Source organism: Gadus macrocephalus, chromosome 17, assembly GCF_031168955.1.
Source record: "Gadus macrocephalus chromosome 17, ASM3116895v1".
Lineage (NCBI taxonomy): Eukaryota > Metazoa > Chordata > Actinopteri > Gadiformes > Gadidae > Gadus > Gadus macrocephalus.
The window spans coordinates 15,886,788-16,030,966 of NC_082398.1; the positions used below are offsets into that span (position 1 = coordinate 15,886,788).

The 144,179-nt window shown below is 44.8% G+C and overlaps 5 protein-coding genes and 2 non-coding genes across 9 annotated transcripts; 4 read left to right on the top strand and 3 right to left on the bottom strand.

Annotated features, from left to right (window-relative positions):
* Positions 1-40,109: 40,109 nt before the first annotated feature.
* On the bottom strand, positions 40,110-54,058 carry LOC132475506 (actin-related protein 3). Its single transcript, XM_060076666.1, has 12 exons — positions 53,880-54,058; positions 51,460-51,515; positions 50,958-51,082; positions 50,314-50,424; positions 49,805-49,900; positions 49,345-49,452; positions 46,704-46,847; positions 45,775-45,948; positions 45,361-45,453; positions 43,054-43,179; positions 42,339-42,422; positions 40,110-40,501 (listed from the first exon to the last, which is right to left on the bottom strand). Exons 1-12 carry the CDS (start codon positions 53,921-53,923, stop codon positions 40,406-40,408), a joined length of 1,257 nt encoding a protein of 418 aa, XP_059932649.1. The 5' UTR covers positions 53,924-54,058; the 3' UTR covers positions 40,110-40,405.
* A 3,130-nt stretch (positions 54,059-57,188) lies between these two features.
* Positions 57,189-69,811, top strand: LOC132475502 (uncharacterized). 2 transcript variants are annotated; one of them, XM_060076662.1, is made up of 4 exons: positions 57,189-57,366; positions 57,481-57,717; positions 68,952-69,314; positions 69,434-69,811. In XM_060076662.1, the coding sequence occupies exons 2-4, from the start codon at positions 57,484-57,486 to the stop codon at positions 69,698-69,700; spliced, it is 864 nt and encodes a 287-aa protein (XP_059932645.1). In that variant the 5' UTR covers positions 57,189-57,366; positions 57,481-57,483; the 3' UTR covers positions 69,701-69,811. The 2 variants fall into 2 exon arrangements, with proteins under 2 accessions (XP_059932645.1, XP_059932644.1); XM_060076661.1 differs by having other exon boundaries at positions 57,199-57,366; positions 69,416-69,811.
* Positions 69,812-71,006: 1,195 nt separating this feature from the next.
* ddx18 (DEAD (Asp-Glu-Ala-Asp) box polypeptide 18) lies at positions 71,007-84,245 on the top strand. The gene is made up of 14 exons (XM_060076657.1): positions 71,007-71,473; positions 71,863-72,045; positions 72,149-72,361; positions 72,856-72,991; positions 73,215-73,315; positions 73,556-73,755; positions 74,483-74,597; positions 74,829-74,968; positions 80,495-80,656; positions 80,996-81,148; positions 82,418-82,531; positions 83,067-83,123; positions 83,254-83,431; positions 83,699-84,245. The coding sequence occupies exons 1-14, from the start codon at positions 71,368-71,370 to the stop codon at positions 83,839-83,841; spliced, it is 2,001 nt and encodes a 666-aa protein (XP_059932640.1). The 5' UTR covers positions 71,007-71,367; the 3' UTR covers positions 83,842-84,245.
* LOC132445846 (small nucleolar RNA SNORA13) lies at positions 74,208-74,350 on the top strand. The gene has a single exon (XR_009522732.1). It is a non-coding gene; the product is annotated as a small nucleolar RNA SNORA13 (small nucleolar RNA).
* On the top strand, positions 75,231-75,364 carry LOC132445845 (small nucleolar RNA SNORA13). Its single transcript, XR_009522731.1, has one exon. It is a non-coding gene; the product is annotated as a small nucleolar RNA SNORA13 (small nucleolar RNA).
* A 5-nt stretch (positions 84,246-84,250) lies between the features above and the next one.
* On the bottom strand, positions 84,251-100,839 carry LOC132475499 (glycerol kinase-like). The gene is given in 21 exon segments (XM_060076658.1): positions 84,251-85,413; positions 85,894-85,946; positions 86,133-86,219; positions 86,543-86,686; positions 87,127-87,247; positions 87,479-87,563; positions 88,026-88,122; positions 88,527-88,605; positions 88,801-88,881; positions 89,233-89,275; positions 89,961-89,973; positions 89,976-90,027; positions 90,345-90,380; positions 93,282-93,348; positions 93,699-93,808; positions 94,221-94,358; positions 94,615-94,694; positions 95,801-95,878; positions 96,084-96,190; positions 97,359-97,432; positions 100,586-100,839. Coding segments are annotated over 21 exon segments (1,635 nt in total). The 5' UTR covers positions 100,658-100,839; the 3' UTR covers positions 84,251-85,395.
* Positions 100,840-101,574: 735 nt separating this feature from the next.
* Positions 101,575-115,101, bottom strand: si:dkey-219c10.4 (high affinity cGMP-specific 3',5'-cyclic phosphodiesterase 9A). 2 transcript variants are annotated; one of them, XM_060076660.1, is made up of 15 exons: positions 114,664-115,101; positions 113,230-113,434; positions 112,239-112,400; positions 112,034-112,085; positions 110,810-110,932; positions 110,268-110,384; positions 109,989-110,048; positions 107,130-107,307; positions 106,479-106,601; positions 106,033-106,125; positions 105,786-105,853; positions 105,582-105,684; positions 105,386-105,490; positions 105,045-105,191; positions 101,575-104,136 (listed from the first exon to the last, which is right to left on the bottom strand). In XM_060076660.1, exons 2-15 carry the CDS (start codon positions 113,315-113,317, stop codon positions 103,945-103,947), a joined length of 1,611 nt encoding a protein of 536 aa, XP_059932643.1. In that variant the 5' UTR covers positions 113,318-113,434; positions 114,664-115,101; the 3' UTR covers positions 101,575-103,944. The 2 variants fall into 2 exon arrangements, with proteins under 2 accessions (XP_059932643.1, XP_059932642.1); XM_060076659.1 differs by having other exon boundaries at positions 105,573-105,684.
* Between the last annotated feature and the right edge of the window lie 29,078 nt (positions 115,102-144,179).

A 144,179-nucleotide genomic window follows, 5' to 3' on the forward strand; every position in this document is an offset into this window, starting at 1 on the left:
TCGATGGCGTCAGCCAGTTCCACCGCAGGGGAAAAGAAGAGATGCCTGGAGAGGATCCACTCTTCAGGCAGCTCCCGGCAGGCGACACAGGAGACGGGGGCCGCCATAGCAGCCGGTCGGCGCCGAGGCACCGAAAGCACGCCAAATGCCCGTCACCCGGTGCCAGGGAGGCGGGACAGGAGGCCTGAGAAGGACCTAGCTCCAGGAGCGCTCTCAGGTGGCCCTGAAAAGGGCCGTTTGTCCGCGGCCTCGCCCGAGCCGCTGCCACCGGCTTGGGAGATCCGTGTTGATGTTCTCATCTTCTTAATAGTAGTTCTCAATTTCTCGCTGATAAGCACAAGTGCTGAAAGAAAAGGGAGGATGAGCGACGGTATGCACCGTGCTATATACACGATACCGTGGGAAATGTGGGCGGTGCCCACGCTGATAGGTGCATAGTTTGAATTTCACGGGATAAGCCCATAAGGCGAAGCCTAGACGGCGTAGCCTACATGAAATAGAACCCAAACATCTAATACAGAACATGTAACATATCTTTTTTTTTTTTTTTTCACACAGTCCACACAGCCAGAACAGGCTGGGGGTCAAATGTCAGTGTGCCAGCACATCACAGAGCTGGGCCCCGTTTCCCGATATCGATGGATCTTCGCTCGTAAGATCATTCTCCCGATGGATCTTGTGATCCATCGATAATTTCTTTGTCGCGTTTCCCGAAACTCCTCTTAACGTGAACGCGCATTCGCTGCACTCACGACGTCGTAGGATTGTAACTGTCTACTGACACGGTGCTGAAATGGGCTCCGTAGGAGGGGGAGACGCAGGAATGTCGCAGGAAAATTGTGTTAAAAAGGGTTAAAATATATCCCCATCAACGACAACAGCAAGTAGCTACGAAAAAAATAGACTGCAATTATATGAATGCTAAAGACATTAAAACACAATTGATTAGGCTTAAACCGACATATATCAGTCCTAATCCTGAGCACACGATCGGGAGGTGGAAGTTGCGCTTTAGATGCCTTCACAAGTCCAGCGGAGGGCTCCAGTTTTCGCCGGCCAAGTCATGCGCCGTGATATGTGTGACGGCTATGTTGCACAACATTGCAGCTAAGGCTGGGGTGGCTTTGCTTGAACCGGAGGACGTTGAGGACGATGACGACGAGGAAGATCGGTGTGAGGACGGCCTCCCTCATAACTACGCGGCTGGTTTTCATGCGCGTCGAAGAGTGATTGAGACTTTTTTTTAACCCCCTCCACCCTCCCACATGTCACTAAACATTCCCGTCAACGTGACCAATCCCCACCATATCCCAGCCTTTTGCCTGCTCCTTTGCTTGTTTTTTATAAAAAAAAATATTTCTTTATTTTATTTATTTTTTTAATTTAATTTATTTTTTACATTATTTTATGCTACGTTTTATGAGTAGCCTATGTCAGTCTGCACAAATCCCCACACTTTCTCTCACACATTTTGAGTGCCCTGCCTGCGCAAACATTTTCTGGACTGTCCCGTTTTATTTTGGCCATTTTAACATCTTTATTAATAAATTAATTAATAATCTTTATTAATTACCAAACTAAGAACATAAAGGCGCAATGCGTTTTAATAAAACGCATCCAATAGACGGAATGTCCGATGGTGACGCCACTGAGGCTATAGCTGACGATGCTCTTTGCGTCCTACGAGTACCTACGAGCACCCCTGGAGTACTCGTTAGCTACGAGCGTTTACAAGACGTTCGTTCCCAACGATGCTTTCGGGAAACGCGGTGAAAACTGTACGATGCCCTTTCGACGCACTTCACGATCCACTTAGGCTAACGACACTTTCGGGAAACGGGGCCCTGGTCTGTGACAAAGTCCTCGTAGAGAGAGCTGGGTCTCGACGCTCTCCCTGAGCGAGTAAAAATCACAGGCCGCTGTCCCTGTGACAATTCCGGTCCCACACTGTCCTGTTGTGGGCTTCGTGGATGTGCGATTACAGCAACAGCAGGTGGGTCCCCTGCCGTGGAGTCAGGAACATAGGTCTCAGGTGTCTGGAGTAGGTGGCGTCTGTTCCTGACATATGTTGCATCTCCAGCCTGGACCTGGTAACTATTTGGTTGTGGTGCTGTTCCTAGCACTGTTGCCAGTCTGTCGTGTCCTCTCTTTGTCTGCATTCTCACTGTCTGCCCAGCTCGCAGTGGAGCCAGTGGCCTAGCTGACTTGTCGTAGTAGGCCTATCCACTCTGTCTCACCTGTGTTAGAGCCATCTGGACCCGTGTCTCCACTTCGGGTGAGTACATGGCTTTGGTCATGGGAATGAAAGCCCTGCTGCGCCGAGAGAGCAGGCATTGAGCTGGCGACGGCAACCCGTCCCTGGGCATGTTGCGAAGGCTGAGGAGAGCGGCGTCTATGTCCGTTCTATCGCGTGCACATTTCTCCAGCAGGTGCTTTGCCGAGCGCACAGCCCTCTCAGCAAGCCCATTGGACTGAGGGTACAGTGGACTGCTGGTGACATGACAGAAGTCCCACTTGCGAGCAAATTCCCGGAACTCCCTGCTTGTGAAGTAAGCAGCATTGTCTGTCATGAGTTGCTGTGGTACCCCGTGAGTAGCAAAGTGTCGTTTAAACTTGGCCACCAATGTGGCGCTTGTTGTGCCCGAGAGCCGGTCTATCTCGAACCAGCCAGAGTAGGAGTCCACAAGCACAAGATGCTCCTTCCCCTCCCACTCAAAAACATCTGCTGCGGTGAGGGACCAGGGTAGGTCAGGGATGTCATGCAGTTGAAGGGGCTCCTTAGGCTGGTGTGGCTTGAGAGCATTGCAGGGGGCACACCTGGAAACCTCCCTTTCAATGTCAGTGTAGATGGTCGGCCAGAACATTGTCTCCCTGGCCCTGCGCTTCGTGGCCTCGAGACCAGGGTGGCCCTGGTGCAGCTGTTGCATGTAGTAATGCTGGAGGGAGTGTGGAATGATGAACCGCCGTCCACGGAGGAGCAAACCACTGTCACTCGTGAGTTCCTCTCTCATGGCGTAGAACGGTCGCAGGTCACGTGGCACCTCCCTAAATGCATCGGGCCAGCCTGCAGAAACGACCTCAGCGAGACGCCGGCAGAGAGGATCAGCCAACGTCTCACGCTTCAGTTCCTCAACCCTGTGTGAGGAGAGGACGTCCACCACCATAACCTCGTACTCCTCCATTTCCTCAGCTTGGTCAGTGGAGGGCAGATGTGCACGGGAGAGAGCATCAGCGACGTAGAGCTCCCTGCCCCTCTTGTAGATGACGTCGAGGTTGTAACGCTGCAGGCGGAGCATCATCCTTTGTAGGCGCGCAGAGGCTGTGTGAAGTGGCTTTTTCAGTATGGTAATGAGCGGCTGATGGTCAGTCTCAACAGTCACAGCCCGTCCATATATGTAGTGATGGAATTTTGTGCAAGCATAGACAAGGGCCAGGAGCTCTTTCTCAATCTGAGCATAGCGTGACTCAGTCTCCGTGAGGGCCCTGGAAGCGAAAGCCACCGGTCTGCCGTTTTGGAGGCAGACAGCACCTAGTCCGTGCTGTGAGGCGTCAGCTGACAGCACAACAGGTTGGTGCACATCAAAGTACCGCAGAACTGGGGGACCTGCGATAAGTTCCTTGAGCTTTGTGAACGCCGCTGTGTGGTGCTCCAGCCAGCACCATTCTACATCCTGGCGCAACAGCTCGCGCAGGGGCGCCGTGGCCTCGCTGTAGTCTGGTACAAATTTGGCCAAGTAGTTGGTCATGCCTAGGAACCTTAGGAGACCGTTCTTGTCCTCAGGCGGGGGAATCAGGCGGACGGCAGCAGTCTTGGCAGGGTCGGGTTTCACACCCTGGTCGGTGAGCAGGTGACCGACATAAGCAACCTCAGTGACCCTGAAACGGCACTTCTCAGGGTTCAGTCTGAGATTGACAGCCCGTATCCTGTCCATGACTTGGCGGAGACGGAGATCATGCTCCTCTCTCGAACGGCCCCACACTAAAATGTCATCTATCACAATTGCACACGGCAGTCCTTCGAAAAGCTGCTCCATGCACCGCTGGAAAACTTCACTCCCCGTGGTGATGCCATAGGGCATCCGCAGGAAGGCATAACGGCCCACAGGAGTCATGAAGGTGGTGAGTTTCGAGGATTCTTTGCTGAGCGGCACCTGCCAGAAACCACACTTGGAAACAGCTTGGCATCAGGCATGTCAGCGATCACCTCTTCCACAGTTTTCAGCGGGTGGTGGGGTCTGAGGAGGGCTTTGTTGAGGTTGACGGGGTCGATGCACAGTCTAATGCTCCCATCTCGTTTGCTCGCAGCCACCATGGCTGAAACCCATTCAGTGGGCTCCTGTACCGGTGTGATGACTCCGAGTCGGGTCATTCTATGCAGTTCCGCCACAATCTTGTCCTTCATGGCCAGTGGCACCCGTCTTGGAGCGCATACAGTGGGGTGCACGGTGTTATCCAGGCGCATGTGATACACCACCGGCAACTTGCCAATGGCGCTGGTGTCGAACAGGTCCTTGTACTCCGTCAGCCCTGGCGCCTCCTGCTGGACGACAGCATGCACCTCTGGTCCAAAAATCACATAGCCGAGCCTGACACTGTCTCTGAGACCCAGCAGTGGTTTGACGTTTCTGTCCACAACTTGGAAACATAGCAAACCACAACTAAAAACCATGTCTGCCGCACCAAGAGTCTGGATTATATGACCTCCGTACGCTACAAGATTTGCTCTTTTGTTGAGATTGACGTGAGCAGTAGGATCAATGTACTGTAGAAGAGCCCTGGATATGACGTTGCATTTGGCCCCAGTGTCAATTTTCACAGTCAGTTGTCTGCCAGTGTTGCATGCAGACAGCTCAGCAAACCTTTCATCTTGTCCACGCACATCCTCTGGCTTGTCTATGCTCTCACAGTAAAACATTTCCACAGTCTCAGAGTGAAACACATCAGTTGGCCCTTGCAGTGGCTGCGTGTCAAGTTCACTCACGTGTGTGTATCTGCCTCTGCGTGCAGCGGGGGGCGGAGCCTGCCCTGGCCTGTTGGGGGCAAACGGTTTGCCTGATCTGCAGCATCTAGAAAAATGGTTCATTCTTCCACACGTGTTGCAGCGCTTGTTGAGCGCTGGACATTTGTTCCGGTCTGGTGCGTGTTGGCCACCTCAGTTTGTGCATGGACACATAAAACAGTCAGACACCATTACAACCTTCAAGTCACAACTCAAAACTCACCTGTTCAAACTCGCACACAACGTCTAACTGATCACTGTTTTGATTGTTTGTTTTGTTTTGTCTTGTTTTTGTTTATTTATTTATTTATTATTATTTATTTATTTTTTCCACCATGTTGTTTTTTTAAACGATTTATGATGACTATATGCTCTGTAAGGTGACCTTGGGTGTCTTGAAAGGCGCCTCTAAATTAAATGTATTATTATTATTTATTATTATGGGTCGAATTGCACTGTGCACACCTCTGCTTCCTTTTTTAGTTCTCTGTTGCCCTTCTCAGATCGTCCGTGTAGCATGCAGATCTCAACGGCCGAATTAAGCGTCAGTTTCTTCTCCTTTAAAAGCTGTGCACGGACAGAGTCATTGTGAATACCACAGACCAAACGATCTCTAATCAGTTCATCATGCAGTGTCCCAAAGTCACATTTCTTGGCCATGACCTTCAACGCGGAAACATATGACTGGATTGACTCATACTGTTTCTGGTCAGTTGTGTTGAATGCATGTCTGTCCACAATCACGTTCTTTACCGGCAGGCATAATTCCTCAAATTTCTTTACCAGCACGGCAGGGTCCTCGCGATCCTCGTCGGCCGCAAAATCAAATGTGTTGAGTTTATCCAATGCCTCTGGACCGGCGAGGTTGAGAAATGTGTAGGCTTGCACTTTCGTACTAGCCGTCGCCAGCCCGGCGTTGCTATAGACATGCCATTCCCGCTTGAACTTCTCCCAGTTGTGATCGATATCCTCATTAAAGACGAGCGGGTCGATCCGGCGGAGTCCTTGTGCCATCTTAAATTAGATTCGGCTCCAGTTCCAACCACCAACAACGACCAACGCACCCCAGCATGCTGTGCGTCCCCGTGACGTCAGCACGCAGCAGCAGTAAACATAGAGACCGTCAACACCATAGACATCTTATAGATAGACGGAGCATCGAATGCTACCGCCTACTGGCGCTGACGAGACGCGGGGCCGCCATCTTGGAGTGGTCATCCGCTCCACTCAGTGTAATCCGTTTGGCTGGAGCAATGAACTGTCAGCGCATTTAATTAATCATACATCACTGAATACCACTGATTTTCATGCGGTTTTTTGTCATACGTGTAGCTATGATAAAGGCCACATGGTTTGGCGTGTTTTATTATTCAATACTAATTATACCAATAGTACGGTAATGTTACATCTTGTGCGTGTTAAGTAATCCCCCGATTCCTATTATGGATTGTCCGCCGATTTGAGCAGGAATACGCTGAACAACAGCCCGGCATCCTGTTTCTGCTGCTGTTGCTGCTCCCGGTTGACCACTCCAAGATGGCGGCCGTATTTCTCGCGTCCCAGCAGCCAATGCTCCGTCTATCTATAAGATGTCTATGGTCAACACAGTCTACACGACTGTCCGTGAATGCAGGCAAAAATCTTCCGTCACTTAGAAAAAACGCTGTAAAGTACGTGCTTCTTTCCTAGAACCTGTGCTTTATTTAGAGGACTTTTGCAATAAATTCATACATATTCAATACCAAACAAGAACCAATTCAAAACAATCCCATGTTACTTTAACAAACACATGTTGTTGTTTTTTAAACCAAAAGAATATTAATATAGGCTTTACAAATTAACCAGTGCGATTTCGTTGTGGAGCTCTGTTTCCCTTCTTGCTCATTGAGTTGAAATCCACTCGGGTGTCTCCGAACGTCTTCAACAAGACTGTTGCATGCAAGTGGCCCGCCGTACTTTGGTGTCTCAATGCCGACTTTGTAAGACAACTCAGGTTGGAAAACCCACCGTGGCCCCAAACAACACATCGATCCGTTGCAAATAGCAAGCATTTCCAGCAATACAGATTACAATGACCACTAGACGCTGTCAGCCAACTATACCTCTCGTAGTTGCTGGATTGAAAGTGCCGCACAAATCCTTTGCCCGGCTGGGTCAGAGCAGCTAGCTGCGGTGTTGGTCGTCCCTGTTTCACAATTTCTAGCTTTTCTGAGAAAATCCTTTTCGAAAAAGACTTTTTAACAAGTCGGCCGCAATATCCAGTCCTTCTTCTCTGTCATCCATTGTAATTAAAGTGAATTTAATCTAAAAAAATCGAACCTAATTATCTATATAATTTCGCTGCTAGCTAGTTGTAATTCCTTTTGTTTTCCTCCTGATGGCGCCAAATAACAAGGCCAGGTAGAAGGCCTAGACGTGTAAAAGGCATGGACATAATAAAGGATGGACCACGGACTGAAAAATGGCCGCCCATTCATTCCTATGCAAACTGCTCAGTGGCGCATGGTAACCATGGGGTAAAAGGATACACCCAACTCGGCATACTCGAAATCTGATTGGTTGAAGAAAATTTCAATCAACAACATAGTCCCCATTAGCGTCAAATGCGAGGGGATTCTCAGGATTCTGAAGGCCTCGGCTAGATAATTTTTTACCCGGAGACAGCGCAGGGAAATAATCTGATTGGATAAGGGCTCTAATATATATATTATCGCACTGGAGGCAACGCAACTGAAGGAAAAACAAGTAAATACGTATTTAGACTTATGTGAACAAACTTATTAAAATAGATAAAATGAATGAAAAAATATATATTAAAAGGTATAAATTATATATTTTATAAAAATAAAAAGAATGTATTGTTCTGAAAGTGTCTAGGCCAGCAGAGAAGGCTTTGCTGGCCCTGACGGCCCGCCACTGGTTTTCATGCACCACTTAATCCGATTAAGGCCATAGTTCGACTATGCTCATCAATCAAACATGGCGGTGAGAAAATCGATTCATTGGCCGAAGCATTTCTTACCCCGGTAAGATAGTCGGCGCTGTGCCGATTTCAACTAGTGGTAATAGTCACCGGTTTACCTCTTCACGTCATTAGCAACAACAAACTCAGGCGGCCGCAGCAGCATTCGAGAAAGATATTTTCAGTAGACGGCTCTCAGTTCACTTCGGGTCCATGTCATTTCTCCGACGCTCCATTGTTCCGTATGCAGACTCCTCCGGCGGCGGAGGAGTCAGGTACATTAACATCTTATTAATGTGATGGGGTTAAATTATCATTTCGAATAAACATGTTATTTACCACAGCTGTAGCCTGCACAGGAAAGTGTGTGTGTGTGTGTGTGTGTGTGTGTGTGTGTGTGTGTGTGTGTGTGTGTGTGTGTGTGTCTGTGTCTGTGTCTGTGTCTGTGTCTGTGTGTGTGTGTGTGTGTGTGTGTGTGTGTGTGTGTGTGTGTCAGGATTAATGTCCCCTTGTTTCTGATCATCTTGTGTTTATTAAAGTCTAAATTTTGGAATTATAACAATCATTGCCTTTTTGTCCTGTACATTGGAGGTGTTGGACACGTCTGCAAGAAGAAAATAAAAGAACCGAAGACCTAACTTGCGCAAGAGGAGCAAATGAACTGGCTGTGCAAAGTATGTGACTTCACCACATCAAGACGATTGGATCTATTGAAGCACTATAGATTGCAACATGGGCATTTTGGGCGAAACCAGTCCATAAAGTGTCTTCATCATGATTGCCCTTGCACCTTTAGGACATGGGGTGCTTTACGGACACATTTGTCCAGATATCACCCACAGGCAACCAAACCAGGCCAGCTCCTTTCCTTCACGTGCCTGGTATGCAATTCATGCTTTTTCGACACCGAAAGACTTTATTTTGAGCACCTGGGTTGCCATCTTAAAAAGTTTGAAACTGTGACTTGTGTTTTCAAAGGTTGTGAGTACAAGACAAATATATACTCAACATTCCACAGTCATAAGAGCAGGAAACATAATTCACATTCAGTGCAAGATTTTAAAACTTCTGTTTTTCATGAAAGCCAAAGTCCAACAGACGAAGAAGGCGACCTTAATGAAAGCGAAACCTATTGTGACTCTGTCCTTGAAGAGGATTTGGACTTGAACAAAACTCTTATCAAGAGACTGGGTTTACTCCTCCTTAAATTGCAATGCATTTTCAATGTGTCCAATACATGCATAGATGAACTAGTAGAAGAACCTAATTTCCTTTCATCATCTGCATCTGATTTGTTTATATTGTTCAGTAGTAGGCCTATATGCCTAAATGAGGCTGTAGCACAGTTAACGGACGAGCAGAGGTGGTGACGTCATCGAGTCCGCTGCTGTTCCAATTGCAGGTACGTACTCGCGTGCTCGCAAGTCTGTGCTTGAAGTACGGACTTGCCAAGCACGTACTTGCAAGTCATCGTCGCGTAAAACGCTTGCTTGGGCGAACAAGGAGGTGGAGACGTTCGTCTGCATTCTTGGGGAGGAAGACGTTGTTTACGATGTTTACGTAGCTGCCGCGGCGATCGACATCCGGCCTACCACAAAGGGTACTGTCGGCAGTGGAAACGCGACCTCGAAACTGAGCTGGGCTATACCGTATGGCGGGGGTCGGCAATAGGCGGACCGCGGTCCGGGTCCGGACCCAACTGACGTCCTCTCCGGACCGAGACACAATTGCAACAATAATATTAATAATGCGATTTTTTTTTATATACCGTATTGGTCCGAATATAAGACGGCCTTTTTTCCAATCGAAATAGGTCCGAAAAAGTCGGGTCGTCTTATATTCGGGGTCTAGTATTCAGAGCGCAGTTTCTCTTCTTCGCCTCTCCCTTTAAATGTCAATACACATTCGCGGCCGCAGGTTGCGCCAGAAATTGGTTCCGGGAAGAAGTAGTCCAGCGTCCTTAACAACCAGACCGTTACCGGTGTTTAAAGACAGGCTGACCATTAGAGACAAGTGGCTCAAAAGTGGGTCAGGTCAATCAACAACAGCGGAGGAGCTATGATGCCAATTTTAAAATAATGGTCGTCAATAAGGCAGAGTCAAGTAACAACTGCCAAGCGGCCAAGATGTTTGGGGTCACGGAGTGTAACGTAAGAAGATGGCGAGCACCAAAATAACGTCTCAAAGACGTCAACAGTCAGCGCAAATCCTACCGTGGTCCTCAAAGTGGCCGTTTCAGTGAGGTTGACCGGAGAGTTTTTGAAAACGTCAGAGAAAACGCGCTTTGGGCGGAGCCGGTGGAAGCGGAGCAGCTGGGGAGCGATGACAGCGAGAGCAAACACAGCGGGGCAGAGGACGTGTGTGAGCGATTAGACAGAGATCGGAGGAGAAGTTTTGGCTTAATTTTGGTTAAGTTTAGTTAAATATGTGGCCTGTATTTTTCTATGTTATTTAAAAATGTTCCCAATGTTGCTTGATATTAATTTTGAATCATACTGTACATATTTTGCCTTGAAAGTGCCGTGGCCTTTACTGGCATTATTATTATTGTCATTGATATAACAAGTGTTTAATTCACTGTTCTTTGTTCTGCAAATCTGGTCTGCAAATCTGTTGGTGTTGAAAAACGGGGGGTCGTCTAATCAGGGTCGTCTTATATTCGGACCAATACGGGTATATATAATTTTGACCAAGAGATTTTAACAACTAATGTTTGGGTGACTTTTATAAACCCGTTAAATACATTAAATTAACTATAACTTTATGGTAGGCTATGTTTTTGCTTAAACCTTATAATGCCAGTAGCCAATCAGATGATAGCCTGCCCTACGAGCTGTGCGACTGGTGCACGCAAGCGCGGCAAAATTGACAGAAGAAAAGAGTGCCTTCAGTTGAGAGAGAAAGCTTCATTGCAGTTGAAGAGAAAGGTAGATTGTGAGAACAGAGCTTTTAAAGAGGAGTGTTCATTCTGCCTGCATGCAGCTCTAAGCATGTGTGCCTGATCTTCTCCGAGACGGTGGCGGATAGTCAGTTGTTGACCAAACAGACACTGATACTACTAGCGCCTTAAGTACTTATATTGGCTAAATATGCCTCTGAATCATAATGCACACCTTGACTGTTGGTACATAAAACACATGCAGTCCTATATCAGTGAAAACAACGGTCATAAAAAATGTGTGATAGACCCCCGGACCCAAGCTTGAGGATTTTTTTTGAAACTGGACCCATTAGGATTTTAATTGCCTACCCCTGCCGTATGGCAAGCCATCCCCGCCAGAAAACGGCATCATTTAGACGCGTATCACCTTCATTACGCCGTAAAAAACGCCGTAAAATCTAGAAAAACGTTTTGAACATCAAACCGTTTTGAACATCAAACCGCGCGTAAAATACGGCGCTTTTGTGCACATCACAACGCCGTAAAATACGGCGTTTCTCTAGTATGCTAATAATCTCCGCCCTTCTTTTCTCTCAGCCAAGGCATTTGAAGTGTTTGCGCCCAATCGCTGAACAAGACAAGCAGACCAAATCAGTTCAACACAGATCTCCTCTCATTTGGCGTTAGTTGTAGCGTCATATTCATATAGATAGGCTATATATATTAGTAAATGCAGTTTCAACGTTGTGATAACCGTGGTCCAATCGATAGAGACGCTTGCTATGTAGGGAAGAGGTTGTCGGATCGAATCTATATATTGTCAGATTTGTGCTTTTGTCAGATGGTCACGCTTTTATGATCGCAATGCTTTTTAGTCCGCAAGCCAGACCTCCTGTGTTATAAGTTCCAAATTCAGTGCCTTTTTAGTCAGCCAGCCAGATCATCTAGGTGTCTTGTTACACGCTTTATAAGTTAATTATATTTAAATTATTACAGCCATGGAGCCTTTATTTTCGCGGAGTTATCGTAACATCCTCTCTTGTTCAATCGATATAAATACAGAGTGGAAAGGAGTGAGAGGGAGCCATAGAGAGAGACACTGATGAACTGGGGAGCCATGCTCTAACAACGTTCAGAGGCTTGTAACAGTCTACTGAGTCTGACACGGTGCTTAAATGGGCTCTGGAGACGCAGGAATGTTGTTGGATTCAACTATTTGTGCATGGAAGCAAAAAAAATATCTCCCCATCAAGGCCAACAGCAGAGTAGCCGAAAAGAATTAACTGATATGAATGCTTCAAATATTAAAACCCGATTGATTAGGCCTATGCCGACATAATATCAGTCCTAATCCTGAACGCACCGTGCGTACATTTTTCACGGCATTTTCCCCCAGACAGACAGACAGACAGACAGACAGACAGACAGACAGACAGACAGACAGACAGACAGACAGTCACTTTATTTACCCCAAACTAACTTTCATAATCCAGCAGGTTACACAATACAAATAACTCTTACACAAATACAGACAGCCTATACAGTAGGCTAATACAGCGCCCACCTCAGCAAAAGGTAAAATGTAAAAAGAAGATATAAGCTACATTTAAAATACAGATGCTGTAGCCTACATAAAAATACAGATGCCACATGAAATATGAAAATAGGATGCACTGTATAAATATGTAAAACTAGGATATAACTAGGCTATAATGAGAATACTTGGTTAACTTACAATGACTAACTTACAATGACTATCCTCCTAAATTAAATTAGTTAGATGGAAAGATTTTTGTCTATGGAATGATCCTGTCACTTTACTGCCACACATTGTGTGTGTCAGTAAAGTGATGAGGTAGGAGAATCCGTGTATGGTTCGTTCTTTGAATATTCCGATTTATAACAAAATCAGAAAAAACTAATAACAGGATTGTTTTTTGGTTTTTCAGATTTGGTTTTGAAACTGAAAAAGGGCAAAAGGAATAAACAAATAAACGGCATTTGATTTTGTGTGTTGGTTTTTAAAACCCGAAACAGAAAAACAAATAGGGCCTACAAAAATAGATACATTTATATAGGCTACACCAGAAGGCAGAACGCAGCGAAGAAAAAAGAGCCAACCACCTAAACCAGCAATAGACTGTCTAATTATATTTAGCCTTAGTTATGGCCGCACTTGAACCTTATGGTGATTTTATTCCTGAACTATTTGACACTGGAAAGACACGATGCGATCAGTACCGCTCTAAAGCATTCTGGTGCCCCGAAGTACTCCGTTATGATGGTGAGGAGGTTCTGTGTGGAGCACAACCTTCGAAGAAGAAATCTAGTTTCGCCGGCTCCCATGGGAAACAATAAAGCTGCCCATTGTAGAATGCGAGAGACTCGATGGAACGTTTGAAACGTCTTTATATGTATTATTATTATTTATTTTTTAACAACCTCTTGCCTACAGAGCAAGCGTCTCTATCGATTGGGCCACGGCCACGGTGACCACACTGTAGGAACTGGATTTACCGATATGACGCTACAACTAACAACAAATGAGAGGAGAACTCCTCAAAGCAGATCTGTGCTAAACTGATTTGGTCTGCTTGTCTTGTTCAGCGATTGGGCGCAAACACTTCAAATGCATTGGCTGAGAGAAAAGAAGGGCGTAGGTTATTAGCATACTATAGAAACGCCGTATTTTACGGCGTTGTGATGTGCACAAAAGCGCCGTATTTTACGCGCGTTTTGATGTTCAAAACGGCGCTTTTTACGCGCGCTCTTGAAAGGCTCATTTGCGGGCGTAAAAAGCGGCGCTTTTTTGCGCATGACGGCGTAAAATACGCTGTTTTTCTGCATTTTACGGCGTATTTTACGGCGTAATGAAGGTGATACGCGTCTAAATGATGCCGCTTTCTGGCGGGGATGGCTTGCCATAATACCGGCCCCTCCCTACCGCGCCTTTGCGATCCGATCCGTTCCGCACCCTGCAGTGGAAATGCGGCATAAGGGATTGTTACATTCATCATAGATCAGCCGATTAAGAAGAGACAGAGAAACCCAATGTCGGAGGAACAGAAGAAGAGAAAAGGGAGACTGACCGACAGAGAGGCCAGACACGAGTAAACGTTGGGCAAGCTTTTCAGGAATAGCGTGAACTGAAAGAAAAAGACTGCAAATCAGAAGCAGACTTGGCCGTGTTGCTTTTGAAATTGAAAGTACCCTTGGGTGAACTTTGTCTTCGTGGTATTCTTGATGTTGATAGTCTCTGTACAAATGGGTTTGCTCAACCATTTTGAGCAAGGTACGTTTTATTACTCTGGGAATAATTGACGTAAGCAGAAACCAGAAACCAGCCGTTTTTTCGTTTTTAAAAAAAAAACGAAAATCAAAGTTTCTGTTCGTTTATTCGTTTTTTGGTTTGAACACTATTATTGTTATTTGAAGCCGTGTCAGTCTTGACTGTGGGTGGTGTGGTCCTCTGTGTCTGCTAGTGTCTATAATAAAGTAATATTTTTGTCGACATTATCAAACGGAAGAACTTTTATTATGAAGAGCACAGGTCAATGAAGCACGCTAGCCAATGAGAGGACCCGCCCACCGGCGGAAACCAGATATTGAGTGGTAAATTCGTTTCGCTCAGTAAGAACCAAAAAACGAATAAACGAACTGAAATATTGATTTTCGTTTTTTTGACAAAACGTAGAAACGAATAAACGAAATGAAATCTTGATTTTCGTTTTCTTGTCAAAACGAAAAAACGAAAAAACGGCTTGTTTTCTGGTTTCTGCTTGCGTCAATTATTCCCAGAAAACAGAGTAATAAAACGTACCTTGCTCCATTTTGTTGTGAGCCCTGTAAAAATCGTTTTCTCGACCGTTTTGTTGTGAGCCCTGTACGTTTCTAGCTTGCTTGGTTGCAACCTTATAAAAACCTTTGTTTCCATGGGTGTTTTGCTGTTTGTCTGTCTCGTCCCCCAGATACAGACTGAATCCCCGAATCCAGGTTCTTGTTTATTGAGATTATTATGTTGGCCAACACTCTTACACTGATTGTTCTGTTCAACCTAAAATAAAACCATTATAATCTAGGATATAAATTCTCCCTGTCAACTATAAAAAAGGATGGATTTATGTTTATTGCAATACAAATACACCATTTTAAAAATGTATAACCTTGCCTACACTTTATGAACATCTACTTCGGACATGGCTCCAAGCATTTGCCGGCTTCTTTGAAAACAAATGCACATGGCTCCATAGGCGTCGATTACGGGGGGGACATGTCCCCCCCACTATTTGAAATACGAATTTTGTCCCCACCAGTTTTAAAAATGTGCAAACCAATTGCGACTGAAAAAATCCCCACATACTCAACCGAAATCGTCGAGTCTAAAATCATGCGATAGGCGCGCACGAAGACATAATTTATTAGATAGGCCTACCTAATAAACCGTTGGAACACACAAGACCGGAACCCATAGCAACGCCGGTAAACAAACCCCGACTCCCGAGAAGCCCAATCCCTATGAGCTCCCCGCGCTACGGCCATCCGGAGGCACACAGAGCTTTTGGCCGTGATATTATATATACAATTATATTATATTATATACTATTATATATAGAGCTCCGAGAGTCGCAAACGGCAACAATCACTTTCTCCTCCATGCTGCAGTACACCCCGGACTGCACTGCGCTGAGTTTGACGGTTGAACGCTGATTGGCTGTTACGTTGCACATGTCACTCAGTGGCCACGCTGTTGAACGCTGATTGGCTGTCAGCACGTGAAATTCGTGTCAAAGTTGAAATTTGTCGCGCCACAAATCCTCGTGAACGCGCTCGCCTGTGCACGGCGAAAGTGTGGCGCGACTAATCAAAAAGACAAAACAAAAATTCGCCCGATAGCCTACGCGTCTATACGTTCACTTTGTATGGGATCTTGTCGTCCCGTTGCGTGTGAACGCACTGGAGAAGTTTCAAGACAGACAGCCAAAATTGACATTTTTATTCAGAAAATAGCTGGTCCTTTTGCTTCCTATAAAAAGCATGTTTGTGACACTGGATATCGATATGGATACGTTATCTAGCCTGCATGTGGAGGGCCACATAAGGTAAGAAATTGGTTTAGTAAACTTTACTGCTGGTTCTGTTTGCTCGTGAATCGTGATGACCTGGCCAAAGGTTTCCCACAGTCCCAAGCGATTGTGATCTGATTCTGGTTGGTTCTCCAGTTAGTATGCATTGTATATATAGATTGCAGCTAGCAGCTACACACGGTGCGATTGCTATGCCAATGTGGTTATAGTTGGTTTTGTCTGATTGAGATATGTGACGACTTGGAGCCTGGTAGGCCTATCCTGACATAAATATGTTCTCGCATAACCTGTGTGATTATCCTAAACTGAAGGGGATTTTATTTGCGGACAATTTTCTTATGTTGTAACGAGTGAAGTCTACATTGGTCCTTCGCAAGTGTTTACTGGTGGTCAGGATTTGGCAGATGCAATTCTCCTCTGGGTGCTTGTATTTTTCTTCTTTTTTTAATGCAGCATAACATGCTACCAGCAGCCCTTGCTCGTCTTCAAAAGGCTGATGCTCAGTACCTCGTTTCATTTCGTACCCCCTTTACAGTCTGGCATTGTTTGTCTGGTAAACTTTGTTGATGTCAAGATAAGTGTTAAATTGCCAACACTGTTCTTTGTCCTGTGTGCACTAGTATTAGGCCTACATATCCCGAGCCAATACCCTGGTGTTTCCAACGCCGTTTTGCAAAACAAGCCAAAACACAAACTGTGGTTTTCAACTTTTATTGTTCGAATAGGATCTTCATAGGGCTGGCCCGAATGCCATTTTTCAGGCTTCGAATACTTCGGTTTTTCGGAGCGAATATTCGAATACTCGTTCCAGAAAAAAACACCATCAAAAACAACATTAATAATCCTTATATACTCCCTCGAACCGATTTTGACAGTATCTGCATATTTTGTTGACGATTTAATAGCTTTTGACCGTTAATTAGTAGGCCTAAGTAGGTTGAAGTTCCTTCGTTTTTCCCCGTGAAAGCGAACAGCTGTTGCTCCGTTCCAAATCAGCTGTTCTCTGCCATGATCTCAGCCCTTACGGGAGCTTTTCAATTAATCCTGGAACGTGCATCTTTTCAGGGAATTTGTACAATAAATCCATAACAAATACCGAATATTGATTGTCTTATGTGTCCATATTATATCCATTATATTGACCGGGTATTCCCAAGACGCTCACGCTCTGCAGCAAGCCAGTCACAGTTGATTGGCGCGGCGCTGTACAGCGAACGTAAACAACTAAGCTAAGGTTTTAAGTATTACTTTTCCTCCAGAGATCCCGCTAATGTTGTGTTATAAAGTAAAGGGAAACAAGATATATATTCTTCCTCCACCTCTCTCGCTTCTCTGCTTGGTGTCGCTGACGCTTATAGTTTGCCTCCCTCGCTCTGGTAAAGTCACGTACGTGGGAAAATAAATAAATAACGAAGCTCCGAAATACTGATTTAAGCTTCAAATACTAATTTTCCGAACCGGTATTCGAATATTCGAATAATTTCAACACCTGACAATACACTGTAGAGCATATTGTAATGCAGCGTTGACTGGATGAATAGCTTACATAAGGGTACCCAGCACTTTTCAGACCACACTCAAGCTTATGGTTATTGTCCCCACCACTTCTAAAAACAAACTGACGCCCTTGCATGGCTCGCGTAGAAGTGCATGGGGAAGGGTCGTCAACGAGTTGCTACGACAATATTGTAAAATATCTACTACGAAGCTGTAGGGTGCGCTGTGTAGAGAAATGTGTGTGCCAAACCAAGAAAACAGCGAAGAAATGCCCGATCTTGCATAGTGGACCTTTAAGCTTTGTATCGTTAGAAACCCACTCATATTTTTGAATGGTCGAGCATCATTCTCTTATTTTCTGGAGAGACTGGAGAGATCCGTATCAATCTCCAACACTTCCTGTTTACAATGACGCAATATGACGATTTTTGCGTACAAGAAAATAGGAAGTGTAAGAGGGGATGATTCTCGTAAGACTACAACCACTAGTCCTACCCCCCTCTAGGGAGTGGGACCCACTGACGCTACAGACCTATTAGAGCAGTGCCAGTGGGTGGGACTTCACCAGCAGAAACTAACATCCACAGCGTCTGAAGCTAAGCTAACAGAGGCTGTTGATAAAACTGAAGTACAATGGCGGAGGGTACTGGACCTGACATAGAAGATGGCACCATGCAAAAGTTCACCATTTCGAAAGAAATACAAATGAGGACTACCGTATTTTCCGCACTATAAGGCGCACCGGATTATAAGGCGCACCTTCAATGAATGGCCTATTTTAGAACTGTTTTCATATATAGGGCGCACCGGATTATAAGGCGCACCTTCAATGAATGGCCTATTTTAGAACTGTTTTCATATGTAGGGCGCACCGGATTATAAGGCGCATAGAATAGAAGATACTGCAGTCAAACGTTTGACTGGGGTTGCGTTATGCATCGACTAGATGGAGCTGTGCTAAAGGGAATGTCAACAAAACAGTCAGATAAAGTCAAACTTTATTAAGCATTCTGACAACTCCGTTCACTCCCATGGTAACGATGTTCAAACGTTAATGTGCATATTAACAATATCTCCCAGCCTTGTTCAGTTGTAAACATGTAAAAGAAACACAGTCTGATACCGCTAATTCAAACGTTAGTGCATAACTCAACATTGTTCAGTTACGTATAACACGTAAAGCTCACTTTTTCAGTTCATTCCCCATCCACGAATCCCTCGAATTCTTCTTCTTCAGTGTCCGAATTGAACAGTTGGGCGAGTACGGCCTCCAACATGCCCGGCTCCCTCTCGTCATTATCCGAGTCAGCGTCGCTGCTGTTGCCTGGCAGTTCAGTGATTATTCCTGCCTTTGTGAAAGCTTGGACCACAGTTGAGACTGTTATATCAGCCCAGGCATCCAGGATCCATTGACAGATAGTGGCGTAAGTCGCCCGGCGCTGTCTCCCCGTCTTGGTGAACGTGTGTTCGCCTTCTAAGGCCCCGTCCACACGAAGCAGATTTTTTGGTGAAACCGCATAAATCTTGTCCGTTCGGCCGACTGTCCAGACGGAGCCGGCGAATCCGGTGCCCGAAACCGCACATTTCTGAAACCACCCTCGGAGATGGTTTCAAATCTATCCGGACCTATGCGGTTTCGTGTTAGGATTCGTGTGGACGTCTGAAACGCTTGATGGCAGTGGCTTCCCACCAGCTGGGGGACGTCAGAGTTGCGTAGAATTTGTTATTATTTTATTTGTATTCTTTTTGTAGCTTTAAATAAAGCCCCTTGATAAATGTAATTACTAACTGTACATTAAAAAGTATTTCTGCTCAATTTAAAAGGTTGAATCTCCTCGTGACTGAATGTTTGTATACAGCGCGCAGGCTTGATGTGCTCCACTTTTTTCTGTGGAGAACCAGCGGCTTGAATATTTACTAGTGTTTCTACAGCTCAATGCGGTTTCGAAATGACTCCGTCTTTACGGAGTGCGCCTTATAGTCTTTACGAAGTGCGCCTTATAGTGCGGAAAAACGAATACCCCTCACTAGAAATGTTGTGTGAAATGATTTTCAAGCAGTCTTGCGGCATCAGCTTGGTAGATGGAACAGCGAGGTGTCCGATAGGCGGAGATCTAGATCAGCGGGAGTGGCCAGCGAAGCTGTGCATCGTGGTGCATGGTGGCAGGGGCGCTGCCTGGCGGGGAAAAGTGGTACTGATTCTAAGGGCCCAGCCCAACGCAGCACGGCCCACAGCCCGCGGATGGCAATTAATAATATAATATTAATATTCTTGCCTTTTTTTTTTTTTTTTTTTAATGTCTCATTACAAAGAAATGGTAATTGGAAATAAACTTATTAAACTCACAACTGTCAATTTCCATAACGTTTTCGTTAGTTATTTAACATATTGTCATTTGCCCTTCCCCCTGAGCTCTTGCGAAATGGTTCGGCCGCAACGCGCGATGCGTTGAATCGAACAGCATCCGAAATGTGAGATGCTGGCACTGGCAGCAGGTGTACAGAGCGGCTGGGCTGGCTGAGGTCAGGTCTTAACCACATGATGGTGAGCTGGTGGTGACAGCTACAGAAATGAAGTCAGGTTGGCAAAAACTGAAGGAAAGACGGGATAAAGAGGAGAGGGCCAAAAGAGGCAGGCAACTGGTCACTCAATTTTTCGCCAAGAAAGAAGGTATGCTCACTCAATGACCTTGCGTTTTCAAACTCTATCAAATGGTAGGCTAACAAGCAGAATTCTTGGATTAGCCTCCAAGAGAGCATGCTAGTTAGCATGGTTTCCTATTTAAAAACTCCACCTTTATTGTCACAGCGAACAAACGGCAAATGTGGACGAACGACCGTGATAAACTAGTCTTTTAATACAAAATATTTTTTTAAAAAGTGGTGGTGGTGGATTTTTTTGCAGTGCATCATGTCTTCTGAAAAGACTATTGCAGTTATACAAGGTATGAAATTGTGAGTACTCTTATGGTTTCTTGGGGCTCTGGCTGTGAAGCATACACAGGCTTATGCTGCCATGTACTGGTTTAACATTGTAATGTACTCTCAATTACAAAGCAAGGTCACTAACTACATGAATGGGCAACCAATAATCAAACTGACAATTGTAGTACAGTTTCAAGCTGCTTACAGACAATTTTAGCATAACAATCAAATTTCTGTCTTTGTGAATCTGTACACACAGCTTTCTTTTCAACACAAAATTCCATTGGATTTCCATAGGTATTTGTGTTGTGTGGAAAACAGTGTGTTTGGATTTGCTGAAAAGTTGATGTGTTGAAACTAAACTGGGTCAAGTCCAATTTTAGCATGAGAGAAGGACATTGTTGTAAAATTGTGTTTAAGCAGCTATTGGACAATATGTATAAGACTGCTGCCTAAAAGACAGTAGGCTATAAATACTTAGTTTATTACTTGAATTACATGATGTCACTAACTGAATGAAATACGTTTAATAAGTAAGTTCATACCCTTATTTAAAGTCACACAAACCCATACTCCATGAAGGGGCAACGAAAAGTCTAACTGAAGTGCTATTGTGATGCTGGGCCATGTTTACCAAAACAGTCGATAGATGTTGGGGGGGGGGGGCCCAAAATTAGAATCTTTCATAGGGCCCAAAATTCCTGGCAGCGCCCTGGTGGGAGTTGTTGTCTTCAATCCACAAGCGCCAAAAAGTCACTTTCTGCCTTTTCTCGGTCAAGACGGCACCAAATTAGAATTTTATTTTATTATTCGACTACATATAGGACACAATTTCAATACATATTCATGCCTCCACCGGTGAAATGCTCCTTTAAGTGTGCATGCATTTTGCATGATTATTATTTTTTTTTTCTAGTCATGTCATAGCCTCGTTAACCTACGGCCCGGTTAGGAATGTCCCGCGGCCTGGTACCGGTCCGCGGCCCGGTGGTTGGGGACCGCTGCTCTAAATCATTCAAGAGTTTGGGATTGCACCATATGAAGGTACAGCCGATTGTCCTGCAGATGCTCTATGAATCAAGAGGTCCTTCTGAAAGACGCACACGTAGATTTAGGCCTTGATTCCACCGGAGGCGTACGCGCCGCGGGACGGCTGCGCCGCGGTCACCGCTGCTGATTGCTTCCACTCTAATCAATGAGACCATTTCCACCGGGCGCGCCGCGGAACGTTTCAGCAGCGTCCCAGGAGCGGCGTGCTGCGCCGCGGCGCTATCTTTCCGTCCAATTCTATTTTTGCCGCGAGCCGCTGCTAAACCGCGTCAATTTCGACAGAGCAGGTCGAGCCGGGCAGGAAGTGAAAAGTAAAAGCCATAGAGCATCCGGTCAATTTTCAAAATAAAACACAATACTCAGCTCATGTAACTTCACATCAACATTATTACGTCATGACCGGTGGCACCAGGTCAGCAGTCAATCAATCAAAGGGTCTCAGAGGGTCGGCAACATGGACGACGAGAGACTCATTGTCGAAGTTCAGCAACATGAAGTCATTTATGTACCAAATCATCCTTTTTATAAGGAAAATGTCAGAAAGGACAAAGCGTGGCATTTAATTGCAATAGTTTTGGGAGTGGAAGGTGAGTACATTAGGTTTAGGATTATCGCGTAACGCTGCCGTTACGCGCCCGGTAGGAATGGACGCAGGGCAGAGGACGCAGCCGTTCCGCGGCGCAGCCGTTCCGCGGCGCGTACGCGTCCGGTGGAATCCCGGTGTTACTGTATGCAAGAGGAGGCTAGTTGTAGGGATGTCCCGATCCCGATCCCCGGATCGGATTGGGCCCGATACTGGGTTTTTAAGATAAATCGGAATCGGCCGATCTCATTCAATTTCATGGCCGATACATATTTATCTATCCATATTTTTCTATATAGATATATGTGGAAGTTGCGTTGAATGAGAGATACAATTTCGCACGTTGAGCACACAGTTGTGTGACTCGTTTATTGAGTTAGAGAAACCAGGAAATCAAAACGTGCTGCAAGTAAACGAATCCCGCATCGGGCTCTGACGTCATGAGACGCTCGTAATCCTTAAAGGGACAGCGATCCCTGAACCACCAAGACAGTAAACGACATGCCTAACACAGTGGAAAGAACATCACAAAACAAAATACTGTATGTAAATTATGTTACACTCACTATATATATATATATTTATTTATTAGTGGTGGGCCGTTATCGGCGTTGACGCGAAACTATTTTCAAACACTTCCTTGTTCGGACCCATCACGTGACTGAACTAACCAATCAGAAGCTAGAATTAAGACTGAGGTAAACGTTAGGGAATCAGAGAGGCAGATTCAACAGAATATCCTGACTGTGTTAAATATGTAAACATGTAAATATGTAAGTAATAATTGTGTGACATAAATATGTAAATGATTAACTGACAAATGCAAAATTGACAAAAGAGAAAAATTAACTCCAATATAAATGATATTAATTTATTCTACAACTTTCAAATATTTAACTTCTAAACCTTTCATTATTATGGATTATTCCACGGCTCTTCTCAATGCTGGCTGAACAAACCATCCCAAGGTAAGAGAATCCTCTACACTACTGGCGGGCACATGTTACACAGCGACCAGCACTGGCTGATACAGCCACAAAGTTTCTTGGTGCACCTTGTATATCGGTGGACAGTGAGAGACTGTTTAGTGCAGTGCGAATGTCCTTGATGAGAAAAGGAACCTGTTGTCAGCCGAGATGGTGCAGATGTTGGTTTTCATTAAACAAAACCTGCATTGAACTGAAGAAGTCAGTGCAGTAGATTAAGATGGAGGAAATAAGAAGCTCTATTACACTATTATTACCCACCCACATTGTAAAAAATAATAAGTTTACTGGAAAAAAGGGTGGAAACTTGTTGCCTCAAATAAGTTAAAGGACAATTCCGGTATTTTGAACATTGAGCCCCCTTTTCTTTTTTTTTTTAACTTCTTTTTATTTCCTCTTATCAGTTGCAGTCATACAGTACATCACATCAGTACATGAATTTAAGTGCTACGGGTACAAATCTTAAGCTGGTGGGGTTAACAGTCCATGGATGTCTTGGGCCCAAACCATCCGGATCCATGCATATCAGAATTGAGTTACTCATTAACATTGTCCACAAACACCACTCATCACACATGACATTACACAAAGAAAGCATTCTGAAATAGAAAGGCCTGCAAAGGTCCATTGCTTAAAACATAAATAACCAAAGAAACATATCTCCATACATGTAGCCTACACATCCACATGCACATATGTATCTAAATGTAACATTGTCCACAAACACAAAACATCCCATATGATATTACTTTAAGAAAGTATTCTGTGAAGAAAAAGGCCTGCAGACGACCATTGCTTTAAAAGAAAAAACTAAGAAAAACAAAAATAAATATAAATCTCTAAATGTATATATCTATATGCATATCCACTTGTATACACACACACACACATCCATGCGTACCTTCATACCAAATGGAAGTGTGTAGCAATGACAGACCAGTTGTTTATGAATGCCTCTGTTTTAAGTTGTAGTAGTGCAGTCAAGTGTTCCATCCTGTACATATCTTGAATTCTATCCCTCCATTGGGTTATTGTGGGGGGCTGTGGCTTCAGCCAGGAGGCTGTCATTGCTTTATTTGCTATTAGAAGAAGGGCTCTCAAAATTTTAGTTTGGTTATTTTCTTCAAGGTTATCAGGCAATATCCCTAAAATGAAGTGTGATGGTTCTAATGGTAAGTCAATAAATAAACATATTTTTATTTCCTTTTGTATTTTTTTCCAGTATTCTGATAACTTTGGACAGTCCCAAAATATATGTGTGTGGTCTCCCACCTTGCCACAACCCCTCCAACATAGTGCTGAGGTATTGCTCCATTTAGATGTTATAAATAGAGTTCTGAAGTATCTCATTTTAATCTTCCATCCAAATTCCCTCCAGTTAGGACTACTTGTTACTCTGTGTCCCTGCTCACATGAGTTTTCCCATTGTTCATCAGAAATTATTGTGTTCATCTCTAGTTCCCATTTTTCTTTAATATCCAAATTATTCTCCTTTAGTTCTTCTTGCAATATCCTGTATAAATGTGATATGAACCTTGCTTTGACCGTTCCTTCAATTGTCGATATGAAAAAGTGTTCTATTTTGGATGGTGGTGAGCAGAGCTTTTCCCAATCCCGGTGTGTATGTAAATAGTGTCTTAATTGTAAATATCTGTAAAAGTCTCGGGTTGATAACTCATATTTCTCTTTAAGCTGTTCAAATGACTTCAAAACACTTCCTTCAAACATATAGTCCAAGACTACTATGCCCCTCTCCCTCCATCTTTCAAAACACCTGTCCAATCTAGCAGGAAGAAATTCTGAATTGCTTGCAATTCTTATAGCTCTGGATATATTCATGGGAAGTTTTAATTTCTTCCTCACAACTGACCATATTTTTAAAGTATTTTTAACCCATATGTTGGAAATCTTATTCTTCCCACAGGCCAAATTCAGGAATGGGAATGAGTCCAGTGGTGTGTCCGGGCATTCACTTTGCTCCATTCCCACCCATATAGTGTCTGTTTCTTGAGATACCCAAGCAACCATTGCTCGTAATTGGGCTGCCCAGTAATATTTTTTCAGGTCAGGCAAGTTCAGGCCTCCGTTGTCTTTTGGGCACAGTAGTCTTCCAAGTTTAAGTCTGGGAGGTTTGCTCTGCCATATAAATTTGGATAACCATTTGTTCAGTGTAGTAAAAGTGGCCACAGGGACATATATAGGTAGTGATTGAAAGAGAAAAAGCAATCTTGGTAGGACATTCATTCTTATCGTTTCTATTCTCCCTATCAAAGAGAGTGGCAGGATTTCCCATCTTGTTAGGTCTGCTTTTATGTGGCCCAACAATTTTCCATAGTTGACCTTGAACAGTTTTGATAAATCATTTGTAATAATGATTCCCAGGTATCTAAATCCCTGTGACCAATGAGCATTAAGCCTTCCTGTTAGTTGTATAGGCCATTGTCCAATTATCATCATTGCCTCTGATTTTGATTGGTTGATCTGATAGCCAGAGAGTTCTCCATATTCTTTTAAAGTGTCCATCAATGCAGGAACAGATATGACAGGATCACTTATGTAAGTCAGGATATCATCTGCATAGAGAGATATCTTGTGTTCTCTATTTCCCATGTCCTTTATACCTTTTATTACTTTATTCTGTCTTATAGCTGCTGCTAAGGGTTCAATATTCATAGCAAAGAGTAAGGGACTGAGGCAGTCCCCCTGTCTCACCCCCCTCTGCAATTCAAAGAACTCAGAACAGCATCCATTAACTCTGACACGTGACTTTGGGTTTTTGTATATGACTCTGACCCAATTTATGAACTCCGAGTGAAACCCCATTGCCGATAGTGTTCTGTACAAGAAGTCCCAGTTCACCGTATCAAATGCTTTCTGTGCGTCAAAACTTATGAGCATTGATGTCTGCTTATTTTTCTTAGCACAGGTAATAACATTTAGGGTTCTTCTTATATTATTAGCACCCTGTCTGCTGGGAATGAATCCTGTTTGATTCGGGTTAATCAGTGTGGTAATATGTTGTTGGACTCTTCTTGCTAAAATACTTGTCAATAATTTCTGGTCATTACATATCAGGCTAATAGGTCTATATCCTTCGCAGAGTGTTGGGTTTTTACCTTCTTTATGAATCACAGATATAATGGCCCGTGACCATGTCTCAGGGGGGTCATTCTTGGAGAGAGCATATCTAAACACCCTGGTTAAGATCGGCACCAAATCATTTATAAAGCATTTATAGAATTCTCCACTAAATCCGTCCACCCCTGGGGAAGAATTATTTTTCAATCTTTTTATTGCATCTCTTATTTCCATTTCCGAAATTGGTGTAACCATGCTTAGTGATACTTCTTCTGACAGTTCAGGGAGGTTTAAATTAGCTAGGAAGGTATTAGTATTGTCTGTTGTAGTTTGTGATTTGGGTTCTTTGTACAGATTTTGGTAAAATGATGCAAATGCATCTGCCACCTCTTTGGGATGAGATACTGTTCTTGCCACTGTTGGATGAACAACCTTAGATACAGTTTGGTTGGCCTGAGCCTTGCGAAGTTGGAAAGCAAGGAGGCGGCTGGCTCTGTTGCCCATCTCATAGTATCTCTGTCTCGAGAATCTTAGAGCTCCCTCTGCTTTATATGATAAAAGCTTATCCAAGGATTTTCTTGCCTCCTTAAGTTCTGTGGCAGTATTAGTTGCTCTATTATTTTTGTGTTGTGTTTCTAGGAGCTTTATCTTGTTTTCTAGGCTCAACTGTTCCGCAAGTCGCTTTCTCTTCTGTTGTGATGATATCTGTATTATTTTCCCTCTTATAACTGCTTTTGCTCCCTCCCATAAAATTGAAGGGTTAACTTCTCCATTATCATTTGTCTCAAAGTATTCTTTTGATTGTTGTCTCAAATCCTCTACTGTTTCTGCGTTGTTCAGTAGAGATACATTCAACCTCCAATATCTGAAAAAAGAGTGCATGCCCAGGTCTATCTTCAGTATGATTGGGGCATGGTCACTCAGAGTTATAGGTTCAATGTGACAATCAATTACTTTGTACATGTATTGTTGAGGAAGACAGAAGAAATCAATCCTTGAATAACTGTTTTCTAATGTTGAATAACATTAGAAAAAAAGGTGAAATCTTTCCCTGTAGGATTTTTAGTTCTCCATGGGTCTACTAGTCCCAGTTCAGAAATGAAATTATTCAGTGTATGTGTTTTTGGACTTTGAGGTCCTTTTTCTGTTGGGTTCCTGTCTTTTTTCCCATCTTGCACTGCATTGAAGTCCCCTCCAGTTATTAGCATACCTTTTGAATTTTCTGCAATGATGTTCGCAATTTCTTTGAAAAAACCTGGATCATATTCGTTTGGAGCATATACATTCAAAATGGAAATCTCATTTCCTCCAACACTTCCAACCACCATGACATATCTTCCTGATTTATCCTGCACCACCTTCTCTGCACTAAAGGCCAGAGTTTTACTAATTAAAATCGCCACCCCTCTTTTTTTCCCATTTGAGGCACTATACACTAAATTTACCCATTCCCTCTTTAATTTTATATGTTCATTCTCGGATAAGTGGGTTTCTTGTAGCAATGCAATTGAACACTGCAGTTGCTTTAACTGATAGAATATCTTTTTCCTTTTTATAGGATGGTTTAGCCCATGGACATTATAACTCACTATGTTTAGTTTATCCATAAGGATAACAGTACCCCTTCCTTCTGTCTTTAAAAGTTAACATATATTTTCCAGAGATATACCCGTACTCAAAAAACATCATATGTGACTGCATAGTTATAGAATACACATGTAATATCCACCGTTGTGGAAAACAAGAACATACAATCAAAACAAAGAGTGAGCCCCCTTTCTGGTTTGTTTAGGATGAAATAGAGTGGGTGACACCGAAATTTGAACTATTAGTCCTTTCTCGGGTATTTGGCTCATTTTGAATCGCTCCTGCCTGCTTCACAATGGTTGTCTGTGTGCATACACAAACCTGTCAACCCAGCAACCCTAAACGTTCGTTTTCAAAAATGTGCAAGTAACCGAGTGGTTAGTGGCATTCGTGAAGTTTAAAAAAAATGTGTTTTCCATCCGTGTTAGTTGCTAAATTCAACTATTTTTTCAGATACCTCACAACCGCATATAAACTTCCGCACAAGGTCCCACTCCGTGCAGCACCTACTTTCGACTTCCGTCGGCATCTGCCTGCACTTCCCACAGGCACACCACCCGCCCGTGATCCTGGGGGGACCGCTTCAGCCGGAGCTTCAGGCGCCTCCGTAGCCCTAGCCTCCATCTCACGTAGCTCCTCTTGGGTGAATTCTGGTTCAAAACGATATCCTCTGCCGTCAAAATCGAGTGCGTCCTCCAGAAGCCACCTTTCATAATCCATTTTCAGTGATTTTCTATGTGATTTTCCCTAATCCGAAGTGCTCACGGTACAAGACTTCAAACCAACGTAAACAGCCCACCTTTCCAGTTCGGCGGAGTAATATCATCGTGCAGTAATGAGTCTTCCAACTGAAATCAACTGGCGATAAATGTGCAATAAAACACGACAGAAACCATATATTGCGCCGATATTTTTTTTTTAAACTTCACGAATGTCACTAACCACTCGGTTACTTGCACATTTTTGAAAACGAACGTTTAGGGTTGCTGGGTTGACAGGTTTGTGTATGCACACAGACAACCATTGTGAAGCAGGCAGGAGTGATTCAAAATGAGCCAAATACCCGAGAAAGGACTAATAGTTCAAATTTCGGTGTCACCCACTCTATTTCATCCTAAACAAACCAGAAAGGGGGCTCAATGTTCAAAATACCGGAATTGTCCTTTAAGTAACCAAAACTTTACTTTATGTTATGTTTACAAGTAATGCTTATTTTATGTTATGTTAACGTGAGAGAATAAAAGCTGTTGAGCGCAGCTTGGATGCCTGTCTATTTCTTAATGTACAGGAAATTAAATGTTGTTTGTCAACACAAAAAGTGATATCGGAAATCAGTTTCGAAAATCCAGTATCGGGAGCAACATGAAAATATCGGAATCGGATCGGGAGCTAAAAAATGAGATCGGGACATCTCTAGCTAGTGGTCAGAGCAACAGGATGTCAGGCTGGGTCACTGCAGATAGGGATGGTGCAGCAGGCTCCCCAGGGCCAGTTGGCCCAGAGCTCGCTTTGTAAGACTTAGAAAGTCCTTGCAGTCTGGAGAGGAGACAACCCGGGTAAGAATATGAACACCTGGCTGTGTGATAGGATGCATGGCTTCATGGTGTTCATGTATGCGTGTGTTTTGTTAGGATGCTTGCTCCAATGCGAAATCATGATCATGTATTTACGTGTATTTTTGTGTGTGTGCGTTGTGGCATCCCGCCCCTGAAACCTCGGCCCGGGTGGGTCCGAGGAACAGTGGTGAATGGGGTATACCGCCGCCACCCACCAGCCGGCGACAGGGAGCACCCTGTCTTTCCCCCCAATCAGCAAGATGGGGGACACCTGGCGGCTGGGAGGAGGAAGACCCGGAACCGGCTTAAAAGGGACCAGGGAGCGGGAGCAGGGATACGTCGGGATTACGCAACCCACCCGAGGACTAGAGGCTCACGGAGACCCTAGAGCGAGAACGCATTCTGTGACTTGAGTTAAATAAATGCCAAGTTCGGCTTAACCCATCGCTGTCGTGTAGGGATGGGCGTGAGGAATCGATTACTCGAGTACTACTCGTTACAAATGAACTCGGTTGGTGGACAGGCAAACTCGAGTTTGCATATACACACACAAACAAAGTTTTCTGAAGCAAATGTATACATTTTCTGTCGGCGCCACTAACGCATGACGTGGGCACAAAGAAAATTAAATGCATCCATTTCCATGGCGCGTTCCGTGGCGTGTGCAGGCACGCCAGAATTCAAAAAGTTAAGAGATGGCGGTTAAAGCAAACCGCAGCGAAGAATTGAAATACTTTAAAGAAATAGGAGATCATAAGGTGAAATGTAAAATATGCCAAGCGAAATCGAGCTACCAGAAAGTACTATGCGGCAACATATGCTCCTGAAACACAACAGTGAGTTCGGGAAAGCAGACCCGCAGCAACGGTGAAAGTGAAAGTGTGTCGGCTATATTTTCACCGCCGCAAGACGCAGCTGTAATCCCGGGCGTGTAGAGAAGATCACAACGCTGAGTATTTCCATAGTCCATTTGCTGCCGTTTTATTTGCAGCTTTAAGCATTTATTTGCAATGGTTAGGCTACTTGTTTCGTTTTTTTTAAACTGTTACAGGCCTTGGTTCGACGTGATTTAAATTGTGAGACGCATATTTATTTTTGTAAGGGAAATGTGTTTTGAACGTTTGCAAAAATAAATAATGAATACTCTGATAACTCTGACTGTTTTGATGGAGAATAAGCATTAGGCCTACATGTTTGGTTGGTAATATTGCCGTTCATCATCAGGCCTATTCCTGCTGCAGATGCGTTGCATTCTAAAAATAGATTTGATTTAACGAGTACTCGATTGATCCTCGAGGAATTCCTTCGATCACTCGAGTTTGGAATTTACTACTCGTGCCCATCCCTACTGTCGTGTGATTCATACGTGGAACCTGGCACCTTGGGGGAGGGGGTTACCACAGCGTGTGTGTATGTGTGCTCGCCAGTGTGAGCACGCGTTTGTGTGTGCGTGTGTGTGTTAGGGTTGGCACTAGGGTTGCCGCGGTGTGTACATTTTCACACCGAGTTATACGCTCGTGTCAACACCGGTATTATCGGTATTAACTTTGAAACTATAGGTCAACCGCCATCTTCTCCGTCAACTCTCCTCTCACACTCGGTGACAGCGGCTGGCAGCGCGCCAATTCTCGGCGTCTTATAACGTTCTATATATAATAGTATAATATAATTTTATATATCATAATATCATGGCCAAAAGCTCTGTGCGCCTCCGGATGGCCGTAGCGCGGGGAGGTCACGTAGGGATTGGGCTTCGCGGGGTTTGTTTACCGGCGTTGCTATGGTTACCGGTCTTGTAAGGAAGGTCAATTCTCGGCGCGACAATTCTCCCGCACAGAGCAGAACTGTGGCCTATTCTACACATTTTAATTTTCTTAATTATAATTATATTATTCATTTTTACTGAATTTGTTTTTTATTACTGAAAAAAAAAAAAAATAATAATCGGTGTTGCCGCTGTGCAACACCGAGTAATCGGTGTTGGCCTCAACACCGGTAACACCGGTAATACCGTATACCGCGGCAACCCTAGTTGCCACCTTGGATTTGGGAAAAAAAAGGGACACTCAATCAAATGTTTGGGGCGGAGGGCTCGGCCATTATTACCAGTTCAGACTGACCAATGAACATACAATTCGGACAAAGAAGACGGAAACAAAGTCATGTTAATAAATGTATTCGTTCAGGGGTCACCAGGGTGGATGTACACCAGCAGATAATTTCAGTCCAGCAGCCATGTGAACACACTAGACTAGAACACAGAGAGAGACATCACATGAGACTTGATCACAAACTTTCAACATTGCTATTATTTTTCATATATATTTTTGTATTTCTTGTTTGTTTTGGTGTGTGTGTGTGTGTGTGTGTGTGTGTGTGTGTGTGTTTGATTATACGTATGTGATTAGATTAGTATGTGTTTATGTTTGTACGAGACTCGGAATGTATGTTTATATAACTGTATTTATGGACTCCAGGAAGAATAGCTATGCTACTGTGCTGCTGCAAATGGATATCCAATAAAAAATAAATTAATCAATAATCAATAAATCAATATGGGCTATTGGAATTTTATGAAGACCCCCATGAAACTAGCCGTGCTATATATGAGCAAATTGTGGATATTATAGAAAAAAATGGTCTGCGTGTAAGTCAGATTACCGTTGACAGTATACCGTTTTTTTCATAGTGGTGGCTTGCATGTTTTATTTGCTCCATCTCCTTCCTCATCAGTCTCACCTCCCATTGCAAATGAAGACGCAGCGCTCGACTCCACTCACACTGAGTGACTTTCCTCCACTTTAATATGTTTATGTTTGAAATTGTGTTCCCGCTCTGTCTGAGAAGCGCAAGAATGGGGCGTCACGGTCACGTACGCATAGACGGGAAGAAAACTGGGACAATTTTAAGAGCCATAGAATCACAGGAACCGTATTAGACTACACAATGAAAGTAATCAAATGAGGTGTTTGCATTTTCCCCCAAAAAACGGGACAAATTGTGTCCCGGGTGAGATTTTTTTTTTCCCGGGACAGCTGGTGAGAAACGAGAACAACTCTGGGGCAACACTTTTTGATATGTCACTCTTGATGCATGGAAGCTCTTTCAGCACAATTCCAGAGCTGGAATATGGAAAGGGGCGTGTCTCATGAACATTTCATAGAGCAGCACTCCCACCTGCCACACCGCCATAGGATAGTCTATGTAGGACCACCGCTCAAATCACCCCGGGGGGATGTACGAGGCGGTGCCTGGAACACAGGGCATAGCGTCACCATCCTGCTCCAAGGGCTTGGACAGCACAGGGGGCCCACCTCACAGGAACCCACTGCAGTGGACACAGGGGAGCCAACACACAGGAACCCACTGCAGTGGACACAGGGGAGCCAACACACAGACAGGACCACGCTCCAGTGGACACAGGGGAGCCACCACACAGGAACCCACTCCAATGGTTGGGCTTGTTAAACGAGGCACACCTGGGTCCCCAGGCCCCAAGGGTTGGACACAGCATGTCGGCGTCTTTCCTTCTCTCCTCTCCTCATCCCCGCAGCACATGACCCTCATCCATGACTTAAACACGACTGACTTTATCGTTCCACACCTCATGTACCATGTGAGCATAGTTTGTGATTATTCTGAATAAATGGTTTCAGTTCATATGGGATCTACTCTCTAGGATCCATTTGAGCCGATGTTATTATTAAAGGGCTCATGTCATGCCACCGGTGGCATGGCATGAGCCCTTTGAACCCCCAGTCCTCTTGTTGGGACAAATATTTCCGAAAACAATATGTATTATGATAATGTGGCGAGCCTGGGAATAACCAGACGAAGCCCAGGATATAGGAGCCTAAACTCACCACACACCTGAAACACACACTCATATGAAACGCACCAGAAACACACACCTGAAACACACCACACATACACACTCACATGAAACACACCACACACAAACACACACACACACACACCTGGAACACACCACACACTCACATGAAACAAACCACACAATCACATGAAACACACCACACACACACTTGAAACCCTAACTCACATGAAACACACCACACACACTCACATGAAACACCACACACTCACATGAAACACACCACACACACTCACATGAAACTGACGCCTGCCTTGTTGCCGCTGACCCTCCCAGGATCCGTTGCTGCACTCCCAGGATCCGTTGCGTCACTCGGCGACCACAGCCGTGATCGCCACAATACTAACAATATATACTATGTATATATGACGACATCTGATGGACTTATAAGTAACAAAACTGAACTACGAAATTATGTATTTCATTTGCGAAAGTGATGATGACCGTTGCTGCTGGTTGTGTGATTTGAATAGTTGATTTGTATCATATTGAAATGTTTAGTATTATGCCTATTTGTTATTGTTTGTTGCGTCAAAATGTATAACCACGTGTTAATAACAATCAAATTTGCTAGAGCTGCAACCCGACCCTGGCGGTTTGTTATATCATGAGGCCAAACAAATCTAGCCCCCCGTAGCTCATAACTCTTTGGCGCCGCTACTGTTTAAATGTTGTTCTGTGTAGCACAAAAAAGCCTCAGAAACGCTTCCGTACAAAATGCATGTGTAGCAGGTTAAGGAGCGTGGGGAGACCAGTTTCCTTCGTCCCTTTGTTGGGAACTCGTTTATTTTGTAAAGCAAACAAAAGACATGCTCCAAACTAAATCATAACGCTCGATCCATGGGCTTCCTGGTTCCAGAGATGTTGCGCACCGTCTCTGGATCTCAGGTAACAACTCTCCCCTACTGCAACACAAAGCAGGCACATCAATACACATTCCCTGATTGGACCTGATCGCGGGCACCTGCTCGCAACCAGGTCCAACCCCCCCAGCCGATCCGGTGTGTTCCAAACCGTCCTCTACCTCCCCCTGCAGGCCAGACGTCGCACGTCCCCCCCCACATACCCCCACCGCCCGACACAGGCCGGGGCACATCCGGCTGCCAACTTACTCCCCCCCCCCCCCGGAACGGGAGAGGAAGTCCGCCACGGCCATCTGCGCCTCGGGCCTGTGCACGACCCGAAAGTTGAAGGGCTGCAACGCGAGATACCACCGGGTGATCCTCGCATTGACGTCCTTCATGCGGTGGAGCCACTGGAGGGGGGCGTGGTCGGAGTAGAGGGTGAACGCGCGCCCCAGCAGGTAGTAGCGAAGGGCGGCAACGGATGGCGAGACACTCTTTCGACTGTGCTGTACCGACCCTCCCGGTCCGATAGTTTTCTACTCAGCACCGGTCTTCTAGGTACTCAGTCTTCTAGGTACAGCACCGGGCGGTCGACCCCTTCCACCTGCTGGGTCAGGACCGCGCCCAACCCCCTATCCGACGCGTCCGTCTGCAGGGAAAAAGCGAGATCAAAGTCAGGAGCACACAGGACCGACTTTCCACAGAGGGCTGTTCTAATAGCCTCAAACGACACCTGACATGACTCCGACCACTAGACTGTATCTGGGGCCCTCTTACGGGTGAGGTCGGTCAAGGGGCTGGCCAGGTTGGAGAAGTGTGGTACAAACTGCCGGTAGTACCCTGCCAGCCCCAAGAACCGCCTCACCTTTCTTGGTCCTGGGCCGAGGGGAGGCGGCGACCGCTGCGGTCTTCGCGACCTGTGGCCGGACCTTCCCCCCCCCCCCAGGTGGTACCAGGTGATACTGGATCTGGTGGTATCACCAGGTGGTACTGGATCTCCCTCCGCCCGATCACGCACTTCTTCGGGTTGGCCGTGAGCCCCGCCCGTCTCAGCGACTGAAGAACGGCACCTGCCGCATATGCTGCTCCCACGTTCCGCTATAGATGACGATGTCATCAATGTAGGCAGCAGCATACGCGGCGTGGGGCCGTAAAACCCGGTCCATCAGCCGCTGAAACGTGGCCGGGGCCCCGAACAACCCGAACGGAAGCACCTTAAACTGGTAAAGACCGAGCGGAGTGGAGAAAGCAGTTTTTTCCCAGGCTGTTGGAGACAGCGGAATCTGCCAGTAGTCCTTTGTGCAGTCCAGAGTCGTATAATAGGTGGCCATGCCAAGCCGGTCCACGAGCTCGTCGATGCGAGGCATTGGGTAGGCGTCGAACTTCGACACCGCATTCACCCTACGATAGTCTACACAGAACCGGACAGACCCGTCCGGCTTCCCCACCAGAACGACGGGACTGCACCAGTCACTGTGAGACTCCTCGACCACGCCCAACTCCAACATGGTTGCCAATTCGCGCCGCACCACCTCTTGTTTGTGGACGGGCAGCCTGTAGGGGCGTGTCCGCACCGTTAAACCGGGCTGCGTCTCGATGTTGTGAGTAATTAGCGAGGTGCGACCACGCAGGGGCGAAATCACGTCGACGAACCGGAGTTGCAGACCAGCAACGTCCCGTGCCTGACTCCCTGAGAGACCCTCGCCCTGACCAACAGGGGGGGTGGGGCCTGGGCTAGGGACGTCCGGTCCGAGCTCTTCCCTCTCCGGTAACGTCGACGCAAACGCGACAGGGACCGCATCGTTCCACCTCTTTAGGAGGTTGATGTGGTAAACCTGCTTGTTTTCGCCCCTGTCCGACCGCGCTACCTCGTAATCCACGTCCCCAACCCGCCGTGTGACCACAAAGGGCCCTTGCCACTTTGCGAGTAATTTGGTGCTAGAGGTGAGCAATAGTATGAGGACCTTATCCCCCGGGGTGAGATCGCGTAATCTAGTCCCTCTGTCGTACAGGCGTCTCCGACTCTCCTGGGCTCGGTGCAAGTGCTCACGTGACAATACCCCTAGTGAGTGAAGCTTTGAACGCAAGTCCATGACGTACTGGATTTCGTTCTTGCCGTCACTGGACCCCTCCTCCCAGTTTTCTTTAATGAGGTCCAGGACGCCCCTGGGCTTGCGCCCATAAAGCAACTCAAATGGGGAAAACCCCGTGGAAGCCTGGGGCACTTCCCGCACTGCAAACAACAGAGGGTCTAGCCATTGATGCCAATTCCGAGCATCCTCGTGTACGAATTTACGGATCATGGACTTTAACGTCCGGTTAAACCTCTCACACAAGCCGTCCGTGGCTGGGTGATAGACGCTTGTGCGGATGGCTTTGACCCTCAATAACCCGTAAAGTTCCCTAATCGTGCGTGACATGAAATTGGTGCCCTGGTCAGTGAGAATCTCCTTCGGGATTCCCACCCGCGATATGACCTGAAACAATGCCTGCGCAACACTCTTCGCAGAGATGTTGCGCAACGGAATTGCTTCCGGGTACCGGGTTGCGTAGTCGATCAGGACTAACACAAATCGATATCCGTGTGCGGAACGTTCTAATGGCCCGATAATGTCCATGCCAATGCGATCGAAAGGGGCTTCCACCAGGGGAAGGGGCTGTAAGGGAGCCCTGGGGACGGTTGGCACTCGGGGCAGGATGCGCACCACCTGCGCACCTCTGCCCGAATCCCCGGCCAATAGAACCTGGCCATTATCCGGTTAAGTGTTTTGTCGTACCCTAAATGGCCCGCCATTGGGTTATAATGCGCATTTCCCGGCGGCTCCTGGGTACCAGCAACTGGGTGACAACCTCCTCACTCTGGGTGTCACGACTCACCCGATAAAGCCTATCCCTAACCACTATAAAGTGGGGGTAAGTCAGCGCTGCGTCTGGCCGGACCTTACTCCCATCAATAACCATCACCTGGTCGTAGGCTGAGCTAAGTGTGGCGTCACGAGACTGCTCGAGGGGGAAATCCTCCACCGGTGGGAACCTCGGCGCTGGGACCTCGGGTTGGGGATCCCCCGCCTCCCCCGATCCCTGAGCAGCGTCGTCCGCCCCCGCCTCGGCGCAGAACACAGCACACGACTTACATGTCCCTACCGGTCGTGCCCGCACCCCCATAGTCCCCCTAACAGCCTGTGGAAACCCAGCCCAATCCAACCCAAGAATCAGGGGATGCGTGAGGCTCGAACTAACCGCCGCCTTAACACTATGCTTTTTCCCCCCACAACTAATTTTGATAGGGACCAAAGGATACTCGTGCACATCCCCGTGTATACACCTCACCACAACGCTCGACACCTCCACCAATGCCTCGGACCGCACCAGACGCTGGTGGATCATGGTCTGCATGCAGCCTGAGTCCAACAGCGCCTGGTGCGTACCCCGCTGTATCCTCACCGTGATACGGTACGCCTCACCGGGACAGTGGGGAGGAGACGGGGCACCGATGACGCGGACGACCTGACCCACCTCCATCAGAGGGCATTCCCGCCGGAGGTGGCCAGGCCGCCCACACCCCTCCCCTGCCATCTGAGCGCCTGTCTGTGGAGTGGGGGGGGGGAAGCAACTCATGTGCCCGCTCTGGACCGGGCCCCCCCCCCTCTCACCCTTGGTGCCGGTGTTGGTCTGTCCCGCCGCGGGGCCGCCGCACCAGCCCGTGGGCCTGCTACCGGCGGTCACTGGCTCGCCGTTGGTGGAGGCAGGTGGCTCTCTGCTAGGACGACCGCAGCGGAGAGACTCTCGGGCCGGTGATATCGGACCCAGGCGGCTGTCCTCGCCGGCAGCCCCTCCACAAATCTCTCCATGGCGACCTGCTCCACCACCACCTCCGCTGTATTCCGGTCTGGAACCAGCCATCTCCTGGCCTGGTCCCTTAGCTGTTGGGCGAAGGCGAAGGGCCGGTCCCTCTCGCCGAAGGCCAGCGCCCGGAAACGCCGCCGATGTTCCTCCGGGTACAGGCCCAGCCGATCCCAGATGGCTCGGGTGATGGCGTCATAATCCCGCTGAGCCCCGACCGGCAGACTGTGGGCGGCTAGCTGCGCCTCGCCCGTCAGGAGCGGTAGGAGACGGTGCGCCCACTCCTGGCGAGGCCACCCCGAGACCTCGGCCACCCCCTGGAAGGTCCCCAGAAAGGCCTCTGCGTCATCCGTCTCCCCCATTTTCGGGATGTGAAATTTGGGAGTAGCCCCCCGGGGTCCCTCGCCGCGTCCGCTGGATGTGAGGAGCTCCCGGAGCATGGCCCGATTGGCGGTCAAGGATTGGGCCAGTTCCGTAAGCACCTCGTTCTGAGCGTGGTGTAACTGGCTTTGTCGCTCCGCCATCTGGGCCAAGTGCCCGAGCACGTTTCCCAATGGGGACTGGTCCATTTTCAATGCGCTCACCCCACTTTGGGCTCCACTGTAGCAGGTTAAGGAGCGCGGGAGACCAGTTTCCTTCGTCCCTTTGTTGGGAACTCGTTTATTTTGTAAAGCAAACAAAAGACATGCTCCAAACGAAATCATAACGCTCGATCCATGGGCTTCCTGGTTCCAGAGATGTTGCGCACAGTCTCTGGATCTCTCTCTCCGGTATCAACTCTCCCCTACTGCAACACAAAGCAGGCACATAAATACACATTCCCTGATTGGACCTGATCGCGGGCACCTGCTCGCAACCAGGTCCAACCCACCCAGCCGATCCGGTGTGTTCCCAAACGTCCTCTACCTCCCCCTGCAGGCCAGACATGGGTTTACATTTTGTTCTGACAATCGTGCTCTGGGACACGATTAAATCGATTTTCGTCAGCATGAGCACCAATTAGCGTGATACCCGAGTGACTTTATTTGACCCCTCTTTATACTGCATGGAGGCTGGCAGTGAAGCGCTTTTTCTCCATCGTCTCTTGATTGTCAAGACTGGTGACTAGGGACTTGGCACCCAGCTGAAAGATACAGGTTCAATAATACTCGTCTGCGGCCTACTTGTTCCCAAGACTTTTGCAGCAATTATGTTAAGTTTGACAATTTCATATTTTGAGTTGGTAAAACATTGGCCCGGGCATTTAAAGGTCTTTTACATCAGAATGAACCATGGGATATTTTATTAGCAATCCTCCGCCATTTTGAGTCTAGAGAGTATAAGTAATGTCAAATCCTAAATAAGGGTTAATATACCTTATCCTAGGCTAATCAATACTTTGTTTTTGCCAGATCTTGCATGATAAACACTGTGGCAGATTCAAAGACAAAAATGTAATCCCATAATCACAAATAATTGCTAAACAATGACCTAAACAATAGACCATTGACATTATTATGCCCCTCTACTTTCGGAATGGAGATGGTCAGTACGATGTTACAATGTACAAGTCCTTGCCAGCACAGGAACTTTAAAAGCCAAAGGAGACGTTAACAAGATGTAGAAACAAATGTAAGCCTTTATTGGAGCAAGGCATTAAATACACAAATCCCTTTTCTTTTTTTTTGGTGTTTAATAGTAAAAAAAAAAAAAGATCGTCTGGTACAACAATCACTGCCTTTCCTTCTCACATCACGATAACAGAGGTCTCCGTCTATTTTCTTTAACTGCGCTCTAATGCTAATATTCTAAGCAGTTGTGAAGGAATAAGAATAATTTTAAGTAAAGATCAGCAATGGTGCATTATGGGAATTATAGGAGAAACTATCAATCGCAATGTCTCCAATACTGGTGTATCAAGGTAGCATTGTGGTTTAAAACAGTCACTTGCGGATACCTGTATGAATCAGAGTATGCACTTGCTTTCCCATTGAGTTTTTACATATAAAAAAAATCTTTATAAAGTTCTTGTAACTCATACAAAGCTTTGTATTAAATATAAACAAGCTCTTTTAATGATATGCAGAGAGAAGTGCATTTGAAGCAGAGGAAGAAAAAAAAAGAAGCAAGGCTGAGGAAAAAATAAAAGAACATGTTCCAAATTAGTTAAGGGTACCATGATGGTGAGAGTCGCTGGACGTACCAGAGAATCCACAACCATAAATAATATGTTCCAGCGTCATGGTGTTTCCATTTAAATTGTCCTGACCCTCTCTCCAAACCTCCTCATCATCCTCAACCTCACTCCCAACTCCCTGTGACAGAACACACTTTATCCCTAATTTTTTCAGAAACCAAAACATTCACAATACATATTTTTTAATATGGTATAGTTTCACTTTCCTTTTAATAATCTGGATTGGCCCCTTTCTATTTATTTATTTTCATCCAGAACAGAACAAGCAATAAAAACAATAATAATACAAAATGCGCAAACACACCACCCTCCCTGACCTATCAAGCCTGTCTGTCACACCATGACCCAACGCGCCCAATCCAATCCCCTTCCTTAGCCGCCATAGCTCCGCAAACAGCCACGCCCACAGTCCCACCCTCTCCACCCAGCCCAAGGACCGCTAAGTCTCTCGAGGAGCACAGTTAGGACATGACTCCGAACACAGGGTTGTGGCGACAGATACTTGGCCCGATCTCCTCGTAGTCCTTCTTGGTGTGGCAGACCTGGTAGAACTCGGGCTAAAGGGAGAGAGAGGGAGGGAGAGAGAGAGGCATAGAGAAGGAGAGCATAGGATGAGTGGCTAGGCTTCTCACCTCCAACTTTCCTGTAGAACACACTTGTTTTTCGGTTTGTGACACCGTGAAAGTCTGGGCTGGTATTGGGTTAGAAACACGGACGACATTGACAAGCACATTTGGGGCATCCATACTTTCAATTTCACAAATGGACAAATCCTTGATGATTTCACCAATGGTGACGGAACAGAACACATCTGCCCTCCCTCATTTCGGTCCTGGCCCAATTGCTTGACGATACATGTCTTGTGTGCACAGTTGTAGATGTCAGATGAATTGCTTGTTTCTTCTGATCAATGTTGTAGTGTCGTAGAATATAAATGATGCCGTGGCAATGAAAATAATTCAAAGCTGAAGGTACACGCTGACGCTTCCAGACAATAGACCCTTCCTACAGAGGCTTATCGTAGCACCAACACAGCTGTCGCCCATAGAACTAACTACGGCTGAACTTTTATGTATCTGTGCAAGGGTAGTAGACTAAAGGCTTGGACATTGTTCACCAGTATATGGAACGTACACAGTGCAGAAGAACATTCTTCTCAATCTGTGTGTCATTACCCAAATGTCTATGCATATTTGGGAACTGAAGGTAGAACCGTAGAGTGTTTCCCTATAATGTACAGACCTGGCAGAGACGCCAGCGAGCACCACATCCACGCCCAAAACAATAAATAAAAATTAATAATAATAAGAGAAGGTTCTTTTTAACTTATTTAATAGAGTGCCATTGCTAGCAGATCCCTTTAACGGCTTTAGAGAGAAATGGCTCTGGCGTGTCAGACTATGTAGGTAAGATAGCGAAACATGGCCTCTGGAAAGAGAAAAGGCTGAGACGGACCACCAAATATCTCAACACTGTTCTCCAAAACATACATTAACGAACAATAAAGTCTATACTATAGACTTATACTAACTATTTAAGGACACGCACAAACTATTTACATCAGCTGTGGTGCGAATATGCAGAATATTCCTATAATAATCGTGCAGATTTAATACTCAACATTACATTTCACTGGAGTTTTACTTTTTAATCCCGATGTTAAATTAAGTGTAGTGAATGGCTGTTGGCGGATGAGGGGGTTTATTATAACTATGTTTTGTGTTTGGAGACGTTAGTTCCCCTGTTCAATAACTAAAATAGGCTATTACGCTTGCATAGAAAGTTAGTAGTAAAATATGATGATAGGTCTATGATTGTAGTTTACTACTACAGAAGCAGTAAGAACACTGTGTTGAGGAACGAAATAAGGCTGTTAGCTCCGCCATGTCCTACAACGTACAGTGGCCATGGTGACCGTGAAAACGATACAGGATTGTGATTGGTTAAATGGCTATATTCGCTGGCGAGAGAAATCGATCTTGGTTTGAATAAAATTAATGGTTCCTTTTCGCAAAACAGAAATCCCGCAAATGAAAGCAGACGAGAGGCGTAAAAACATTGATTCTGCAGCAGTTGTGTCCGCCTGCAACATTACAGGCAGTATGCACATGAAAGGACTTTCTGAGGAGTCTGAATGATACAGCCGGACATTGATTTGGGCTTACAAGGAGGAATACAGTTTCCAACATTTAGACATCACAATCCCTACGGTACATATTAATTTGACAAACACCCGTGTTTGTCCTACGAAAAAGGGACATGTAAAACAGTTGAACAATGAGCACAGTTAAACAACTACTGCCTGTAGTCTTTTCAAAGCAAAACAATACTAGAGCGGTGAATACATGAAGCATAACTGAATTGCAGTGGGTATTATACATAAGCTAAACTCACCGTTGATGCTAACATTGATCCACCGAACCACACAGCGTATCTCTGCATATGATGAGTGATGACCTGGACATCGATTGGTTTGGGCTGTGGAACACAGAACAGCAAGAGTGAGATGAGGCAAGCTTTGGGAAATTGACCAGCTGCGACTAAGGAAACTCCAACAGAGCAGAAAATCTAAATAAACAAAGCACATGAATACAACTTGTGTTATGTAGACGTGTGTGTCTACATTTAAGTGAAAAGTCCTTCAGGAATTCTGTCAATATGAATCCATTAGAAACAAACTACTGCAATCAAATCAATAAGCCAGTATTTACCTGCATTATACATAATAGGAAGAGCTGCAAAACTATAAGATACATAATCTTTATCTTCTTATTAACAATATATATTGAACATAACAGTATTCATTGTAATTATTAATATGGGACAAGTGCTGGTCATGTAAACAGGATATGAGCATGCCCACTATGTGCAACATCTACTGAAAAAGGTAGGAACAACTCCACACAAACGGGGGACCTCATTGGATGGTGGGTTTGTGACCAGGTGGACAGCTGCCTCACTCCGCACTATGCTAACGTAGCCCTTACCTTCAGCCTGTGACCAGGTGGACGGCTGCCCAGGTCTGCACTATACTGACGTAGCCCTTACCTTCAGCCTGTGACCAGGTGGACGGCTGCCCAGGTCTGCACTATACTGACGTAGCCCTTACCTTCAGCTTGCCGCCGCTGAGCTCCTCGCTCATCTTGAGGCGCGCGTCCACCGTCCTCTTCAGGTCTCGCTGCATCCGCCGGCCAAAGTCCCGGAACATGGTGGAGCCCCCGGACAGGACGATGTTCTGTGACCACACAAACAGGAAGTTCAAAATCGAAGACTGCCTCTTTCAGTGTGAAAGGGAAAAAAAACAGTGTGAAAGGAAAAAAATGAAAAACCTTTTAAAAAGGTCCCATGGCTTGAAAATCACTTTTTCACTTTATGAGGTTTTCTAACATTAAAATGAGTTCCCCTAGCCTGCCTCTAGTCCCCCAGTAGCTAGAAATGGCGTTAGGTGTAAACGAGCACTAGGTATCCTGCCCCGCCTTTGAAAAATGTAAGCTCGGACACTCTGATTTTGAATTTGGCCCCATATGTCATAAGGGGCCAAGTTACCTCCCCTTTGTCTGCCTTGCCCGCCCAGAGAATTTGGCCCGCCAATGAGACAATGAGCTACGTGCGAGCGCCAAATGTGTGTGTGTGTGTGTGTGAGAGAGAGAGAATACCCTCACTGTAACACAAGTGATTTACACTTTTTTGTTATTTGGATAACCGTTATGCTGTTGGTGTTATGGCACATAACACGCCGGCTTCTCTGACGTCTCTTTGACTCCCTTAAGTACATGAACCGCGACATGGAGGAGGAAGGGATTGTTGCTCAGGGCCACGTCCCCACCCTCCACCTTGACGCTAGGGCCCGACCGATATTGATTTTTGAGTGCCGATGCCAATTATTTTTAGAGAAAAATTACGATTACGATTTAATCGACCAAAAAAAAAAAAAAAAAAAAAAGCATATAAACGTAGTTTTTGATACCTTAAATATACTTTAAACACTTTTGACGAATATGTGAATTGAAATGCAGAACCTTTGAGTGTTTTAGAATACATTTACAGTCAGAAATTAGTGTAATTTAAAATGTAAAATAAATAACTAACTCCCAATGTGCTGCGCTCGTGAGCAGTGACTAACACGTGCGTGCTGAGCAGTATGGTCTCATCGTTAGAGTCTACAGTATAACAAATTAACATGGCCTGGACCTAAAGAAAAACAGGCACAACATGCTCAAACAACGCGTCTTGTGTACATTGGTGAGGAGAGCGCGCAGCTGCCTGAGCGAGCGTGCTTTCATGTTGTATGGTAAAATTCAATCTCCTCTTTTTTACTCCAGCTAAAGTTTTTAGTTAGCTAGGCGAGTAGGAGCGCAATCTGGATACTAAGTGCAATAACATTTGTATAAAAAAAATAAAAAATAAAAAAATAAAAAATCGGTTGTAATCTGCGTCTTTTCGGCAGATGTCGATTATTTTCAAAAAGGCTATAATCGGCCGATTAAATCGGCAGGCCGATGAATCGGTCGGGCCCTACTTGACGCCTCTAAAAAAACGGCACGTTTGTGGAAAGCTCATTGTGGGACTGGCTCGTATTGGCTATAACTCTGCACCAAGGCTGAATTTCTTGAACGTCTTCAAATACTGTATTAAGTGCCCACTAAAAACTATATATAAGCATCCATAAATTAGCATGCCATGGGACCTTTAAATTGTGTAGGTATCTTTTTATTTGTAGTAACTTGTTGTCAAGTTAAATATATTTTATATTTGAATGCACAATGATATGTAGTGAGGTTCATATACATATGTTCCTACATTGCAAAGGTTTTGCTATATAGCTAGTACGTTTCTTCATTGCAAAGATATTAATTTTATTGCCGTTACTGTATTTTGTGTTTTACTTATTCTATTTACATTCTAAATTGACATACATTTTATTTCCTGTTGAAGCAATTGTGACAGGGAAGTTATCCCAGGGATTAATCAAAGAGTTGGACTCTGAATAAATGGCCATAGAATCAAAATATTGCCCTAGATCTAAAGACACTTTGGACCTAGAGAGTGTTAGTGGGGGGGCTTTTTTTGCAGCTTTATATTTATGTTTGACTGGGAAGGTTGACTGGGAAATTAACCCAATACCCCTAGGCAGAGGGTTGTACATACAAAAACGCATCAAACCCAATACAGACAGTCTCAACAGAATTTGTATTCGTCCAGCTAAAACAATCTGCTTATCTTCGGCCCATTCATTTATTCATCCAAAGATGAGGCCAAAGACAGAGGGAAACCCTTCATGACACCGAACATATGACCCTGTTGCCTTCCACTAGACACAACGTCAGACCAAAGATGAGGAGGTAGGAGCGTAGTCTTCCACTAGACACAACGTTAGACCCAGGATGAGGAGGAGGTTATAGAAGTGTTTTCTTGCCTTATAGAGAGGGCGTCGCACGTCTATGGGGCAGTTCTGGATGACCTCGTCCACCACCTCAGAGATGGGCTGGGTGAAGTCAGGGTTTGCGAACTGGAAGATAGAGCATTCATTGGTTAACACGCAATAGAGACGGATCCCTATGGCAATTTAATCCAAGCATTACAATTATATCATAGTGAAAAAATCCCATCATCAATTAACCAGAGATGCGCGTTATCAAGTCTCTATAGACTATAGGCCTCTATATTGTCATCAATAATGTGTTATTTAATAACCCAATTAGGTACCATGACGGCCTGTCGAAAAGCTGTATATTTCTTCCAACTGTCCCAATATAAAAAAAATGTAATGAAGAAAGAGCATTAAGAAAGGGTCCTCATCGCCTCCTGCTGGCCAGACGGGTCCACGCACCTCAGGGTGGAAGAAGATCTCGGGCCCCAGGAAGCGCTCGTAGCCCACGTCGATGGTGAACTCCTTCTTGCTGATGGCGTTGATGCCCGTGTACTGCTTGATCCACTTAGAGCCGTCCGTGTCGTACTTGTTGAACTCTTTCACCAGGTCTGGACACACGTAGCTGTAGCGCTCCTGAGAGGTGGAAGAAAGAAAAGAGTGATTAAATCCTAATTAATGCTACTGATAGTTAGCTGTTCAGCAGACACTTTTATCAACATACATTGAATTCAAGAACAAGTTATTAGGGAGCAGGTTAATAAGATGTGTGTGTCATGTATCTTGAAAAACACGGGTGTTTGTGAATATGTACCGTAGGGAATTTGATGTCAAAGTGTTTAAGGCTGAAGGGAAACAAATATACATGGAGGGAAGCTGTGTGGATATCGCCAGTCAAAAAAAGACCAGTCCATTTTTAAACGACCGTCGTTTTGTTTTTGGGAGTTTACAATATGCCACCAGCCGCAAATACAAACATGCTTTTAAAAAAACCCTCACTCACCAATCAGACTCCCCAGTCTTATTTGATTTGGTAACGTCTTGCGTGCTGTTTCTAATATGTACCGTATTTAAAAGTGCACCCCTATGTTGTGAACATTTATTCAATCTTTGAGAACAAATCATTACTCTCCATCAACCTATCTATCCAACATTCATCTTTGGACTATTTGTAGCTAGAGCGATATCTAGAAACATTCCAGTAGGGTATGGTTGTGTGTTAAATGATGATGGGGATTGGATGTCAGTCTGGGTCACTTGAGGGCCCGTCAAGTGACCCCTTCCCACTGCTCCCAAAGGGGCCCTCCGTAACCGGGGCCCCAGCTACCGGGAAAGGCCAATCAGGGGGATTAGCTGATGGGAAATGTAGTTCGTATGCGTTTGTGAGCTACCTTGACAGCTTTGGCGGTCTCCAGTGACTGCTCGGGGGGGATGCCCACCTCCCGCTCCCTCAGGAGCTGCTGGGTGAAGTAGGTGATGTCACGTCCTGCGATGGGAATGTGCTTTATACAGCTGCCAATGACATAGCCCTCCGCCTAGATGGGGGGAATGAGATAGAGTAGTGAGAAATAAAGTCAAGCAAATAAGAAATGGGGGGTGGGAGACACAGAGAATTTCAGGCTGTGTGCAAACCGCAGGAATGGCAACAGAAGACAGGTCCCAATGCAAGGAGTCTGGGCTGAGTGTTCAGAGTCTATATGTGTGGTGTGGAGGTCTATAGTAGCTCCCCTCAGTTTTGTGTTGTTCAGAGTCTGTACATGTGGAGGGAGGCCTATAGCACCTCCCCGACCCCTCAGTGTTGTGTTGTTCAGTCTATACGTGTGGTGTGGAGGTCTATAGCAGCTCCCCTCAGCGTTGGTGTTCAGTCTAAACGTGTGGTGTGGAGGTCTATAGCAGCTCCCCTCAGTGTTGTGTTGTTCAGTCTACGTGTGGTGTGGAGGTCTAGAGCAGCTCCCCTCAGTGTTGTGTTGTTCAGTCTAAACGTGTGGTGTGGAGGTCTAGAGCAGCTCCCCTCAGTGTTGTGTTGTTCAGTCTATACGTGTGGTGTGGAGGTCTAGAGCAGCTCCCCTCAGTGTTGTGTTGTTCAGTCTATACGTGTGGTGTGGAGGTCTAGAACAGCTCCCCTCAGTGTTGTGTTGAGCCTCTGTGAGTTCAGTGGAAGGGCTCAGGCCTGCTGACTTGGCCAGACCAGGTTTCTAACTTGGTCCAGTGGGGGATTTTCCCCTTCTGTCGCTGATACCACAGGCTGTGGTAACAGTGAAGTGTTTAGCTTGGTTGAGGATAATAACAGCTTCATGTTTTTCAGTTTGGGTATCAAACGTGATTTTTCATACACAAAACATGCTGATAGACACATATACAAAACTAATCAACAAAAGAAAAGAAGAAACTACGATGAACACTTTATTTTGATATAATTATTTTTATAAATGCTTGGGTAAAAAAGCAGTTGTGCAAGTTCTTCTTAACCTAGACTCTAGCTGAATTACCAAGAGGAAATCTTAGCATTATCTCTCTCTGTCCTAAAATTCAATTGAGTGCCCTCAAAGCTCCCCACAGATATTTGTTTTACAAGTACCTGAAATGCATGACTAATGCTAACAACGTCGGTAAACCAAGCGTGCTGGTAGTATTGGTCACCACAGCAATGATGTTGACGCAACACTTAATATGGATGACATGAATCAAACCCGTTAACTCATAGTTATTAAACATAGGTAATGCTAGTTAAAAGGAGCAGTAACCGAGTTAGACACTGTTAAAGAAGAGCTTAGTGTGGCTTAAAAGTATCTGAAGATACACAGTATGTGGCCTGCACAGTATCAGAGCATTGTTTTAGCCTTGGTTCAAACACAATTGTTTCTAAAAATATAAGGCCTTAAGTAGGCTTAAAAAATAAAAAGGATAAAAGCAAAATGACGGAGTGTACAATGACATGTAAGGCACATCCAACCACCGTAACTCCGGTGAGACCGAAAGGGGCAACCAGGAATCTGATATTGTACAGAATTATCTTTAATGGTACAAACAAGTCCTGATTGGTTGTTCTTTGGTTGTTCTGTGGGTGTTCTGTGGGTTGAAAACATTTTGACAGCCTACTCCACAGTCATAATAAACACGTTGAATGTAGTTTTTGTGAAGAACATTGGATTAACAGATAACAAGGAATACTTCCAACTGCTTCTTAAACACACCACTGGGATTACGTGGATAAATCACTAACTAAAAACAAATAAACTCATTACTTGGATGACCTGAGTGACTTTAGTTTACTAACCACTATTTTCAGAATCGGTCTCTGAAAATAGAGGCAGATTCTGGTCTCTATAAAAGACGTTTGAAACAATGAAGTTTGAAACGTCATTGTTTCAAACCCCCGAACAATGACGTAAATATTCAAACTTTTCCATGATTTTCAGGGAAAGGGACTGGACAGAGTGACTAGTTAACATTGGCTAACTCACCACTGGGAGGACTTGGGTGACTAGTTAACATTGGCTAACTCACCACTTGGAGGAATTGGGTGACCAGTTAACATTGGCTAACTCACGACAGGGAGGACGTGGGTTACTAGTTAACATCGGCTAACTCACGATTGGGAGGACGAGGCTGACTAGTTAACATTGGCTAGCTCACTACTGGGAGGACGAGGGTGACTAGTAAACCAGTTATCAAGTCCAAGACAAATTACCCAAAAGAACAAATAGAGTAAGCTTAAACTTGATCTCACCACTAGAAAACACTGGTTAACTCACCACTGGGATGAGGTGGGGGAATGTAGTTAACTAAGCACTAGTTCACACTGGTTAACTCACCACTGGGTGACATGAGAGAGAGTTAACAAAGCACTGGTTCACACTGGTTAACTCACCACTGGGTGACATGGGAGAATGTAGTTAAAAAAAGCAGTAGTCAACACTGGTTAACTCACCACTGGGATGATGAGGGGGAAGGTAGTTAACTAAGTAATAGTTAACACAGGTTACCTCACCACTGGGATGACATAGTACTAGTCAACACTGGTTAACTCACCACTGGGATAACGTGGGTGACTCCGTCCCCACTGTCAATGACGGTGCCGGTGAGGGTCCTCTCTCCCACCTGCCTGGAGGTCCAGGAGGCGGCTAGGGCAAGCACAGCCTGGGGGGGGAGAATCTGACTTTATATATGATGACTTTACACAGAGGTCTCACTCTATTCTTACAATTTAGTATCAAACATAGATTGAGATGAAGAGGTTACGTGACAAGCACCACATTTCTACAGCTCTAGCTGAATAAAAAGGCGATTGCTACACACCTCCTTTTGTATCCTATTCTATACGATTAGACAGAACAGGATATGATGAGCATGTGGTATAAGCTCCAGCATGAGTATTTAGACTACAACTTGAAGATAAAAATGTACTTTATTAATGTCAGTTGGGCAGTCATTGATTAAAGTACATTTATCACAAACACAGCCTCTACTGTGCTGATGTGTAAACACAGACCTGCACGGCGATGTAGAGGCCGGGCACGTTGAAGGACTCAAACATGATCTCAGCCGTGTACTCTCGGTTCTCCGGTGTGTTCAGCGGAGGTTCAGTCTGTAGACAACATTTTAAGAAACAAATACGCACATTCAACAATATTTTCAGACTAGTTTTTAAACAATATTTTACAGCTTACATATTATAATTAAAATAAAAAGGGCCAAAACTTGAATGGTTTCCTTAACAATACATTATGAAATAATTCTTCCAATTCCTGTCTATTCCTCAGGATTAGATGACCAATGGTACTGCCCCCGTTCCATTTGACCAATAGTACTGCCCCCGTTCCATTAGCCATCCTTCTTGAGAAGTGTGAGTGTGTCCTAGTTCCATGCTTGTACCATTACTCCAAGATGCTTATACTGCTTGGAGCAGTGTTCGGGCAAACACTAACCCCGCACTGCAAACCCAAGGTTTAAATGTTTTGTCAACGTGTAGCCTAGCTTCTGGCTCTCCAGAAGACTGACCAGCAGGAAGTAGTGGTCCTCTGGCTCCGCCCTGAGGTATTTGAAGATGACCTGCTCCATGAAGCGCTCCATCAGGTCCCAGTCCTCGACAATACCGTGACGGATGGGCCACTGTGGTAGGGAGGGCAGAGGAGCTTTAGCCAATCAGAGTGCTCACATTGAAACATCCATCAGTTTAAGCTGCCATCATCTTCTTTACGTCAATAATACTTTGCACCAACACTATACCTGAGTGAATAAATCAGCCCCATAAACCATAATAATGGCAATCAGCTTGCATACTTCCTTTCACACTGTATGTAGATCTACAGACTAGAATGCAGTCATGATTTTGGAACCTATTACCAATCACCTATACTAATTTCTCAACATAACAACCACTATTTGTGCTTTGTTTAGTCTAAAACGGTATCATTTTTTCCTTAAATAAGAAGCTTTCCCTTAGGGTGAGGAGGTGTCACACAATATGGTCCAATCAATAAATTGCTGAATCAGTTCTTAGTGATCGTTATTTTATTGAAGAGCTAACATGCACGGTGAGGAGGACGACTGTGATAAACACACTTCTACAAATAGATCATCCCTGCCCATTATCTGTATTTAATCTTTCTTTATCGGGCTTGCTATGCATTTCTTTAAGATACCTTGGTGGAGTATGTGGGCTTGTCTATGGCCTCGTCTCCAATGAAGAAGTCCAAGTCGTCCACACCCTTCATCATCCTCCGCTGTGCCTGGTCGCCCACTTTGGCCGACTCTTTGATGGCAATACCTGAATAAAGAGAGAGAGAAACAAAGCGGAAAAGGACCTTATGAGCAGATTTCTTCTAAATGCTAGGCACCTAGCATTCCAACTCCCCACTTTTATTACTCACAAGCAAAACACCACACTCCCCTGACCAAATCATGCGTGTTCCTACCCAAACAGTCTGTGGATCCATCCATAAAATGGACACTGGTTATGTTCCTTTATCAAAGTAAGGATTGTATACGCTAGCTATGCTATGTTAAAGGCCTATGGTCAATGGGAATCATGTGAACAATGTCTGCCTTTGATAAATGGAACTGATACAAAGCACAGCACCTTGGTTATCTGTGGTTGATTAAACAGAGAGCTGAGATAGCATGAGCTAAGGTTGATAAACTCACATGAAGGAACAATGAACTGGGGCTCTGTGTTTCCTGCATAACCCAGCTTAGTGTACCTGCAGGGAGAACAGAGATAATACTTTACAATGATATCAGGAAGGAGCGTGTGGGAGTAAGGCATGTTAGGGCTCAACACGATAGTTTATGGACATTGGTGAACCAATCCAATACCCAATACAATACACAAAACACATTATCAGGGGATGAAATACGGTATGTATACAGCCAGATGGAAATACAAGATTAAGATACCGAACTAAATAATTTGTAGCACATTAATAGTGCATTACCATCCTGCAATACATAATACTCTAATAGAGCAGATTTAAGCAAGAATATATTTTCCTGCTGAATTGCCTTCAATGATATTGATGACATCAATACCATCAGTGTCTTTGAGGGCAGGTTGAGGGCCAAGGTCAGCATCCCCACTGTGTTCTAATGGAGGACCATCAAAAGACTATTCATGATACACCAGAAAATAGGAGACGCTGTTAGCATTTGGACCACTTCTGCGTTTCCTAATCAACCTAAAAATAGACCCTGACCTCACCTCTGTCCACTTTTAGTATTACGCATTAGTGATGTTGAGTTCTAGTTAGTTTAAAAAGACCTACAGGCAGGATCAATCATGTGCATGATATTAATTAGGACCAAAGAAAAAAGGTTTAAAGGCAAAGGACTGTGTCCCGACCCTATGTATTAGGTTTCGGCTTTTCTGTTATAGATCAGAATGATACTACAAGGGGGGTCTTGCATTAGGCAAAGCCAAACAGACAAAACGTGTGCATACCTTAGTAGCATCAGACACCAGATGTAGCCTCTCACTGCTATATTCCATGTTGTGACCAGCACATGCTAGCCCGATGTTGGAGAGACACGATAGGCCAACTTCCTGTCGCCATTAGACTGATAAGTCAGCCATAATAAGATATTTCCTAGTCACAACAGAAGCTCCTTTCTATTTAGAGCTAGAGAAATGTTGGGGGGGCTAAAATGACATTGTCATTTGATTTTTATGTTGAAGATATTACTTTGGAATGCTATTAGCAGGATCAACTGATACTCAAATTGTATTGCTGTGCATATTAGCATCCTATATTGGCAGAGAGAATTTTTTGGGATAGAGTGACAAAGATAATAACTTTACCAACGTTTTAAAGATATTATAAAACGGATCTGTGTGTTTTGTAACATTTGTCAACATTTAGGTAGTAATTCGACTTTTGGTTAGTGCAGGAGGCCACTTCCTCTCACTACACAGTACTTCTTCATAGGAACCATCCTGCATTAAGGCAATAATGCCCTTGTGTTGTATGCAAGTGAGCAAGAGAGAGAGAGACACCAAAACAGTACTGCTTCATTCCACAGAGATGTCCCATCATGCTTAGAAAGGACACAAGTCTCAACAAGTCTAACCCACCAATACCCCCTAACACCTTGACTTCAAGGTATGGAATGCAAGAAGTTTTGGGTCTATATGCAAGCAATGCAAAACCTTTCTACCCTGCAAATATACCAATAACATGTCATGACTGCCATGATTATGTATCTTTAGTCTAAAGAGAAACGGTTGAAATAGGCTACATCCATCAATCTTTCAAGGTCTTGTAGACCATTTATTTTAAGCTAATCTAGGCTACCTTAAATAGTTTGAATCTATAAACATTGCAGATCACCAAACTATTTTGAGTAAATTGCCCCATAAATTGCCACATAAATGAGAAAGGAAAGCACGACTAGTATGCATTGACCAGATTGAGAATAAAAAGGAAGAGGACACTTCGGAATGCCGTTAGTACGGCATGTTGAATAACCAGGTCAGTGCTGTCAATGGCATCTCTATGATGGTTACCAGTCTGGGCAAATATCCATAATCGATCAATTAGAGAAGTGACTTCAGAAAGCCTCCAGTGATGCCGATATAAGACCATATATGGACTAAAGAGCCTAAATGAGGAAGTGTGGGCCGTGGAGGAAGTGGATCTGCGCATGCCCGGAATAACAGGGTTATGCCAGATTTATGAATTGCAAAGCCTAAAATCATATTTCTCAGGCGCCATTGTACATTAAACGTGTAAAATATGGCAAGAAAATGGCGTGTTACTCGTATTGGATGTAATACCGCCAATCCGAATGAATGAAACCGGTTGCAAATGCCTTGATCGCAATAAAGCCAGATTGGGTCTGTTCGGAGAAAGGTCCAATTGTACATCCTCCATGCAATTATCCCGACTGGGGGAAAATACTGTGATATTATGGAGGCAAAAGGCCATCCACACAGTTGAATAGATCCACGGCAGTATGTAAAAACACACACCCAGTTATCGGTGACAGTGAGAGCCTTAGTAAAGCCACACGGTGACAGACACACACCCGGTTCTGTTCCCTAAACATTAAACCCTATCTGGAGCGCTTACCCTGTGCCGCAGTCCACCACGCACGCCGGTAGCCGTCCTGCCATGTCTCGGCTGTGATAACTACAGAGGGTGAATGTTTCTGATGGATAACAGTCTGTGTGTCTGGATCTTGCAAAGCGTCCACAGGCGGAACCCTGAACCCACAGCCTCTACTTCCGCACTCCGCAGCAGGGAGAGGCAAGATGGCTGACAGGGCAATCGGCAGTCATACAGATAGGCCTTCATGATTAAATAATGTAACTAAATCCTATTCAACCGCCTACAGATACATGATGAAACAATATAACTACATCCTATCCAACAGTCATACAGATATATGATTAAATAATATAACTATAGTTATATTATATAATCATGGATTTGTATGTCTGTTGGATAGAATGTATACATCCTATCCAACTGTCATACAGATAGATCATTAATAATATAAGTATATCCTATCCAACAGTCATACTAATACATTATGAAATAATAAAAGTATATCCTTTCCTAAAACAAGCCTATCCAGTGGCTTGGTTTTCATTTAAACCTTTTAAATCTAGAGGTAAATATCTTCGAACAGAGTTGTCTCTGCTCAGCATAGAAATTAATTAAATAGATTATATAAAATAGAAGACCAAGTAGGAAGACAGCATATGGTAACGGTACGGCCGCACCAAACGCGTTACTCGCGTTAGGGGCGTCCAAACTCGGCATTTTTGCATAGGGAACCATTGGTATAGGCGCGTAGACGCGTTACATGCGATGAAGCGTCGCGTTAGGGGCGTTACGCGCGACAGACCCACGTAAACGCAGTAACGCGCCCAACGCACCAACGCCCGGAGTTCAGAAATCGGAACTTTCAACGCTCCAACGCGTGGCGCTTAGCCGCGATAGCCAATCAGCGTGGAGCTTGACCCGACGTCACTAGCAGAGAGTAGTGAGCTTGGACAGAAGCATACGGCCGACATCTTTCTTTATTCTGGGTGGAAATAGTAACATAGTTACGCTATTAAATGCGTTTATGGAAACATTTTTAGCGAGAAATGTGCATTTTACTTTCATAATGTTCGCTCGGTGAATGTGAAGGATGTTTGGTTTGATAGTTATGACGAAGAGGGAACGCTCCGTTCACTTGCATGGACAGAGTGTCTGGATGCTAAGCAACCTCAACGTCTTGGCGGACTATTTCTCTGCTGATCAACACTACGAATGGTGGAAACACACCAGACACACCATGTGAAGTTATTTCACCCGATTATTGTTATTTATATCAGAGATTATTTAATCTAACCCGATCTAAACTCTATCACCCAAACACGGCGGCGTTTGGGGTTCCTACCTCGGACTCCAGCGCAGCCACGGCCGACAACTATCTTTATTCTGGGTGGAAATAGTAACATAGTTACGCCATTAAATGCGTTTATGGAAACATTTTTAGCGAGAAATGTGCATTTTACTTTCATAATGTTCGCTCAGTGAATGTGAAGGATGTTTGGTTTGATAGTTATGATGAAGAGGGAACGCTCTGTTCACTTGCATGGACATGGACTCATCTAGCTGCGTTGGCGCATTGACGCGTTGGAAGCGTTGAACCGAGTAACCACCACACAATGATCAAGCGTCAGGTTAGGCGCGTTACTCGCGTTATCCAACGCGAGTAACGCGTTTGGTGTGGCCGCACCGTAAGGCAATAAACATAACATGCATATCGCTGATGTGCGTGCCTGCGTGTGTGTGTGCATGTGCGCGCGCGTGTGTGTGCATGTGCGCGCGCGTGTGTGTGCAGGGTGGCAGCAGGCATAATGTTGTAAGACTATGCCGTGTTCTCCATCTTCGTTCGTTCAAAAGAGTTATTTAACAAAGTTACCGAAGTGTTGTCAGTTGTAGGTCTAACAATAAGTGGACGGGAAACAGCATGTCGCCTACCAATATAAAAACTGAAATCCGATTGTTATCAGCAAACTCCACCATATTCTTGTACAACATTTCCCGAAGTACCTCTTAGATTATTTTCAAGTTCCTTTACTGTAGTATGTTTTTATAACCAGATGCCAAAGTCATACCAAATGTATATCAGTATAGATGGCTGCAGTGCCTATATATATGGTGCTGAGGATTGGAGTAAGGAAAAGAAAATGAGGATGACATAGGAATGCATTAAGGAGTATAACACTTATGTGTTGCTGTATTTTACTATGCTTTGTATTGCAAAATACTGTGATATAACCATTTATCGAAATTAAACCAGGCCTGTTTCAAGATATAGAAATTGTAGTTTTTATAATTTTTTGCAACGCAGAAAAGATCTGGGTGAAAGACCTGTCAGGACCTCCGAGATATTCAGAGAAGGCCCTGGATCCTCAAATGAAAGAAACGAAAGAGAGAAATAATTGTTTATGGGTAGAATACCCTATAGAGTGGCGTAGTCACGCCTCTTCCGGTAGAGCCCATGGGACCTATGAGATCGAAAAATATGTATTGGTTTCAATGGAGAGAAAGTAATTATCTTCTGATCCCAGTTTTTATATGCCCTGGATTACACATATGTTGTTTGTGTATCTAAATGATAATTTTTAATGTCAAGAGTTTGATCGTTTATTGTGGAATTGTACAGTTAAAGGCATTAGCAAAAACACAATGTGAAAGACTCGTAGGCCTACGTGCCGTCACGCTCCCTGCGACTGGCGTGGACAAGACCGACAATCTCCCCATCGGCATTACTGAAACTCCACATGCCCCAACATATAATGGTTTTCACCTCTTTCGATGCTTTTATCCTTCCCCTGGAAAAAACCTAACATTATCAAACTTTTTCACAAAAATGTTTAGTTTTCTTTGCATGAAAAATTATCATTTAAATCCACAAACAACATATGTGTAATCCGCGGGCATATAAAGACTGACCAGAAAATAATTACTTTCTCTCCGTTGTAACCCATTCATATTTTTCAATCTCATAGTTCCCATGGGCTCTACCGGAAGATGCTTGACTTCGCCAGTCTTTTATCATGAAAGCTTTTGGAGACTGATACACAACTTGTCGAACAGAGTGATAAAGACGATGCACAATGAAAAGGTGAAAAGAAAAGAGGGAGGATTCTGATTTTGATGCGTCTGATCCACTGTGTGGTTTAAACTGGAGTAGTGGCCATGTGGGAGTTAAAATTAAACAAATTGCAGTATAAACCATAACGGAGTGTCGATGTAATTTAGAGATCATGGGGGTGTATTTGTTTCAAGGTTTATTACGGGGTTTGCACAGGGTTGGATAGTACTAGAAAGATAGTAGTGAATCCAGTAGAGATTAGTTCTCGCTGAGTGAATCCAATAGAGGGCGGCAGTACATCGACACGATTCAGACCAAAAAGAAGAAGAACAGCTAGCTGGCTGATCACATCAACAACACTCTGTTCCCGTGTCTTTATTACCGTATTATTATTATTATATATGTATCAGGACAATCGTTGTCACTGGCTGTGATTGACCTTTCCTCGGAGGACCGAAGGTAGGCTATATGCAGTATAGCCTACTCTACTTAAGATACAATAAGGGTGTTATACAACTCTGTGGTGAAGGAAAGCATGCATAACAAATGTATTTGTGGTTCTACATCATTCAGACCATGGGGAGATATCAAGTGAACCCTATTCGAAAGTATTTCACTTTCGAGCCCGCATCCAACAAGTCCCTGTGCCAGATTGTGGGTTGTGAGGCGAGGATCGCCGGCAACCACGGCGGCAACCTGCAGCGGCACATCGAGAAGAAACACCCGGCCGTGTACCGGGAGCTGCTTGGGCAGCCCGGCCTGAAGAGACACACCGCGGGGGTTGGAGGTCACACGGCGCTGCATTCAGTTGTAAGAACCTGTTTATTAACGTAATGTTTGGGACGGCCATTATGATCGGTTTCGATATCATTTATTTTTCCAAGTCCTGCAGATAATCAATGTGCTTGTACATGAAGACGTCACATCAACATTACCGCCTCCATTTCGGAAGCATAGGGGCATTGGGATCGGTGTTGCCATATTGGGCCTGATTTTCCTGGCCCAATCTGGCAACAGTGATTGTGATGTTAGTGTCATGGTTTCTGATAGTTGTTTGTAATTAATCGTTATATAATTTGTATCATGCTAGACGTGGCCAAACAAGGTTTTTAATGAACGCAGGTTGGATACGCTGAGGAATTCACAGTACCACAACTCAATGGAGTCTTCTCAAAATAGCATTGGGTTGTAAAATATGAAGTATGTACAACCAAAATTCCCTAAATGAAGTATGTGATTTTAGATCATAAATGTGATTTCTTAAATCTCACCACGGCCCCGTTTTCCGAAAGCATCGTTAGCCTAAAGGTACGAACACACCAAACGCGTACCCGCGTAAGATTTACGCGCGTAACTCAGCTAAAATGTTGCTTGACCATTTTGTGTCAAAAATGGTCCTACGTACGCAGCTACGCGCCTGTGGCTGCGCTGGATTTAGGAGTCCGAGGAAGGAAACCCAAACGCCGCCGTGTTTGGGTGCATGATAGAGCTTGGATCGGGTTAGATTAAATAATCTCAGATATAAATAACAATAATCGGGTTAAATAACTTCACATGGTGTGTCTGGTGTGTTTCCAGCATTCGTAGTGTTGATCAGCAGAGATATAGTCCGCCAAGACGTTGAGGTTCCTTAGCAACCAGAGACTCTGTCCATGCAAGTGAACGGAGCGTTCCCTCTTCGTCATAACTATCAAACCAAACATCCTTCACATTCACCGAGCGAACATTATGAAAGTAAAATGCACATTTCTCGCTAAAAATGTTTACATAAACGCATTTAATGGTGTAACTATGTTACTATTTCCACCCAGAATAAAGAAAGATGTCGGCCGTATGCTTCTGTGCAAGCGTCACTACTCAACGCTGATTGGGCAACGCGGCTAATCTCATGCGTATGAGCGTAAAAAGTTCAATTTTTTTAACTATATGTACGCGCGTATATGTACGCAGCTCATACGCCGCTAACGCGGGTAAAATGTTGCTTTAGCGCATGTAACGCATGTACGCAGCTCATACGCGCGTAAACCAATGGTTTCCTATGGAAAAATTGCCGATTTTATACGCGTCTATACGCGGGGTACGCGTTTGGTGTGTTCGTACCTTAAGTGGTTCATGAAGTGCGTCGTACGAGCGTCGTACAGTTTTCACACCGTTTCCCGAAAGCACCGTTAACGAACGTCGTGAAATCACTCGTAGCTAACGAGGACTCCTACTTGTTATGTTTCAAAGCATCAACCATTATACCTGTGCCAAAAAAGATTGCAGTCAAGTGCCTGAACGACTATAGGCCAGTGGCTCTCACCCCCATACCTGCTAAATGCTTGGAAAGGCTGGTCATGAAACACATAAGAGGCATCACACCAGCTTCCTTTGATCAACACCAATTTGCCTACAAAGCGAACAGATCTACAAAGGATGCAGTAGCCCTGCTGCTTAACACTGCACTGGAGCACCTGGAGTTAAAGAACACTTACATCAGTATTCTCTTTATAGATTACAGTTCTGCATTCAATACGATCCTTCCAGGCAAACTCATCTCCAAACTTCAAGACTTAAACCTCAATGCTTCACTGTGTAACTGGGTATTGGACTTCCTGACCAATCGCACACAGAGTGTACAACTGGGGAAGCATCACTCTTCAAATCTGACCATCAGCACTGGCGCCCCACAAGGTTGCGTGCTCAGCCCACTTTTATACACCCTCTACACCCATGACTGTGCTCCCTCTTGCCCATCCAACTACATCTTCAAATTTGCAGATGATACAACAGTGCTTGGCCTCATCTCCAACAACGATGAGGCTGCCTACAGGCAAGAAGTGGGAAACCTGGCAGTCTGGTGTTCTGAGCACAACCTCAGTCTCAACATTAGGAAAACCAAAGAGATGATCATTGACTTCCGGAAGTCTTCCCAGCATAATCACCATCTCCCACTCTACATCAACGGTGAAGAGGTTGAGCGTGTCACCTCTCTAAAGTTTCTGGGTCTGACACTGACGGAGGAGTTGTCCTGGGTCAAAAACACAGCTTCCGTTTTGGGGAAGGCCCAGCAACGCCTCTTTTACCTCCGGAAGTTGAGGAAAGAACACCTTCCTCAGAGGCTGCTGTTTAACTTCTACCGCTGCGCTATAGAGAGTGTGCTTACATACTGCCTGAATGTATGGTCCTACAGCTGTACAAAGGCGGAGCAGGCAGCCATCCAGAGGCTGATTAAAACAGCGGGAAGGATCATTGGAGTAGAGCTGCCCGACATCTTGTCCATCTCCTCCTCCCGTTGCCTGCAGCGCTCTAAACGCATCCTCACAGACCCTTCTCATCCTGCCCATCATCTGTTCCTGTTACTCCCGTCAGGGAAAAGGTTCAGATCAAAAAAGGCACGCACCTCCAGGATGGCAAAGAGCTTCTATCCCTGTGCAATAAGGCTCCTCAACAGCTTGACCACCCCACTCCCCACCCCCCTTCATCTCCCCCCGCCCCCGGCCCAGCCCTCCCTGCCCCCCATGGACTGCACTCTAAGACTTGATGCACCTTAATATGGAGATATGGAGATATATTGCTTTTTATTATTTTTATTATTATTTTATGTATGATATTTATGAATCTATTTATTAATTGTTATTTATTATTATTTAGCTGTGTAAGTCTGGTTGCCTCTACTGTCTCGTTGTCTTTATGGCAATGACAAATAAAGTACTTTGAACTTTGAACTTTACTTGTAGAGCGCTAAGATCGATAGCCTACTATAGCCTCAGTGGTGTCACCAGCGGTCATTCCGTGTATTGGATGCGTTTTATTAAAACGCATCCAATACGCGGTCATTCCGTGTATTGGATGCGTTTTATTAAAACGCATCCAATACCAATACCACGGAATGTCCAGCTGGCGCAATTTCGCAACACCCCCAAAACAGTGGTTTCTGCCGATATATTACTCATAGACTACTGTTAGATTTAAACAGCAAAGACATAGACATGTTAGAAGACAACAACAACATAATTTATTGCAGCATTTTATATTTCCAAAAATACATGCGCAGCCAAAATGTACCGATCAAGATCAACGCCACGTCACAAGGCAACCCTCTCAAAATGCATAATAAAATCAAATGATTCCATTGCTTTTGTGTGAGAGGTCGCTGTCGAGCTGCACTTGCTGTCTCCCTCTGATTTTTGCTGTACACGAATCATGCTGAGATCAGCGAGTGTCTGAGAATTTCTGCAGGCGTTTTTTGTTGCGATTGTTTGACATAAAGCACTATCGGCGTTTCGGTGAGGCTTTGATGAAGTTCATTATTTATTTAGTTAAAAACATCCCTGACCTTAGTCGAGTGCACAATTGACAAGTGAGATCGTGGTTTCTGCAGTGAACGTAAACTGCTGCGGGAAACTGCTGGGGGGGGGGGGGGGAGACGACGGTATCGTGCGGGGCGGTGTCCTGCGTACTACAGTGACGGTTTCGGGCGGTTCCATTTCATGTAGGCTACACCGTCTAGGCTTCGCCTTATGGGCTGTTCCCGTGAAAATTTCAAACTATGCACCAATCAGCGTGGGCACCGGCCACATTTCACACGGTATCGTGTCTATATAACGCGGTGTATACCGTCGCTCATCCTCCCTTTTCTTTCAGCACTTGGGCTTATCAGCGAATCGAGAATACAATTAAGAGGACTTCGACACGGATCTTCCAAGCCGTTGGCAGCGGCTCGGGCGAGGCCTTGGACAAACTGCCCTTTTCAGGGCCACCTGAGAGCGCTCCTGGAGCTAGGTCCTCCCCTATGCGCCTCCCTGGACGACGTCTTCGGTGACTCGGCGTCCGGTTTTTCCCGCTCCCGGGTTACAACCGCCACCGTTGTCCAACGCGAGAAACCGCGCTGGATGGCCGATCTCTTCGGGGAGATCATGGGGGAGGCGGCGGCCATCAAGGGGATTCCCATGCTGGCCCCACCTCTCGTCCCCGTATCTGACGATATGTAGGGCGAGTGCTTTCGCACCCCATCTTCTTCCCGGCGGGTTACCCAGTGCCCCTTGTTCCCGCCTGTGCAGCACCTGTTTACTGCTGCCGGTGGGGACCCTTCGACCCTGAAGGCCCCGGTGAAATCCTTCACGGATTTCACCAACGTGGAGGGGTGGGCCGATACTCAGGCGAGGGGGATCCCTCGCCCGGAGCTTCCCCTGGCAGCGCTTCTCTGTCCCGGCGCCGGATGGCGCCCTAACGAAAAGCCGCTGCCCCCCGACCGCCTCCAGAGACAGATTGTCGGCCTAACGGACAGGGTGTTCGTTTTTGCCTCTCAATCCGCGGCGGCGGTCAACAACCTCGCCCTGCTCTCCTCTGCCATGGTCTCCTTGTCGACTGGCAGGGAGGCCTACGGCCCGGAGGAAGCCGCGAGATGGCTAGCTGTTTCCCGCTTTTCCAGCGCCATCCTCCAGCTATGCCAGCCGATAGCCGTTTCAGCCGGCCGGCATATGGCGTGGGCCACGATGATCCAGAGGGCCATTTGGCTCTCCCACACTGCGGTGCCGGAACGAGAGCGGGCCAGCCTCGTCCAGGGCCCATTAGCGCCGGATGGCCTATTTGGGCCCCATTTCTCCGAGGTGCTCGCGCACCAGTAGTCTGTCCGTGGAATCGTTCCCGGTTCGGGGCGATTCTCACGGGCTCCTCCCACCAGCAGGCCAGGAGGAAGCGGGGTCCAGGCCGGTCCCAGCGTTCCAAGGGGCCACCTCCAACTCCAGCCCCGGTGCCGCAGCAGCAGTAGCAGCCGCCGCCGCCGCAGACGGGTAGAGCAGCGCCACGGACCGGGAAGCTTGCTCCCACTTTTTTTTTTTTTTCCTACGCTTGTGGTGCGTTCCTCCATGTTGCCTCTTTCCCCCCCTTAGCCCGGTGGCTGTAGGGTGGCGGTCGGACGGCGTGTTCACATAGCCTCTGGTTCACCTGCTTCTAAGAAGCGGCGTCCCTTGGAGCCTCGTGGACGGACCAGAGTCTTATTGCACGAGCCCGTGGATACGGCCGCTTGTACCGGTCTCCTGGTTCCCCACATTATCCCCTCTACCTCCCTTCAAAAGTTTGTGGAAGGTGAGGAGACGGGTCCGCACGCTGTGGCTACAGCCTGCGGACAGCGCACGGACACAGGTGCGGCGACCGGACGGCTCGCCCCCTGTTCAACGGGCACGAGCGCGACATCTAGGCAGCTCGTTGTTTTTACAGCGGCTGGTTCTGGTACGTCTCCTACGCTCGCTGAGCCTCCTCCCTTTCATGGGAAGCCCCCCTTGGTTCACACACAGTGTGGAGGCGTTAGGGGCCGAGGAATACGGGTTATTCCTGGACGGTCTTCCTCTGCTGTCGGCTCGCCCTCTCTCCGACCGCTATGCGTGTTGGGAAGAGCGGTGCGTTCTACCATCGTGGTTGGACAACACGTTGAGATGGGGCCATCCCATACAGTTCAAGCGTCGTCCCCCACCCTTTTTGGGGTTGGTGGAGACCACGCTACGGGACCCGGCTGCGAGCACGGCTCTGGCAGCAGAGGTGGCCTGTCTCTTGGTGAAGGGGGCCATCACTGTCGTTCCCCCCCACAAGTCTCACCTAGGGTTTTATTCCCGCTACTTCCTGGTTTCCAAGAAGTCAGGGGAAAAGAGACCTATTCTGGATCTTCACGTGTTCAACAGATTCGTTGCCGCGAGGAAATTCAGAATGCTCACTGTCGGATCGTTGTTCCGGTGTGTGAGAGAGGGCGATTGGTTCACATCCCTGGATCTCAAGGATGCTTACTTCCACGTCACTGTTCGGCAGGCGCACAGGAAGTTTCTCCGCTTTGCCTTTATGGGGATGGCGTACGAGTACCAGTGTCTGCCGTGCGGCTACTCCCTGGCTCTGCGCACCTTCTCAAAGTGTGTGGAGACGGCGTTGAAACCGCTCAGGCGTCAGGGAAAGAGGATTCTCTTCTACCTAGACGACTACTTATTCTGAGCAACGCAGAGGAGGCCGCGAGAAGGGACACCATGACGGTGATAAACCATCTCTCCTTCCTGGGTTTTGCCATCAACTGGGAAAAGAGCTTCCCGCTCCCCAGCCGGCAGACAGTCTATTTGGGGCTTTGCCTAGACTCAGCCACCATGACTGCGATGCTTTCGCCTCCTCGGCTAGACACCATCCTGTCGGCGCTCTCCCGTTTTCGCGTTCGCAGAAATGTGACCGCACTGTCCACCATGCACCTGTTAGGGCTGATGGCAGCTGCCCACCCCGTGGTCCCCCTGGGTCTGCTTTTTATGCGCAGACTCCAGCGGTGGTTTGCTTGCCAACGGTTGGACCCCAGGCGACACAAGCTCAGGGTGCTCCTCGTTCCCCGTTCGGTGTCGCCATACCTGGAATATTGGGCCCGCCCTTCTCAGGGCTGTTCCCCTGGGCAGGGTGGCGTCCTACGTAGTGGTCTTCACGGACGCCTCGTTGACGGGTTGGGGAGGAACGTGCCTCTCTCACTCGGTCGGAGGCGAGTGGCACACGGCCCCTGCAGCACACATAAATGTGTTGGAGCTCGACGCTGTGAGGAAAGTGCTGTTGCATTTCTTTCACCTGGTGCGCGGCCGCCACGTTCTGATCACGACAGACAGCGTGTCGGCGGCGGCGTACATCAACAGACGGGGGAGTCTGCTCCCCTGCTCTCCACCGAAAGGTGGTCGAGCTCTGGCTTTGGGCTCATCAGTATCTCCTCAGTCTGAGAGCCCTGTATATCACGGGCACCCAGAACTTTGGGGCGGACCTCATGTCCCGCGGCGTTCCCCGCCGAGACGAGTGGCGATTACATCCCGACATTGTCAGACTGATCTGGCAGAGGTTCGGGACGGCGCAGGTGGACCTCTTCGTGTCCAGGGAGAACACGCACTGCAGGTGGTGGTTCTCCCTCAGCCCTCGGGATCTTGGGGGGGTAGATGCGTTGGCACACACACCTTGGCCGCGGGCTCTCTTGTATGCGTTTCCCCCGCTCCAGCTGATCCTTCCTCTTCTGGAACGGGTCAGACAGGAGAGATGTCCCTGATAATAGTGGCCCCGGAGAACCGTTCAGCTCTGTGTTTTCCAGAGCTGGCCGCGCTCTCGCGGTCGGCGCCGTGGCTGGTACCGTTCAGGCCGGATGCGCTTTCACAGGCCCACGGGACGGTGCACCACCCGCCCGATGTCTCGGGACGGCTGTTGGTTTGGCTCCTGAGAGGTTGATCCTGCAGGGCAAAGGTTTGCCTGAGACGGTTATCAACACTATTCAGAGTGCTCGTACGCCTTCTACTTCTTCCCTCTATGTGGCGAAGTGGTGCGCCTTCTCTAATTGGTGTGACAGGAACCACGCTGTCCCATCTCAATGCGAGGTGGGAAGCGTGCTTTAGTTTCTGCAAAACTTATTGGAGAAAGGTTTGGCCTTCTCCACTATCAAGGTCTATGCGGCAGCCGTTTCTGCTGGCCATGCAGGCTGTGATGGTGGACCGATCTTCAGCCATCCACTGGTCAAGAGATTCTTGCGTGGGGCTAGACAGGTCAGGCCTGTTTCACGCGTGCTTACACCACGATGGGCACCCATTGTGTTGCGCGGATTGTCCAGGGATCCTTTCGAGCCTCTTTCTCAGGCCCCTTTGGATGCCCTGTCCTGACGGCGCTCTTGTTGGCCTTGGTTTCTGGCAAGCGGGCTGGTGAGCTAACCGCTCTGTCTGTCAGCCCGAGTTGCTTGTTGCTAAACGAGGACAGCTCGCGTTGCTCAGACCTAATTCTGCGTTCCTCCCGAAGAACATTAATAGTTATTTTCGGTCGAGGGATATTGTGCTTAAGGCTTTTCACCCCCCGCCTCATTCTAGTGAGGCGGAGGAGGAGTTGCATCTCCTGTGCCCGGTGCGGGCATTGGCTATGTACGTGAATCGCTCGCCGCGTTCCGCCCCACACAACAGTTGTTTGTGTGTTATAGCGACGCTAGCAGGGGCCGCGCTCTCTCTAAGCAACGGTTTTCTCGCTGGATATGTGGGGGTATTTGCTTAACCTACTCTCGGCAGGGCTTGGCGCCACCGTTGGGCGTTAAAGCTCACTCCACACGGAGCGTGGCCGCTTCAACGGCTCTACTCAAGGGCGTTTCGGTGGAAGACATCTGCGCGGCTGCGTCTTGGTCTTCCCCCGGCCCCTTTTTTCCGTTTTTACATGTTAGACATGTTAGACGGGTTCACTCTGCAACTCTGTGCTGGAGTCCGGGACCCCTTTTACGGCTTAAGAATATAGACATGTTCTTTAAAGCGGCGTGGCGAGTTGGCTGGCGAGTTGGACTAAACTACCAGTCTTACTCTCCCACTGTTTTTTTAAATGAAAAACAGGTTAGGGTTTTTTTTCTATTGGGCCGCCAATTGTCAGGTGGTTTTGTTTACCAGTATGGCACTCCTGCCGTTTCTTTCAAATAAGAAACGGCCCTTATTGGAGAGCCGTAGCTCCGCCCCCGGTGGTAGCGGACCTAATGGAAACCGTATTGCTCTGGTTTTTCTTTTCCTTTTCATGGGTTTCATGAAGCACGGATTAGAGCCGGAGTCTTTACAGACTCACTTTTTTTCTCTCTTGATCATTGCCTTGCTTGATCTAGTAGGAATTCATTTTTTATCAAGCTGTTGTGTTTTACACTTCCTTGGCTTTTTGAGTCTTAATGTGCTCTGGTGACTTAGGTCGTTTTGACTGGGGTCCAGCAGGAGTACATTGATCGGGCTCCGCTCGCAGCTTCACCTTAGCCCATAAGGCGAAGCCTAGACGGCGTAGCCTACATGAAATAGAACGATACTTATGTTATTATAACTCTAGTTCTATGATTGTAGGCGTAGCCGTCTAGTTTCCCACCTGCTGTACCCTCCAAATGCTGAAAGAAAAGCGTGGAGGATGAGCGACGGTATACACCGCGTTAGATAGACACGATACCGTGGGAAATGTGGGCGGTGCCCATGCTGATTGGTGCATAGTTTGAAATTTTCACAGGACAAGCCCATAAGGCGAAGCCTAGACGGCTACGCCTACAATCATAGAACTAGAATTATAATAACAAAACCATCGTTTCTAGTCGAGTCTCTACAGAGAGACAACGCAGCGATATCATCATGAGCAGTTCTAACAGGAGAGAAAGTGTAATCCGCAAGCTGCTGATCATGTGAGAGATGGTTATGCAGTCGCATTATACAAAGACCTTGAAAGATGGTGCGATCTACGAAAAAGAGACGCAGAGGAACTTTCCTTACGAGGCTTTTGTCGGGATAAAAAAACTATGGTCAGCAAAATAAAGAATATGTTGCCGTTTTTGCACTTGTAAATCGTTCATCGCGTTTGTAGCCAACACTCAGACGTGAACTCATTCTTGCATGCGGGTGTCATTCATACAAAAATAAAAACATTCGGGAGTATGCTAATTATTCAGGTCTAGACTCCGTGCGCAGCCCCGCCTTCTCCAGTGAACCAAAAAAGCCCTCCGTGACGAACGGGGGATTTGACCCCATTGGTTTTACAGAGGAAACTTGAGATAAGACGGTGAAATCGCCGGGCGTGCCAAACTGCGACCGAACCGGCTTGGCAGTGTAAAAAGGCCTATACATCATCCTGCCCAACAACATGGGCCAAGTAATTAGTCAATTAAACCTTATGAAACCGAATCAGATAAAGTCGGCTCTCTTTGCTGAGCAAAGCATGTTTCAGAAATCAGCACATTAAGATAAATGTAGTTGTCACACAAGCTATTCTTGATTTTTGTAATATGGAATTATTTCAGGGGGGAAAAATGCCTTGAAAAAATGTACGAGCACAGTGTGTTCAGGATTAGGACTGATATAGCATATGTCGGCCTAGGCCTAATCAATTGTGTTTTAATAGCATTCAAATTATTGCAGTCTATACTTTCCGTAGGCTACTCTGCTGTTGGCCTAGCCTGGTTCTACCAGACTCTCGTACTTCACTTCATTTCATTTCATTTGTACAGAGAGTCTGGACCTAATCAATTGACAAACGTTAACTCACTTGAAGGCGGGTGTCTGTTGAAGTTTAAAATGATTGGATCTGCCCAGTGCCACTCTGGATCTGCCATAACCAATCGCTAACGTTTGGTTGTGACGTATGTCATGCGCCGGGAGTCACGCGCAGGTTGTACACAAACCAAACACCTTGCGCGTCTGCACGAAAATGTACGTCAACGACAGCTGTAGGTTTTGTTCGTCGAATTTAATTTATCGGGGAAAAATTGCACATTGTAAATCAATATTTTATAGTAAGGCCAGAGATGATGTATGCAGTCAACTTTCGAAGCTGGGTCTAATCGTTGACAACACGCCGCTTCGGTCGTTTCGGATCTGTACCAAATGCCTCGTGGTGATTAACAGGCTTCTTCTTCTTCTCAGACACGCCCTCTGTTCGCTGATTGGGCGCACGCTGTGGTAGCGCAGAAAACCAAATTACATACAGCAGGTCCAGACCTAGTACTGAAGGGAAATTCAAATTGAGCGGAAGTACTTAGGTGGGCGAAGCCAGGCTACTGTTGGCCTTGATGGGGAGGTATTTTAACCCTTTTGAACCCCATTTTCCTGCGACATTCCTGCGTCTCCCCCTCCTACAGAGCCCATTTCAGCACCTTATCAGTGGACAGTTACAATCCTACGAACGTCGTTAGTGCAGTGCACGCGCGTTCATGTTAAGAGAAGTTTCAGGAAACGCTCCGAAGAAATTTACGATGGTTCGCAAGATCCATCGTGAGAATTATCGTATGAGCGTGGATCCATCGTTATCGGGAAACAAGGCCCAGATTATTGACTTCTTTTTTTTTTTTCAGACTTTTAGACAGTATCCTTGGCTTACAGTCTCGAAAGGCAGAAAAAGCTTCAGGGACCAACTTCTGGTTGCAAACACGAATCAAATCACCCAACAGAAATGAGGGAGCTAGACCACATTTAGTCAGACTAGGTAGACAGACCCAATGACGGGATATAATAAGAGTCTATTACACAGTCCCAGCTCAAGAAAGATCTGGATATTTCAATCATGCATTTAAAAGAACATATGCTTTTCAGGAAGAGGGTGAGGAAGAAGAGGAGGGTGCGCCTGAGTATGATTCAGCTGCTTCCACTTCAAACCTCTTCTCGCACTACCATCCTCTCACCCCGCCGGAGATCACAGAGCAGGCCATCTCTTTCCGCTTGAAAGGCGAGAACGACGAAGACCTCTTGTCCAATGACCTTCCCCCGCCCCACGCCCTGAGGCACGACATGGTACTGCAGCAGTTCACCGACATCATGCTGGCAGACATGCAGCAGATCCAGGACCCCCTGCTGCTGATGAAGCTCAGACGAGATGTCACCGACCTGGTGTTCAAAGCTGTTGAAGAAGATGCCAAGAGAAGTCAGATCGGGAACAGAAAAGAGCTTTATTGCCAGGTGAGTGAATGCACTTGCACAAGGATTGTTTTTTTATTGATTGTTGGACTGTTGGAAATACAAAAAAATGAATTTGGCTCCTCGCTCCTCCTTCACAACAGATGCTCCCTCGCTTCCAGATGTCCAGTGAGCCCTGTAGCAGCGGGGCCGGCCCGAGCTCGTATATGAAGAACTCTCGGAAGCAAAGGAGGGCCAGTAAGAGTCGGAGGATGCCAGCTGGGGGGGGAGGAGGAACGGGAGACGAGTGGAGGGCGAGCATGTGCGAGTTAAATAGCGCTGCCACCCTTCAGACACACCCGGTTAAGACAGAGACTGAGCCGCTAGAGGAGATGGAGTTACCGGTGTATTTCTCCCCCATCAACTTGGAGGGAACCAACGAAGGTTGATCAATTAAATCAGTTTTTTTTAATGGTTTGAAAGAAAAACCTTTAGAAAACATTTAGGGGTAAATTATTTTTGTAGGGCTACCTGCCCAATAAAGTTTTCCTTCAATGGTTGCTTTGAACTTAATTTGTTAATTTTTTTCTCATGGGTTTCCAATGTGGAAATATATGTGCAAAGTTCCTTGATGGTCCACTAGAGTTGGCTAAGTAAGAGATATTTGGCCTTCTTGTGTATCAGTCATGCCTCTTCCGGTAGGGCCCATGGGACCTATGAGATCGAAAAATATGAATGGGTTTCAATGGAGAGAAAGTAATTATTTTCTGGTCCCATTCTTTATATGCCCTGGATTACACATATGTTGTTGGTGGATTTAAGTGATAATTTTTCATGCAAAGAAAACTAAACATTTTCGTGAAGAAGTTTGATAATGTTGCTTTCCACGCGAATGATGTACGTCACCACCCGCGCTCGGAATTCCAGTACAGACATGGCGATCTCTCTGCTCCACGCCTGTCGCAGGGAGTGTCGTCATTTACGAGACGTGTAGTCGTTCTCATTGTGTTTTCTTAGCCTTTAACTGAACAATTGCACAATAAACGGTCAAACTCTTGACATGAAAAATTATCATTTAAATCCACAAACAACATGTAATCCAGAGCATATAAAGACTGGGACCAAAAAATAATTACTTTCTCCCATTGAAACCCATTCATATTCTTCTATCTCATAGGTGCATGGGCTCTGCCGGAAAGGGCATGACTTTGCTACTCTATTGTATTTAAGCATTTAAAATCTTCAATGTGTTCGCAAAAAAAGTTGCTAGAATACAAAAACATTTCACAACTTGTAGCAACTGTAAGTGTACAAATTAAACGTTAAATAGGGCTTGTGCATTGCTTCACATTGCAATAGCCAATGTCATTTTGGGACCATAGGAGGTGCATTGGATGATAGTATTTAATGAATAATTTATGGTTCATTTATATATATTATGGAATGACATGGGTGTGTATTGCACTGCCACACCGTTTATCAACGTTTCCGTCAATTCAGTTCCGGCACCGTTCACAGAAATAATATAGACAGTTTTGAACCTTTGCCTTTTCTTCCGTTTTCCAAATTAGTTTTATTGTCACAACTAGCCTGACAGGTGATTGGCTTTGTTCCAGCATTAAAACTCTATATAACGATAATGTAAAAATAATGGGAAATTAACATCCGGAACCAGAGCTGTTCAAAAAGGGGGCGGTCACTTTAGCGCTCTATGGTTTCCGCTTATGTGTCACACGTTGCTCTGAATGATGATTCAGGGTGTGTTCCAGATGCCTCGGACTCAAGCCTTCCGAGCTTCCGAGTTATTCTAGGTCTATTGGTCTGCGCCGCTGTTGACTCCACTTGGATCAATAATGAACTGAGAGGTCCGAGAGTAGTACGCAGTATCGCATTCAATATGAAAGCCCCATTAATGTAATGTAGTCCATAATGTATTAAGCCTACACTTAGAGTAATTGATAAGAGCCCAAAAGAAAGTCCCGAAAACAAAGTGGCTCTTCATTCAAATCAGGCACTGCAGTCGCCACCTTTGCGAGGACCTCTCGGGGTTTCCATTCAGGCAGCGCCATCGTCTCCAGGGGTCCTCTTGACGGCACGTGTTTTCAGAGCTGCAATCATGTCGGACCTGCCGATGAAAATACTTCGCAAGAAGATCGAGAAAAGAAACGAAAAGACCAAAGAACGCAAAGTTCTCTCTCTCAAAAAAAAGAATGAAGGCATCGGTATGTATTGTAATGAATCCACGAGACCTGATTAATGTTTTTTGTTCGTAATGTTAGTTACCAGCATCAGCCATGCTAGCACCACAGCATGGCCCTAGTCTGTAGGACCAGTTTCCTAAACACGTTAAAACCAGACCTATAGACGGTCTGAAACACGTTTAAACCACATCTATAGACGTGATAACTCTATAAACCGAGCCATATATTATACAGATGTAGCAGTGGATTATCGGTTTTATTAATGACAATGCAGTTATCGTCTTCAGGTAAAGTAAGATCATAGTCCGTTTTAAAGGATCACTCGGTTTTAAACACTCGTAATCCCACGAATGGGCAGATTTTGATCGATTATATAGTGCACGTCCTTATTGTTCTTTTGTTTACCTCAGTTCCAGAAAATGGGCTGTCAGGCGCAGGAGGCGAGGAGACCCCTAATTCCGTGTCTTCCGAGACAGCCATTAAACCAAAGATAAAACCAGAGAAACAGAAGTTACCCAAACAACCAGAAAACATAACAGACCTCGTTACGAAAAAGAAGAAAAGGAAGCTGGCAAATGACAGTGAAACGTCAGGTAACTATATTTACATAACATTGTAATGGTTGATAAACGAGTGTTGATTGTTAAAACGGCATTTAAGGTAAAATGACCGTTAATGTCAATGAAATTCTTCCAGGTTGCAAAAAGGCAAAAACAAAAAGCCAGAACCAAGCAGTAGAGGCTGAAGAGGAGGCAGATGAGGAAGAGGAGGAAGATGCAACAGCTGATCAACAAGACAGTGATGAAGATATTGCAGGGAGTAACAAAGAAGACGATGATGACGGGGAGGAAGATGAAAACGATGTTGATGCAGAGGACGAAAATGCTGAACTACCAATGGGCTTGTCAGGTATTGGACTCAGGATGTATCTATAGATATTAGTTTGTCAAGCAAAAGCTTGTAGTGAATCATTCAACTGCTTGAATGAAGATTTTGAGCAACAGATCAACGCAAAAGTTATTAGAAGGCTGTGCAATCCTTAAGGAGAATCAATGCCTTTCTACCCTTTTCTCATTAGAATGGATGAAAACTTGCCTTCATGTGTTGCCAGTTCATTGCCATCATAGTGGACTGGGTGTCAACTAAGGCATAAAGAATCTCTTGTTGTTGTCTTTGAAATGAGCTGTCAGTTCTCTCTGAAAGATGATTGGCATGGACATGCAGTTCTGAAATCTGACCAAAATCCCAATTATTTAAATGAGTGCTTGGTTCTTGGGATGGACCATATTGTATTTTAGCTGAAGAATTTGCAGCTGAAATGTGCAGTGTGCATGCTGGTATTCTGAAAGTCATTTTGCCGTTTATTCGAATGAGGTTTTCCACTACATTATTTTGCAACCCAGGAGCATTTGAGGACACCACGTTTGAGTCTCTAACCACGTTGGTGAGTGAGCACACGCTGAAGGCCGTCAAGGAAATGGGATTTGAACACATGACTGAAATCCAGCACAAAAGCATCCGTCCTCTTCTGGAGGGAAGGTAAGACCTGAAAAATCAGTCACTGTTTCATCTTATTGACGATATGAACAACGGAGGGTCAAAGGAAACTTAAACATAGCTGAGGGGAATGAATATCTTGGTATCAACAATGATTCACAGCAGTGATGGCCTGGTTTGAGGTATCTTGGGTCTTCTTTAATCACACCGGGAGGATTGAGAACATCTTTGAATGTTACTTTTATTATTTTTTTTATCTCCCAAGGGATATTCTTGCCGCTGCCAGGACAGGAAGTGGCAAAACCTTGGCCTTCCTCATCCCCTGCATCGAACTCATCCACAAACTCAAGTTCATGCCCAGAAACGGTACATGTTTTTCTTCTTCCCACTGATGGTCTTCAGTCTGCTGTGAGAGCAAATAGTTCCTACTGAGCTGCTTGACAATTGATGAAATCCATTCATGTCCTGAAGTCTGGTTGAATGAAAGCTTTTGTGCATTTGAAATGATATGGCAGGATTCTAAATGAATCCCTTTTAAGTCAAGTGAAAGGATTACGAAACGCATCCCAATGTAAAACATGTCCACCTAATCCCCCCACCATCCAGGAGCTGGTGTGCTGGTCCTTTCGCCAACACGGGAGTTGGCCATGCAGACGTACGGCGTGCTGAAGGAGCTCATGGCGCACCACGTGCACACGTTTGGCCTGCTCATGGGTGGCAGCAACCGCTCGGCCGAGGCCCAGCGGCTCGCCAACGGTGTCAACATCCTGGTCGCCACGCCGGGCCGTCTGCTGGACCATCTGCAGGTGAGCACTTCTGTTGGTATACTGTGGCCACACGCCAGCGAGACGACCAGTACTGAGCACGCATTACTAAGCGTGTACTACTACTGGTGTTCAATGCGCAGCTGTCAAATATTGCGATCGGTATGTGATTTTTCTTTTTAAAGTTCCTTTCTTCTGTATTATTCGCTAAACACAAGAAATAAATAATTCTTCATTGGATAGTTACAATAAAAACTGCTCGTTCCTTTGGGAGCATTTTTTCAACTAATCAAAGCGTCACGTGGCAAGGGACCCACATTGCCCGCCGGTTTATCCGATCCTCTTGATTGGTTCGATTTTGTAACATTAAACCAAACTCATACTGTTTTTTATCGCAGCCTTTGCGATTTGCGATGATTTTTTTATCACTTGCGTGTCTTTGTTGTATGCAAATGTTTATTCTTGTCCTGTTTCCATTTTAATGGATAGGAAGTTGCCTTTATGTGTTGCCAGTTCACTGCGTTCATAGTGAACTGGGTGTCAACTAAGGCAAACAGTAACTTGCTGTTGTCTTTGAAAGGAATTTTACATGCCAGAACAATGGCATGTACATGCTGTTTCCAAACAGAAAACATGAACTGTGTTTCCAAGTAGGAAAAAGTTGGTAGCTTTCCAGGAATCCAGCCTTGACCAAGAACTTTAATGGAGTGCCAAACCAGTGAACTTTACTTCTGTGGAACATGTTGACTAAAATGTGTTTTGTGTGTAGAATACCACTGGCTTCATGTACAAGAACCTGCAGTGTCTGGTGATTGACGAGGCCGACCGCATTCTGGAGGTGGGTTTCGAGGAGGAGCTCAAGCAGATCATCAGACTGCTTCCCAGTAAGTTTCTACCCCCCCGACCCCCTTTACATGTAGGTTTCTTCTAGCACCAGCACACTTCTCACTGCCCCCCCCCCCCTGGTTCCTCCCTGAGTAATCTTCTTTGTAAGAGTTTGTTTTTGAAAGGATTCCAACAAAGCCAGATAGAAAAGGTTCCATGCACCGCGTTTAATTTAAATTGAAGTTGTAAGTTGGTGCATGGCAGTAACTGGTCGTGTGTACGTTCCTCAGAGCGCAGACAGACCATGCTGTTCTCCGCCACTCAGACCAGGAAGGTGGAGGACCTGGCCCGCATCTCCCTGAAGAAGGAGCCCCTCTATGTGGGCGTGGACGACGACAAGGACAAGGCCACGGTGGACGGCCTCGAGCAGGTTAGTACAAGAGAAGGCTAGTGCTGGTCAGGGGGACTGCTAGCCTAAAGATTCTGGGTTCAAACCCCTTTTTCTGCCGTCTTCTTCGTAAGGCGTCATTGAGTATGGGGCCTAAATCCTACCTGTTCATTAATGGCATTGAAATGTATCACTCTCTTTGGACAAGTGTTTTGTGTGTCGTAATAGTAATGTAGTAAGGGGTACAGCCCTAACTTTGCAGCAATGGGGGCATCTTTAAAACTCATTGGTACTGATGTTATTTTGCCTTTATGTGTTGCCAATTCATTTATTTTGTAGTGGATTGGGTGTCAACTAAGGCATACAGTATTATCTTGCAGTTATCTTATTGATAGATTTTATCATTAATTCTGTCAGAATAATTGCAAGGACATAATGAGGAATGGTAATTCAGTGCATTGATCAGATAGGACTGTGGATTGGGCCAAAAATATACGCGCTTTGAGCATCAATCGATCATAAAGTCGTATAACATCAATGTTTGTTATAGGAGACATATTATGTTGTTTTCCCAACAAGTAAACATAGTATTTGAGTTCCTGAAAACATGCTTTGGAAGCTGTTTGCTGGAAACAGCTCGCCTACCTCTATTCCCCTCTGTTTCAGTCCCTTCAGATCGCTCTGTTTCTGGGGTCTGTATTTTTAATTCAAATGAGCTGCTGCCCTTTGACCAATGAGCTGTCGGACTGAACCACAGTATTGAGGAGAAGGGATTGTTGCCGTTTGCGGACTCCTGGAGCTCTATATCTATAATAATAATAATACTATATATTAGGGCTGTAACGATACACAAACTCACGATTCGGTTTGTATCACGATTTTTGACCCACGGTTCGATACATCCCACGATTTTTTTAAATTTAAAAAGCATTTTATTTAAACAACCCTTATATACCAATTAACTTAAAGTAACATTTAATAACAAATAATTTGGAACACTGAACAGAAAGAATACTATTGAAGTATAGCTAAATTAATAAAGAAATAACCAAAGATTGCAGTTGGGTGCTTTTTGCTGGTAGGCAAAAACCCTCAACTGTTTGGTTGGTTTAGTCAAATATCCTTATTAGCGCTTTTTATTAGGCTATGTAGCTTAAATAATGATGTAATCGGGCCGCATAGAATGCATCATGTTTAATAGCCTAACTTTCAATAGATGGGGAAAAACATGAACGTCGCAATAACGAGGCATAGTGTTACGAGCATATGTGTGTGCGCGAGATTGGCAGTGTGCGTGTGAGTGACGTCAGCGAGTGAGTGGTCGAGCGAGGAGAGTGAGCGGTAGCGCGTGTGTCTAGTGAAGAAGCGAACGAGTCCGGTAGAATAAAGTACCCATCCTGTCAATAATCGGTGGCCGCTTCAATCCGACCTATAAGCAGACAAACTGCCAGTCAAATCACACAAAACAATAGAGACAGGATCACAGAGGCAATTCTTTTCGCGCTTGGCCCACTCTGGATAAATGTCGTTCATATCACATATGAGGACTACGACGGCTGTGGAGAAATGCAATCCTCCGTAGCCACGGAGAGCTGTCATCACAGAGAGGGCATCTCGTCGCATACTTACGGCATCGATAGGAGGGGGCGCTGTCAGCAGACTATTATTTAGACAATTATTAGCACATTTCAATCTGACAATTTGACCGGAGAGTTAGAAAGCCTTCTCACACCGCGAGACAGGTTCGTGGCTTTGAGTGTCGTGATTTCGGTTTCGATAAACGTATCGTTACAGCCCTACTATACATGGATATTTATATTATGTATCTAATATCACGGCCAAAAGCTATGTGCGCCTCGGAGGACATCATGATCAAAGTGTTTCCCCTAGGATGTTGTTGCAGCAGCGGAGGTGAAATGTTATTTTTTTTGCGAGCAATTATTTTTGTGTGCTCGCAAAGCGCAACCTGTCTGGAGGTTTCTATGTGTCTGCCGGCAACATACATACAGTACATTTTAGGGCCCGACCGATTTATCGGCCTGCCGATTTAATCGGCCGGCCGATTTAATCGGCCGATTATAGCCTTTTTGAAAATAATCGGCATTGGCCAAAAAGACGCAGATTACAACCTATTTATTTATTTTTTTTATATAAATGTTATTGCGATTAGTATCCTGCAGATTGCGCTCCTACTCGCCTTGCTAACTAACAACTTTAGCTGGAGTAAAAAAGAGGAGATTGAATTTTACCGTACAACATGAAAGCACGCTCGCTCAGGCAGCTGCGCGCTCACCTCACCAATGTACACAAGACGCGTTGTTTGAGCATGTTGTGCCTGTTTTTCTTTAGGTCCCAGGCCATGTTAATTTGTTATACTGTAGACTCTAACGGTGAGACCATACTGCTCAGCACGCACGTGTTAGTCACTGCTCACGAGCGCAGCACATTGGGAGTTAGTTATTTATTTTACATTTTACATTACACTCATTTTTGACTGTAAATGTATTCTAAAACACTCAAAGGTTCTGTATTCAATTCACATATTCGTCAAAAGTGTTTAAAGTATATTTAAGGTATCAAAAACTACGTTTTATATGTTTGTTTGTTTTTTCGTTTTTTTTAATCGGCCGATTAAATCGTAATCGTAATTTTTCTCTGAAAATAATCGGCATCGGCACTCAAAAATCAATATCGGTCGGGCCCTAGTACATTTGTGCACAGAAATGAGCAGGGGAAATATGGAGAGATTGAAAATATCACAGGTATAATCTTCAAAACCATTATTTACATTTATTTAACAAAAAATGTATTATATCAACAACCGGCCTATACAGTAAAATCACATAACCCAAATACAACAATCGAAAAGGTCTGTGCTCAAACCAATGGATCTTCCCACTCCATCCCCTCCCCCCATCACAAAGGTTTTAGTAGGACCATAAAGAGGCCATGCCTCTATTGAACAAGTTTTGGGGCTCTAGAGTCAATAATCGAGACGCTACTGAAATTGTTGCCATTGTGGTCGTTTTGCACTGAGACCATAAATAGCCCATGCATATGGAAACCATTTTGGGGATCTAGTCAATAATGGCAACCCTATTGAAATTGTTGCTAAATAAAAAATCCTCATAAACAAGAAGCGATATATTTTTCAAAACTAAAGGTTGTAGTAGGACCATGAAGAGCCATACCTCTATGGAACAAGTTTTGGAGCTCTAGAGTCAATAATGGTGATGCTATTGAAATTTTCACCATTGTGGTTGTGTCAGTTTTGCACTTTGCAGACGGTCCCTAAGCTCGCGGCCAAAAGCCGACAGCTCATAGAAGCCAATGCAATTCACACTTCGCTGTAGACGGCTCGTTTGGATGAAAACAATGTTGTAGCTGGTTCTCTGGGTTACTACACTCAATTGTGTTGCAACAATGTTTCACTGATCTATTGAACCGCAAACTCTGAATCTACTAGGGCTTTGACTCCGAATCTAATTTGAATATCAAAAAATAAATCAAAATTCGAACAAATATTAGGCAGCCATTAATATTCGAACCAAGAGGGAGAGACTTCGGAGAACCCGACGCAGTCTATTCATAATATTGTAATGACCACGGTAGAGGCAGTGAATGAAGTATTGATTAGACAGCGATTTATTAGAAACATAATAAACCGTTGGAACACGCAAGACCGGTAACCGTCGCAACGCCAGTAAACAAACCTCGCAATGCCCAATCCAGGGCTGAATCCGAATACTCATACTTATAGTATGTATTTTATAGTACGCCACAAATATAGCGCGTCCGAATGCTCAGTACGCATTGTGTAGTACGGAAAACGTTTCCGAATGCGTACTACCGCCACAGTATACAACGGTAGGTCACTACGTTATCCCACAATGCAACCGGAGTCTGGTAACGAACGAAGAAGAGATGGCTGACCCAACACTACCAACAGCGGCTTAGAAAGACGTTGTAGAAAGTGTCCATAGCGCAAAATAATAAATTAGTTTTTTAAAGAGATAAGAAGGAGCTCCTCTCCGTTTATATGTTTTACTCACTAGTGTGTGAATTGACCTGGATATGAAGCGCATATCCAGCGTCCGTAGCGCACGGAATTATATACTATTTTGCGTAGCGCAAAATAATGTAACATTCGTAATTTAAAGAGATAAGCTGAAGCTCTCCTCTCCTCTTGTTAAAAAAAAAATCAGCAGCGGCGGTCATATTTAAAGGGATACTTCACCCATTTAGAACCGGCGTTCTATCATTATAAAATCGCTATTGTAATATAAATAAATACATAGATAAAAAAAAAATGGCCCATTTTTCTCATCTAATTTTCTCCCGAAATGACGTCAAATGACGCGTTTGACGTCATTTCGGGAGAAACCTCTTGTCCCGCTGGAAGGGCCGAGGACTACAACACACTTTTGGTGGCAAATTTTTCCACCAATAAGGAATGAGAGGGGGCGGGAGCTCGCGTACTGAGGAGGAATGAGGGGGACGGGAGACCGACAGGTGGGCGGGGCAGCGAGCGCAATGCACTGTGGTAGTTGGAGGTTTTCTTACTTTGAGCCAGAGAGACCATGAAAACACTCTTTCTGCCTTTTTTCAGGCTAGGATGAACCGATTTCAATATTTTTTTTACATTTACAATACATTGAATTATTTAATTGATAAAACCTTCATATTCCCACCGGTGAAGTATCTCTTTAAGCAGCGGCCTACCGCCGCTGCTAGGTGCATATAGGGGAAACACTGGATCATAAAGACTGCATCTGACGTCTCTGGTACTTCCATAACAAATAAAGACTCGTAGTGGGTAGATATCGTAGATATCTCGGCCATATCGTAGATATCTCGGCCATTGTTGATAAGTATTTGGGGGGGGGAAACAAACTTTTGCCTTGACTCTGAAGTCCATGAACCGCGACATGGAGGAGAAAGGGATTGCACTCCGGGAGCTGAGCTGCCGTACTGCTGCTGAGCTCCCCGCGCCAGAGCTGCCAGCTTCGACGGCAGTTCAGCTCCCGGACCGCAGTAAGAGAAATTTGAATAAGTGGTCTAAAATTGTAACAAGCTCTAATGAGTGCATATTTTATGATCAAGGCATTAATATAGCCACTGTCATGATATTGTACAACCTTGATATACCGTAGTATCAGATAGTGGTGCAACGGATCACGGGTTACACGTGATCCGTATGGATCAACCCTCAGGTTTGGGACGCAAGTGATCCGCTGATCGGCTGACTATGCAAAACAAAATAAAAAAATGTGTTTTATTTAAAGTCACATTTGTCTTATCTTTCTTGTTGCTCCGAAAGTGAATCCGACCCGTGACTCAAAAACCGTGATCCGAACCGTGTGTTTTGTGATCCGTTGCACCCCTAGTATCAGAACATCGCCCTAATCTGAAACCGCTGCAATAAAATGCGTGTTAATAATTGTAACTCAATAGTGAGTTGTATTTGTTCCAGGGTGGTGTGCCCCTCGATAACTCGATGGTTGATGGTATTTGTTCCAGGGTGTTGTGCCCCTCCGATAGCTCAATGGTTGTTGGTATTTGTTCCAGGGCTACGTGGTGTGCCCCTCGGAGAAGCGATTCCTGCTGCTGTTCACCTTCCTCAAGAAGAACCGCAAAAAGAAGATGATGGTGTTCTTCTCCTCCTGCATGTCCGTCAAGTTCCACTATGAGCTGCTCAATTACATCGACCTGCCTGTCATGGCCATCCACGTAAGCACAGAGACGGGTACTGTCGTCCCCCTCCTCCCAAATACGTTGTTAGACATTTAAACACATGAGGAAGTGGTCATGTGGTAATCACTCTAAAGTTAACATTTATTTAAGGCCAAAATTAAATCTTTCACTCACACTGTGGTCTAGCTTTATTCACTCTAACCAAGAAGTATCCACCTGGATCATCAATAATCACACTGCACACCATTCTCACATCTGTTCTCTATATTTTTAGACCATGCAGTTGTGGTACTATTTACACTGGGCTAGTGATGAGGATAAACTCACCAGGGTATTCAGGCCGATCTCACCATGGTTTGTTACCTATGTCTCCAGGGTAAGCAGAAGCAGACCAAGCGAACCACCACCTTCTTCCAGTTTTGTAACGCGGACACGGGCATCCTGCTGTGTACAGACGTGGCCGCCAGGGGTCTGGACATCCCGGAGGTGGACTGGATCGTCCAGTATGACCCCCCAGATGACCCCAAGGTACCCGCCGCCATCCATTATGGGTTCCGTTTTATTAGGGGTCCAAGCCAACAGGTTGGATCCCTATTGTTTTTGTAAGGATTATTATTATTCCCGCGCTAAAAGTCGGACCACAGCCCAAACCGTAAATGGTGCGGACACGCCAATTGCATGACTAGATCCAGATCCGGCAACGCTACTCGGATAACAAAATCCAGACCTGCCGGTCACTAGGTGGCGCTATACAAAGGAAAACGCGTTTGGGGCTATAACTCCCACACCGAACCTCCCACAGTCCAAAACGTTATACCCACAAAATTCGAACACTTTTTTGATCCGACCGTCGACGACGAAACGGTAGCGTTTTGAATCTGTTTATTAGCTTGGAAAATCATAAATCCAAAATTAGACATCGGATCGAGTCCAAATTGTGCACGCATGTCGGCGCTACCCTTACTGGCGTTCGGTAAGAAATTAAAAAAATTTCGCCGCAAGGAAAATTCTCTTCAGAAAAATTTGCCAAAAGGGAGCGCCAAAAACGACGACATTGTGTATCTTTATACTTCCTTCCCTAAAAGTGGGTCCACAGCCCAAACCGTAAATGGTGCAGACACGTCAATAGCATGACTAGATCCAGGTCCGTGAGGTCTACGAAGACGACAAAATCCAGACATGCCGGTCACTAGGTGGCGCTATACCAAGGAAAAACGCGTTTGGGGCTATAACTCCCACACCGAACCTCTCAGTCAAAACCTTTATATCCACAGGTTCACGGTAGCATTTTTTGAATACATGCTTCGCGTTGTGCCGGCGAAATGCACATCGCTTGGACCCCTGGATAACTGCTTGCAGTTCTAGTTTATTTATTTATTGTAAACAATGTTAATTTCAGAATGCAGGCTTTAGAAATATATTGGGTGATAAGATTTGCATTGAAAAGGAGCTTCTGAACTGAAATAACTTCTGGCGGCAGAACCAAGTGTCCCAGCTGAGCTACTTCTTAAAATTGCTAAGATCCGGTATCTGATGTCTCTGCTAGTCTGTGACCGTGGAGTAGAGCCCGACCGATATATCGGCAGGCCGATATTAGGCATTTTTCAAACTATTCGGTATCGGCATTTATAATGGCCGATAAATTAATAAAAAAACAAAAAAATATATATCGGCCGATATATCGGCATATCGGATTTTTAAATCGCAAAATATTCGTATCGTATCGGCCTGAAAAATCATATCGGTCGGGCTCTACCGTGGAGGTAGTGGCTTTAACCAGCGTGTTGTCTTCTGCAGGAGTACATCCACCGTGTGGGCAGAACGGCCCGTGGAATCGACGGTAAAGGCCACGCCCTCCTCATCCTGCGGCCCGAGGAGCTGGGGTTCCTTCGCTTCCTCAAGCAGGCCCGGGTAGGTCCTCCAACCGCCGCTGTGGAATGGCGTCTGATCTTTAGTAGGGAAAAGCTCTGTCCGTATTTCGGCACCCACCGTATCAGGGCTGTACTAAAGAGAGCCAAAACTACACACACAGCTGGTTCTTCAGAAGAGAAAATCTATCAAATCAGACATCGCAGTGACCGCCTCCATTTTGGGGAGCATACCAATATTATTGGTAGTTTTGTCTTTTGTCATTCTGGGGAGATGTTGAAACTAGCCTAAATTACGGTATATTCGCGTTTTTAAAGTTTTCGCATATTTACACTCGACGCATCACAAAATGGTTATTTATATTTTTATATTATATGTATTTTAGAAGAATGTTTACGCTCAAATTAGGTACCAGAACTAGTATTGATATGGTAGTGGAACTGAACCCAAGGTAGTTGTATGGAAAGTGTCTCCTGATGAGCTGGCTGTGTGCTGGGTACAACTGGACATGAATCCTTTCCTGCCGGTTTTCCAATGTAATGTCTCAACGGTCATGTTGCTCTGGTCTTATGTTCAGGTTCCGCTGAGCGAATTTGAATTTTCGTGGAGTAAAATCTCTGACATCCAGTCCCAGGTAAAGTAACGCTCAACCCTCTGATCTCAATATTGTAGTTAACTCCTTATTAAAAGATGGAAAGTTAGGGATATTATAATCAACCAGTTCCACGCAGTCTTAATATAACGCTGCTGTGGTGGTTCCTTAGCTGGACAAGTTGATAGAGAAGAACTACTACCTCCACAAGTCCGGCCAGGAGGCCTACAAGTCGTACGTGCGGGCGTACGACTCTCATTCCCTCAAGCAGATCTACAGCGTGGGCACCCTTAATCTCCCAATGGTGGCGCTATCCTTCGGCTTCAAGGTCCCGCCCTTCGTCGACCTCAGTATCCTTCCCTACCGCTTGTTCTATTGCTCTGTAAACCTCCGACCAACCTATTTATTAGAAAAGTCCTTGTTCTATTTACTTCAGCTATGCCCAATACTATTTTACTATTGTACTCTTGCACTTGAAACGTTTTCTGCAACAAAGCAAATGGTTCTTTCTGTTCTTTACTGCCGTTGGATGGTTTCCAAGCTGAAAAGTACTTTTTGGAAGGGTTTGATTCTCACTCATACTCCGCCAGCGATTCTCCTTAACCCCTCCCCCTCAGATGTCAACAGCTGCCACGGTATGAAGATGCAGAAGCGCGGTGGCGGCGGGGGCTTCGGCTACAAGTCCAAGGGCGTCGACAAGTCCAGGATCTTCAAACACGTCAACAAGGGACGTGGAGACAAGAGGCAGTTCTCCCGATAAGTCTGTGTACCAGGTTCAATGAATAGAGAGGCCATGGCTTCTTCTTCCCCTCCTGCCGCTTCATCTCCCCTTTTCCCTCCCCCGGGTGTTGATGAAACCCAAGTCGTGGACAGGAAGAGGTGTTTTTAGGTGGCATTTTACTGCCACTTTATTTGTTATCATGTGATCCTCTAATGTGACCCCTCAAGGTTTCTTTTTTTTTTTATTCCTGGATGAATTGTAAATGTATACAAACTTTGAGGTGGCATTTTATTTAGTAGTAAGAAAAGCCTGTTCATTCCTTTCTGCTAATGATTATATAACACGTTCTCTCATCAAGTGTTAATATTTCCTCCTTTTCTGCAATAAATCTGTCCATGCGATTGGAGTACTTATTTACTCTAAACACAAGGAGATAAACATTATCCACTTCAATTTTCAAGAGTTTTATTAAAACATCTGTACATTTCAGTAAAGGGGCTCTTGCACATTGAAATTACATCTCAGACAAATAGGAATTGAACATATGTACATGTTTCAACAAAAAACAGCTTGATTTGTCATTCGCCCTTTTTAAAATGAATCATCAGTCTGATATTTTAGTGGAAGTAACCAAACCCGGTCACCAAGACCCCAATACATGTATACAGTTTCTGATCTGGGCCATGACCTGTGTTCTAGGTGATCTTATGGCAGGTTTGATTTCCAACATGTAGCAGGCTAAAATATTTGGACTTAACAAGTACTGCATAGATGTGTCAATTAAATGGATTAATTAAAAGCCCAATTTCACATTCCCTCATGAAATCCCTTTAAATTAGCCCATGCTCGACACAAGGTCATTGATAAAGTGCGTTCCAGAGCTGGCAGAGCATGCGCAAACCTTTGGTTGAGAAATTCAGTTTTTCAACCATCACATTCTGAGAAATAGTAAAACACCTTCAAAGGATAATAAAATGTCAAAGCTTCAAAGTCATCTCAAGTTACTAAATTTGAGTTTCTTTGAGGAAAATAAACCTTCATTGCTTCCACGAAGTGGAAAATGAAATAAGGTTATGGCCAGTGGTCAAATATATACAGTATTTCATAAGAGTAGGAGGAATTAATTGTGAACCTGAGCATGGCAGTTTGTTTTGCTACTGGAAATGACACGCATGAGATTTCTCTTTTAACCGTTCATGACAATTTGCAAAAAGACGTTTCCTCCGACAATGTTATGTTCCCGTGATGTGTTGGTTTAAAATTGGCGAACGTAACATTAGTCTGGGGAGGAGGGGTGGGCGGAGTCTGGGGAGGAGGGTTGGGCGGAGTCTGGGGAGGAGGGTTGGGCGGGGTCTGGGGAGGCGGGGTCTGGGGAGGAGGGGTGGGCGGGTTCTGGGGAGGAGATAACTTAAATATTGTGCATTTGGACTGCAGCACCAATTTAATCTTCTTCACATTCAAATTTTTTGAACGTAAAAAAAAAATATCAGTTTTGACGGCAGTGAGTGTCAAGGTCAAACTGCAATTTTATCTTCCGTTTGGTCACACAATGGCCTTCTTTGTTGCCTTTGGCCACCAAAGGTTCTCCCAAGTTCAGTTATTGCTTTTGATCTGTTGGTTGAAGATGTGAAACAATAATTAAAAGGACAAGAAAGCACCGGAGCAATCAGAAGTAAAAAAAAGAAAAATGAGAGCGAAGGCTTCGTTAATTCAGTTGGATGGGGTTAGTTAGAACACTCATTCCTTATTCACAACTTGTTAGAAACAGCCAGTGAATAAAACCCACCAAACTGTTTTATTCGATTGTTATTATTGTAACAAGGAACACCCAATAACCATACAAAAGTGTTTTTTAAAAAGGCATTGCTAGAAAAATATATTCTTAATACAATACATCCATACCGAGATGGTATGAATGTATTTCACATCTTTTAAAAATATTAATTTGGTTCAAGTGCAAAACCAACGGTGAAAATCTACACTGTTCAACGGGTACTCCAAGTTTAGGAACCAAAACTTTTTGAGAGGGTTTTTGGTGGGTCTACGTGAACAGCCTTCAGATCAAGTCGAGCATGCAGCAGTTACGCAGACCTCAGGGGTCGGCGGGACCCCCCAGGGAGGGCCCTTCATCTTCTTCTCTAATCCTGTCGGCCGAGATGAAGAAAAGCCCCAAGCACCGGACAACGGTCGGATTTTAGCATGTCAAAAGATGATTTAATTAAAAGAGAATCAACATGGTTGCAAAGCGGTGCCACCCCTCAATTAATTTAAACTGTTAATTACCATTAGAACACCAAACAGTAGATGTTACGTAGCGTTCCCTAGGTTACCGTTTGAGAGGCTGGCAGGTTCTATGGTCTCCCAGTTCATGGCCTTCTGCACAGCCTTCTTCCAGCGGGAGAAGCGGAACTCACTCTCTGTAAGGGGCAGGACATGGGTTAGTGATGAGCATCGTAGCGCAATGGGGCTTTGAGTGTAACAAAGCACTGACAAGAGCAATTGTGCGTGAAGGGTAAGTAAACTCTAGAATCAAACTGCATCTCTGCTGAAAATGGAAAGGCTTTTGCAATTTCCATAAATTGTGTTAGCTGCGATAAGGCATATTTTAAAGCTTGTATATATTTTTATATAACAAATATTTCGTTATTTTTTGCTTCTAAAGATATATGACAACCAAAAGCTAATGCAATTATCAACTTTAATAGCGTCTGCTTTAACACAGCTCTTCTGGACAACCCACCGTTAGGGTTAATCTGGGGCACAAAGGTCTCCGAGACGACCTGGGGAAGATGATCGGCGGTCAGGTCCCAGACATTCACTCCCTCAGCCGCGCCTGCAGCCATGGCGACCCCCAAGGCCGTGGACTCCGCCATGGTGGGGCGCACTGGAGGAAGCAACAAAACACTAGAAATAGCTCCCTTCTTTACTGTGAGCAGAGAGCTCTACCGTCAAACACTTTAAGTTTGAGAGCGATATTGTGAAACATTTACCCGGGGAGCTCTACTTCGAGAGTTCTACCCAAATTATTCTTTGGAAAATACTGAGACATTTATTGTGTAACACAGCTACAGCCCCCAAAAACTATGAGGGGGAATGCTACTGGGAGACCTTTATTGTGAAACATTTCACAATACTCTACACCCCCAATAAGCTCTTCTTTGAGAGCTCTACGTTCTGATAGCTCTCCTGTGACCTTGACACAGAGCTTTATGCTCCGAGTGCTCTACGTTCTCCTCGCTCTGAGAGCTCTACGTTCTGAAAGCTCTACGCTCTGAGAGCTCTACGTTCTGAGAGCTCTACCCTGTACTGTGTAGCTTCTCTTACCAACGGGGATGCAGAGGATATCGGCCTGCAGCTGCATCAGCAGCCGGTTGGAGGTCATCCCTCCGTCCACCCAGAGCTGGTCTAGAGGAACACCGCTGTCCTGGTTCATGGCATCCAGGATCTGGATCACAGAGAGCGGGGGAGAGAAGTTCAAGCACAGCTTGGATTTGGCCTAATTTGTCGTAATTTGTAATTATAGACTCTGAACAAAGTATTGGGCACCCATGACATGACATATATTTCAATTCGGATACGAGAACCACCATTGTACTGAACTGCATCTACAGTTTAAAATAACGCCTTTACTTGGTGAAGTTACGAAAAACAAACTTAAAAGTTTGTGAAAGCTCACCTCTCTGGTCTGGAAGCAGACCGCCTCCAGGGCAGCGAAGGCCAGGTGGTTTTTGTTGGTGAACTGAGTCAGCCCACAGATGATTCTATGCAACGCAGACACACACAGAATATCAAGAAACAAGTTAAATACCTTAGCGAACTAACTGTAATTTCTATCAAATATAGAGATTGCTATGCAGCATATGCTAAGTGCTATGCAGCATATGTAGTGAAATTTTTTGCTACAATAGCATGGATAAGTAAAAATTTTACTTTTTGTAATGTACAAAGCATAACATTAAGATATCATAGCATGTGTTGTTAAAACGTTTGCTTTTTGTTAGCGTAAATATCCATTCATTTAGCTACCGTAGCATGTGTACATTAAAAGTTTTGCTTTTTCTAGTGTATGTAGTGTAACATTTACCTACTGTAGCAAGGGAAGCTTAGGTGTAGCTTTTTGTTGTGTCCGTAGCATAATATTTAGCTTCTGTAGCAAGGGTAGTTTTAGGGTAGCTTTTTGTAGTGTTGGTAGCATAGCATTTAGATATTTTGAATGTTCTCACCCTCGTGCACTGGGCTCCCAGTAGGGGGCGTAGAGCCCGGAAAATGCCGGAACAAAGTAGCAGCCGTAAGACGAGCCCGCGGCAGCTGCCAGTTTCTCTGGAGTTAGAAGATGAGAAAATAAATTAATCAATATGGAAAGTGTTAGACATTGTGTTAGACAAAACTTGAAATCTCTGTAGAAGTGGCACTTACTTTACCAGAGGAAAAGGCACAAGAAGGAGAAATATAAACAATGACACAATCAGATTAATAATAATACCACTAAATGAACGTGGTTCCTAAAAAATAACGCATGCTTTCATATCCAAACAGGAAAACAATAAAAATAGGGTTTGATCGATAAGAATGTGTGTGTGTGTGTGTGTGTGTGTGTGTGTGTGTGTGTGTGTGTGTGTGTGTGTGTGTGTGTGTGTGTGTGTGTGTGTGTGTGTGTGTGTGTATATATATATATATATATATATGTATGTGTGTGTGCGTGTATAGATCATAGTTCAATGTACCTATCTCGGCAGTTGACTTGACAATTCCCATATTGTCCTTTAGCCACCGGACAACCGCCCCCGCTATGGCAACCGACCCCTGATGGGACACAGAGCAACCAATCACAACTCTGTTGACCAACCACGACCAATAAGGGACTCCAATAACATCAATGATTCCTGATGACAAGATACCAACAACCATATCATACAAACTACAAAAAAAGGGAATAAATGTCAGTATCCATCAGTAGCCTTGAAGACATTCCATGTAGTGGGAGAGACGTGGTCTCACCTCGAGAGCGTAGCAGGCGGGCTGGTCCCTGCCAAGCTGATAGGCCACAGTGGTGAGGAGCCCGTGCTCAGACTTCACCGGCTGAGGAACAACATTAAAACCTTTAGTAGGCTGACGGTATATGATAATCACAGCTGTGCTGATATTCATTCTAACTGCACCACTATGCGTGTAATAATGCTTCTATACAACAGTTCTCCAAGCGCAATTTATTACTGAGCATTAAAAAGCGACCGATTATGATTTTTTGGTTTAGTTAATCATTTAAATAGAAAACTGAACTAGGACTGGAGTGTTTCCGAGCAACACAAACGATTTCCTGCCCACTAGGTCTACAAGTTACTAGTGGCCAGCTACTTTGCATTCTGTACAATCTCTATGTTTCCATTCATTGTCCAACCATTGAATAAGAGTCGGTGGCAACTCTCCTACCTTGGATCCAGTGTTTCGTAGCAAAAAGCAGCCCGTTCCATACCTTAAGAAAACAACATCACAAGAATGAGCAATAAGTGAGTAATTAAACTTATGACGGAAAAGTAACCCCACAATAAACCCACAGTAATGCATTAGAAGTGCAGCATCTCTCTTAACGCGCAGTTCACTGATGTGCCAACGGGTTCACGTTCAACCACACTCCTCCCTCCCTCTCTACACACACACATAGTCCTAGCTTTAGTTCCAGTCTTACTGAGAGTGCAGATGAGGTGTGTAACTCAATATGGCTGGAGTAACTTTCCAATGACTTGGTTAAAAGTAAGTGAGCTGAAATGGAGTTTAAAGTAGCTAACAAATACTGTGCGTGAATTAATGCATCCCATGAAATAGAAGTCTCTCTCTCTCTCTCTCTCTCTCTCTCTCTCTCTCTCTCTTCTCTCTCTCTCTCTCTCTCTCTCTCTCTCTCTCTCTCTCTCTCTCTCTCTCTCTCTCTCTCTCTCTCTCTCTCTCTCTCTCTCTCTCTCTCTCTCTCTCTCCCCTCTCCTCTCTCTCTCTCCTCTCTCTCTCTCTCTCTCTCTCTCTCTCTCTCTCTCTCTCTCTCTCTCTCTCTCTCTCTCTCTCTCTCTCTCTCTCTCTCTCTCTCTCTCTCTCTCTCTCTCTCTCTCTCTCTCTCTCTCTCAGACATTTTCCACCAAACTTGACATGTTTGTGTGGGTGTCTCTTACGTGTTTTTGGCGTGCCTTCCTTGAAGCACATCTGTCCAACCAGGGCGGCAGACTGATCCCCGAGACACTGACGTAAACAGAGGTTGGCATTAGTTACACCCGTGATAGACCATAATATTACAATACCCTGCCGATAGCAACATAATCCATCCATCCACCACATGTCACATCTCAGTTCCACAACTGCATCACACTTTTTTTTTTTTTAAGTATAATAATAATGTATTTTATTTATGCATGAAAATATTTAAGGGCATTCAAATGAAGAGCCAAAGTGGGAAAGAGGCGAGAAGAGTATGTGCACAAATGAGAAAGAATAAAGCCCTGACTAAACAAAACAAACACTGAAGTTGGGAAACTGAGACTTTTTATAAGCCTGCTTACCCCCGAGATCGGCACCCCTGAGAGAGAGCTGGACTTCTGCAAGACAGGGAACAAGAGGCCATGGATAACACACAACATTTAATTTAACAAATAAGAAAACATTGATCACTACAGTACTGAAGTACCTGCAGACGAGCAGAGGCTGTGTGTTTGTGTGTCAAGTTCCACGAGTGTTTCACGAGCGGGGTCATGGTTTGGCCAAGCTCTATTTCTCTCAGAGCCTATTGAAGATGACCAACCAATGAGGTATCTATACAATATATATATATATATATATATATATATATATATATATATATATATATCTATACAATATATATATATATATATATATATATATATATATATACAATATATATATATATATATATATATATATCTATACAATATATATATATATATATATATATATATATCTATACAATATATATATATATATATATATATATCTATACAATATATATATATATATATATATATATATATATATATATATATATATATATATATAATCTGAGTTTTTAAAAAAATATTTCCTTTCCACCGCTACTGACTCTGGTTGTTAGCAATGTAAGAGCTGCATAAAGAACTGGTTGTTTGAATAAATACACCCTTTTATTTACGCAAGAAACACTAGGTCTATGAAAGCCAAGGTTTTTCAGGCCTGATGGATGGAGTTGAAAGGAGTGTAGTTTAGTCTATCTCTTGCTGTCTAGTCACAGCCAATACCGTCTTCCATAGCCTATTCAAAGCACTGAATCTTTGATAAAGAGATATTTTGGAAAACAACAGGAAAAACTGAAAGCACACAAAGCTACAATAAACATTATAACCTGCAAGTTGATGATAGCATGATGTAATGCACTTACTGCCTCAGTGGCCGTTCTAATAAATGAAAAAACACCCATCTGGACTAACTGTTCCAAAACCTCATCACTCAGATTGACCTAGATTTATGTAAAATAATAATTGAATGACCGGTTCAACTATCCCGTATGCAAAAACAAAATACCAGATTTGACAACGCGGTGTGGAAATGATTGAAAGACAATTTTTCACTATTTACTGAAAAGAATAAGTTTGGGACAGACAACGTTTCCACAAGACAAGGGACTACATAAACACCTTGTACTTGCTCGTACAGATAGGAAGTTAAAAGAGTGGTAACGTCTGGACGTCTCATCTCATCTCATCTCATCTTCGTCCGCCTATCCGGGGTAGGGTCGCGGGGGGAGCAGCTCAAGCAGGGGGCCTCAGACTTCCCTTTCCCGGGCCACATTGACCAGCTCTGACGGGGGGATCCCGAGGCGTTCCCAGGCCAGTGTTGAGATATAATCTCTCCACCTAGTCCTGGGTCTTCCCCGATGTCTCCTCCCCACTGGACGTGCCTGAAACACCTCCCAAGGGAGGCGCCCAGTGGGCATCCTTACCAGATGCCCGAACCACCTCAGCTGACTCCTTTCTAAGTAAAGGAGCAGCGGCTCTAATCCGAGTTCCTCACGGATGGCTGAGCTTCTCACCCTATCCCTAAGGGAGACGCCAGCCACCCTTCTGAGAAAACTCATCTCGGCCGCTTGTACCCGCGATCTCGTCCTTTCGGTCATCACCCAACCCTCATGACCATAGGTGAGGATAGGAACGAAGATCGACCGGTAGATTGAGAGCTTTGCCTTGCGGCTCAGCTCTCTTTTCGTAACAACGGTGCGGTAAAGCGAACTCAATACCACCCCCGCTGCTCCGATTCTCCGGCCAATCTCACGCTCCATAGTACCCTCACTCACGAACAAGACCCCGAGGTACTTCAACTCCTTCACTTGGGCTAAGGACTCATTTCCTACCCGGAGTAAGCAATCCACCGGTTTCCTGAGTCATGGCCTCAGATTTAGCGGTGCTGATCCTCATCCCAGCCGCTTCACACTCGGCCGCCAGCCGATCCAGTGAGTGCTGAAGGTCACAGGCCGATGATCCAATGAGGACCACATCATCTGCAAAAAGCAGTGACGAGATTCTCAGACCACCGAACTGCAACCCCTCCCCACCACGACTACGCCTCGATATCCTGTCTATGTATATCACAAACAGGATTGGTGACAAGGCGCAGCCCTGGCGGAGACCAGCACCCACTGAGAACGAAACTGACTGGCTGCCGAGGACGCGAACACAGCTCTCGCTTTGGGAGTACAGAGATTGGATAGCCCCGAGGATAGACCCCCTTACCCCATACTCCCGCAGCACCTCCCACAGTTTCTCCCTGGGGACCCGGTCATACGCCTTCTCCAGATCCACAAAACACATGTAGACCGTCTACGGTCTACATGTGTAGTACACGTCTGGACGTGTAAAACATAATGACGATATAAAGTGAACCATCTCCCCTTCTGACCTACGACCCAGAGAGCAAAGTTCATGTTGGGCTTTTTTAATCTGTTCTACTTCTAGATAGATAAGATACACACAACAAACGAAGATAGAATACACAAGCCAAATCTTTTGTGCTTCACCTATTTTATGTACCAATTGAGAACCACAATGTGTTTTTTCCATGCAGTATAATTCTGTATTATCTCATCGGTTGCGCTTTCACAATGAATATAAAACTAAACTGCATTCAAGCAAGCATGTGAGATTCATTCAATAATCCATTTGCGCTTGAAGACACCAATCATTTCAATTCTTCATAATCCCTATGTTATCAAGACATTATCTTCTATTCCAGCAACTATGTCCTATATTACATACTTTATTATCCCATATCAAGGTCATTTGTATCAAAATGTGTATACAACGCTTTCATCTGTATTTCATCTGACTTCAAATTAAAGCTCTCTATATATTGATCATTCCTAAATGTGGTCTTTTATAAATTGACTTAACACTGTTTCACACACACACAAACGCACTCACACACACACAAACGCACGCACGCTCTGAGTTTACCATGCATCCATATATTTCCGACGAGCTCCTAACTTTGGGCAGAATATCCATGGGGACGTCAAAATACCTACAGGAAGCAAGACATCCACCGATCAGATTCAGGTTTACATCAGCAGAAAGGTCAATCAGATTAAACTATTACTATAAACGGAGGCAGGGAATATTTCTATGTGGAAAAGGGGAGAATGTCATCAATGTTTAGGTTATGATAAGCCCTTTGTTTGAGTTTCCCCCTAAAAAATATAGAAACATGGTAACAATTTTCATTCATTAAGTGCAAAACAGAGTCTTTCACTAATGTCTGTCAGCGTGTCTGTCTGCGTGTCTGTCCGCGTGTCTGTCCGCGTGTCTGTCCGCGTGTCTGTCCGCGTGTCTGTCCGCGTGTCTGTCCGCGTGTCTGTCCGCGTGTGCTTGGACCTGCAGAGCTCGAGGTCCCAGTCCAGGGTGTGGATGTTGAAGAGCAGGGTGCGGCTGGCGTTGGACACGTCCGTGATGTGAACGCCTCCGTCCGTGTTCCCACTCAGACACTGAGAGGAACCATTCAATCACACTTTATCTAAAGCCTTTAAACACCTGCTCGAAGCTGCAATAATATTTGCTTAACAAGGGATTAATGCAACAACAAGAATTTAGGTTTCACCAAATCACAGCTAATTAGGTAAAGGTTAATTCGGTAAAATGTATGCTTAGAATAAATGGGGGGAGACCACAGGGTTTGGATTATATAAACTCTACGTAGACATAATATTTTTGTTAGCCATTATAAAAACATCTACTCATCTAATGTTTCCCAATATATCCCAATATATATACATTCATCATATACTTCCTGTGAGTGGTCTAATCAAATTGAATGGTTTTACTGTAATGCAAGGAAATACTATGCAATTTAAGATCTTAAATCCATGTATCCTGGGGTTGCGTGTCTGTGGAGCTTACCCATATGATCCATGAGTCCACCGTACCAAACATGGCCCTGTCCTCCTCCACCGCCCGGCGGACCTCCTCCACGTTGTCCAGTAGCCAGCGCAGCTTCACCGCGCTGAAGTAGGTGCTGATGGGCAGGCCCGTCTTGGGCTGTGGAGAGACACCGCAACCATGTGTCAATCAGCCAGCGGTTTGAGACTAACACCCCCCGACCGTTGATCGATCTCCACAATAACACACATCCCACCTAAAGGGCCCCTGACACTCGGTGTGTATCACGATAGCCAGGTGACATCTGCCAGAATGACAGGGATCTGAATGAGCTGCAAGTAGCTTGAAATCTGCTCAATGCCTGCTCAATGATAGTAAATAACCGATATTAACTTATCAGGGTTCTCTGGCTCACCTTGAGGTGGTTTTTGTTCTTGCCCGGGGACTTGTTGATGAGTCTTTCCACCGTGGACTGTGTACGCAGATCAAGCCAAACTACAAACACATACACACATTAAACATGAATTAACATTAATTAATGCAGTAATATGCATTAACCAACAGTTAATGAACAGTTAACTGATGGTCTAGTAAGCCTTTACTAATGGTGCTCCTGTTAACCCAGGTAATGGTGTTCATGTTAGCTAAGGTAATAAAGTTCATGTTACCTAAGGCCATGGTGTTCATGTTAACTAGGGTTATGGTGCCCATGTTAACTACGGGTATGGTGTTCAAGTCAACTAAGGCAATGGTGTTCATGTTAACTAAGGTAATGGTGTTCATGTTGACTAAGAACCCTATCACTGGGTCCTTAGTTAACATGATAAATTAACCTCATTACATGAACATTGTTCATGTGTTCATGTTAACTAAGGTAATGGTGTTTGTGTTAACTAAGGTTATGGTGTTCATACACAAAGAACGATAATAACATTTATTATCGTTCATAATTTAATAGGCCTCCAACCCTATCCTCAACCCCTATGCTTATGCAATATAATAATGCATATTGCATTAACTAAGGCATGATTAAAGGGACACTTCACCCATTTACATTAAGCTTTGTATCGTTAGAAACCCAAAAAAAGTCACTGTCTACCTTTTCTCGCTCATGAATGCACAAAATTTGAAATTGATGTTACTATTCGACAAAATATATGACCCACTTTCAATACAGATTTATCTCCACCGGTGAAATTCTCCTTTAAGGTAACCTTATTGTAAAGAGATACCTATTCTTTTTTACCTACTTTACCATCACGAAAAACAGTACATGAATACATTTTGATTTGACATGTGTGAAGGGATGCAGAGCAAGAGCTTGTCCTTTGCTTTAAGGAGAACCACACGCCTCAAATGGTTCACAACTGCTCTGAATCCTTTACCCCTGGTGGCCGTTGGTGTCATGACGGTTAGCGTGAGGGGAACAGCAGTGAGTGACCCAGAGGTTGAATAACTTCACCATTGGCTGCCCCCAGACATGTTTATTAAACCTAAGAAATTATAAAATGAGGATTTCTTTTGACTCTCAGGCAGATTCCCCCAATTATTTGGTATTTTGTTTCAAGAGAATACTTTATTATGGGATGTGGTGTAGTCACCCAGGGCATTGTAGAGTGGCTCCCCGGTCCCCTTATCCCACACCACTGTTGTCTCTCTCTGATTGGTCACGCCCACCGCTGGAGTAACAAAATAACAAACAAGAAACTTAAACAGGTTTGTCCACACACACACACACACACATACACAAACACACACTTATTCTACCTAAACTAGTAGAGCATGGCAATAACACTGCTAGTATAGTATAATCGCTAGTAAATATAATCTCACCAGTTGCCGAAATGGATGTGTGTCTTGGTTTGTGTGTGTTGGGGTGAGCACCTTTAATGTTGGAGAGGTCGATGTTGAGTTGACCGAGCTTCTCGCACGTCCGCTCTATGCAGTCGTACACTGACTGGATGATCTCCTTGGGGTCCTCCTCCACCCAGCTGATGAACACACAGAACACATGTTCCACGCATGGTGCTACTTCTGTTATAGGGTCAACTACAGCAGTTTAAAAAGGAATTCCATCCCATGTCTTCCTACACTATGGAAGACAGAAAGATTTCTAAAATAAAACCTCTACACGTGGCACACACAAACCGATAGATGAGCCAAAAAGGTAACAAGGTACGATGTCAATTTTAAAAAGGGAAATCTTACCCAATGTTAAATGTAATTCTGTAATATTTTGTCTTGACTTCATTGGCGCCTCCATAGTTTTTTTTTTTTTTAAAGATCTGCATTGTTGCTAAATAAACTCCACATTTCGGAAAAATAAAAACGGACTGATGAATGCAACACCGCTCTGGGGTGAGCAACCAAACCAGCTCTTACAGCGATGAGATTTTGTTTTATATACATCAAAACCAGAGGGTTGGAACTTAAACCTGTTCAACAGGTAAGTGAATCATACTAAAAACAAATCGTTAAATTGTAACCCAAGCACTCAAAACTGTAGTAAAGAAATGTTGCCATGCCATTTTAATTGATGGTTTCTATAGTTTGAGACATCATGAGACGCTGTGGAGACAACACACCAATAGTCTCTCCTTTATCTCCTAGTGGTGAGGAAATAGTGCTTTTTAAATACAACCACCGGCACCCTTGAGAAAGTTATGCTTCGATGTGGACTCAAGAAACCGCAAGAATGTACATTGTCCAGGACACTGCTTTACTTTATTTCACACATTATTTTACTTTATATGGGCGTCATGTGGCTCAGAAGGTAGGGCGGGTTGGCCGGTAACCGGAAGGTGGCTAGTTTGTTCCCCGGCTCCTCCCCCGGTGTCGAGGAGTCCCTGAGCCAGACACCTCAACTTAACTGCTTCAGACGAGCTGGCTGTCGCTTTGCACGCTTTGCACGGCTGACACCGCCATCAGTGTGTGAATGTGTGCATGACTGTGTGAATGTTAGGCAATATTGTATAGCGCTTTGAATGGCCACTGGTTAGAAAAGCGCTCTATAAATGCACTCCATTTCTTAATATCCATCTTGACTCGATTCAGGGAAACTGACAGGGCTGATATATCTTAGCGTTTGAAAGTGTTATTTTATGTGAGAGTCACAGAGTACCACTAATGGGAAAGCCATAAAGGGAAAAGTCAACTCACCCCTCTTTGGGAAAAAACTGTGTGATCTCCACCTGATGCTGACTCACAACCTCGGCCGTTCTAGCATTGAACACCTGTGGAAGACAGGGACACACATTTTGAAAGACTGTGATAGTCGACCTGCAATATCAACCAGTGAGTACACTCACATTGCATGAGAAGATAGTGTACAAATGTAAGTGTACGTTGATAACCTTGATTCTATGTTGGATTGAGGTTATAAGAGAGCTGTATGATTGCTTTTGGTGTAGGAATGTGGTGGATGTTCAGAGACACGGAGAAATAGACATGAAGCAAGGGGCATGGAAAACAGATATTAGAGGGGAACCAAACTACTGCTTCCACGTTTTTGTGGCATGGGAAGGAATATCAACTTGGCACCCATATCAGTTTCTATATCCTACTGGAGATGCGGTTTCCTCCTAACGAGCTTAAGAGTCAAAGCAACAGTCAGGTGTGCCCATCCGCGCTCAGATGGACACAGAGAGGGCTTGAGCAGTACAGCCATACATCAATTTGTGGTTAAGAGGCGCTTGGATCAAAACCTGGATTTTGATCCAACATTTCTGTTTTCCTGTCTTAAAACACATGACCTGATTTAACGGTTTAAAACATCGGATTGGTCCGATGTTTCATATGACGGTGTGATTAACAAGTACAACTATTCTTTTTCCCAGGTGTGTGAGGTGTTCTGCACTAGTGTGCACTTTCCTGCGTATGGTTCTAGCTGTCCCTGTCAGGCTGTTCTATTCTAAACATATTCAGCTGCCTTATGATGTCCCATACAGAGACATGCTTCCACTACTATCTGTGTGCGCTTACCTCATCTCATTTATTTAAATCATGAAGCTGTACACACACACACACACACACACACACACACACACACACACACACACACACACACACACACACACACACACACACACACACACACACACACACACACACACACACACACACACACACACACACACATTTTATGTACTTTATTTGATTCCACATTACAAGTTAATATCATTTTAGGAACCAAATGTGATGAATTATCCAACAACTATTTGACCAACAAACATCTTGTTATGGGAACATTAAGGGTACAGGAAACATCTCCTTTTCCAGATGAACATGCACCCTATAACAGCTGATATTGAGCAGTACTTAGCTAGCTGTCTGGCCCTTCTTTTACTTAGTCCACTGATGTTAAGTCCACTGACCACCAGCCTATGCACATGGCCTAGACTGCCAAAGACAAGAACAATGAGGACACATTTATAGCCACAGCTTTCAATGGCAGATGTTAGAGGATGGTATTTCAGTTTTTTTGTACAATAGGATTCCTCCATGAACAGGTCAAAGGCACAGGCTACTTCAAAGAGTCTGACTAGTCTGACACACACACACACACACACACACACACACACACACACACACACACACACACACACACACACACACACACACACACACACACACACACACACACACACACACACACACACACACACACACACACACACACACACACACACGTTATAGGAAATCACCTATCTCCACCGGTGAAATCACCTAAATATAACGAAACAAGGTTGGGTCGTTTCCTGTAGACATCCCACACAAATACAAACACACACGGTTGTCTGTGCTCTTACCTCATCTCACTTATATTCCTCATGAAGCTACACACACACACACACGGTCAAAGTTTGGGAGTGGACAGGGAGGTCTTTCTCCCTAAGGACTGCAACACAATCACCTCTCACTAGATGACGTTGCAGACTGCCTGACCACTGATATTATTCATCCCAAGTGACTCATGCTTGACCTCCTGAGGGGAAGGGCATAGGTCATATAGAGAACTGTCTATCTCCCTGCTTTCATCTGAAATATTGAGCTATTGGTTAATCAAAACCAACGGCTGTGGCCATTGGCAACTTGTTTTTGTTTTGTGGGCCTTGTTGCCCTGCGACTGTTAGCCTGTTTTGGGTAGGTTTAAAAAACAACTTGTCCCGTTAATGTATAACCAGTTATGCTCTTTGGCCAGAGTGTCTTTAGATTACAGCGGCAGGCTCATTGAGGTTCTGTAGAAAGCGACCCTGTGACACACAGTCATGTATTATATAACAGAAAATCAAGCCTTTTCTGGGAAATGTCCTATAACTTGAGTCTACAACATACATCTTTCTAATGTCTCATCGTCCATTTTGATCCAACATTTCTAGAATGTAGCATTCGAGTTAACACACTATTATTACACTGTGTTCTAGCTTACGTGTTGGATACCATTTCTCATGATCATGCTTCACTGACCTGTGACCTGCTAAATGCTACTCCTTATACGACAGGGAGGCAGCCATGTGTTATCATCGTCCATATAACGATATACAAGCCCCAGAAATGGACCAATAAAGATACTAAAACACTTCTAAGTGGTCCCTTTGGGCCTTTGGCTGTATTTACTTAAATCTAACAAAACATGGTTGTGTTGTTTCCTGTAGACATCACACACACACACACACACACACACACACACACACACACACACACACACACACACACACACACACACACACACACACACACACACACACACACACACACACACACACACACACTAGGATATATGTCTACTACTACTACTTTTGACCACATTGGATGGTTTGTTAAAGGAAGTATACTTTTAGATGTAATATTATTTGAGGAGGACTTAAAGTTTTAATTTAGGAGGTACCAGATCAAGTTAGGTTGAAAGCTTTACTTTGGTTAATCTGTAAATAAATGGAAGAAGAAAATATACTTTATTCCTGACCTCATATGACCACAGACCAGCCTGTACTGCTCCTCACACACCGCCAGAGACGCTTCTGGAAACCTTCGATTTCACAATATCGAAATGTTGGTCTCAAATCCACGTCTCTTCGTGGATTTGGAAAATAATCCACAGATCGGACTAAATTGGTAGGCGGGTTTCACCATGGATGCGTGTGTGTAGGGGTTTGACATTTAACACATAACGCGTTACTAGCATTCAATGTCAATGTGTGAACTTATTTCGCACCCACCAAATAGACCCATAGACAATAGCCTACAGACACCTAGCATACATTACAAACAACATCCAAACAACGTATTAAACCCATATACATTTTCAGATCGTATCCACCTTAAAAAACATTTATACCGACTTATTAGAGTAAAAGAGCATTAGGTTTATAGCGTCGATCACTAACCAGAAAGCGCGTCGAGCTGGTGCCCTGGTCCACCGCGGCGACCAGCGGGTCCGTCCCAGCGTTTGCTTTCATTCTGGTAATATACCAGGATACACTCACTAGATTAAAATGATCAGCGATACTCGGTGGAGGCACACAGCCTTTGAGAAACAGACTGCTGGGACCACGACTCGGCAACTTCTGTACAATGACTACAAACCAGCGTGGGCAGACGCAACCAGAACGGAGTGCAAGAGACGAGTTTGGCCAACCAGTGTGGCCCGGGTTATGAGAGGGAGGGAACGGGGGAGGAGAGGGAGGGACCCGGGGAGGAGAGGGAGGACCTGTTGGAGAGGTCACCCTGCCCGAGTTAGGAGAGGGAGGGACCCGGGTTAGGAGAGAGAGGGAACCAGGGGAGGGGTGACCCTGCCTGGGTTAGGAGAGGGAGGGACCCGGGTTAGGAGAGGGGTCACCCTGCCCAGGGGAAGGAGAGGGAGGGACCCATGGGAGGTTGACCCCTCCCCTGGGTCCCTCCCTCTCCTCAGACTGCCCAGGGTGATGGAGAGGGTGGGACCCGGGGAGGGGTCACCCTGCTCGGGGGAGGGGTCGACCTGCCCGGGGGAGGAGAGGGAGGGACCTGGGGGAGAGTGACCCCTCCCCCGGGTCCCTCCCTCTCCTCAGACTGCCCGGGGGAAGGAGAGGAAGGGAGGGACCCGGGGTGTAACCCTGCTCGGGGGAGGGGTCACCCGGCCAGGGGGAGGAGAGGGGGGGTCCCGGGGGAGGGGTCGACCTGCCCGGCCAGTCAACCACGGTTGACTGTCAAAGGTTCTTGGCTCCGTGAGGACCAATCCCGTTTGGGGGGCACGGCTCAACAAAACAAAAACAAACAACAAAACACACACACACACACACACACACACACACACACACACACACACACACACACACACACACACACTCACACACAATGTGCAAATCGGTTAGGTCTTTATCACAATTAAAATCATGAATTGCCCGCAACTTATTTATTGTTTAAAACCGACCAAATGTAAGGTTTTCTACAGGGCAAATGCCAATATTTGTGAGGTATTCACAATCAACAACAAGACGGTGTCCTTCTGTTAATGAATGCAATAAGATAACAAAGTTGAACCAGATAATACACTGTTCATACATTTTAAGTAAAAAACATCATTGGGGCCAAAATGCATATTCAATACACATTTAATACAATTTGAATATGCTTATTTCTAATTGGGTTTAAATCCTGATATTTTTTTTGGTCTTTCGATTCACAAATGTTTTTTTGCCAGTAATACAAATATTACTCTGTGTTAAATACTCCTTCAATCACATATTTTTTTGAACATCCAAACAACATTAAAGGGGACATATTATACCACCAGGTGTGGGTGTGATTAGCCTTACATGCCGTTTAAAAAAATCGAGAAGGGTCCATCTGCAGGCTTGGGCTTTTCCGTCATGACACAAGAACGCCCTTTACGTGTTCCTGGTAGCGTTTCATCGACCAATCACGAGGTGTTTCGAAAGGCATACTGGGTTTCGAAAGGCATACTGGTTTTCGCAAGGCATACTGCGAAGCACAGTCGCAAGGCATACTATGCTTTCCTTCGTTAACGGCAATTTTACCTCTCTCATTAGATTTAGCAATCATGGAGCCCCCACTTGGCTAAAATTAGTCCTATATTACCCGTACTTACTACTAGATCTTATTTTGAAACTTCTGTTTGGAAAATCGGGTTCGGTGTTGACGTTGAAAGTTAGGTTGGTTTATAGCAGAGTTTCCGTTGTCCGGTTATTACCGGTCATTGACCCGGGAAAAACTGAGGAAGACCGACATTTCTTAACGAAATTTCAGAATGACCAATGGAAATAATTCCTTGCACAATTTGAATTGTGTTTAAATATGCTACAGTGGTCATTTGTTTAGCCAATTCATAAACATTGAGGGTTTTTGATTGACCCGACCCGGCCCGCCGATATTTCCCACCACTATCTTTGAGCCGGGTCGGGCCGGGCCTTAGGCCCCGTCCACACGAAGCCGATTTCATGGCGAAACCGCAAAGGTCTTGTACGGTTCGGCCTTCCGTCCACACGAAGCCAGCGAATCTGCTGACTGAAACCGCAAACTTCTGAAACCACCCTCGGAGGTGGTTTCAAATCTATCCGGTTTTGTTTTGGTTTCGTGTGGACGCCTGAAACCGACTGAAACCGCAAACCATGACATCATCGCCCCACCCCTCGACCTCCGAGCCAATGGCTCTTAAGCCCGCGGAGTCTCAGAAATCACAACAAAAAAGATGATGGCGGACTACAAGCTTGTAATCGTTCTGCAGCATATCATGTCCCTTGTTGGGTTGCTAAGCCATTATTTATTGAGAATCTAGTTCGCCATCGTAGAAGAGCTGTTTGTTTGTGTTGTTAGTGGTTCGGGGGGCAGCCTTTATGCGCATGCTCGCCTCTTCTTCTTCTGGATTTGTGTACCAGAAGCAGCGCCCCTTATGGGCCTGGAATGTTTACTACAGCGTTTCTACAGATCAATCCGGTTTCGCTTGGCTTCGTCTTTACGGAGATACTTAGAAACCGGATAGATCGAAACCGTAACGGTTTCGCCCGTTTCGGCTTCGTGGACGGGGCCTCAGATTGAGCGTTTGTGTTTTTTTGTTTTTGTTATCATTGCTTTATTGGCCTAATCTGAGGAGAAATCTATGCCACAAACAGAAATATTATAGGCCTTTATTACACGGGTCTTCTCAATGCCGTGGAACGCTCCGTTCACTTGCATGGGAAGTAGTCTGGATGGATCAGTCTGCCAGCCTACCCAGTTGACTGAAGCAAACGTTGCTCATCTATCCAGCACATATCTAGGTGGACACGCCCACTAGTGATGTCATATGGGGCAGATTTTCGAAACGGCTTGTAAGGCTAATCACACTCACACCTGGTGGTATAATAATTCCCCTTTAAAAAATAAAAATGACCCCACAGAATTTTTTTTTTGCTCAGAGGCACCTTTGTAATAGCACGTCAATGTCCAATAGATGGCGCCATACTCTTCCTTTGTTTTACATTTGATGATAACACACGTACAATTTATGAATCACATTTGAGAGTTTACTTCTATCCACAAGCCGAACTCGGATAAGAAACGGCAAACAAACACAATAAAAATTGAATAACTATGATAAACCCAATAAATTTATACATACAAAATGTTGTTAAATATTGACCCGTTATTCCTCCATACAGGCTGCTATGTGTGTGTATGGCCCCTTATGACTCCACATAGACTCCTATATGCGTCTATGGCCCGTTATGACTGCAGATAGGTTCCAATGTGTGTAAATGGCCTGGGCTGCTCACTGTGCTGCTGTCTTTGAGCACTCCTGCACTGATGCGGTTTGAGCGTCTGATGCGGCCTGGGAGCCTGGAGGAGATTCTTTACTCTTGCTAGCCTTCTCTTGAGCCCGGTTCTGTTTATCCCGCTCCAGAGCTTTTTCCATCTCAGTGTAGTAGTCCAGAGCCTTCCGTACAGGGTATACTATGTGCTGCTGCAGGGACAATGGAAAAGTAGGATTTGTGAGTAGTCTTTGTCTATTATTTATAACTTTTTGCTAGGCCATAGTATGGATCTGGGAAGTATATTGACAGCATGTGACTCAGGAGGTAGAGCGGGTTGGCTGGTAACTGGAAGGTTGCTAATTCGATCCCCGAACTAGCAACAACGTGTCCCTGAGCAATACACATCACCCTGAGCTAGCTATCACCTCTCATGTTTGACACTATCGTCTTTGTGTGAATCTGTGCATGAATGGGTGAATGTCAGGCAATTATTGTAAAGCGCTTTGAGAGACCACCATATTTTGTATTGTACTGTTATTCTGATGCAAGTCCTAATAAAGTATGATGTAGGTTGGCAAAATTGAATATATATTTCCTTTTATGTTATTTCTTGAAGCAATTTAATCTGAATACATATGACATAACATCTTAAATGGAGTTTAATCCTTTACACCACTAACACAAACCAATAGTCCTGTGACAGATGCCTTTGAAGAATCTTGTTCCAACAATGATAATGTCTAGCCATCATCTCAAAAGAATAAAAGGTTTAAAAACCTGAACAGACTGTAATTAGCATTTCAGGCATAAGCACTAAACACACAGACTAGGTTTAGCGCTTATGCCTGCCATTTACACATTCAGATGGGCTATATTGCTAGCTAATGTTACATTGATCATACCCTTAAAACCAATAATGGCACAGGCGTGTTTGTCTGAACAGCATAGCGCACTAGCCTGTATTAAAGGCAGGCCATTATTAGAGTCAGACGTTTATATTGTAGTTATATGAATATTAATTGATATGGATTTATTTTTAACATAATAGCTTCCGGCAGCTCAAATTTAGAACGTTGCATAAGAGTGATCGATTATTAAAGCTGCTATTAGGGCCTACCTCCAGACAGGGGAAGAGGTTGGCCAGCTCGATGAAGAGCGGCATGAGGACAAACCGGATGAAGCCGGTCTGAGAGGAAGGCTTGGTCACCTTATCGCGGTCCATGAAGGGCGTGACCGGAAGTCCCTCCAGCTTCTCCATGTCGCCCTGAGGAGGACAGCAGCAGGAAACCAGATCAGAAACAACCCGCTGTCTAGAACTAATTCAAACCACATTCAGGCTTCTGGGAGACTTCCTGTCCGCATCCAAGTGCCCAAGAGCAAGATGCCATTAACCCTACCTGCTTTTAAATTATGTGAATTCTTTGAATACCTGTCTTTGTATGAGGTGGTGGACATTACCTGGTTGTAGAACTCCTGAAGAAGACAGTCCAGCCACGGCTCGGCCACTTCCATTGGCCTGGCTTCGTTGGAGATGTCACTCACTTTGATCAGGATCATCATCAGCTGTGTGGATTAAGAAATACAAAACCATGTTAGATCAGGACAAAAACACACTCCATTAGATGTTTCCACATAAATTCCTCACTGTTATTACCACATCTTTATGGTCCTTGTTCTTAAAGTCAAACACAGGCAGGATCGTCTTGAACTTGCTGAGGATCTCATTGTGTTTCGTCATGTCAGTGGCCAGGATGCATCTGTAATGAACACAAGCTGAACACAAGCTGGGAGAACAGTGTTACACAGAAAAGTGTGTTTGTCACTGTCAATCACATACATAGGCTACAGGCAGACTTACTGAATGATTCCTTCCCTTATCCGCTTGTATTGCTCTATCGTCAGATTTCTGAAGATGTTGCTCTCTCTCTGTGAAAGTGAAGAACAGTGTGTAATCAGTGTTTTAACAGTGTGTAATCAGTGTTTTAACGGTGTGTAATCAGTGTTTTAACTGTGTTTAGTCAATGTTTTAACAGTTTTTAATCAGAGTTTAATCGTTGTTTTAAATGTGTTTAATCAGTGCTTTTATCCAGCTGCCCAGGTCTTACCTTCTCCAGTATCTCAAAGGCCACGGCGGAGTGATGGTTCTCCAATGGAGAGATGTCGTTGTAGCGCAAAGCCAGCTCAGTCCGTGCATTGATCTGACAGTGTGAAAAATTCATTGTAGGGGGATAGAGTACAACATACTGTTGCTCCATAGGCTAATTAGTAATTGACATAAAGATCAAATGGGGATTCCTTTAATAATATAGAATGTACTTGAAACAGTTGAAATGCATCTTAAAAAACGCATACATATTGTACATCCAGTGACAGATTTCCATAGGGGTTTTGTTATTGCAGAAGTTAGCTTTAATATTCAGAAAGAAAACCCTTAATTGCTGATGACCTCTACATGTGGGTCAGGCTATGAACATGAGGTGGCTCTGAAGCAAAACATTGCAGGATTTCACGTATGAAAATAGTAATGGTTCCCACCATAATGGGAAGATACCTGATAGGCGTTGTTATACCCGGTGTGGTCGAGGTCATGACAGACAGCAGAGGTGAGCATAGTCAGCAGGTCAATACTGTCTATCTTACTCTTTAGGTCAGTCATCCAGATAAGCCCATACATCTGGAGAAGGGGACAATGATGCAAATCTAAATCAGATCAACGTCTGCGGATAAATCTCATCAGAGACTAAATTTAGGGCGCTCGATAGAGGAGTGGTTCGGGTGATCATCATTTTGGGTGTAAGGATCCTGAGTTCAATGTCCACACAGCCATACTGGGGGCATACCTTATATCTGATTCTGAATTCACTGTAAGTCTTTTGGATAAAAAGTCGACTCAATGATTTTTTTTAGTAATAGTGGTATATGGTAGAATAATACCTTTTTTAGTTCAGGTTAGTTCATTTTTCTTTAACTGAACCGTATTATTCCCAAATGCAGCAGATCAACGGAAGCCACTTCAGTATCTTGCTTTAAGGGCTCATTTGGTTAATCCCTATTGATCTGGCACTAACACCAATCAGCCATTGAGGTGATCAACAAATTGGAAAATCTCTTGATAACAGGAGAGAGACCACTACCAAAACTAAAAACACACCTACAGTCAATGTACACCCAATCATTCAATTGAGGCCACACACACACTCACCATCTGGGTGACACAGAAGCAGTGTTTGAAGTTGTGGAAGGGGATGTTGTTGTATCTGCGGTACACTTCAAACAGGAAATGTTGCAGGACCTCAGGCTCGATGTTGAAAGTGGCTATGAAGTCCAGGTCTGTGTACATCACCTGAAGAAGTACCATGATCTCTGCGTCCTCCCATTGCCTGGGGATACACGTGTAGTTCTGGGATCAATCCCAAATGCCATTTCTGAGCGCATTATGGCGATCGTGGCCGGTAATTGCCCATATCCCGGGTTGCCGCAAGGACTCATGGGAAGGATTGAGCTCTGTCTGGGCGGTCTGTGGGGACGTGTGTAGCTCTGTCTGGGCGGTGTGGGTGTGGACGTGTGGAGCTCTGTCTGGGCGGTGTGTGTGGACTTGGGGAGCTCTGTCTGGGAAGCGGTTGACTGCGGTAAATTTTAACCGCAGTCAACCGCTATTAAGAATAAACTATCTAACCCCCACCCTCTCCTTTGTGCCCTTTCTCTGTATCCAATTACTAACCCTGACCTTCTCCTTAATGACCTGTGTCTATATCACCTGTCTAACCCCTACCTGCTACTTAATGACCTGTCTCTATATCCACTGTCTAACTCCTACCTGCTCCTTTTTGACCCGTCTCTAATGCCTAAATCCTCCTTAAAACTCTTTCTGTGTTCACCTTCCAACCGTCCTGCTCCTTAAAGACCATTCTCTCTTGTTTAAGAACTGTAATAGCGAGCTTGCCTTGTGGGGAAATGTTCAAAGATTAACAGAAATGTGCCATTGAGGGCTTTTCTCAGCTGACAATATGTTTCACCAGCCTGACAACCTAAAAGACGGAATAAGTTGATTGTTTATGTCATCCTAAATGGCCCCTATGAACGTTTAGCCCGACTGAAGAAACAGCAAATCGTCATGTATGTCAAGGTTCTGTCGTGCCAAAATAAAATGGTAGACATTTTTTTTTACTCTGAGTTGAAATTATGACATTTAAGATAGCTTCAGCATTAAAAAATGCATTTTGATAAAATTTCTCGCAATTTTTTTGATCTTTAGTCCGTGAATGTACATGATGTTTAGTATATTAGTCAAAGCAAAGTTTTTTATTGTCGCCATTGTGATTCATACGGATGCTGCTCAGCTTGCATGTTGTTTAATCAAATTCTTTGCTTTAGGTCATCTGAGCTGTTCAGTGCTATTTTATGTAAGTGATGATGGTCTTCCATATTCTTTTTTGGAGTGACCCAGGGTCCATTCCAACAGTTCCTTAAATACATTTCATTTATCAAGATAATTACAAATAAAGCTGTTTTAAATGTTTAGAAAGAGAAAACATTCTAAAAGGCTACTAAAATGATCAACAAGGGGGTAATAAAATATAATAATAATAATAATAATAATAAATGTACATCATTTGAATAAAACCAATGTCACCCATTTTGTTTTGGCAGGAAAGAACTTTGACATACGTCACTTATTGCAGGTTCTTTCAACGCAGTCGATAGGGGGCTAAACATTCATATTTTAGATGACCTAAACAATAAACCTATTATGTTGGAGATCCCATTGGTTCAACTGGGTTTGGCTGGTGTTTTTTGAACAACATAAGACTGCAGCATAACAATTTCTGACAAGCCGTCGCCAAACTGATCTTCATTGCGTAGCAGAACACTCGTCTCATTAAGCTAGTCTAGACATGCCATAATTGACAATAAATGATGGGCTCACATTGAAACACTGTTGAAACAAAATAACATTCTGATTTGGCACATTTTCAGGAACTGTTACAAATTAGGAAAGCAAGTCAACTATATTCATTGCATTCCTCCTTGTACCTTGCATGGGGTATTTGGTGTCATCATGTAACCCATCGCAGAGCAGTGGAACGCATGAGTCTAAATAATAATTTAAAAAAAAATGTAATAATTCAGACCACTACAGTTTAGGTTTTAAATAATTGTTACCAAAAACCAACCCACCTCACACCTAAGACCCTTATTTTAAAATGGGATGATATGTATACTAGGGTGACATAACACCCTGGAAAAAATGATATGGTTTCTGTCCTAATAATACACGTGTTCCTATTGTCTAGTGTACGCAAGTCTCCATCTGTATTGGACAGAGCTTGAATTCTGTATTTAGGTGCAGAGACTAATCAAATATGATCAAAGCACACAACCAATTTCCTGAATTGATCCATTGGTTCGCATACATCCCATCTCTTCGACTTTGATAAATCAGAGTCGACACCCGATAAACAAGGATGATTGTATTGTAAAACAAAAGTGTATATAACTAGGTAAAATATAAAAACATCTTTTGTGAAATGCAGTAAATCTAACTAGGAAGGAAAAGCTGTTTTCGTCAGAGGCTAAATTAACACTTTATCTATCTATCTCCTGTTTTTTTTGGTTAAAACACAATGACAATAGAACAAATGAATAAAACAACCAATTAAAATCTGCGTACACTTCCTCTTCCTATCCAACGAGCAGAGCCTTCAAACACAGCGCTTCGTAAATTAGACTTCCTTTTGATTTGCAAACCCTTTAGGGCTCCTATTCATATTCATATGGAGAGTGTGTCTTGGTCCACTTGAAAAGCAGGGGAGAGCTGCCCTAGCCTCTTGATAAATTCATCAGAGGTACTGGGAACACAAGCACAATTCTCTCTCTCTCTCTCTCTCTCTCTCTCTCTCTCTCTCTCTCTCTCTCTCTCTCTCTCTCTCTCTCTCTCTCTCTCTCTCTCTCTCTCTCTCTCTCTCTCTCTCTCTCTCTCTCTATGAGACAGGTGCAGCAAAACAACAAGCATACACACACAAACATCATTGATCATTTTAAATGGTCAATTGTTACTCACCAATTATCAAAGGACGGGGTCTTTAAATACTGTCTCACTTCTTCGGAAACCTCAAGAGAGCTATATAGATATCAAATACAAAGGTTATAAACTATTAAGACACTTACACTGGCTAGCAGCCATATAATATCGAAACGGTAGCTGGTGGAGGAAATTAAATGTTGATTTATGGCTTCTAGAAGATATATTGTAATATTTTGAACCATTTCAACAACACATATCTCCATTGGTAAGACTGATAAGTATATCATGCCTCATCAGGAGAAATTTGTCCCGTACGTGTTTGACCTCATCACAGGTTTTGCGTAGAGGTCTCTTGTGGTAGAAAGGGGAGGGTTTGTGTGGTCCATCAGACAGCTCCTTGAACAGCCCCAGCCAGCTGAGGTGCTCCACACTCTGTGTGGAACATAAACACAGTGAGGTCAACTAACCTGGCGTCGCCTCATGAATGAGTTAATATGTACTTAGGTATTCTGTCACAGCAGACATGCATCACAATAACAAGAAGAAGCAGATCAAAATCTAAAAGAAGAAATTGAGAAATGTAGATAATGCTAAGTTTGGATGATAAAACCATACCAAATATTCACTGTGGTGGTTGGCTTCTGTTTTCACCATTCAAACAAAGATGAAAATAACTCACTGGACTGTACTGTTTTAGTTACATTAATTAGTTACATTATAGATAATTTTTTTATTTGAGTTAAATACAATCTAATTAAAAAGATTACAAATATATAGTTAAGTAAATAATGTTTGCTGATGACTATCATCTACTGACTGTAAACTATAATCGTCCAACCAACCATACAACAACAAACCTAGAAGCTTTGACATTCACCTCCAGTTTCTCCCGGAACAAGTCCACCTGTTTCTTCATCTCGTACACGACTGCAGGCGTCTCCACCGCCTGGGCCAAGATCTTCTTCTCCAGACCCTGCAGTCTGATCCATCAAACACCACTTCAATCAAAACTACAGAACACAGGCTTGTGTGTTCAGGCTTGCCACTTTCAGAGGTACAGGCTTGCCCCTTTCACAGTTGACCAAACCATTTATTTAAAATACAACTATGAACGCTGGAAGTAATTGATCAATTGGCAATATCCATTTGTATGAATAAACGAAAGGACAGAAGCAGAAGCAGAATTCGTTCTCCACAATTTATATATTCTAGGGGTTTGACACTAAGGTTTCAAAAGCACTTGCCCATCGGGCAAGTACAGGTCATGTTCGACTTGCCCAAATGTCATGTTCACTTGCCCAAATTAAAATCAGAATCGTGAACAGGCCCCTTTTTGCCAGGCAGCAGGTCTGGTTTTTGAGAGCTCAGAAAACTCATCCTAGCTCAGACTGAAGCTGAATGTTAGCTTCCACACATGTACGTGTTTAAAAAATAACAAACTACTTCTTTGTTTACTTATTTACCGAATGGTCACATCGTGCCATGAATTGATTTCAGTCCACCGTTGCAACCTATTAAAGCTATCACCCAGTTATATGTAGACTTGCTTGCTTTTATCTTGATTTTATGCAAATGTGCATAACTAAATGTCCAAGGTAGCAGCAAAGATTTGTCTTTTTTAACTTGAAGGTCTAACATTTCTTGAAGGTCTAACTGAATAATCATAATCGCCTTTATAGTACTGTTGTCACAATACTGGATTTTCTAACTTCGATACAGTACCTGGGAAAAATAGCGATATTCTATACCCAAAGTAAATAGAGTATACCTCCAAATTGCAAGGGCTATAATATGCCATCTTGGTGCCAATAGAAAGATTGTTGTGCAAGTGAATATTCAATGTGGATACTACTTTGTTAAAGTGAATAAAGCTGGAACACGTCATAAGTGGAAGATTACATTGCCACCTGAAATAATTATCAGTTGGTCATTATTTTTCTTCTCCCTATTCTTGAAACACACGTTGGATTTCCATGTAAATAAAACAATTGGGTTAATTAAGAAAGTCCAATTGTTGGATGCATAGTCTGAGAAGTGTCCAAGTCCCAAAACACAACAGTACAAAAACAAAATGGGCCTACCTTTTCTCCATGGTGGAGAAGTTAAATCCGAGTGCCACAGCAAGCTCCACACCTACAGCATATGTACGAAGAAAATACAAAAACAAAAAACCGTCAGAACACAGGCTAGGATCTTTCTTTGGCCTTATTTTACACCTAGTTAGTAGCCTTCTTGGTTATATTGATAAGAACCAAGAGTGCCACTCGGTGCCGACGATAGAGATACCTAACAGCTCACTGGTGCAGTCTGCGGCCACCACCTCCAGCTTGTAGCAGGAGCTGGGGTTGTTAGGCTCCAGGCGGGGGGAGATGTTGATGAGGTTGCCCTTGGGGTTGTACAGCTTCAGGATGTCGTGGGGTCTTGCCTCGGCCGCAGAGCGGAATAAGTCTAGACAAAAATGTGAAACAAACGCTACATGAATGGTATGTTATGATATTGATATTGTTGTGACGTTGTATAGGCCAAGGGCCTGCTTATAAAATGTATGATTCCAACAATTCACAATTTGATCTTGGATCATTATGTGATCATTTAATTTGATGCTAAATGGACTATCCTACAAATGCTAACTATTTTAAGGCTATAATAATGCAGTGCATCAAAAGGTGAGATTGGTCCTAATATAAATAACATTTATATAATTAAAAAAAAAATCGAGGTATAATAAAACAGTATATAACAGTGTATATCCGAACCGGAAGGGCTTACGTTTGAAACGCGACTTTCACCTCAAATTTAACTGAATTATATAATCCTGGACCTGACTCAGGAGCGTCTGTCTCTACTGGACCACCTCCTCCCCCCTTTACAATCCACAGAGGAACTGGTCTCTGTGAAATTACTCAAATATTCTCCTCCATGTGCAAAAGTGGACTATTTCCATATCGCGTTAATAACACAAAACAGACCAATGAGTTTTTGTTCTAGTTTTTGCTGGTTTGACTCACTGTCGCGTTTGGATTTAAAATGGGCACAACCTCACAAGAAGTTTAATGCTAGTTATTTAAACATTAATATTGAGTGGTTTTGAGATAGGCCTAAAGACATATTTAATATTTGAAGAAAGTGTTTATTTCATTCTGAGCAAAGATTACATTTGAGAATAGTTTCTTTATTCCTTGAACTTCCCTTTTAACACCGATAGAAACACCATGATAGGGAGATTCACCAAAATTACACGTTAGAAGTGATCTGTGAGCGTTGTTATTTTACTTACCTTTTAAGTCCTGCGCTGGACAATCCAACGGGAGCTCGGCTCTCTCGGGCCTCCCGTTCACCGTGAAGTAGATGATCTTCGTAGCCATATCAGGTGCTGCTGATGCTGCTGTAAATTGTGAACAAGAGCACGTCCGTGCGTGATGAGGAGGACCTCCACGGAGCACCGCCCTCCTCCTAACCCCTCCTAGCTGTTGCTTATAGTCCTCCGTAAATAATAATAATAATAATAATACATTTAATTTAGAGGCGCCTTTCAAAACACCCAAGGTCACCTTACAGAGCATATAGTCATCATACAATTTTTTTAAAAAAAAACAAGACATTGTGGAAACAGATAAATAAATAAATAAATAAATAAACATAAGCAATAAGAAATAAATAAAACAAAAACAAGACAGAACAAAACAAAAAAAACAATCAAAACAGTGATCAGTTAGACGTTGTGTGCGAGTTTGAACAGGTGAGTTTTGAGTTGTGACTTGAAGGTTGTAATGGTGTCTGACTGTTTTATGTGTGGGGGGAGGGAGTTCCAGAGCCTGGGTGCTGAACAGCTGAATGACCGGGCACCCATTGAAGTGAGTCGTGATGTGGGGATACATAGTAGTCCAGCAGAGGTTGAGCGGAGGGAGCGGGAGGGAGTGTATTCTTGGAGGAGGTCGCAGAGATAACTGGGGGCTAGGTTGTGGAGAGCTTTGTAGGTGAGGAGTAGGGTTTTGTATTGGATGCGGTAGTGTACTGGGAGCCAGTGAAGTTGAATGAGGACAGGGGTGATGTGGTCAGATGATTTGGTGCGGGTGATGATCCGGGCGGCTGAGTTCTGAATGATCTGCAGTTTGTTGATGAGTTTGGTGGGGAGTCCGGTGAGGAGGGCGTTGCAGTAGTCTATGCGTGATGTGACAAATGAGTGAACTAGGATTTCAGTGCTGGATTGGGTCAGTGATGGGCGGAGTCTGGCGATGTTGCGGAGGTGGAAGAATGCAGTCCGGGTGATGTTGTGAATATGGGGTGCGAATGAGAGGGTGTTGTCCAGGATGACGCCAAGGCTCTTGACTTTGGAGGAGAAGGGTACTGGGAATCCATCGATAATTATGAGTGGAGCTGGGGTGTGTTGTGATTTAGTGAGGGTGGATTTGGATCCGATGAGCAGGGCCTCGGTCTTGTTTCCATTGAGTTTCAGGAAGTTCCTGCTCAACCAGCTCCGGATCTCTTCCAGGCACGTGATGAGGGAAGTGGGGGGGATGGCAGCGGTGGGTTTGGTGGAGATGTAGACCTGTGTGTCGTCAGCGTAGCAGTGAAAATGGACCCCATGGTGACGGAGGAGTGTGCCCAGCGGGAGGAGGTAAGTGGTGAAGAGGAGTGGACCCAAGACTGACCCCTGGGGGACACCCAGTGAGACACCTGAACACCCAGACTTGTGGTTGCTTAGTTGAACAAAAGTGCTGTACGTAGACACAGAAAGCCCTCTCCGTAGCCGTAGAGCCTGTCGGAGACCCTCTCCTTAGCTTAGTATGGTATGTTCCTGAATCTTCGGATGCCAGCCTTCCGAGTCGGAAGTTTGTCTTCATCTCTCGAAATTCTGACACCGGGATTCCACCGGACGCGTACGCGCCGAGGAACGGCTGCGTCCTCTGCCCTGCGTCCATTCCTACCGGGCGCGTAACGGCAGCGTAGCGCTGCCTTGCGAGCCAGCCGTATTCACGCGAGATCACGAGATCACGCGATAATCCTAAACCTAATGTACTCACCTTCCACTCCCAAAACTATTGCAATTAAATGCCACGCTTTGTCCTTTCTGACATTTTCCTTATAAAAAGGATGATTTGGTACATAAATGACTTCATGTTGCTGAACTTCGACAATGAGTTTCTCGTCGTCCATGTTGCCCACCCTCTGAGACCCACCGGTCATGACGTAATAGAGTGGCGAAGTCACGCCCCTTCCGATAGGGCTCATGGGACCTATGAGATCGAAAAATATGAATGGGAGTCAATGGAGAGAAAATAATTATTTTCTGGTCCCAGTCTTTATATGCCCTGGATTACACATATGTTGTTTGTGGATTTAAATGATAATTTTTCATGCAAAGAAAACTAAAAATGTTCGTGAAGAAGTTTGATCATTTTAGGTTTTATGTGAGGCCGCTTTGTGAACTACAGCTCTTCGCTGCTCTCGACGGATATGATATACGTCACCACACCCGCCCTTGGAACTCGGCACAGAGATGGCGATCTCTCTGCCCCACTTCACCGCTTTTTCCAAGGGGAGGATAAAAGCATCGAAAGAGGTGAAAACCATTATAAATCGGGGCACGTGCAGAGTTTCAGTTATGTCGATGGGAAGATTGTCGGTCTTCTCCACCACGCCAGTCGCAGGGAGCGTGACGTCACATACGAGCCGTGTAGTCTTTCTCGTTGTGTTTTCTCTACAGCCTTTATCTGAACAATTGCACAATAAACGGTCGAACTCTTTGCATTAAAAATTATCCTTTAAATCCACAAACAACATATGTGTAATCCAGGGCATATAAAGACCGGGACCAGAAAATAATTATTTTCTCTCCATTGACACCCATTCATATTTTTCGATCTCATAGGTCCCATGAGCCCTACCGGAAGGGGCGTGACTTCGCCACTCTATAATGTTGATGTGAAGTTACATGAGCTGAGTATTGTGTTTTATTTTGAAAATTTACCGGATGCTCTATGGCTTTTACTTTTCACTTCCTGCCCGGCTCGACCTGCTCTGTCGAAATTGACGCGGTGTAGCAGCGGCTCGCAGCAAAAATAGAATTGGACGGAAAGATAGCGCCGCGGCGCGGCACGCCGCTCCTGGGACGCTGCTGAAACGTTCCGCGGCGCGCCCGGTGGAAATGGTCTCATTGATTATAGTGGAAACGATCAGCAGCGGTGACTGCGGCGCAGCCGTCCCGCGGCGCGTATGCCTCCGGTGGAATCAAGGCTTGAGAATCGTGTAGTCTGAACCGGCCATAATGTCGCGTTTCCACCGCCAAAAGTGGGCGTGATCCGGACTGAGCCTATGGATTTCATGATTATTTTTCTTGATTCAGTTCGCCAAGAAGAATCGTTCAGAATCGTCGCGTTTCCGGTAGCAGTGAATCAAATCATGGAATGACGGTTCTCAGACGAGTCAGTCAGACTTAAAGGGACACTGTGTAAAAATTACTCCCATCTAGTGGTACAATTGTATATTGCATTCAAACTAATAGTGCTCGCTTGTCCAAAAACTACGGTGGGCAGTATGTGCCAAGAAGCTGTGACATGACACCTACTAGGCTACCTCATCGAGTCATTCGAGTGATGATGAGGTTCGTGGACAACTGGACAAATTAGATGGACAAATCAGATCAGGTTTATTGACCAAGCATTCTTACAGACAACGAACTTGACTCCAGCAGTTGTGGACTTTCCAACATGACAAATAACTATACAGATGATAAATAACAGTAGGTCATTTAATGTCAGATTACATAAAATGTCATAACATAAAAGTTGACATAGCCTTTGGTAGTCTTGGAGTTACCGATAATCAAAACAATAATTCCTATAATGCGTGCGGCTGAGCACGCATCCTAATCAACGCATTGTAACCCGTTGATTTCAACAATGTAACAGTATTCTAAATACCAACAATTTACATTGTAACTAACGGAATCAAATCAAAATCAAATCAAATCAAATTTATTGTCATTTTGTTGATTGAACAACAAAACGAGAAGGCGTTTCTCACGGATCAAGATCAACATACATTTCAAACAAACAAACAAACAAACGTCCCAATGATGAATAAATAAATAAATAATAGTGAGTCCAGTGAGAAGATCTGGGACGCTGGTGCATTGAGCATCCTGACAGATTGAGGTAGGAAGCTGTTCCGCAGCCTGGTTGTGGAGCATCTTAAGCTGCGATAGCGTTTCTTGGAGGGTAGGAGCTGAAAGAAGCTGTTCAGTTTGTTTACGTCCACCCCGTCTCTGTTGCTTCCTCCTCCGGGCAGTTGCGGGCACGGTGTCACAGTGTCCGTTAGTATCCTGTGTTTGCGTAGTATGTCCAGATGCCAGCGAATGCCAGTGATGTTACTCGCTCTCAATGTCCTAATGTTTAATATTGTTTCCCTGTCATAAACTACGTTCGTCGTAGGACGTCTCACACTCAAACATTCAATCTCAATCTCACAGATCTCAAGAGGGGCCGCTGCGACTGTGCGCGCCGCCAGTTAGTCGCCCTGGCAACGAGTTTACTTCCTCGTCTCCTATCCTGTTCCTAATTCCTCCTCTCGATCTTCTTTTCCTCCGTATTGTCTTCTTTATCAGAGTTGTTGGTATGAAATCCAGTTGTTCGGGTGATAAATCAACTGTCTCGCAAGCGAGTTGAAGCTCCAGAAGGTCCGCTCTAGCCTAAGTGCGTCTCGGTGGATTTGGATACGGTGACCACAGCAGAGAATAAACCTCCATAACTTGATGAAGAATGGCTTTTGAATTCCTCCAACGCATTTGACAGTATCCATAAGTCATAAGAATATTGTCACGATTTAAACTCGACAAAAATGTGAAAAAGTAAATTAAATATGTAATAAAGTAGCCTTTCAATGACGAGTCGCTCAAACATAGCGCCCCGCATCTCGTTGCCATGAAAAACCATGTTATACATGCTTTGCTTGCACATCGTCGTTTTTTGGGCAACGATGATTCCTTCTCCTGTGGCGTGGCATAACTATGGTCTTTCAAAAAAATGCGGTGCATGTTCAAATTTGCCTGTAAAACTCGTCTCGCTAAACTAAGCTCTGTTCCACCGACCGTCACGCTGGCTCAGAGTGAAAACGCGTTTGCAATTCCTGTACGACGTAGTGCTTTTTGACCCTCTCGGCAGCTCATAGACCGGAAGAAAATGGAAGCCTCCATGAAGCTTACCCGTCCTATGTAACCATATTGATATTAATATTAATTATTCTTCGCTCAGGAGGATAAGTGAGATTTTTGGCAGCGATAATTTTACACCAATGAGGACTTATTTATGAATGAATATGTTGATTTGAGGTAATAAATTACTCAAAATATTACATAGTGTCCCTTTAAGGCCTAAAGGCCTAAATACACCGGCGCCGCAGCGGCGCGTCAAAAAGTCTGCCCCCATTATTCCGGATGTACTAGCCCACACCGGCGCCGACTAGCTGCGCGGCAGCGTTCCGCGCCGCGCCGCCCAACTAGTCTTCGAGCCAATGTTCTATTCCCTAGCGTCGCCGCCCCTGAAAAAGCGCTTTTTAAAAGCTGGTTTGTACATCCCGGGTCCCGTAGGCACCTCCATATCTACCCCTCACCACTGGATGTCGCCCTCTTTCGTTTGTGAGAAACAATTACGAGAATGGACGATGAGAGACGAGGTGGAAAAATATGTTGAATTGTATGACCAATGTTCCCGTCATTACAAAGACAACTCCAAAAAGGACATTGCCTGGCGAGCCATAGCTCTGGAGATTGGCTCTTCAGGTGAGAAATCAACAATGGTGGACTAAGTAATTAAGCGCTTTGAGTACGTGAAAAGCGCTATATAAATTGAATCTATTATTATTATTAAGTACCCAAACCATTAACCATAATGGGAAATAGACGAAATCAAGTCACATACAGTATAATCACACCATGTAGGTAGAAACCAGATTACTTGTAATATACATTTTTTTATTTAAGACAAGGCAACTTCATTTATATAGCACTTTTCAAACATGAAGCAGACTCAAAGTGCTTCACATAGAAATACAATAAATATACAATACAATAAAATAGATAGGCTAAGTAAAAGAAAACACAGGCAAAGTTCAAAAATGCATTGTCATGTATTAACTGTCTCTCTGGGTTTAAGGAAAAATAACATTAAGTGTCTCGAGCACTCAAATAAAATAGACTGGCTACTGAGTCCAGCACAGCAATAACATATATATATATGCATATATATATATATACATATATATATGCAAAAGAGTATTTATACCAGAGAGTAGGGCCCGACCGATTCATCGGCCTGCCGATTTAATCGGCCGATTATAGCCTTTTTGAAAATAATCGACATCGGCCAAAAAGACGCCGATTACAACCGTTTTTTTTTTTTTTTTTAGAAATGTTATTGCGCTTAGTATCCTGCAGATTGCGCTCCTACTCGCCTTGCTAACTAACAACTTTAGCTGGATTAAAAAAAGAGGAGATTGAATTTTGCCGTACAACATGAAAGCATGCTCGCTCAGGCAGCTGCGCGCTCACCTCACCAATGTACACAAGACGCGTTGTTTGAGCATGTTGTGCCTGTTTTTCTTTAGGTCCCAGGCCATGTTAATTTGTTATACTGTAGACTCTAACGGTGAGACCATACTGCTCAGCACGCACGTGTTAGTCACTGCTCACGAGCGCAGCACATTGGGAGTTAGTTATTTATTTTACATTTTACATTGCACTAATTTTTTACTGTAAATGTATTCTAAAACACTCAAAGGTTCTGCATTCAATTCAAATATTCGTCAAAAGTGTTTAAAGTATATTTAAGGTATCAAAAACTATGTTTTATAGGCTTATTATTATTTATTTATTTTAATCGGCCGATTAAATCGTAATCGTAATTTTTCTTTGAAAATAATCGGCATCGGCACTCAAAAATCAATATCGGTCGGGCCCTACCAGAGAGTGATAACTAAATTATAGGTCATCATGGCTAGGTTACACCATTCGGTTCTGCCATTGCACACTTCCTAGTGGCGAATTGAAATATTGGCGGTGCCTCTCTGCACGGAGCTCCTCGACCAGATTGTGGTATACCCCCTGTTCTTGTCTCCGTTCATTGATGGGGTGCACCCAAACCCTTCGTCTTCTCCTCCTTGCTACGGCGCAGCAGAAGAAGGGCAACCACCCTCTGTCTGGCAACAATTGTTCTGTTGAAATTAAAAAAAACTCAATAAAATGTGAAATAACTTGTGTTCAATTATAATGGATAACTACTGGCTGCATACATGTAAATGTGTGGCTATGTTAAGGCTATATAGATCGATAGATAGCTACTTTATTGGTCACAATGGGGACCAATAAAGCCATCCAGTAGCTCAATACAATAAATACACACAATAACAATTGTCCTTAAAAGGTGACTCCACTATATACTAAAAAGGCTTAATAGAAGGTCCTGCACTTATTGAGATTGTTGATGCAGTAGATGAATAATTGCAAAATATAAAATAAGTAAGAAATTACAGTAAATAAAACGATAAAGTGCCCTACAAACTAAGTTGATCTGATGCTTGAAAACATACTTTCACTGCGCAGATTATACATTTTTCAAATTATTCAGCCAAAAAGATGGAAAATAAATAAACTAGGCTACAATAGGCTACTCACCCATTGCGTTTCGTCTCTTTGCTGCGGTTGATCAACAGGTGATTTTATACTGCAGCGCGGCCGTCGCGCCGCCTCCTGTTGGTGCTAGGGGCGGCTTTTGACGCGCGTAAAATGCGTGCCGCTGCGCTGCGCCGCCGGTGTATTTAGGCCTTAAATACACAAGACTCCTTCTCCAGGTCGGGGAAAAGGGGTGGCAGGTACCCGTAGGCGCACTGAAAAGGAGAGAGACCGGTGGATGAACAGGTGAGGGTGTTATGCGCATATTCTACCCATACCAGTTGGTCAGACCAGGAGGCCGGGTTGCGGTTCACCAGGCATCGAAGGGTGGTCTCTAGGTCCTGATTAACCCTCTCGGTCTGTCCATTTGACTGGGGATGGAAGCCGGAAGACAGACTAACGGTAGCCCCGACGAGGCTGCAGAACTCCCTCCAGAAGGCCGAGGTGAACTGGGGCCCCCGGTCAGAGACGACATCGGTGGGTAATCCATGGAGGCGGAAGACGTGGTGGAGGAGCAGGTCCGCAGTCTCTCTGGCAGAGGGGAGTTTAGTAAGGGGGATGAAATGGGCCAGCTTACTAAACCGATCCACAAGGGTGAGGACGACAGTGTGGTCCTTGGACGCGGGAAGACCGGTCACGAAGTCCAGAGAGATGTGCGACCAGGGACGATCGGGAATGGGCAAGGGGTGCAGGAAGCCGGCAGGGAGGCGGCGAGAGGTCTTACTCTGGTTACACACGGGGCATGCGTTGACGAAGCCCCGGACATCCTCCTCCAGTGAAGGCCACCAGAAGCGCCGTCGCAGGAAGTCCTGGGTCCGCTGGATGCCGGGATGGCAGGTGAGTCGGGAAGCGTGACCCCACTGGAGCACGTCGAAGCGGAGGGAGGCTGGAACGAACAGGCGGTCCGGGGGGCAGGAACTGGGGGCTGGCAGATTAAGGGAGGCGGCCCTTACCTTCTCCTCAATCTCCCAGGTGACAGCAGTGACAAGGCAGGAGGCCAGATCAATGGTGGAGGGTTCTGCCGTCTCATCAGGGGACTCGGGGAACTGTCGAGAAAGGGCATCTGGCTTTGTGTTCGAGAGCCAGGGCGATAGGACAGGGTGAAGTTAAACCGGTCGAAAAACAAAGACCAGCGGGCCTGTCTGGAGTTTAGTCTCTTGGCGGTTCGGATATACTCCAGGTTTCGGTGATCAGTCCAAACCAGGAACGGAACCCTGGTTCCCTCTAGCCAGTGCCGCCACTCCTCCAGAGCCAGCTTCACCGCCAGAAGCTCCCTGTTTCCAATATCATAATTTCTCTCCGGGGGGGTTAGGCGACGAGAGAAAAAAGGACACGGGTGGACCTTCTGGTCAGAGGATGAACTCTGGGAGAGGATCCCCCCTACTCCCACACCAGATGCGTCCACCTCCACAATGAACTGACGTTCAGGTTCGGGGATCTGGAGGATGGGGGAGCGGTGGTGAAGCGGGCCTTGAGGGCTTCGAAGGACTCTTGAGCAGCGTCAGACCAACGGAAAGGAACCTTGGGTGAGGTGAGGGCCGAGAGGGGGGAGGCGATGGAGCTGAACCCTCGGATGAAACGCCGATAGAAGTTGGCGAACCCCAGGAAACGCTGCAGCTGCTTGCGTGTCTCCGGGGTAGCCCAGGATGTCACAGCAGAGACCTTGGCTGGATCCGTCTGAAGGCTGTCCTTAGCAATAATATATCCTAGGAAGGTGACAGAGGGAGCATGGAACTCGCACTTCTCCGCTTTGACGAACAAGGAGTGGTCCAGGAGGCGACGGAGAACTGAGCGGACGTGGGTGACGTGTTCCACTAGATTGCGGGAGAAAATCAGGATATCATCCAGATAAACAAAGACAAACTTGTCAATCAAGTCCCGCAGCAGGTCGTTGACTAGCGCTTGAAAGACTGCCGGGGCGTTGGTCAAGCCGAAGGGCATCGCGAGGTACTCGTAATTCCCCGTTGGGGTGTTGAAGGCCGTCTTCCACTCTTCTCCCTCTCTGATACGGACCAGGTGGTAGGCGTTCCTCAGGTCGAGTTTGGTGAAGACCGTTGCCCCCTGGAGCAGCTCAAAGGCGGAGGAGAGTAGTGGAAGGGGATAGCGGTTCTTCACTGTGATGTTGTTCAGTCCCTGATAATCGATACAGGGTCTCAGGGACTTGTCCTTCTTGCCCATGAAGAAGAACCCGGCCCCAGCCGGTGACGAGGAGGGTCGGATGATCCCAGTGGCTAGGGAACTCTGGATATAGTCCACCATGGCCCCTCGCTCAGGAATAGAGAGGGAGTACAAGCGTCCCTTGGGGGGTGAAGTGCCCGGAAGTAGGTCGATGGCACAGTCGTAGTGATGGTGAGGGGGCAAGGAGGTGGCCCTGGCCTTATTGAAGACCACTCTGAGGTCATGGTAAACGGCAGGGACCAGGTAACTCTCCATTCTCGGATGGAGCAGTTGGACCAGTCGATGTTGGGGTTGTGTCTGCGAAGCCAGGAGTGACCCAAGATGACCGGCTGGTTGGGTGTGGGCAGGAGCATGAACTGAATGGTCTCCCTGTGGCCTCCAGGCAGGAGCATGTGCACAGGATTTGTCCGGGAAGTCACCCTCCCCAGCACGTGCCCATCCATGGCTCTGGTGGAGATCGGCACTGGCAGTCTCTCTGGATGGAGTCCCAGCCGAAGAGCGAGGGACCGATCCATGATGCTCTCGTCTGCCCCTAAATCGACAAGTGCGGTTATGGGATGGGAACCGGAGGACAACAGGAGCTCACCGGAGAGAATGGGTCTTGATGGAGAAGCAGTGACCATGGCGGAACTCACAAGTATGTTCCTGCTCACTTGGGGACTCTGCCCCTTTGCTGGGCACCGGTTGACGAAGTGACCACGCTGGCCGCAGTACAAACAGAGGTTCATGGTTAGCCTCTTATCCCTCTCTTCCGATGTAAGGGGGGTGCGGACCAATCGTATCGGCTCGGGACCGCCCAATCCAACGGGAGCGGTTGGGACAGACGAGGAGAAGAAAGGGGATACTGAAAGCTTGGAAAGGGGGAACCCGTGTGGCCGGGTAGAATGTGGCTGAAATTCTGGGACAGGTTCGCGGACTGCTTTGGGGAGTTGTACCAGATCCTGCTGTCTCTGAACCGTGGCGGCCATCAATTGGTGTAGTGCGCTCTCCATCCGGGAGAAACGGTCGTCCATCTGGGCTGGGTCCATTCTTGGTCAGATTGTGCTGTAACGTGGGCGTTTAGCAGGACCCAGGTGCACAGACTGACGACGAGCGTGGAACAGTGTCAATAGTTTTATTCGGATACAGGATCGGCAGGCAGGATAGCCAGACGGGCAGGGATCAGGAACCGGCAGAATAGTCAGACAGGCGGGGATCAGGAACCGGCAGAATAGTCAGACAGGCGGGGATCAGGAACCGGCAGAATAGTCAGACAGGCGGGGATCAGGAACCGGCAGAATAGTCAGACAGGCGGGGATCAGGAACCGGCAGAATAGTCAGACAGGCGGGGATCAGGAACCGGCAGAAGAGTCAGACAGGCAGGGATCAGAGAACAGGCAGGATCGGTGGTAGGTCAGGATCTGAATCGCGGGAAAGCACTGTGAAACACAAGAGACAATCTGGCAGGGAATGTTTGGGAGGAAAGGACTGATATAGGGGAAACACAGGTGAAGGTGGTTGGGATAATTTGGAGTGATCAGGAAGGCAGGCAGGTGAATGAGAAAACCAGAGGCGGATCATGACAGGTATACTCTTTTGCATATATATATATATACTTTTTTTTTATCCCTCGGGATAAATACAGTGATGTTATTGCTGTGCTGGATTCAGTAGCCAGTGTATTTTATTTGAGTGCTCGAGACACTTAATGTTATTTTTCCTTAAATCCAGAGAGACAGTTAATACATAATCTGATACCAGAGAGACAGTTAATACATGACAATGCATTTTTGAGCTTTGCCTGTGTTTTCTTTTACTTATCTATTTTATTGTATGAGAATGTTTCTATGTGAAGCACTTTGAGTCTGCTTCATGCATGAAAAGTGCTATAAATGAAGTTGCCTTGCCTTAAATAAAAATATATATATTACAAGTAATCTGGTTTCTACCTACATGGTGTGATTATATGTGACTTGATTTCGTCTATTTCCCATTATGGTTAATGGTTTGGGTACTTAGTCCACCATTGTTGATTTCTCACCTGAAGAGCCAATCTCCAGAGCTATGGCTCGCCAGGCAATGTCCTTTTTGGAGTTGTCTTTGTAATGACGGGAACTTTGGTCATACAATTCAACATATTTTTCCACCTCGACGACCAGTCTCTCATCGTCCATTCTCGGAATTGTTTGTCCATTCCTTTCTCATCCAGTGGTGAGGGGTAGATATTGAGGTGCCTACGGGACCCGGGATGTACAAACCAGCTTTTACAAAGCGCTTTTTCAGGGGCAGCGAAGCTAGGGAATAGAACATTGGCTCGAAGACTAGTTGGGCGGCGCGGCGCGGAACGCTGCAGCGCAGCTAGTCGGCGCCGGTGTGGACTAGTACACCCGGAATAATGGGGGCAGACTTTTTTACGCGCCGCTGCGGCGCCGGTGTATTTAGGCCTTTACACCGGGATTCCACCGGACGCTTACGCGCCGCGGAACGGCTGCGTCCTCTGCCCTGCGTCCATTCCGGGCGCGTAACGGCAGCGTAGCGCTGCCTTGCGAGCCAGCCGTATTCACGCGAGATCACGCAATAATCCTAAACCTAATGTACTCACCTTCCACTCCTAAAACTATTGCAATTAAATGCCACGCTTTGTCCTTTCTGACATTTTCCTTATAAAAAGGATGATTTGGTACATAAATGACTTCATGTTGCTGAACTTCGACAATGAGTCTCTCGTAGTCCATGTTGCCGACCCTCTGAGACCCTTTGATTGATTGACTGCTGACCTGGTGCCACCGGTCATGACGTAATAATGTTGACGTGAAGTTACATGAGCTGAGTATTGTGTTTTATTTTGAAAATTGACCGGATTCTCTATGGCTTTTACTTTTCACTTCCTGCCCGGCTCGACCTGCTCTGTCGAAATTAACGCGGTTTAGCAGCGGCTCGCGGCAAAAATAGAATTGTACGGAAAGATAGCGCCGCGGCGCAGCACGCCGCTCCTGGGACACTGCTGAAACGTTCCGCGGCGCGCCCGGTGGAAATGGTCTCATTGATTAGAGTGGAAGCGATCAGCAGCGGTGACCGCGGCGCAGCCGTCCCGCGGCCATACTTGCCAACCCTCCCGATTTTCCCGGGAGACTCCCGATATTCACTATCCTCTCCCGTTTTCCTCCCGCTGTTAAAAATCTCCCGCAATTCTCCTGATTTCTGACAAGATTTCATGTCTCCCTTTCTCCCCACTTTCGTTATCATCACAACAACCTGTTCTTCAGAAAAGGATATTGTTTGAGCGAGCCCGCTGTTACCACGGAGACGTTTGCCGCCGCTCCGTGGTAACAGCGGGCGCGACCAATCAGAGACGTCTCTCTGACGCTACTCTAGTATTCTTTCTTCCGTTATTCTACCCGCGCTCGTGAATAAACCTCAGAGTATTTAAAAAGACAACAAAGAAGACGAGAATGGAGTTCGCTTTTCTTACTACAAGGTTTAAAGGTACTGGCTATGGTGCCCTTTGTAAAGTTTGCCCGGTAGATTTTTCCGTGGAGCACCGCGGTCGGACGGACATAAAACACCATGCCAATACAGGCAAACATAAGAAGGCAGTAGCTGCTTCAGAGTCTCAGCCAAGCATCGCTGGTTTGCTGGGGAAAGGGAGACCAGATGCAGTCATATCATATATGCCGAAACAAAAATGGCAATGTTGGTGGCAAAGAATAATATTCCTCTGAGCTTTACTGACGAAATAAATAAGTCAGTAAGGGACATGTTTCCTGACTCGGATGTAGCAAAGAAGTATGCCTGTGGGAGGACCAAAGCCGCACAGATATTGAAAGGTAAGCCATTAACATACCCTTAGAAACATATAAACATTTATTTTTTCGTAATGAAAATGATAAAAACAATCCATATAAGGATAATGTTCCAAGCTTTCTATTTACTATGCGTACATGGGATAGGCTAATTTCACAGCCCATTTGCAGTGATGGTAAGAGTTAACCTACATGTTAACCTACATGTAGCACTTACATGATGTAGTAGCTTACTTTGTAGTTTTGTTTATTAGAAGCTAGTGTAACATGAGACTTATTGGAAGTTGCTAAGATAAAACCGTCAGTAAAATGTAATGAAATGAAATCTATTGATATGTAATAATATGAAATGTAATAATATGAAATGTAATGATATGTAATAATAACATGATATTTAATGATATGAATTATATTGATATGTAATAATAATATGAATTGTAATGACATGAAATGTAAATTAAATGAGGGTATTCAACATAAAATTTACGTTTCAATTTACTTATTTTTTTGTTGGTTTTATTATTTTAAAGTCACCAGAATGCGGGAAACAATTACTTTAAAGCTGAAAATTGTATGGGGGGGGACCCCCAGACCCCCGCTTTAGTTTGGGAATCCTCCCTATTTTCAAAGTCTCAAGGTTGGCAAGTATGCCCGCGGCGCGTACGCCTCCGGTGGAATCAGGCATTTTGCTCCTTCTTTGTAGTATCCCCACCTATGAATGGTCAAGACTTAACTGATGGTTTTCTTGATTTATTGAAATCCTTCCGTGTCAACCAATAAACCACCGTAAGAGCTAAAGGCAGAGCACAAACAGAATGCATTAACTACCTAGCCAGGGTCATGCATTAACCTAGCATAAGATTGGGTACAATTATGTGGAATATGAACTTAACACATGTAAGAAATGTCTTATTACAATACAAAATCATTAACACATTAACCGTATATTGTTCCATGAACACTGACCTTGTGCCTCTTCGGCGGGTGCTTAAAAAATTCAACATTTAACCTTAACTGCTCGCTATCTTACTGTCTTTGTTAACGTTGCTTTTGCGTCCCGTTCTTCTCCTTTCGCGCAAGGAACTCACTCTCAATACGGCACTTTATTTAAAAATAAAATCCCTTCCAACAAGGCAGAATATAAGGCAATATAAATTCACCAAAAAATAAAAGCAATAATAATAGCTAATGACTACAAAAGCGCTGTGTTTTCTTTAGAACTCATTTAGAAATCGGGTCCTTTACGTCCCTCGTTTTCATTCTTAAACGATCGTGCAAGTCGGTCATCAATCAACACAACATTACAACTTTAACCAAACACAGCGGGATGGGGGGGTGTAGTTGATTATTGGATGTTTAACATATCAGCAAGATAATAGACTTGATTTAGCAATGATGGGGATTAAAAGTAAAGCACGTACAGTTGTGTATATTCTGGGCATATTTGATTTTTCTTGGGTTACTTAAAGCCAAGGGGTCCTATTATGCTTTTCCGTTTTTTCCTTCTCCTATTGCGCTGAACATATGTTTTGGGGTATATAAATGGTTGGCAAAGTTACAATACCATAAAATTCCCACAAGGGGGAGTAAATGACTACCGCAAATCACTGTTACCGAGCTGCCTAGAAACGGCTCGTTGGGATTCTCTCATCTCAATTCCTAGTACGCGTACTACGGACTCGCGGACTTGGAAGTTCGTATGCAATTGGAACAGCAGCGGACTCGATGACGTCACCAGCTCAGCTCATCTGTTAACTGTGCTACGGCCTCATGTAGGCATATAACTACTGAACAATATAAACAAATTATATAAAACAAAACACCAGCTTCTTTAGTTTTAAAATAGTAGGCTATATTAATATTTTGAATGAATATAAATTAAAAGTTATGCGTATTCACACGGCAAGCCAGCTGTACCCTACATAAACAATCAGTGGCTTGAAAAACATTGTATGAGATTGCCGTTTCTCAATTTTCATATATAGCCTATTATTATATTATTGGAGAGTAGGCTATTGATATAAGAATTACGAACGAGCGAGAATATAATATAATATAAACACACACAGACACAGACACACGCACACGCACACACACACACACACACACACACACACACACACACACACACACACACACACACGATCAGATGGATCCGACCGGGAATTCCGTTGCGATGGGTTTCCTCCATCAGCGACTTATAAAATATAAACAAATTATATAAAACAAAACCCCTCTTTCATTTTAAAATAATATGTAAATATGTTGAATAGGCCTCCATCTTTGTTATACTTAATAAATATTCCTATATAGCCTATTTTATAGCTTAGCTCGAGTACGACTGATGACGTTTCACAAGAACGCAAGCACACAAGTACAGAAAAGAACGCCAATTGAGAAACGGCTATTGATTCCATGGACATAATAAAGGATGGACCACAGACTGGAAAATGGCCGCCCATTCATTCCTATACAAACTGCTCAGTGGCGCAGGGTAACATTCAGGAGCGATTTGCTTCCGCGTCATGGCAAGTAGGTCTATCTGCAGCCGGAGCCACTTGCCAAACACGCCCATTGCTCTGCCAGACACGCCCATTGCTTTGCCAAACACGCCCATTGCTCTGCCAGAAACGCCCGTTGCTCTGCCAAACAGGTCAAGTCTATTTTCGGAAATGTAGGGGGATATATATGAGTGGCCCCACGTCGAATGGCATGACCCAAGATACGTCAGACAGAGAAAGCGCGCAAATTCGAGCAAAATATGTTTGACAGTGGAAGGATTTACATGGTTGCTTGGGTTATAGACTTCAAGACCATGTCCAAGACCCCCCCCCCCCTCTTTCTCCTTTAAAGGTCCCATGACATGAAAATCTCACTTTATGAGGTTTTCTAACATAAATATGAGTTCCCCTAGCCTGCCTATGGTCCCCCAATGGCTAAAACTTGCGTTTGGTGTAAAACGAGCACTAGCTGTTCTGCTCGCCTTTGAAAAAACGGAGGCTCAAGTGCGCTGATTTGGAATGTCTGTATTCATGACGTCATCAGGAATCTCAGCTCCTCCCCTTACTCTGCCTGGCCCGCCCAGAGACGTTGGCCCGCCAATGAGACTCGACCGTGCGAGCGCCATGTGTGTGTGTGTGTGTGTGTGTGTGTGTGTGTGTGTGTGTGTGTGTGTGTGTGTGTGTGTGTGTGTGTGTGTGTATACACACACTTTAACGCAAGTGTTTCTTGTCGGTTCTTTGACGTGTCTTGTATTTCCACAACGAGACTCGTATTGGGGGTTATTTCAGCCATGGTTGAGAAGGAATTGGGGGAAAGGGACTTTGGCTTTGACTGGCTGAAGTACATGAACTGCGTCATGCCGCCGGTTGCCGCGAGGCACCATCGCCCGGCAGTGGGCAGCCGGCAGCAGGCAGCGTGCGGTTCAGTCGACTTCAGGTTGATGTGAAAGTGGAAGAACCAGAGACGTCGCAGAACCCGACAAAGTCGTTTGTGATTCATTATAATTTATATCGTCTGGAGGCGCACACAGCTTTTGGCCGTGATAATATGTATTATATGATATAGATTTCTATGTATTATATGATATTATTTAGATATAGAGCTCCAGGACTGTAACGCAAGTGTTGTACACTTCCTTGTTATTTGGATAACCGTTCTGTCGGACTCTCGTCTCTGGTATTTCTACACCGAGACTCGTATTGGGGGTTATCTATCTCAGCCAAGGTTGAGAATGAATTGGGGGGAAGGAACTTTGGCTTTGACTCCCTCAAGAACATGAACCACGACATGGAGGAGAAAGGGATTGTTGGCGGCTAATGTCTCCAGCTTGAGACCCGCTGAGGGACCACCGCCGGAGGCGGAGGTGCCTAAGCGCTGCCCGGCAACGATCCCTTTCTCCTCCTTGTCGCGGTTCAGTCTACTTCACATTGATGAGGACGTTGAAGAACCAGGAACGTCGGAGAACCCAACGCGGTCGTTTGAGATTCATAATATCGGCTCACACAGCTTTTGGCCGTTATAATATATATTATATGATATAGATATCTATGTAGGCTATATGATAATATTTAGATATAGAGCTCCAGGACTCCCGTGTGTTCTAGAATATTTACAGAACACGGCTAAAGGCTGTGTGCGCCTCGCCATTGCGATACATCCACTGTAAACAGAGCGCATGGTACCGTGGCTGCAAGCTGCTCAGGGCCACACCCCCACCCTCCTCCTTGACCCGCCTCGCTCCTCCTCATTTGCATTATAGCTACAGACACCAAAACAGCGCATTTGGGGGAAGCTCAATGTGCGACTGGCTCGGAGTGGCTGTAACTCTGCACCACGGCTGAATTTCGGGAACGTCTTTGAATACTGTGTTAGTTGCCCACTAATACCTATATTAAAGAATACATAAAATAGCATGTCATGGGACCTTTAAGTTTGGCGCCGAACAACTCGGCCCATACCAAGTGTGACGGGATATTGTTGGTCAATGAAATGATTGAATAAATGTTCAACATGCATGCATGTAGCCTACTACTTTGACTTTCTAATCTTCTGGCGAAATTACCCAGGTTAAGTGTAAATATTAAGCATATATAAAGCACATACGTGCCTTTTTTTTCATAAATATCCTTAATACATAAAGCAGTGCAGTAAGAATTAAATGACGTCTTCCAAGTAGCTATTAATATTAGACCAAACAAGACTCGTAATGGTAGGTAAAACAATACTTTATTAAAGCAAGCAAGTGCTTATGATATTAAAGCCTACAGCGGTCATTAGTTAACGTGTGTGGCGGACGGTACCACCTTGTCATTTGTTTACCCAGGTGCCATAGCAACACCATTGCTACCTCTCATTGGCTGAATCTTTGAGAACGTTGTAGACTCAATCAATCAATATAAGGTCGCGGGGAGACGAAGCTCTGTTTGTTTGTATATTTTATTTACGTGACCATATTTTTGTTTTATGTAAAAAAAAAAAAGAATCAAAGAACCAGTTCTCTTGTTTTGGGGAACCAGTTCTTGTCGTTCACCTTCGGGATTCGTTCGTTGTGAACGAATCGGTCGCGACCGACTAATCCTTAATGGCCACCATTGAACGAGCAATGGGCGTGTTTGGCAATGGGCGTGTTTGGCAGAGCAATGCCAAACACGTATGAAGTGCCACCATTGAACGAGCAATGGGCGTGTTTGGCAAGTGGCTCCGGCTGCAGATAGACCCTACTCCATAGTTTTTCCCCATATACCGCCACCTACTGGACTACTACACAGGAGTTTGTGACAAGGACGTTGGCAAATGATACTTTAAATCATAAAAATAAATTCAAAGAAAAAACCAAACTAACGAAACAAAATAAACAAAATAAAACAAACTAACAAAAGAAATGAATAAATAAAAATAAAAAATAAAAAATATATATACTTAAGGTTAAATTCTTCTAATTAGGTTAGTATCTTTTAGCTAATTTATCAGCAATTTCATTGCCATATATTCCATGGTGGGCTGGAATCCAACAGAACTGAATAACTAAACCAAGGCTTATAATATTTAAAAGAAGATGCTTTACCTCTATCACCAAATCTTCACGTATTGAATTATCTGTTATAAAACTTAGTAACCCATCTAAGAGCGGTTATTATTGTGGCCATCTCGATTGAGTATACTGATAAAGTCACCCACTCTATATCCATATCCTTTTTCAAATTCTGGAATATATATGCCAATACCACATTGTCACCAACTTAGTATCTACAACCCATCTAAGAGCGGTTATTATTGTGGCCATCTCGATTGAGTATACTGATAAAGTCACCCACTCTATATCCATATCCTTTTTCAAATTCTGGAATATATATGCCAATACCACATTGACACCATTCTATGATAGCTGATAACCAAGGTACACACTGTAATACTATAATCAAGAGGACATACAGGCAGTTCAAATAAAAAGAGATAGAACTTTATTGATCTGGAAACTTCATAAATATGTAAGATTGCTCCATATAATACCATAGTAACATAGTAAACCTATGTAGGCCTAAAAAATTCAGTTCAATGTTATTGCTTAAGAAACAGATTCCTTCCAACTAACTATTTACGAAAAATGCAATCAATAATTTATATAAAAGTAAATGTTTACATATCGACCAGCAACGAAGTTGGAGTAGCCTACCCAAATAATGAATTGTAATACACCAACATTGTCAACTGTCATACATAGCTAAACAAGCAAATGAAAATGAAATACCTACCAACGCAACTGAAATGTTAATATTAGACAATTAACAATATTATGAAAATTACGTAGGTCTCCCATAATCATTCAGGTAATCAATACGTCCGTGCCTGTTACAGCTATTTCAATGATATGTGTGTTATATATCCGTGTTCAACGCCATTCATGTTAAGTAAAAGGACAAATCTCAGACTTTGGAAGTTAATGGAAGTTAATTCGGAATTTAATTTAATTCGGAAGTTAATGGAGCCGTGCACTTCAAAATAGGTCCATAGCAAGGAGCCGTTTGTTTCAGTACGACTCCTTTCAGCTGCCCACCCAACATAAACTGCTAATAAAACGCTTGAGGAGGCGTTTTCAAAAGAAAAAACTTACATTTTTTTAGAACAGGGTAGAAATATAATTATGAGCCTTTGATTGATATCCAGACATTTTTTGCGGAGACACAATCCTGTTCCCCACTTGTATTGGAGTGGACGGCGATATCTACTTCTGGGCCACATGAAATGATGGACCCCCGTCCACAGCCAGCTTAAACAGCTGCAATACCAGGCTTGGCCTCTGAGCACTGGTGGATTGCGGAAGTATGCGCCTATCCTGGGGGCCTGATGTTACCCTGCGCCACTGAGCAGTTTGTATAGGAATGAATGTGCGGCCATTTTCCAGTCTGTGGTCCATCCTTTATTATGTCCATGGTGTCGGGTCATCCATCTCTTCTTCGTTCGTTACCAGACTCCGGTTGCATTGTGGGATAGCGTAGTGAACTCCGTTGTTTACTGTGGCGGTAGTACGCATTCGGAAACGTTTTCCGTACTACACAATGCGTACTGAGCATTCGGACGCGCTATATTTGTGGTGTACTACAAAATGCATACTATACAGCAGTCAAGTATGAGTATTCGGATTCAGCCGAGGTCTTGCGTTTTGGCATGATGCTAACTTTCTGTCAATGTCATATGAAGTAGCAGCACATGGACCCTTGTTTACTTTTTTAACCAATGATAAGCAGGTCACCTGACACCGCTCTTAGCCGTCATGCCGTGTTCCAATACCCGTACTTCCATGAGTATACTTAAAGGAAGTACACTATCTGCACTATCCGTACTCACTTGAGTACGCAATTTTTTTAGATGTGAGTGCTGTTCCAAATCGAGTACTCTGTTGTGCACTTACCGGAAATGACGATCACGACTGCCGCCATGGCTCCTCCCCCGCAATAAACATCCCGCTTTGAACGGTGAACTCTTTACGCCTAGCAGCTATAAAAACTACAAAATGACTCTATTAATGCAGGCTATGTGGAAAATGCGCCGACTTTGGCTCAGCCTGGCTCCGCCTCTTCCGCTACGTAGCTAAGATGGCTGCCGTTGAGTACAGGGAGTGTCCTTCGATCCACACTTCACGATTAGCCCGTTTTGAGTACGGCATCCGGGTCCTTGAAGTATACTTATTTTCGCCGGATCTGAATTGGAACGTACTGTGTACTCAAATTTTGGCTAGTAAGTGCGGACAGTACGGGTATTGGAACACGGCACAGATATGTTACTGCGTTGGATGCATTTTTTACAGTCTATGATTGGATATTGTGCTGCAGCCCAGCAAAGATGAAAAAACTCCGCCCTTCAAGCCTATGCCTCAAAAAGGAGGACAAATACGCGTCCGGCTTGATGCTGCGCCGGACGCCCGACAGAGCATTGAAAATCCGGACTGTCCGGCCTAGCCGGACGCCTGGTCACCCTAATTGTGTATGAAAGAAAAAAAGAAAGAATTCATTTTATTTCATGATTTTATTTTATAAAGTTATTGGAGAATTTTCATTTTGATTTACACTGGGAAAGTGAGACCTATAAAGAAAAGTGAAAATAAATATTTTTGAAAGTTTATTTAAATGTGTATATATAGGTCATATGTTATTGTTTATTTTAACAGAGAATGTATGGCCTTTAGTATTTTAATTTAACTGAATTTAATGAATGTGGCCTGTTCCATGAGTCAGGTTTTTTGTTAGGATGAGATTGATGACACTTGATGTCGAGAGAGAGGACATCAGCGACACCAGAAGTCGACACTAGAGAGAGAGAGGACACCGGCACTGAATAGCCACCAGGCGGCTTTCCAGACCCCTGCTGGTGAGATGGATCCAGAGAATCAGATGGCGAGCTATAGCAGAAGGACAACTTACCTTCCTTACCTGCGGTGTGGTAAGACAAGTGAGACTAACAAAGATTAAAGGGCCCCAACGAAACAAAAACACTGTGCTCATAACAAAAGAATAAAAAAAGAAGACAATAAAGATAAAACACAATTTACAGTACCCTTTTATTTTGTGCACACTTTATCATTTTTCATGTTCAATTGTTACTGTTGTCACATTGTTCTGGTTCATGACCGAGAATATATTTTTTAACTAAATTTTCTGTGATTGAGAGAGATGGGTGTACACTCAGACACAGAGAGAAAAAGACGGGTGTACACTCACACAGAGAGAGACGGTTGTACACTCAGACACAGAGAGAGAGACGGCTGTACACTCACACAGAGAGACGGGTGTATACTCAGACAGACAGAGAGAGAGAGACGGGTGTACACTCAGACACTGAGAGAGAGACGGGTGTACAATCACACACACACACACAGAGAGAGACGGGTGTACCCTCACACAGATGGGTACGCTTTAAAGGCAGAGGACAGACCCTCAATGAGTTAGGAGCAAACGGCTACTGGGTTGTTGGTGGGTGTAAAGCTGTGGCATACCACATTAAACAATGTGTCTCATGCAGGAGAGCTCGCAGGCCAGCTGAGAAACAAACGTAACGTAACGCTTCGTGCCCACTGCACCGTCAGTCAACGGACGTGGGAAGGCGTGGCTGACGGATGGGGGAGTAGTCTTTGCAGAGGCATCCGTCAGCCAATCAAATCGCTTCGCCGGGTTCTTCCCGCTTCTTCCTGGCTTGTTGCGATGCAAGATGACCCGCTTTCCCGCTTTCCAGTATCGTCAGAGCCCGAGTCGCGTCACAGTGCTTAAATTAGCATACGCGATCTGATTGGATGACGGATCCGTCGCTGCCGAAAAAGTTGAAAATGTTTCAACTTTTTGACGGAGCCGAAGGCTCCAACGGAACGGACGGATCCACAATGCATTGCGCGTCCGTCCCCATTCAAAGTCAATGGGGATCAGTCAACGGACGGAGGTAGTGGGCACGAGGCATAACGCTACATGCCCACTGCACCGTCAGTCAACGGACATGGGAAGGCGTGGCTGACTGATGGGGGAGTAGTCTTTGCAGAGTCATCCGTCAGCCAATCAAATCGCTTCGCCGGGTTCTTCCCGCTTCTTCCTGCTTGTTGCGAGGCAAGATTACCCGATTTCCCGCTTTCCAGTATCGTCAGAGCCCGAGTCGCGTCACAGTGCTTAAATTTGCATACGTGATCTGATTGGATGACGGATCCGTTGCTGCCGAAAAAGTTGAACATTTTTCAACTTCTTGACGGAGCCGAAGGCTCCAACGGGACGGACGGATCCACAATGCATTGCGCGTCCGTCCCCATTCAAAGTCAATGGGGATCAGTCAACGGACGGAGGTAGTGGGCACGGGGCGTAAGAGGAGTCCTAAACTGGGTCCTTTCAAAGAGTGCTGGAAGAGTTGATGACGCCTCATTAAGAACCTTCTTGTATTGGATTGGATTGGATTCACTTTATTGTCATTGTGCAGAGTACAACGAAACAAGGTTTTGTGACCAACCGGAAGTGCAAAGGAGCAGTAAAGTGCAGTTTGTACATGAATTATACAGTATCAGAGCAGCATTCTCAATGATGCAGCGGTACAAGGTCACCAGGATCTGAGGAGACAGGTGGGCCTTTTTTAATTTCCTCAAGAAGAAGAGACGCTGGTGAGCCTTCTTGATCAGTGTAGAGTAGGGCTGTAACGATACACCAACTCACGATTCGGTTTGTATCACGATTTTTGACCCACGGTTCGATACATCCCACGATTTTTTTAAATTTAAAAAGCATTTTATTTAAACAACAATATAACAATTAACTTAATGTAACATTTAATAACAAATAATTTGGAACGCTGAACAGAAAGAATACTATATTAATTATAGCTAAATTAATAAATAAATAAATAACCAAAGATTGCAGTTGGGGGTTGCTTGCAGGTAGGCAAAAACCCTCAACTAGTTTGGTTGGTTTAGTCAAATATCCTATTAGCGCTTCTTATTAGACTATGTAGCTTAAATAATGAGGCTGTATAGAATGCAACATGTTTAATATCCTAACTTTCAATAGATGGGAAAAAACATGAACGTCAAACACGAACGTCGCAATAACGAGGCATAGTGTTACGAGTAGCGTAGGCCTATGTGTGTGTGCGAGAATGGCAGTGTGCGTATGTGTGTGTGTGAGTGATGTCAGCGAGTGAGTGGACGAGCGAGTAGAGCGAGCGGTAGCGTGTGCGTCTAGTGAAGAAGCGAACGAGTCCGGTAGAATAAAGTACCCATCCTGTCAATAATCGGTGGCCGCTTCATTCCGACCTATAAGCAGACAAACTGCCGGTCAAATCACACAAAACAATAGAGACAGGGATCACAAAGGCAATTTTTTTCGCGCTTGGCCCACTCTGGATAAATGTCGTTCATATCGCATATGAGGACTTCGACGGCTGTGGAGAAATACAATCCTCCGTAGCCACAGAGAGCTGTCATCACAGAGAGGGCATCTCGTCGCATAATTACGGCATCGATAAGAGGGGGCGGTGTCAGCAGACTATTATTAAGACAAATTAGTAGCAAATTTCAATCTGACAATTTGACCGGAGGGTTAGAAAGGGCGTATCGCGCTTCTGCCTTCTCACACCGCGAGACAGGTTCGTGGCTCTGAGTGTTGCGATTTCGGTTTCGATACGCGTATCGTTACAGTCCTAGTGTAGAGGTGTTGAGGGTCCAAGAGAGGTCCTCTGAGATGTGGACACCCAGGAACCTCTAGCTGGTGACACGCTGGTGTTGAACGCTGAGCTGAAGTCAATAAACAGCATTCTGACATAGGTATTGTTGTTGTCAAGGTACGTAAGGAGAGGACGTAGTGGAGTGCCGTGGAGATGGCATCCTCTGTGCTCCTGTTCTGGCGGTAGGCAAATTGGAAAGGGTCCAGTGTGGGTGGCAGGCAGGTTTTGAGGTGAGCCAGGACCAGCCTCTCGAAGCACTTTGAGATGATGGGGTAAGTGCAACTGGGCGGAAGTCATTCAGGCTCGCTGCAGTGGAGTGTTTTGGCACCGGCACGATGGGGGTGGTTTTGAGGCACACAGGGACAACTGCTTGTGCTAGTGACAGGTTGAAAATGTCAGTCAAGACCTCAGTCAGCTGCACAGCACAGGCCCTGAGAACCCGTCCGGGGATACCATCATGTCCAGCAGCCTTCCGTTCATTAGTCCTGCTCAGTGCTGCACACACGTCGATGGGGGAGAGAGTGAGGGGCTGGTGGTCTGCAGGGAGCACAGCCTTGATGACCACCTCCCTGTTTTCCCTATCAAAGCTTCCATAAAAGTGGTTAAGCTCATCAGGAAGGGAGGTGTCACTGGATGGGGGGGAGATGTTGGCCAGTTTGTAATCCGTAATGGCCTGGATGCCCTGCCACATGCGTCGGGGGTCAGAGTTGCTCTTAAAGTGCTCCTCGATCCTCAGCTTGTAGCAGTGCCTGGCCGCTTTGATGCCCCTCTTCAGGTTAGCCCTGGATGAGCTATAGGCCCGAGCATGACCTGAACTGAAGGTGATGTTTGAGGGTGGTGTTACGACCCCTCCCTTTCGGCAGCTGATTACTTCCTGCAGGAGTTGGCTGAAAGGGAGGGTCGTTAGGGCAAGTTGCTCACACCTGGCTAGGCCTCTACCCAGGGTGATATAAGCCAGCCTGGTCTCATTGTCTCTCTCTCTCACCTAGGCTCCACGCTGCTACAGGTTCTTGGTTCTTTTTGTTGGTTTCCTTTTACACTCAACAGCCGCACACACGTCTCACTCATCCATGCACTACATTCACCACTGATGCCACTACTCTCCACACCTCATGCTATTTGTAGATATGATTGTTTAAGTTATAAATAAACCTTATCATTCATTACTTTCAACCTGACTTGTCTCCCCTCCTTGTCACATATGCTGAGCCGGTTTGTGACAAGTGGGGGCTCATCCGGGATTTACTAGGATTAAAATAGCTTGAATTTTGACTACTGGTAAATTGGCCCGGTTTAGGTTGGTGTGTGCTTCCTCCTCTTGCAGACAATGGTTTTTGGTTTGCTTTGTTGGAGTGTACACTACTTGTTGTTGGACATTAGCTGATTGTGCTGTGGTTATCATCAACTGTTCTGGGAGGGGAGATGTCAGGTTGTTGTGAGTGCTGGTTATTTCTTGTAGGAATTTCAAGGAGAGGTATTTGGTCCATTTCTGTTTGTGGTGAGGGTGAGTAGATTTGACTGGGGCTTTGCGGTTAGCCCTACCTGGGGTATGTTGGTATCTGTTGGAGCAGGAGTTTCTACCCCCTGTTAGGTTTGGTAGCGGGTTCCTCTAGGGGACTTGTGGTGATCAATTTAGGTGGCGGCGAAGGTGGGTAGAGCTATTAGCTCGGGAGCACCTCTAGGGTTGGGAGAGGGTTGCCAGTTCTCTGGTTGCCTTCTTCACACCGCTGGTTTCGCGTGCATAAGTACCCCCCACCATTAACTGCACGAAGACTAGGGCAAGTTAGTTAGCTAGTTTCTCTGGTTGTAGTTAACGTCAGGATAGGGGTGGGGCTCCTGTTCACCTGTTACCTCAGGTTTTCGGTTTTCGGCGTGTCTCAGTCAAGAGTGGTAACTTGTTAGGCTGATTTGTTTTTGAGGATGGCTTCCCTGGTGGAGAGTTTCATCCAGGAACCTTCACAGGCTTTGCTAGATCAGTGCACTAAAGAACAACTTCTTAGGATAGCAGAGCACTATGAAGTTGACATTCCAGATAAGAGGTTAAAGGAGAGTGTGAAGACCTGCTTAAGGGATGGTCTGTTTGATGAGTTTTGGGCTGGCAGCCAGTTAGCAGTCCAGTGACTAGTGTAGTGCCTAATCCTGGAGCTCTAACATTTGAACAACAGAAGGAGTTGCTGCAGTTGCAGTTAAAACAGCAGTTAGAGTTGGAGAGGTTGAAATCTGAAAAGGAAGTAGAGTTGGAAACTATAAAGCATAAAACTGAGTGTGCCAAGTTGGAAATGCAACAGCATCAACTACAGCTGGTAAGAGAGGGTAAACTTTCAGATATGGGGAGAGCGGATAGTTTTGAGGCCTCAGGGGGCAAGTCCCAGGGTGACCTGGTTAATAATCTCCGCCTGCTTCCCAGGTTTAGTGAGTCTGATCCAGATTCATTTTTTTCTCTGTTTGAGAGGATAGCAGATGCTCGAGACTGGCCAGACATAGACAGAATGATGCTGTTGCAGTGTGTTCTGACTGGAAAGGCCCAGGAGGCTTACTCTGCTTTAAGTGTATCAGAAAGTAAGGTTTATGACACAGTGAAGGCAGCAGTGTTAAAAGTGTATGAACTTGTGCCAGAAGCATATCGCCAGCATTTCAGATCTAGGAAGAGGCGGGATAATCAAACCTACACTGAATTGGCCCGTGATTTGACTTCCCAGTTTGACCGCTGGTGTGCAGCATCTGAAGTTGTTACATTTGATGGTCTCTGCAACCTGATGGTACTGGAACAACTTAAAAACTCTGTACCTGAGCGGGTGGCTACCTACATTACTGAACATAAGGTAAAAACCCAGAGAGATGCTGCAGTCTTGGCTGATGAGTATGTTCTAACACACAGAAGTTTCTGTGACACAACGGGAGCAGCTGGTCATAGAAGTGACACTTATTCTAGGCCAGTAAAGATAAAAACAGCTAACGAGGCAGATCGGTAAAAGTTTACTCAGGGTGGAAGGAGTTCAGTAGTAAATTCTGACACTTGTAGATACTGTCAGGCACGGGGGCACTGGAAAAGGGAGTGTCCAGCGCTGAAAGCCAGGAGGTCCTTTGGTCAGGTGAAACCTGCTGTTATGGCTGCTCCAGTTATAACATCTGAGAGCAGGGCGTTAGGTCAAGTGCAGGCTTGTACTAAGCCCGTAGCTCCTCAGGTTGACTACTCTGCTTTCATTTCAGATGGATGGGTCTCTTTGGTAGGAGGTGGGGAGCAGGTTCCCATTAAAATACTAAGGGATACTGGGGCACTAGATTCTTTCATTCTTGAGTCTGTGTTACCATTTTCATCCAGGACTGATACTGGTGGATGTGTAATCACACAGGGGATGGGTATGGTTCCATTCTCGGTCCCATTGCATCGGTTGGCTTTAAATTGTGGTCTTGTTCAGGGGGAGGTGTCAGTGGGTATTCGTCCCCAGTTGCCTATTGAGGGTTTGCATATGATTCTGGGGAATGATTTGGCTGGTGACAAGGTGTGGGCCGATGGTCAGCCTAATGTAGTGCAGCCCCCTACGTTCCCCACTGCAGTGGAGCCCTTTGTGACACCACTGCCTTTAGGTGACATTTTCCCAGCCTGTGCCGTCACTCGTGCTGCCAGTCGTGATGCCCAGAGGATGGTGAAGCCAGAGTGTTTGGAGTTGCCAGATTCTTTGCTGGTTGACCAGTTAGCGGGTTCTCAGGCTGAGCTAGTGGCAGAACAGAAGGCTGATTCCTCTTTAATGGAGCTGTTTGACCAAGTTGTGCCAGCATCAGAGGTGAGGGATGCTGCCCAGTGCTATTTCCTCCTAAATGGGCTATTGGTTCGGAAGTGGCTGTCACATGGTGATGCATCTGTAGGAGAGCCAATCTTCCAAGTTGTTCTACAAACAGTCGCAATAAAGTGCTCCAGACGTCACATGGTGACGTGGCAGGTCATCTTGGCGTCCGTAAAACTTACCACCGTATATTGCAACATTTCTTCTGGCCACGCTTAAAGAGAGACGTTGCTCTTTTCGTTAAGACGTGTCATACCTGTCAGATCACTGGCAAGCCAAATCAGGTTGTTAAACCTGCTCCTCTACAGCCGATCCCCGCCATTGGACAGCCATTTGAGCATTTGATTATTGATTGTGTGGGGCCCCTACCTCGGTCCAAATCTGGACACGCATATTTGCTGACTGTAATGTGTCAGGTTACCAGGTATCCTGCTGCTTACCCACTTCGCAGCATTACAGCAAAAGCTGTGGTTGGGGCTTTGACTCAGTTCATTTCAGTGTTTGGTATCCCCAAAGTCATACAGTCTGACCAAGGTTCCAACTTCACATCCCATCTGTTTGCTCAGGTGCTTAAACAATTACACGTCAAGCATAACAAATCAACAGCCTACCATCCGCAAAGTCAGGGTGCACTTGAACGTTTCCACCAAACGTTGAAGTCACTGTTGCGAGCTTATTGTACAGAACTGTCGGGTGACTGGGGGGGTGGGCTGCCCTGGTTGCTGTTAGCAGCTCACGAAGTTATCCAGGAAAGTACTGGATTCAGCCCGAATGAGCTGGTGTTTGGCCATAAAGTGCGTGGCCCACTTGCAGTTTTGCAAGATGGTTGTTTGCCAGAGGATCCACCTCCAAAACGTAAGGATTATGTTAGTGGTTTCAGATTGAAACTGTACAGGGCAGGTGAGCTGGCTAAGCAAAAGCTGCAGAAGTCACAGGGCAAGATGAAGCAACGATATGACCATAGGCGTCGATTACGCCGGGGACGCGTCCCCACCAGTTTTCGTAAAGACTCATTTTGTCCCCACCAGAAAAAAATAAAATAAATAAATAAATTTGAATGCAGTTTTTTAAAATGAATGTTAATAGCGCGAGACAGATGCGAACCAATCCATCTGGATACGGCACACAGCCGTCAACAATTTGCAACAATTATAACATTTGGATGAGTAGTTCTAGAATGGGGGAGGGGTGGGTGGTACGGTGGGCGGCTCCTTCTCTGTGTAATCTGAACCTGACAGCTTCCTGCGCACTTCCAATCTGCTGCGGTTGCAGCCTCATGCATTTGAGGAGAAGAGGTCCGGAGGAGGTAACGTAACGTATCTATATTTATTCATGATGAGGACAATCTGTACAAACTCCTTTGTCGTAGTGTGACCGAGGGCAGCGAACGATTTATCTTGATCGTTTCTAAGTTCTATCATTGACGTTGAAGCTATAGCCAACATTAGCTTCACTAAGTTCTGATTGACTTAGTTCCTCTCCCTGATCAAATGTAAACAAAGACAGAAGATTGATAACTTAATTGATTTAGCTCTGTCTTATTTATTTATTTTAAAATGCAGTGTTTTCTCCTTTTAGGAACTTGTTTCTGCCAACTCGCCTCTTCATTGCCATCTACCAGTTCCTGCCTTTCATTAAGCTCTGATGCACTTGGTTCCTGTTCCTTATAAATAAATAAAAATGTGTTAACTCAATTGATTATGCCCTCTATTTTATGAGATTTATGTGGTGTGCAAACAAAAGTCTTGTAACCTTTATTGTAATGTTATGACCACTGTATGTTGGTTGTGGTATATGTTATCAATATTGTAATTGGTTTTTGACAAAATATAGGTTTGGAGTGTGCGGTTGCCTGGTACCATGGTTGTTACTTGGTACAAATAATATGGATGATTTACGACCATCTAGTGGGGAGTCTGAAAACTGCTAACGAAACGTCATTGAAGTGAAAATAAAATAAATAATTCGTACTGTTGTAAATTCAAAATTAATTTAAATTGGAAAGCTAAACGTTAAAGCACATAGGGCAAAACACTCCAGTAGCACCAGGCATGCTAGCCAACAGTGTGTCGCGCTGGTAGAGGCTAGCTAGCTAAAAAAAAACCTCAATAACAATATATTTCTAGAATAAATATTAATTTAGCTGAGCTCATAAGACACTAGCACACTTACTGTGCATGTCAGCTTCAATTGCTTGGCTTTAAAAAAAAGCTCTGATGTCCTGTCCACTCCTTTTTGACATTTTGCTGTATTATTAACTAGGTAGGATCAGAGAATGTCGGGCTTTGGTTGTATCGCTATCTCGCCTTTTTTCAGTCGTGACTAGATGTCCCCTCTGCGGCACCGTAGTGGATTATTTTTGTATGAGGTGCCAGCCTGATTTGGACAATGAATGAGATATTAATACTAATACTCTATGGCTGGTATGCAATGATGAGGCACCAGACAGTCAATTAATATTAGCCTGAATACATAGGTAAAAAGCACCAGACCGCTAGTACCATGGATGGACAGTGTCAGAGCGAAAACCTGTTGAACTAAATGGATGTGGTTAGGCAGCAGGCACGCAGGCTACACAGCGGGATACATCTGCAGACCACTGGCACATTAATAAAGGTAAGATGCGATA

What these genes read in the sequence shown, in the direction of transcription:
- LOC132475506 (XM_060076666.1), bottom strand. Translation starts at nt 53,923, where the DNA reads ATGGCAGGACGGCTACCGGCGTGCGTGGTGGACTGCGGCACAGG. An exon ending in GTGGTGGACTGCGGCACAGG is followed by an intron (nt 51,516 to 53,879) that starts GTAAGCGCTCCA and finishes TTCTCCCTGCAG; the next exon opens with GTACACTAAGCTGGGTTATG. An exon ending in AGGACCACTACTTCCTGCTG is followed by an intron (nt 49,901 to 50,313) that starts GTCAGTCTTCTG and finishes TGTTGTCTACAG; the next exon opens with ACTGAACCTCCGCTGAACAC.
- LOC132475502 (XM_060076661.1), top strand. Translation starts at nt 57,484, where the DNA reads ATGGGGAGATATCAAGTGAACCCTATTCGAAAGTATTTCACTTTCGAG. An exon ending in ACACGGCGCTGCATTCAGTT is followed by an intron (nt 57,718 to 68,951) that starts GTAAGAACCTGT and finishes TATGCTTTTCAG; the next exon opens with GAAGAGGGTGAGGAAGAAGA. An exon ending in GAAAAGAGCTTTATTGCCAG is followed by an intron (nt 69,315 to 69,415) that starts GTGAGTGAATGC and finishes CCTTCACAACAG; the next exon opens with ATGCTCCCTCGCTTCCAGAT.
- ddx18 (XM_060076657.1), top strand. Translation starts at nt 71,368, where the DNA reads ATGTCGGACCTGCCGATGAAAATACTTCGCAAGAAGATCGAGAAAAGA. An exon ending in GATCATCAGACTGCTTCCCA is followed by an intron (nt 74,598 to 74,828) that starts GTAAGTTTCTAC and finishes TACGTTCCTCAG; the next exon opens with AGCGCAGACAGACCATGCTG. An exon ending in CGGTGGACGGCCTCGAGCAG is followed by an intron (nt 74,969 to 80,494) that starts GTTAGTACAAGA and finishes TATTTGTTCCAG; the next exon opens with GGCTACGTGGTGTGCCCCTC.
- si:dkey-219c10.4 (XM_060076659.1), bottom strand. Translation starts at nt 113,317, where the DNA reads ATGGCTACGAAGATCATCTACTTCACGGTGAACGGGAGGCCCGAGAGA. An exon ending in GTGAATGTCAAAGCTTCTAG is followed by an intron (nt 110,385 to 110,809) that starts GTTTGTTGTTGT and finishes TGTTCCACACAG; the next exon opens with AGTGTGGAGCACCTCAGCTG. An exon ending in ACCTCTTCCCCTGTCTGGAG is followed by an intron (nt 104,137 to 105,044) that starts GTAGGCCCTAAT and finishes TTGTCCCTGCAG; the next exon opens with CAGCACATAGTATACCCTGT.